A 143433-nucleotide genomic window follows, 5' to 3' on the forward strand; every position below is an offset into this window, starting at 1 on the left:
GGGTACCCGAACTCGGAACCAAAACTTTTGCCAAGCGATTTCCATGTTTCGGCTTCCAACAAATTGCTCTCCTGTGTCCCGAGCGAGTGAGCAGCAACGGTGGGAAATTCCGTGGCCAACTTTTACCTTCCCTCTCCGGCACTGGAGACAAGGCGGAACGGCATTACACGGAAACTCCCTCTTCCCCGTTTGCGAGATGCCTTGCTCCGGAGCGCATTAGTTTTCTGCGAAAGTTATTTAAATTGCTGGTTGCAGATGAGAAAGCAAACGGTTCGAACCGTTGTGTGTGTGTCCATTTTGGTGCGGTCGAACTTCGTTCGTGTTTCGGGAGGAAATTGTCGAAGAACCCACCAGCAAAAGCCCATGGAGATGGTGAAAGTGGGTGAAGAAAATGTACCAACCGTGTCCAAAAACCGTCCGGGCCTCGGTCGGCCAGAGTTTCGTGTTTCCTTAATTGCCACGTATCGTGTGTCCCTCTGTGGCAGCTGTTGGGTCGTGAAGTCGTTTTTGCACTCGAATGAGCAACTAGAACGCCGAGAAATTCCACCAAACAAACGCATGGTGCGGAATAGCGTGGTATAAAAACTCCTCGCCAAAATGTGTCAACGCTGGCAAACCGGGGATTTTTTTGTGAGGATTATGACTGTGACAATCCATTTGGCCTTTTGCAAAGCGCTACAAGTCTTTGTAGTACGATCGGGGGAAAAAAAACCCCACAAAGAAATAAATGCTTCCCCCATTGTGGTAGTTTTCGGGCTAAATTTTAAATGCTTTTATGCTTGTGACCTTTGTTATGATGCCGCAAAAGGCTGAGCCTATCTCTCGGCCGACCCGGTCTGGAAAGTGCTTTGCGCCATTTTTGCACTAAGCTTCCGATTCAGCACCGCCTGGCCGAGACCTTTCTGCTCGCACCAAATGAATCCACCGCGAGCAATTAATGCAATTAATGTCCTTGTTCCTGCCGCATCCGAACAAGAGACTATCCGCAATTGCAACTCCCAACCGACCGAAGCGGACATTTGCGAAAGCACTTGCCACGGAAAACTTACTGACCGTAGCCGTCCTGAGCGCTGAAGTGCTCGCATCTTCTCGCCGGACGCCGCAAGAGAGTGACCCCGTTTCCCGTGCCCGGTTTGCAGCCGGTGTCGCCCCCGGGTGGGGTTTGAAATTCTAACAGGAAAATTTCTACAAAATCGCTTCCTGTCTCACCGGTTTACCGTGTCCGCGTGCGATGGCCCGCTCCCAGCGTTCAAATTAAGCTTCATTTGCGCACGGTCCCTTTCACCCACCCCTTCCCTGCCGAGGTGAGTCCGTGGAAGGAGGTGTTGAGTTTCACCTTTCTTCTGCAACCGTACCGATCGGGCCGAAAGATTAGCACCGAAATTGGATGCTGCGGTCTTCGGTACCCGGTAGACGACGGTGATTATTGAATATTGCAGGCAAATTTGCTGCCAAATTGATGCATTCCCTCCGGGCTCGTGATAGACGATGCGATGCGGTCAGCATCGGGTATTGACTGAAGTTGCCTCAGGGTGGACCTAAAGAGCTGAGTGGCCCAAAGGGTGGGGGGGGGTTCCCAGGTAAGGGTCAAGGCAATTATGGTTTATTATAGAGAGTTGGTACTGATTGTACCAAGAATCCGGCTAGTTACGAAAGATGAAGGCAAATGTCTGCAAAACGAAACACAGGAGGTTTGTGGTTGGTTGAATTGTGTAACTCCACCGTAACTTTAGTATTCCATGCACTTTTTAAAGCAGTATTGCAAGGGAAAACAGGCACAAAGGTTGCACAACTTTAAAGCATATAGCGATAATCAAAAGTTTGACACTTCTGACCCAAGTAAGTTGCTTGTAGTAATAGAAAAATGTAGTTTCCGCATAAGAGTTTAGGCTAAAAATTATAACGAGAATAAAAATAAGGTTTGATCAGTAGAGATAAATATGAACTATTTGTACAATTTAATTAATTTACTTAAGTAAACTGTAGGATTCAAAACAAGTTTGTCTATTGGACCGGATGTTAATGTCACATACTGTATGTTTGTGAAGATCATGCTTTTATGTAAGAATAAACGATCTTACCTCACCATTAAAACTTATCTCTTTAGGTGTCTCAATAGCAGACAATTTCAGGTTAAGCGCGAAAATGATCAAAGTACGAAAGGTCATCGCAGCAATAATTCCAATAACTCATTGCCGAGCAATTCGCAGCTCAGCACATCGGATTCTACAGGTCCAGACGCATCGCGAACCATGGCCACCGGCGATAATAGCGCGTCCAGTTGCCTTTTCAACCACACAAAACAGCCTCACAGCATACACCGGCCAATCAAGGACATGCGAGGTACTCGTAATTCTTTGTTCAAGACATGAAATAAAACCACACTAGCCCCAAAAACCCCAAAATGCCTGCACCGAGCAGGAAGGTTGCCGGATTCCATGCCTCACTAGAGGCCGCTAACGCAACGCCGGTGTAGGAAGAAATTAATAATCACGCACTGCACGAACTTACATTCTTCCGCTTCCGCTGACGATGCGCCACCGGTCGTTTGTTCGTCCTGCACCGGTAGCGGTGGAATTTCGGCACTGTCACCGATGCAGACGGCCAGTGCCACGAACAGCAGCAGTGCGACGGCGTTGGAATTCATATTTCACTGATAGCCTGGGGGGGATCTCGCCTGTTTTTGTGAGTCTGCGTGTGTTTCGCTTATGAACTACACAGAAGTGCACGCAACGGAAGTGAAAAGATTGTTCGGAGACGCGTACACCACGGGCCCCAAAGAGATAGCTATGCTAACAATGTTTAACAGCACGTAGGCAGCGCGCGGTTGGATCACTTAGATCTAGCACTTCAACAGATACAAGCGCTCGATAATGTCAAACGGCGAGGAAGCACACCGTCGGTGCTCTGGTACTACTAGCTTCAGAACGGAAAGAGACAGAAAGAGGGAGAGAGAGAGAGAGACTAAGGGTGATATAAAATGGATGGACACAAAAAAAGATGAGCCTGTGGGTTAAATAATAGTACAGCACAAAGGCTAACCGGTTGCTATAACGACCGCAGATGGTTGTACCACGAGCTGCTGCGTGTTGTTCGCACGATATAACGATGCTTGTGCTCGGTACACTTGGTTGAACGTCAAGAAGGGTGTTCAAAATGGGCGCTTTATAACACGGCCAGTCACCGAAAATGTTTGCACAAAGTTGCACTACCTACTCGCCGTTATGACACTGTTTTTTTTTTTTGCTTCTGCTTTTGCTTTGTTTGTTTGCCAAAGGGATGTCACTTTTATCGTTTTTTGTTCTTAAATTTACTCCACTTATTTCTTCTCCCTTCCGACGGTCAACTTTGGCACCGTTTCCACGCAACAGCAGCTCGGATAAGCTTTAAAGCGCCCGGTGCAAGATTCGTTTGTTTGATTTTTTTGAGACCACTTCACTTCACCACAATGTGACACAATATTTGTACGCGGGGTTGTTACCCACGCGCGTTGTTTCAGGGCCAACCAAACATTAACCTACGGCGACAACGTGACAATTCGGTTCGATGATCGCGGTTCGACTCCTCGCAAACAAGCAGTTCGGTTCGGGTTCAACGTAAAGGCTGTCGTTCCGGCAAGCAACTGACTGGAGGCGATGAGTAATCAATTGCTTTTATATAGACTTTATGGTGTTGCCTGTTTGCTTCTACTTTTTTGTTGCCTTTTTGTTCATTTAACCATATTTAAGATTCACTCCGCTCCATGGCTCCATGCCCCCCGTCCGTCCACGTTCGTTCGGGATGAGTTAAATTGAATGACACCCATGCCGCACCATCGGACCATCATCAACATCCCCTACTCCCTCTCCAACTGGCCGGGCTTTGTGGTTTACTTCGCATGACGTTGTGTCGCGCTAGTAGTCGCTCATAGCGCAACCCAAGCGGACGAACAACACTAGTGAGCGGTTTTTCGAAAACATGACCATGATGTTTAGCCTAACATTCGTACTGGCGCACTGTTTCGCTTTCACTCGTTCAACAATGCAAACGGTCACACAAACACATCCGTGCCACATTATCTTTCTCGCGTAATCTAACATGCTGCACCCCCACAACACAAGGAAGGGTGAACCTACAACCATGCGGCAAAAGCTAAAGGTTTAACCGGTTTGCAACCGTTGGCCACACTGTTGGTGGTGGGGTTTGGCTATAAAATGAGGTGCTGATGAGCATTTCGCCGGTACGTGAAGTCATTAGTGTGATCGATGAGAGAACGAGAGAGACACAGCGGTTCTTTTTTGTCTACCACTCGTTGCAACTGCAGTGGGTGCATCTGGGTAGTAATGAGCGAATTAAAAGAGCAGTACCAAAAGGGTAGCACTGGAAAAACCCTTCTGTAATGGGGTTAGTTTAAACAAATAATGAACAAATGAACGGTGTGCTAGTTAACAGCTCGTTAAGAGGATTTTTATTGCATTTTCTAAACTTACCATGCTCCTTTTACAAATGATCTTTATTTCATAGTATTTCAAGTGCTTTGAATTTTTGTTTATCGTCAATCAGGGATATGGCAAATATTTTCGGTATCTATAATAGGGTATTCATCATTTTACCTGTGTAGTTATTTAATTCTACCAGAATTATTATATATTTTACATATTATATGAAAATCAATTAAGTTATTATCTTTAAAATCTATTAGCTGATTAAAATATGCGCAAAAAGCAGTAAGTAGCGAAACACTCATAATTTAAAATATTTCACAGTGGAATTTGAGGTATCCTAAAGACAATGTAGGAAAAAGGAACTCCTGAGCGCATATTTCTTCTAAATAGTTCTAGTTTGCAACCTTTTTTAGAACTATCGATTTAAGGAAACATAATATCGTTTCGTCCTTTGTAAGCATTTTCCTGCTTCAATCTACGCTTATTACAATGTAAAACAGCTACCATCCACAGGATGCAAGCAGCAGCTGCAACACTAAACCATGCTTCCTTATGTTTCGATTTCGGAAAACCACCACCAGCACCACCATAGACCATTAGTCATCCCCGAACCGTCATTAAACCCATTCGTAAGTTCTCATGCCCCGTACCTCACACACGGGAAATGAGACTTTGTCACACCCGGGCGGGTTTGCCAAACAACACGGTCTGGTTGCGGAAACGGTGGCCACCGTACCCGTAATCGTGTGTAAATAAATGATGTTGCATTCATAAATTCCGCTCCAACGTACCGTGTTGATAAATGCATTCACACCCCAAACCCCAACCGGAACGCCGGCACCAACTCACCGTTTTGCGTGCACTCGAAAGTGTAATAGATTTTTACAATATTATTTAACACCGTTCCTCCTCCGTTCCATGGCCACACTCTGGTACCATTTCTCCCGGCACAAAAATGACTTTTAATAAACTGCACGGTGCGCCGGGCGCAGAGTGCATTCGTGCGTCATCCGACAGATTTGGGCTCTGTGAAGCGTAATTATTTTTTCGCTTGTTGACTTTATTACACTCTGGCCGCCGTGTTTGTGTGATGCCCACAGTGCGTTAGGTCGCATAATTTAAGCGGCATTAGAAGGGAACTAAACATCCCATCGAATGCAGCTGTCGTGCATATGGTGCGCTAATATGAGTGGATATTTTATAGCGGCCAGTGTTGGACACTGTTTAAAGCGGCTCTGAAACAACATAAGCCTCTCGGTCCCCCCCCGGACCGTTGCCACCTGCGTGAGGAAAAAGGCTCCATCCCCACAGTGACAATTGTTTGCAATCGTTATCGCATTATTTAATTGTTGCGAATGAAATCCATCGTTGCCCCATCACAGTTCACCCTCGTAACGGAACTCGAGCATAAATAAATTATTTCAAACGATTCCCGGGGATTAAGTGAGCACCGCAAAAAGTGCTCCAATTTGCATAAGCATAATTTGTTTGGTTCCACCCGGCCTTACTCCAACGGCGGTCCGGTAGAGCCTCCGACAAAAGAGAAACAGCCCTCATTAAAGCCTTGTCTCTGGATTGTTCCTCTTGTGATGCTGTTTTTCCACGTAGTTTCATACATTTTCGGCCGTGGAATGCAGCAGTGGTGCAGCTTTTTAAGTTGTGCAGTAAGCTAATGGGTAGTGGGTAATGTTTGGTTCTGCCTGGTTCATTCTTTACCACTGGAGCCCCAAACCCCGCTGCTCGCAAGCGAAAGCAGCCTAGCATCACACTAGAAATTACTGCCACGAAAGTGGTGGCTGAGCACACTTTGGACTGCTGCACGTTAGATGCACTCGGCTGCCGCAGTAGCTGCATTGCACATCACTGGCTGGCTGAGCTGGGTGTGTTATGTTTGCTTAGGGAACATGTGGCTTGTGCCGCATACAAGCGTTCCCTCCACTCGGTTTTTCGGCCACGGCCACATTCGCTCGCGTATTTTTTCCTGCACGTTTTTCAATTAACCAAGATTATGTTCTGCTGGCGCTTTTGCTAGACGTTTTAACCCCGTGCCGGAGCCCAAGCAGTGGTAAAGAACGGTACCAATTAAAACCAATCTCATGTTTGTGCCCCGTTTACTGTATTGCTGGACCGTTAAGTGAAGTTTTTCTTTGATTTAAAACGTTAAAATGCTTTTTCCAACGTACCGTACTGTGCTTTCCTTTCAATCTTTCCCCTAAGCTTTGAGAGCGCTTATCCTACGGATGGTTCTCTACAGTTGGCAGATTTATTGACATTCGAGCGAAATGTGGCACAAAAAGCGTTTGCAATGGAAATAATGTAAAACAAAACCGAAAGAAAATCATTAGCGATAATTTTATTACATCGCCCTGTAGTCTCATCGCCAACAATACGCCACAATAATCTTGTAAGGAAAAAGTGAAGCAAAATAAATGCCCGAGTGATAGCACAATTTGTACAAAAACCTAAACAACGAGCGAAGAACGGACCCTTTTTGCAATCTTTTACTGTTCAGCGAGGGGAAAATAAAAAACATTCAACCATAGATATGTGTTGCGATGCGATACTGGTCTACAAATATCGCACGAGCGGCGTGGAAACCGAAACCGAACGCATCTATCTGTAGGGATGGTGGCTAAAGTAATGTTTTCACTTGGCCATCAGTTTAATGGAAGCGGTTTCACTTTTCATCCCGGGTTTGGAGGGAAGGTTTTGGGATCCCTCTTTGTTTTGGCTCATGAACAGATTGTATTTGATTTTGGTGTGAGCGATATGAGCAAAATACTACATCATAAACCTGAGGAGATAAATTTAATGCTAACTCAAAATGATAAAATTCCATTGTGATATGTGACTTAAATTTGGTTTTAATACGCCATTAATATAGCGATTTTATTGTTTTATAAATTCACCTTGTACAATATATCATTGAATATACGTTGTTCCTAAGACTATTCCTATCATAGCTATAATTTTATTTTTTCAATAAATTTAGTATTAAGTTGAACCATCGACAGATAAAGGAATCCGAAACGGCGATCAGCCGGGTTGAGCACCTGATGATGAATTGGGCCCACCCCAAAAGAATCCACTTAGCTTCAGAGACTATTTTACATGTACTTCAATTGAACTATTTTACGCTGGAAGTTGTGTAAGACCTAATGATTCTTTAATGTCCTAATAATTTGAATATTTGGTGACCAAATTGTCTCCCTATTTTAAAGTCGAAAGTTCACTATTATCACAAATAAATTCACAGGCATAATTGGTTGGCTACCTTAACTATTCAACAGCTTGTAATTGGAATCTTTTCGGTAAAATACTATTTTCATCATTTGTGTAGTAATTAAAAAAAAATATGATACGATGAGTACCCACATTTAAGGGCAATAACAAATCGTGAGCCAAACGATCGGCAATCCAAACAACGATGGACTTGTTTGGTTGGTTCGAGTAATTTGGCAGAAACATTTTCCGCTTGATTAGCCCAAATGTTGCCAAAAGTTTCACAGAAGAGTTCGAGCCAAGCGACCTTTTTTCCCATTCGTTCTGACTGGTGGCTTTTTTATCGATTTCATAGTGAAAGACGCTAGTTTCTTCAGTGCTCCCCCCTTTGCGGTGGCACAAAAACCCCTAAACCCACTACCGTCCTCTGCGCTGTTGTAGTTCCATTCCACGGTGTGGTTTGAACGATTCATAGATAATTTTTCCTCCATTTAGCTCCGTTCGCCAGCCATTGCATTTCCATTCCATCCTATGCCAAGCAGAACAATAATCCTCGCCAACCCATTTCCCACAACGCTTCGGTTGGTTACATTTATCTACTTCATCTCATTTTTTTGGGGAGGTTGGATGATTTTCAGTCGATTATCGATTTTTGATTTTACGATTATTTTTATTACAATCGCCTAGGCAAAGCTGGTGTGGCCCGTGCCCGTGTTGTGTGCGAGTTTTTTTTTCCTGCTTGCCTGCTTTCCGCGTATTATCTTTATACCTTCATTCTGGCGCTTCACCACTTCGAACGGTGCCTTCGACGGTGGTGCAAAGTAAGGCTGCTCTTACTGGGTGGATCAATTTTGCATCAAAGCACCTTCTTTGCTGGCGAAAAAGTTTTTCCACCTTTTTATCGCCTACCGGGCAAGTGTTTGTGTGTGGCATGGTTGCGATTAAGAAACGCCAGGTACGATGGAAGCGATGCTGCGTACTGAGGTGTGTCATGCTTTGATGTTCGCGTTTCTGCTCCACGTGTATTGTATCCTTGCGTATCAACTATAGACAAGGTCTACGAGAACTTTGTAGCGGTTGTCATGAATTTAATAGCAAAAGGTACTTAAACACGATTAAGAGTTCTCAACTGGCATAAAGTTACAAAACAAATTTCTAAAATATTTTTTAATGTGCGTTAGAAGAAACGACAAAGTACTGGGTAAAATCAATTCATAGCCAACATTTCTGCATTAATTATAAAAATATTTCTAAATATGTTTCAACGGAGAATTTCAAGCTTGTTATTTTTACAGGAAAGATTTTTAAAAGGACGAATAATGGGATAAAATATTCTATCCGTGAAATACGCTACTCCTGCTAAAAAATGCCTCGAAACTGTATTCTTGTAGCAGGTTCTTAAGCTACGAATAAAAAACTCAAATTTCTTCTTTCTCATCGTTTTTCCCATCCATCCATCCTACACTGTACAATGATTTGGGCTGTGCAGCAGAAAAAGTTGCCATGTACGATAAGCTGCCGTGTTCCCGTCGTCCCGTGTTCTTGGAGCATCAACAACTTTGGAGACCTATTACTTGCAAAGCGCTATAATTGATGCATGTTTCATTGTCTAACAGTCTAGATTGAGCAAGGGGGATACAACCAGAATGGAGTACTTCTTTTTTTTTATTTCATAAAAACGGTAACGAAATATTTATACAAGGTTAACATCATTTAGGTCACACAACAACAACCACCCTGGAGAGCTGGAATCGAGTTAAACGCAAACGATCAATATAAATACAATTTTCCCAGCTTCCCAAACCGGCTCAACCCCCCTAACCGGCAGCATCTGCCGTAGCCTTCTTCACTTGTGAGCTTTTATCTCTGGCTGGGATTAATTTAAAACTCTTCAATCCTTTTTTCTTGCCTTCCCATCAACCCACCCACCGATCTAGCCAGTACTGGAATGAGAGTTTTCCGCCTGGGAGAATTAGACTGAGCCCCATTACTTAAGCGAAAAGTGAGCTGGCATCTATTTTGCCCAATCCGAACAGCCAGCAGTTGACCATTAACTTCGGTTTTACGGAGGGAGAATCAAACGAATGCTGGGGGGGAAAACCATCCTGGGAAATCTTCTGTATTATCATCAGCATATTTTATACCATCCGAAAGGGTTTGGTAAAGCGACCACTCACATATACACACACACACGCAAACGATGGTCCCGAACGGTGGGAAATCAAATCGAATCGAAACGAACGAGAACCCAACGCTACATCAAGTCGTTACTTACCACGTGCCCGTAGAATTCGTCTCAGGACCGTCTCGTCGGATTGTGCACCGAAAAATCGGTCCCGATACACGCTGACACCCGGGAGTCCCCAGATGTTGACTGGTGGAGAGTTTTCACTTCTCGTTCGGTGGTTCAAATCAAATTATTCAATTCTGTATCCTTGCCGCCCCGGAAAGTGTCCGGAAACCTGGTCATTCGAACCACGGTGCCACGATAACCCCTCCGCAAGGAATCGGATGGATACAGTGAAGTTTTGTTACCAGGCGTCCATTTCGCTTGTTAGTGTGGTCCTTGCTGGTTGGGAAGTAGCCTTCTCAGGAATCAGGACAGCGACAGCCATGCGGATTTCCGTTTATCGATCTCTGTCGAAAAGCGGTCGTTTCGAGTTTGGAGGGAAGGCATGATTCCCGGTAAACTTCACATTCGCACTTTCGCTAAACACTGTCCCTTTCGAAAAGGACGCACGAGCAGTATCATCTTGTTGCAAATGTTACAAACGGACCCCGGGAACCTTTTATTCCCGCATTTTGTGCTGTCTTTTTGGGGTTTAGGTTTAGCTTTACCATGCTTTCGCTCTCCGTGCCAAATCCCTCTTCGTCCTCCCAGTCTAGGACGGGCCAATCAAATGTGTGCAGTTATTTTTGGGACCAAACTGATTAGAATACGATATTTAGGGTTTATGTGGAGATGGTTCACGTGATTTTAACCGGCTGTTCATTCTGTCCCTTTTTATCGGTCACCCTCTGTCACCGATTCCATTCCGAACCGGTCAAGGTTAAAATCCCTGCTAGAAGCGCAACCCCACGCACCGCTTCCATGCCCGCCCAATCCCGTCATCCGAACTTGCCGCTGAGTGCTACTCATCGGAGTTATTCGGAATCCCAGCGGAACACGGCGACAAAAAAAAACGGAAAAGTATTTTCATCCAGGTAAGTGAAAGAAAAATGCCAACAAATATTATAAATAGTTACCCGAAGGGATCCTTTCATATTCTTTTTTTTATTGCGATCGACTTCGAACGAGTTTCCCATTTTCATCATCCCATCGCTTTCCCCGGGTGTGGGTAGCGTTTTAAAGGATAGGGGCAGTGATTTTGCACTTCCGGTGGATGTTAATTGGGATAGTTAATCCGTAAATATTCAATCAACCCGGCCCATTCCGGGGGTATTTACTACCCGACAGCTTGATACTTAATTTCCGGTAAGAGATTAAACTATTCTAAGCTTTCGTTCTCTTTTTCCCCCCTTCCGGATCGGCACAGCCCAAACGCACGCCACTAATCCCATTCAAACTACAATTTTATAGCAATCGAAATTCGGTTAGCTCTCTAAGTTCGCTGCACATAATTTTCACCCATCGTCCGGGATTTGTTTTTGCATATGAGTTTATGTTTTTCCACGCGTTAAACAGTGTGCATAATAATGGCTGGATGAGCTAGTATGCGCCCGAACGTTGTTTGATGGTTTGAACGCAGTATTTACATTCGATTATGGATAGGCAAAATCAGCTAACGATGCGTTTGTGTGCGATGGAATGTTGAAATTGTTTGCATACAATAATGCAATTCCAAACAGGCGCAATGCTGTGGACGATGTATGTCCTCCGGAGAAATTCGACGACTGCACCAACTCGCGTACGATGTTCAGCATGTGAGTGTATTTTAGAGCTGTTTAAGGGGGATCTACCGCAATGCTTGTCGTTGTTCACCTTTTAATTAAACAGAAAACATTTTACCTAACTTCATTCAAGAGCATTGCAAATCAAAATTATACGAAATAGATAATACCTTTAGCACTTTATCTTTAAAACACAATCTTTTCAACATCGTTTACACGCAGGAGGTATATTTTATGTTTCTTTGAATAACAAAATGATTACATTGCTTAACTTCATAATGAATATTTCTGTGTGAAACACGATGTATCTATTCTGTAATAAATACTCCAAAAATATCAAAACATTATCCAACGTTGCAAACAACAAAAAGTTTGCTAATTCTCTTGTTGAATAACCGTTTATGTACACTTAGACAAGTATGCATAAATCGCTCTTTTTTTGGCTTTCTAGACACAGAGCTATTCAAACCGTTACATGCCGGGTGATCTTCTTCGCAACAGGCAAAACCTGTTCAAATTAATATACCTAACTTATTGCCTACTTAAGATTTACCAAAAAATGTTCAATCACTCCCGCGGTGTTCTCCCTGCATCCAACGGAAACATCAAAACGAAGTTTCAATTTCAAGCATCGCGTACGTATCGTACAACAATAGCCAATTACTTACATAAGTACACGCCAAATTATACCATATGTGTGTGTGTATGCTTGTGCGCCGTTGATTTCTTCCCTTGCCGTCTCAAATATCCATCATATCAACCGAATGAGAAATATATCTACCATCCTGCCCAAAAAACAAATATGTGACCAGGGGCATGGATGCTGTTTGTTCATCGCCAGCAGCGAAAGCAGCAGAAACGAACGTTTAACGATTGTCCTTTTTTCCCCATCTCCGCGTCGTCCCCGATTGCCTCGACTAAAGCTAACACACATCATGAAGCCCATCTCAGCGGAAAGCGTTCAATGATGCGTAAAGAAATATGCGCACAATTTTATGCATCCAAAAGCATATTTTTCTTCCCGACCGCCCCCAAGAAAAGGAACGGAAGATGCTCTACATTTCGGTAGCGAGTCAAATATCAAAATTCACTTCACTCGTTGCCATAGCAACGCGCGGCGTACGGTATGGATGTTTTTCGGAAGTTCGATGAAATATATGCACTATCGCACGAAAACGATCCTTACTAGCTTGTTTGTGAAATGTGCTGCTCCCTCACTGATGTGGGAGGTAGCAGGAAAAGGCGGTGGTAGCAGTGTGGTAGACAAGTGAAGAGTTCTTGAATTGTTCTCTCCAAGTCACGGGCGTTCACAATCGTCGTTCCTTTCGGTTGGGTTGAATTTATGAATTTCAATCTCGCTCCTAACGAAGCCTTTCACTCGAAAGCTCGATAAACGGAACTCCTTCGAGATGACAGGCTGCTTTTTCTCTCCCTTTATCTGGCCTACCTAGTCCCCCAGCAACGGACACACACACGAGCAAAAACACATTCCTTCCTCGCTCGACAAGGACTGGATAGCTAGTAGTGGCAAATAGCACTATAGCGCCCGTCAGAAGGCGTAGTTTCTGCCACGTTTTCATATCGTTCTGGGATCCATTTTCACCTCACCTCCATCGCAGTTTCACGATTCAGCACTCCTCACGATCCGGGCCAGGAATAGCCTAAACCGTCCCGATTCCTTTTGCCCAAATTCCCACCGGAGGTTTGTTTGTCTGCTGCTGCTTCTGCCACTGCTACTGCTTACCGAACCGAACGCTTTCGCAAAGTCCTGCTCCAGCGCAAGACGATAAAACGCACATGATTTATGATGACGCCAACAGCAATGGCAGCAACTCCGGCCCCGGAAGTGTGGCCCCGTGAGTGATATGGCAATGAAAATGCTGCAAAGCCCGCAAACGTACACGTGAATCAAGAAGCGTCTGCACGCATTCTTACACACTGCCATGTAGCAGTCGAGGCCAATTTTGGACGTAATCTCTCCAATCGAATCGTGATGAGCCCTTCGATTCTTTAGCCACCGGTACCGTTGAGTACCGTTTGCCGGAACAAGCCGGAAGGATGTATGAAATGGGAAATTTATTGAATTTCGATGAGCTATCCGTTCGCATCGGCCTCTTCAAAAACCGGGGGTGGCAAACCATTTAAAATTGGCGAGTTCGCATTCGGTTGAGCTTTGCGCCGAGCCGAGCTTTACCTCGTAACAATCTTTGTGAGTGGAACAGCGAAGAACACATTTCCATTTTCCATACGGATTTGTTGAGAAAATGTCTCCAGAAACTAGATGCTGGATTTCCACACCAGAGGGTCTAACTCACACCATTAAGGAAAATCCAGTGAAGCTTCGTTTAGTCAAAAAAAATCACTCCCCTCACATTTGAATCCACGGTTGGCTGAGCTTTGGTTTATTGGAATGACATTTCAATTAAAACGTTCCCGTAAGCGTTAAAACCGGCACCGTCACATGATTTGACATAAAAAATTAGCCATCCGCACGGTGTGTGCCATAACATTATGCTTATATATAATAATATTTATTGAATTCCTTTTCTAGAAATGATTTATTTTTAAATAATTATTAATGTGCCTGTTGCTATAAACATAACATATTTTAAGCTCTTTAGTGTACAAACCAAGAAAGCTCGCTTCAGAAGCTACCTTCACAGTAAAATATTGAAACAGATGGATGCGTTCTTACTATGCTACGATTATCCGTTCTAACGATTGCGAGTAAGAATGTAACAAAACCCAAATGCTCAAAGAGAATCGTAATAATTTATGAGCCATTTGTATAAATGTAATGCCGTACTGGTTACTGGTTAGTATGAACGCTGATCTTCTCTGCTAAGTTATTGCCGGGCCTGCCTAAAATAGACGGCATTCAGCTATTGAGCGGTTCGCGATGGGATGAACCTTATTTTTTGTCTTCATTCAAGCGGCGAAGGAAAGAATTAAAATAATCCTGCAGCTTTAAAGTAGGCACCAGAAAAGATCTGTTCTTTTTATTCCTTTCTTAAGGACTCTCCTGAAACAGCATAATTATATACTAGCGTTTTTTTTTTAAAGTAATATATTTGAATCTCCTTCTCTGCATGCTATATTCTCACCACCAACGTGTGAAATCCATTGCTAGCAGATAGATACTGGCATAATTCGTGCTAATATTACGTTTAATATAAATAACCACCAACGCTATCATTATTCAAACCAGTCGCTACCCGATCCTGCGATCTTTTTAAAGATTTATGACGTTCCATCCCTTGCATCCGTTGCGATTGCTACACTAGCGAAGAATTTCGGTCAAAGCCCCACAACCAACTGCTGGTTGGTTTGTTCGGATTTAAAGTTTCTTCGGGAAATGAGAAGGAAGTTTTGCTGTGAAAATCAAAAACTTCCTTCCGCATCCGTATGCGTACCCCAAACATTTCCCTGCCATAAGCTACCAAAAGCAGACGGCAAAGTTTGGAGATCTTATTTTTGCTTCTTCTCGTACATTTTCCTGTATTTTCCTCGCTCATATCATAGCGCGGAATTTAGTCGACCAGAAGCTGTCCATTGTCGCACTGGGAACAATTTTATCTTTGTTTTGTGATTTTTGTAGGGAATTTCCTTCGTTTTATTTTTATCCTTCCCTGCTCGCGTCCAACGCCCTTCCCACATATCGGATGGCCACCTCACGTCGTGATTGTGATGAATCAGAATGAACGAATCAGCGGTGGAAAAAATCGGAAATAACAGTTTGCGACCACGGGAGGATGGGCAAGTTTTTGGGATACGGGAGGAAAAGTCGTCAAAAGTTTGTTGATTGAAGCATAAAAGTTCGTCTCATCTAACTTCGCTGCACGGGCGAAGTAATGGCCGGGGAGTCTGGCAGTGAGCTCGCTACCGTGGCCGGACGATGGACCGCAAGTTGTGCCGAAAATGCGACGAATCATCCGTCGTGTGCCGGGACAAAAGTGACCCAAAAACGAGCACTAAACAACACGGCCTCAATGCTCCAAAGGCAAACACGTGGTAATCCTGTGGTTTCGGAAGCAAAAATACTAACCCCAGTAGGAAGTGGCGTAAATCGTGGCCCCAAAAGCAAAGCAAAGGATCTTCGCGAACCGTGAACCTGTCATCGGACAATCGCGTTGCTTATTTAATTTTCCAAGTTTCTCTTGCGTCCTTGCCCGAGGAAAGTTGTGACACTTGCGTGTGTGTTTTTTTTTTTTTCCTGTCTCGGAAGCTTTCAAGGACTATGTCTCGCTTGTTCTTACTTTACGTCATCCTGTGTGATGATCCTTGTGTCCACTTTCCGGGGCAATGAATTAATCAAAATTAATTTGCTCTATTTATTTTCCCACCAGCGATGGTGGCGGAATACGGAGTGCATTGGTAAGGGAAGTGTAGTTTGAAGTGATCAGCTTCACAAGAGGGATCAGAATTTATTGCACTCTGAACCTTCCCCACCAAGAATTCTTTTCCGTTCGTCAAATTTCTATTCAATAGACATCAGACTCATGGTGGCGATGATGAAAATGTTGTTGATGTTTAAACATGAATGTTTAAAGCGGGAGCTTTGCACTACCAATTTCTGAAGGATTTCATTAAATAATGATTCAATACATCTTTGTAAAATAGCTACATGATATTCTTCAAAAGCTTTACAGCTTTCGTAGTTTTTCTCCACAAGATTCTGTCTAATACAAACAAAACCTCATATAACCCTTCACTTCATAGGTATCTTTCCAGATCTCAACAAATTAATCAATTTGAAAACGGTGCTAAGAGATCAAATTATTTTTTAAACGACCTATTTTATAAACGTACGCTGAATATCCTTCACTTCATGCTTTCCAAACAGTTAAATATTTAAAAACAAATACACAAAATAAGCGATCATATTTTTACTGCTCCATAAACAATCTTGCCCACGTTGCTATGCTCTCAAACTACCAACAGCGAAACATCACTGAACTTTGCAAAAACGGTAAAAGTTCTGCATTATCGGAAGAAAATGTTTCCATTTTCCCAATGCAACGTGACAAACCAATGACTGCAGTGTTCCGTCGTTTGAATTATAGAATAAACTCTATGCCTTTTTTCTTCGATTTGTGCGCCAACAACTGCACCACTAAAGTGTCCACGACTTGTTTCAGAATTGATTTCAAAAGTAAACAACAACAAACTTGGACTGGCTGGGGGTGGAAAGTTTTACCTCCGTGTTGCTCCTTTCACCCCGAGGTTTGCACTGATTTGCGGCAAGTTTTGATGAGCTTCATTCTTTACTTTTAAACTGACAGTAAACGAACGAACGGATGGTTCAGCTGGTATTGGCATTTCGTTTCGTTTATTTTCCTTAAACTTTATTTATTTAAGGGAGAAGAAAGTTGTACCAGTTCCTCAACCAGTTGTGCACTTTCTGCAATTCTCTTGTTTGACTGTGTTTAATTATGCACTAAATTTGTTGTTACGCCCTAATCGATCTTGTTTCTAAAATTCTTCACTTTTATAGTTATTTTTTAAATAGTCCGCGTTTTAATGATGTTATATGTGTAAAATTTTACATAACACTCGTCTTAACTTTCACAACTATATCCCAAACCTAATTAAATCTCGTTTTTCTTCTTTTGCATAACAACAACACTTCTAATCAGTTCCACTAGTCTACTCACATCACATCTTATCAGCTCCGACCTTCACCTATGCTTTCAATCAACAAATCACGTGATGCAGACTAACTCGTCCAACCTTCTTCCCATGCAGGTTTGGACTCAATTTGGTTGATTACACCAACAGGATGTTGGCATGAAGCTTCGAATAAGCAATCGCGTCCGACACTGCATCCATTTCACGCTTCTACACTTCACGCCAAATGTTCTTGCAGTAGTGCAGCGAGATTGCTGATCGGGAATTTTAAGCATTAGCCACGATCATGAGCACATCTCTCCAAAACAACCGGTCCCACGCACCGCGAATGCACCCATTATGCATTAATACGCCACTATCACATCGCTATGGATATTTCCACATCGCTGCATAGAAATCTCGATTAATACCAAACAGTCGGCAGCTACTTACTCTTCCCCAACCCCAACCACGAACCGCTCCACTCGTTTATAGCTCCAAAACCCGCACCATCACACATGACGGCGCGCGTTAAACCGTGCGTAGCTATAAAACGCTCGTAAATAACTCAAAACCATTTAAAAGCCGTGCGCGAAATGTTAGCGCAATTTATGGTGGTAGGTGGTCGCCTTTCGGATGGTTCTTGTTTTAAGGCTTTTTTTGTTTTATTTTTGAGGCCAAACACGTGACCACGGAACATTCCGGAAGTGGGTCGAAATTGGGCCGGTCCGACAGTCAAGCCCGCATAATTCCCGCGATACAAACCTAACCAAACTCCGTTGGCCAGCCGGTCCTGTCGGTTAGCTTTCTAGGCACCGCGTTTGCCCCACATACAGTCACCAGCGGTACAACGGTCAAACACATACTCACAAATTATGCGAACCTTCCCACCGGAGGCTTATTCGGATGGTTTCAATTTGTACGCAAACGGTTTCACCGCAACGCCCCACACTGCTCTAGATATTGTTTAATTAAAAGTATTTTATCGTCCGCTATTCGCGTCCCTTATACATTCGATTCCGATGTCCAATGGAAGCGTTTTGCGACGAAGTAGGATACATTATCGGACACCCCGCTTCATTTGCGGGATAATATGCGTGCGGGGGGAATTTTCATTTCCCAGCAATGGCGTCACATTACGCAATATCCAAAAACAGCATTTTGAGCAAAGGAACAAATTTGGAAATGAGTCCTTCACCTGGGAAAGGGGTGACAAAATGGTGGCAAACATTCCCGCGGACCAGTGCACCATATTTCGTAGGTTTCGGCCTTCTGTCGAACCAACAGTTGGAGCGGTTTAAAATGTCCTGTTTGGAGAACTATTGGCAGCAAAGCGTAACATAATTAAACGAAGGACGTCGCTTGGGCATTGGATGTCTCTTGAGTGAAGTGAATTATTTTCGATGCACTTCTGTGTCGCGGGGATGCTGCATGTACGATGATTATAGTGAAATTAAATGCCATTTTCGTTTAACCACAAAAAGGTGCGTGTATTAAAAAAATGGAGCTTGCAGATTGGCGATTTTCATTCGTATCGAGTGGGTTGAATCGTTTGTGGTTGAAGACTGTCTCTATTGAAAGTTTCCGTATTTGAGCGAAGTGTTTCGTTCGTGTAATAGCCTGGCAATTATTGAAACAAACTGTTTAAAAAGAAGGTTTTAGGGTATCAACTATATCAGTAAACTTTAATCCAATTGTACAACAATGAAGAACTGATAAAATGTGAACTAATGTGTGAAAGTTCCTAGAATAAAAACAAAATCTTTCAATATCGAAATACTTGAATTCCAATGTACCAATTTAAGACTTAAATTCAATAAAAAAATCCTTTAAAGCAAATCTTGCAGCGCTGCAGAGTCTTTCTATCTTAGGTATGATTAGTTTATTGAAAATCGCTTAACGTTTTAGTTATATTTATAAAAAGGAAACCTGTTAATCACTCTCCCTTCATATTACGAAACAGCATCCTTAAAGCGCACACATACACTATCGCTATCGCTGCGTAAATGATGCGATCTACTTTTATGCTTCCGCCATTAATCATTCCATTCAGCGCTGGAAACGCAGTGGCTCATCTACAAATTCCAAGGTCCACGAGAGTGTACACTACTACGTAGTTCGTAGCGATGATGGTTTAAAATAAAAAAGAGGAAACAGAAATTCCCTCCCATGCATTCATTTACCGCCAGGCAGGCAGGCAGGCAGGCCGGCTAAAACGCGACCAACGAAACAACTCTATTGCGTCAATCCACATCCTACGCGTCTGTGGTTTTGTGTCTGTGTGTTGGCCAGTATCATTCCGAAAAATTGTTTGCCAAACAGTTTCGCAAACCGGCCAAACATGCCGGCGCCATGGCTATCAATCGCTCTCACTACAGTCGTGCGAATGCAAATTCACTGCGTCCATTCCGCTCTCGTCGTCCGCCGCTCGCCATTCGCCATCGATTAGTCACTTGCAGGGACCGTGATTGATTTCGAAGGGCAACACCGACAATAAACAGTCCCATCTGCCGATGCCTCGCAATGCGAATCGTTCGGGCAGTGTCAATGTCAATGCCAATCGTTCTTGCTCAATCACACACATCGATTGTTATGAGACCGAGGATCGATGGGCTGCTGATCGATCGTGGTCTACCTCCGGTGTATCCGTTCGCATCATCGCCCGTACACCAAACCATCGGGGTTTGGCGCCTGGTAGCTGTGTTTAAATTATTTTGTTTTGTTTTTGATCAATAGCAATCGGGCGGTAGGAGGACAACTCGAACCCCGTCTGTGGTAGAGCACAGTGTGTGATCATGAAGAATTGGGTAGCGAAGATGAGATGTTATTGAGCAAATCAAAACATTGCATTCCCTGTCGGACCTCCCCGTTACTCTGCAGGGCAGCTAATGGCATCCTTGGAAGACATACTAAATTTGTTGAAGCTCATCGCATTCTCTTAGTTTGCTTCAATATTACGATTTTGTTGTCTCTTCTGAATTTGATTCTTGCAATGTGAACTTGTAAAATCTTGTGACTCGTTTAAATCAGATAAATCTTAACAATCAAACCCATTGAAAACTAGAATTCCTTCATATTTTTTACCATCTGTCACGAGCTTTGAGAGCACATGTCCTTCCATGCATAATAAAAATCAAACATAGAAAAATAACCTGTTCTACGTAAATTGAGAGTGAAATGAAAAAGTTCATTTGCTCACACAAAAGAATTTCCTTAAGCGATGCATATCAAATATCTCATCGTTTTGCCTAATGAAAAATCATTTCACATGTTGCCAATGTACGGTAGCAGATGGTGAGCGATCACACCTGAAACCATCGAACATCCAATCCTTCCTACGTAAAATTCTGACTTTTGATCCTTACCTTTCCTCCTACAGATATCGAAAAATTGATCTCGAAGCTACCTTCTACGTTTCGTGTTGAAACAAGGTCATACAAGGTTTTAGATTCCAGCGCATCCAACAACGAAACAACCGAACTACAGCAAAGTCACGTTTCTCCGGTTCGTTTCGCGAACGCTGTATGTCGTCATTGTGGCTCGCTGCGATCGATTTTCTATCCCATATCACTATTTGTTTTCATCGTTTTTAGCCCTCCGGACCGCAGACGGTAGACTTTGGCTTCGGCTCTAATTGATCCTATTAACCTCATCGAGATTCGCACTTCGCAATGTACGCGAAACAACGTCATCGAGGCATCAAAAAGTCCAGCCCAACGCGGCCCGTTCGCGGTGTGATGCTTCAAAATAGGCAATGCGTAACTGTAGGTGAGGTCTGATCCGGCACGAAACTCAGGTTTTGTGTGAAACAATCAAACTTCTTTATTGGCCATAACGTGAGTTCGTGCTAGGTTTTGTGCCGTGGGATTCTGTTTCATCCGCACTGAAATTGATCTCGCACACGGACAGGTGGGAGAATGCTTCGTTTTGGGTTTTGGGAACTGGAACGAATTCTTTGCATGCCGTGAATGTGAAGTAGCAAGTACTCAAGTGCTAAGGTCTGTACTTAATTTCGCACACAATGTTTCACCGGAAGCCGATTGGAAGAGGCCACACACCTTCGCATATGTGATCCCTGTCCCCCATCCTAACAGCCATATGGAAATGAGTTTCCTTGAGCTCAGCCATCAAACTGAAATTCACAATAAAAACCATCCCTGTTGCACTGTTTGACTCATTTTGTCCCAAACCCAACAAATGAAATGTGACAAACTAAATTGGATTATACGTCTTTCAAAGATTTCGTCAAATCACTTTCCACACAGCGTGCCCCAACCAAACATAATCGAAGCGGAAGAAGATCCGGACTAGTACCAGTGGCTTTATGGTAATGCATGTTTTAATGAGTTTGATTGCTTGATGCTTCGCACCGTGCTGGTGCCTGCCGTGCTGTTTGATTGTAGCGTAATCCTTTTAGATCCTTTTGCCGCTCGATCATCATTAGCTAACGGGCTGGGAATGGCCCGAAGCAGTTTATGATACCTTACAGACGAGAAGAAAACGTCGTGTGTGTGCGTGGTGCGATTTGGTGCGGTGCAGAGTTTTTAATGAGATACCGAGCAGTAAAAGGTATAAAGATGCACCATTAACACTTCTTGCCATGCTGGCAGTTTGAGATTCCTGCCGAACCCAAGCGGGTTTTTGGTTAAAAAATTTAAATGTCTACATAATGAGTAGGCAAGTAAGATTTTAATCACAAGTAAGTCCAATTTACTGATGGTTTTGTAATAACAATTACTCTGTCATCTAGCAAAGATGGATTAAAGCATTCGTTCAGACCACCACCAGAGTTGAGGATATTTATTTACACCCGCTCTTCTGTACAAATTAATTTAATACAATTGAACTAGTGTACAAATTAATACTAGTCTATCAGGTAACTTCTAAGAGTTGTTTCAGATAGGGTAACCATAAATAATGCAGCGGTGGATCAAACGGTAGGCGGAGTAGGCGGTCGCCTAGGGCCTCGTAGCGTTGGGGGCGATTGTGCGATTTTTGTAAATTTTACAGCAGAGTTTATTTATAGCACCAAATCTAATTAAAAACGTAAAAAAATGATCAAAAATATCCTTGGTATATCGAAAATATCCTTTGATGTTATATATCCTTGGTTATATAAAACATTTGTTTCTATTTGACTAGTTATATCGGCCCGGTTACACGGCTACGCAAGACTCCTTAAACTCTTAATTAACTTAACTTAATTCATGTATTCTATTTCTTGAACGGGATTTTTTCATCTTTTCGTAAATGATCCTACCGTTAGATGCTAGAATAGAAACCATGCGCTGTTTTCACTTCCGCAATATTCGCAAGCTTTTGCCATTGCGATACTCGTGGTGTGGTATTGATTTCTCTCACCGATTGAACCGTGAAAATGTCCTGCCTACGTGTTTCGAAACAGTATTGTGGTGGAGTATTGTGTTTAGTATTATGATTGTCACAATTTGTGCAAGTTTGCAAGCCGGTAATGATGTTATAACCGACACAATCTGCCAGTGTATTACGAAATAGCTAGCATTGTCATAGAATATGAATAACATCATATTGCAATCATTAGAACTCTCTTTTCCGTTTGATATTTCATACCTCATTGTTCTTGGAATACCATTTCTGTCTTTCTTAATTATTACTTAATCGAAGCTGGATTGTAGGTTCAGCTTATGTCCAGCCCTCCCAAACTGTCCTAACACTTCATCATATCCCCGTGTAAAATACTGTTCAAACTACATTGTTGTAATCTCGGTAACATTTGCATCGTTGTTAGACTGAAATTGTTCTAAAATTTCCAATTCTAAATCCATACGGTTGAAGATCATCACCGCGAAATCGTTGATGTAAACTAAAAAAAGAAAAAGAAAAAAGATACTTGAAGAAATCAAGTATGCATTGATATAAAAACGATGTGTTCAGTGAAGAACCTACCATAGTAGTCTTGCTAAAACATTGTCGTGCGTGCTGAAAGCGGTCTCGTTTTTTTGCATTGAAAACTCAGTTTTTTTGAGAAAAATTAGTGAGTGCTTTGTGGTGTTGTATCCCTATAATTTGCTACTGACTATCAAATTGTGCCTGAGGAGCACATATGGTGCTTCATACTGATGTAAATGTGCAAGTGTAAATGTGACGAAATGATCGCAAGTGTCTTCACAATGAGCGAAGAGAACGGCCCACAAATTCTTGGATGTTTTGACGCATGGACAACCGACGTAAAATTGGAGCATCAAATTTAATAAGCGAAATTTAATCAAACGATCGAAATTCACATTAATAAGTGCGGGGCCACAAGAGTTGACAAATTTGTCCAATGGCCAAATCAACTGGTCAACTGTGAAAACCACTATACCGTTGCCGCGCACACAATTGTTTTGAGATTTCCGATACCAGGAGAGCATGGTTTTCAAGTGGTTACATCTGCAGCTTGGGACAAATTTGCCCATCACAATTGCTATTGCATACTATCAAACACGTGAGCACGATCGCTAATAAGTAATATCATAAAACGGAAAGCATCCTTCATCTCGCTCAAACTTTCCGTCGGTTGGTACGGAATTCCATACAAATCAGCTGTTTTCAGATTTCCGATACCAGGAAAGCATCCACGGAAGAGGTAGCACCTTGTACAGCAATTTTGGTCGAAAACCGCCAAAAGGTATGCAATATTTAAACAATAACTTACCCGTTGGTCGAGTAAAATTTTGCAGCAATTTTGCTCAAAAACCGCCGAAAGTTATGCAATGTTTAATGTTTAGGTCCTGAAAAATTTCTTCGAAAACTACCAGTTTCCGAATTTATAGTACCAGGAGAGCATCCACGGAAGAGGTAGCTCCTGGTACTGCGCCGAAAGGTATGCAATGTTAATACACTTACTTTGCAACAAATTTTCCGCCGTAAGGTATGCAATGTGTATACACTTACTTTGCAACCAATTTTCCGCCGTAAGGTATGCAATGTTTATACACTAACTTTTCATACAAACCAGCTGTTTTCAGATTTCCGATACCAGGAGAGCATGTTGCTCAAGAGGTAACATCTTCCATCCCCCTCCCCCTTCCCCGCAAAAATGGTGACCAAGATGGCGGACAAGATGGCGGACAAGATGGCGGACAAGATGGCGGCCACGATGGCGGCCAAGATGGCGGACAAGATGGCGGCCAAGATGGCGGACAAGATGGCAGCCAAGATGGCGGCCAAGATGGCGGACAAGATGGCGGACAAGATGGCGGACAAGATGGCGGACAAGATGGCGGCCAAGATGGCGGCCAAGATGGCGGCCAAGATGGCGGACAAGATGGCGGACAAGATGGCGGCCAAGATGGCGGACAAGATAGCGGACACAAAATGGTGGACAAGATGGCGGACAAGATGGCGGACAAGATGGCGGCCAAGATGGCGGACAAGATGGCGGACAAGATGGCGGACAAGATGGCGGACAAGATGGCAGCCAAGATGGCGGACACAAGATGGCGGCCAAGATGGCGGCCAAGATGGCGACCAAGATGGCGGCCAAGATGGCGGACAAGATGGTGGCCAAGATGGTGGACAAGATGGCGGCCAAGATGGCGGACAAGATGGCGACCAAGATGGCGGACAAGATGGCGGCCAAGATGGCGGCCAAGATGGCGGACACAAGATGGCGGACAAGATGGCGACCAAGATGGCGGCCAAGATGGCGGACACAAGATGGCGGACAAGATGGCGGCCAAGATGGCGGACAAGATGGCGGCCAAGATGGCGGACAAGATGGCGGACAAGATGGCGGACACAAGATGGCGGACAAGATGGCGGACGATATGGCAGACAAGATGGCGGACAAGATGGCGGCCAAGATGGCGGACAAGATGGCGGACACAAGATGGCGACCAAGATGGCAGCCACGATGGCGGACAAGATGGCGGACAAGATGGCGGACAAGATGGTGGACAAGATGGCGGACAAGATGGCGGACAAGATGGCGACCAAGATGGCAGCCACGATGGCGGCCAAGATGGCGGACAAGATGGCGGCCAATATGGCGGACAAGATGGCGGACAAGATGGCGGACAAGATTGCGGCCAAGATGGCGGACAAGATGACGGACAAGATGGCGGCCAAGATGGCGGACAAGATGGCGAACAAGATGGCGGACAAGATGGCGGCCAAGATTGCGGACAAGATGGCGGACAAGATGGCGGACAAGATGGCGGACAAGATGGCGGACAAGATGGCGGACAAGATGGCGGCCAAAATGGCGGACAAGATGGCGGCCAAGATGGCGGCCAAGATGGCGGCCAAGATGGCGGCAAAGATGGCGGACAAGATGGCGGACGATATGGCGGACACAAGATGGCAGATAAGATGGCGGACAAGATGGCGGAAACAAGATGGCGGACAAGATGGCGGACAAGATGTCGGACAAGATGGCGGCCAAGATGGTGGTCAAGATGGCGGACAAGATGGCGGACACAAGATGGCGGACAAGATGGCGGACAAGATGGCGAACAAGATGGCGGACAAGATGGCGGACAAGATGGCGGCCAAGATGGCGGACAAAATGGCGGACAAGATGGCGGACAAAATGGCGGCCAAGATGGCGGTCAAGATGGCGGCCAAGATGGCGGACAAGATGGCGGCAAAGATGGCGGACAAGATGGCGGACACAAGATGGCGGACAAGATGGCGGACACAAGATGGCAGACAAGATGGCGGACAAGATGGCGGACACAAGATGGCGGACAAGATGGCGGACGATATGGCGGACAAGATGGCGGCCAAGATGGCGGACAAGATGGCAGCCAAGATGGCGGACACAAGATGGCGGCCAAGATGGCGGACAAGATGGCGGACACAAGATGGCGGACAAGATGGCGGACAAGATGGCGGACACAAAATGGCGGCCAAGATGGCGGACAAGATGGCGGACACAAGATGGCGGCCAAGATGGCGGAAAAGATGGCGGACAAGATGGCGGCCAAGATGGCGGACAAGATGGCGACCAAGATGGCGGACACAAGATGGCGGACAAGATGGCGGACAAGATGGCGGACAAGATGGCGGACAAGATGGCGGAAGAATGGCGGACACAAGATGGCGGACAAGATGCCGACCAAGATGGCGGACAAGATGGCGGACAAGATGGCGGACAAGATGGCGGACACAAGATGGCGGACAAGATGGCGGCCAAGATGGCGGACAAGATGGCGGACACAAGATGGCGGACAAGATGGCGGACGATATGGCTGACAAGATGGCGGACAAGATGGCGGCCAAGATGGCGGACAAGATGGCGGACACAAAATGGCGGCCAAGATGGCGGACAAGATGGCGGACACAAGATGGCGGCCAAGATGGCGGAAAAGATGGCGGACAAGATGGCGGCCAAGATGGCGGACAAGATGGCGACCAAGATGGCGGACACAAGATGGCGGACAAGATGGCGGACAAGATGGCGGCCAAGATGGCGGACAAGATGGCGGACAAGATGGCGGCCAAGATGGCGGACAAGATGGCGGACAAGATGGCGGACACAAAATGGCGGCCAAGATGGCGGACAAGATGGCGGACAAGATGGCGGACACAAAATGGCGGCCAAGATGGCGGACAAGATGGCGGACAAGATGGCGGCCAAGATGGCGGACAAGATGGCGAACAAGATGGCGGACACAAGATGGCGGACAAGATGGCGGCCAAGATGGCGGACAAGATGGCGGACAAGATGGCGGACAAGATGGCGGCCAAGATGGCGGCCAAGATGGCGGACAAGATGGCGGACAAGATGGCGGACAAGATGGCGGCCACGATGGCGGCCAAGATGGCGGACAAGATGGCGGCCAAGATGGCGGACAAGATGGCGGCCAAGATGGCGGACAAGATGGCGGCCAAGATGGCGGACACAAGATGGCGGACAAGATGGCGGACAAGATGGCAGCCACGATGGCGGACAAGATGGTGGACAAGATGGCGGACAAGATGGCAGACTCAAGATGGCGGCCAAGATGGCGGACACAAGATGGCGGCCAAGATGGCGGACAAGATGGCGGACAAGATGGCGAACAAGATGGCGGACACAAGATGGCGGACAAGATGGTGGACAAGATGGCGGACAAAATGGCGGACAAAATGGCGGACAAGATGGCGGACAAAATGGCGGCCAAGATGGCGATCAAGATGGCGGCCAAGATGGCGGACAAGATGGCGGCAAAGATGGCGAACAAGATGGCGGACACAAGATGGCGGCCAAGATGGCGGACACAAGATGGCGGACAAGATGGCGGACAAGATGGCGGACACAAGATGGCGGACAAGATGGCGGACGATATGGCGGACAAGATGGCGGCCAAGATGGCGGACAAGATGGCAGCCAAGATGGCGGACACAAGATGGCGGCCAAGATGGCGGACAAGATGGCGGCCAAGATGGCGGACACAAGATGGCGGACAAGATGGCGGACACAAAATGGCGGCCAAGATGGCGGACAAGATGGCGGACAAGATGGCGGACAAGATGGCGGCCAAGATGGCGGAAAAGATGGCGGACAAGATGGCGGCCAAGATGGCGGACAAGATGGCGACCAAGATGGCGGACACAAGATGGCGGACAAGATGGCGGACAAGATGGCGGACAAGATGGCGGACAAGATGGCGGACAAGATGGCGGCCAAGATGGCGGACAAGATGGCGGACACAAGATGGCGGACAAGATGGCGGACAAAATGGCGGACAAGATGGCGGACACAAGATGGCGAACAAGATGGCGGACAAGATGGCGGCCAAGATAGCGGACAAGATGGCGGCCAAGATGGCGGACAAGATGGCGGACGATATGGCGGACAAGATGGCGGACAAGATGGCGGCCAAGATGGCGGACAAGATGGCGGACAAGATGGCGGACACAAGATGAGGGCCAAGATGGCGGACAAGATGGCGGACACAAGATGGCGGCCAAGATGGCGGACAAGATGGCGGACAAGATGGCGGACACAAAATGGCGGCCAAGATGGCGGACAAGATGGCGGACACAAGATGGCGGCCAAGATGGCGGCCAAGATGGCGGACAAGATGGCGGACAAGATGGCGGCCAAGATGGCGACCAAGATGGCGGCCAAGATGGCGGACAAGATGGCGGCCAAGATGGCGGACACAAGATGGCGGACAAGATGGCGGACAAGATGGCGGCCAAGATGGCGGACAAGATGGCGGACAAGATTGCGGACAAGATGGCGGACACAAGATGGCGGACAAGATGGCGGACAAGATGGCGGACAAGATGGCGGACAAGATGGCGGACACAAGATGGCGGACAAGATGGCGGCCAAGATGGCGGACAAGATGGCGGCCAAGATGGCGGACACAAGATGGCGGACAAGATGGCGGACAAGATGGCAGCCACGATGGCGGACAAGATGGCGGACAAGATGGCGGACAAGATGGCAGACACAAGATGGCGGCCAAGATGGCGGACACAAGATGGCGGCCAAGATGGCGGACAAGATGGCGGACAAGATGGCGAACAAGATGGCGGACACAAGATGGCGGACAAGATGGCGGACAAGATGGCAGACAATATGGCGGACAAGATGGCGGACAAGATGGCGGACAAGATGGCGGACACAAGATGGCGGCCAAGATGGCGGACACAAGATGGCGGCCAAGATGGCGACCAAGATGGCAGCCACGATGGCGGACAAGATGGCGGCCAAGATGGCGGACAAGATGGCGGCCAAGATGGCGGACACAAGATGGCGGACAAGATGGCGGACAAGATGGCAGCCACGATGGCGGACAAGATGGCGGACAAGATGGCGGACAAGATGGCGGACACAAGATGGCGGCCAAGATGGCGGACACAAGATGGCGGCCAAGATGGCGACCAAGATGGCAGCCACGATGGCGGACAAGATGGCGGACAAGATGGCGGACAAGATGGTGGACAAGATGGCGGACAAGATGGCGGACAAGATGGCGACCAAGGTGGTAGCCACGATGGCGGCCAAGATGGCGGACAAGATGGCGGCCAATATGGCGGACAAGATGGCGGACAAGATGGCGGACACAAAATGGCGGCCAAGATGGCGGACAAGATGGTGGACAAGATGGCAGCCAAGATGGCGGACACAAGATGGCGGCCAAGATGGCGGACAAGATGGCGGACAAGATGGCGGACACAAGATGGCGGACAAGATGGCGGACACAAAATGGCGGCCAAGATGGCGGACAAGATGGTGGACAAGATGGCGGACACAAGATGGCGGCCAAGATGGCGGACACAAGATGGCGGCCAAGATGGCGGACAAGATGGCGGCCAAGATGGCGGACAAGATGGCGGACAAGATGGCGGACGAAATGGCGGACAAGATGGCGGACAAGATGGCGGACAAGATGGCGGCCAAGATGGCGGACAAGATGGCGGACACAAAATGGCGGACAAGATGGCGGCCAAGATGGCGGACAAGATGGCGGCCAAGATGGCGGACAAGATGGCGGCCAAGATGGCGGACAAGATGGCAGCCAAGATGGCGGACACAAGATGGCGGCCAAGATGGCGGACAAGATGGCGGACAAGATGGCGGACACAAATTGGCGGACAAGATGGCGGACACAAAATGGCGGCCAAGATGGCGGACAAGATGGCGGACAAGATGGCGGACACAAGATGGCGGCCAAGATGGCGGAAAAGATGGTGGACAAGATGGCGGCCAAGATGGCGGACAAGATGGCGACCAAGATGGCGGACACAAGATGGCGGACAAGATGGCGGACAAGATGGCGGACAAGATGGCGGCCAAGATGGCGGACAAGATGGCGGACACAAGATGGCGGACAAGATGGCGACCAAGATGGCGGACAAGATGGCGGACAAGATGGCGGACAAGATGGCGGACACAAGATGGCGGCCAAGATGGCGGACAAGATGGCGGCCAAGATGGCGGACAAGATGGCGGCCAAGATGGCGGACAAGATGGCGGACAAGATGGCGGACAAGATGGCGGACAAGATGGCGGCCAAGATGGTGGTCAAGATGGCGGACAAGATGGCGGACACAAGATGGCGGACAAGATGGCGGACAAGATGGCGGACAAGATGGCGGACGAGATGGCGGACACAAGATGGCGGACACAAGATGGCGGCCAAGATGGCGGACAAGATGGCGGACACAAAATGGCGGCCAAGATGGCGGACAAGATGGCGGACACAAAATGGCGGCCAAGATGGCGGACAAGATGGCGGACAAGATGGCGGACAAGATGGCGGCCAAGATGGCGGACAAGATGGCGAACAAGATGGCGGACACAAGATGGCGGACAAGATGGCGGACAAGATGGCGGACAATATGGCGGACAAGATGGCGGCCAAGATGGCGGCCAAGATGGCGGCCAAGATGGCGGACAAGATGGCAGACAAGATGGCGGACAAGATGGCGGACAAGATGGCGGACAAGATGGCGGACAAGATGGCGGACAAGATGGCGGACAAGATGGCAGCCAAGATGGCGGACACAAGATGGCGGACAAGATGGCGCCCAAGATGGTGGACAAGATGGTGGCCAAGATGGCGGACAAGATGGCGGCCACGATGGCGGACAAGATGGCGGACAAGATGGCGGACACAAGATGGCGGCCAAGATGGTGGACACAAGATGGCGGCCAAGATGGCGGACAAGATGGCGAACAAGATGGCGGACACAAGATGGCGGACAAGATGGCGGACAAGATGGCGGACAATATGGCGGACAAGATGGCGGACAAGATGGCGGCCAAGATGGCGGCCAAGATGGCGGACAAGATGGCGGCCAAGATGGCGGACAAGATGGCGGACAAGATGGCGGACACAAGATGGGGGCAAGATGGCGGACAAGATGGCGGACAAGATGGCGTACACAAGATGGCGGCCAAGATGGCGGACACAAGATGGCGGACAAGATGGCGGACGATACGGCGGTTAAGATGGCGGACAAGATGGCGGACAAGATGGCGGACAAGATGGCGGACACAAGATGGCGGCCAAGATGGCGGACACAAGATGGCGGCCAAGATGGCGGACAAGATGGCGGCCAAGATGGCGGACAAGATGGCGGATGTCCATCTTGTCCGCCATCTTGTCCGCCATCTTGGCCGCCAACTTGGCCGCCATCTTGTCCGCCATTTTGTCCGCCATCTTGGCCGCCATCTTGTCCGCCATCTTGTCCGCCATCTTGGCCGCCATCTTGGTCGCCATCTTGTCCGCCATCTTGGCAGCCATCTTGGCCGCCATCTTGTCCGCCATCTTGGCCGCCATCTTGGCCGCCATCTTGGCCGCCATCTTGGCCGCCATCGTGTCCGCCATCTTGTCCGCCATCTCGGCCGCCATCTTGGCCGCCATCTTGGCCGCCATCTTGGCCGCCATCTTGGCCTCCATCTTGTCCGCCATCTTGCCCGCCATTTTGTCCGCCATCTTGTCCGCCATCTTGTCCGCCATCTTGGCCGCCATCTTGGCCGCCATCTTGGCCGCCATCTTGGCCGCCATCTTGTCCGCCATCTTGTCCGCCATCTTGGCCGCCATCTTGTCCGCCATCTTGGCCGCCATCTTGTCCGCCATCTTGGCCGCCATCTTGCCCGCCATCTTGGCCGCCATCTTGTCCGCCATCTTGGCCACCATCTTGGCCGCCATCTTGTCCGCCATCTAAACCGCCATATCGTCCGCCATCTTGGCCGCCATCTTGTCCGCCATCTTGTCCGCCATCTTGTCCGCCATCTTGGCAGCCATCTTGGCCGCCATCTTGTCCGCCATCTTGGCCGCCATCTTGGCCGCCATCTTGTGTCCGCCATCTTGTCCGCCATTTTTGCCGCCCTCTTGTCCGCCATCTTGGCCTCCATCTTGTCCGCCATCTTGTCCGCCATTTTGTCCGCCATCTTGTCCGCCATCTTGGCCGCCATCTTGTCCGCCATCTTGTGTCCGCCATCTTGTCCGCCATCTTGGCCGCCATCTTGGCCGCCATCTTGGCCGCCATCTTGTCCGCCATCTTGTCCGCCATCTTGGCCGCCATCTTGTCCGCCATCTTGTGTCCGCCATCTTGGCTGCCATCTTGTCCGCCATCTTGTCCGCCATCTTGTCCGCCATCTTGTCCGCCATCTTGTCCGCCATCTTGGCCGCCATCTTGGCCGCCATCTTGTCCGCCATTTTGGCCGCCATCTTGTGTCCGCCATCTTGTCCGCCATCTTGTCCGCCATCTTGGCCGCCATCTTGGCCGCCATCTTGGCCGCCATCTTGGCCGCCATCTTGTCCGCCATCTTGTGTCCGCCATCTTGTCCGCCATCTTGTCTGCCATCTTGTCCGCCATCTTGTCCGTCATCTTGGCCGCCATCTTGGCCGCCATCTTGGCCGCCATCTTGGCCGCCATCTTGGCCGCCATCTTGTCCGCCATCTTGTCCGCCATCTTGTCCGCCATCTTGTCCGCCATCTTGTGTCCGCCATCTTGGCCGCCATCTTGTCCGCCATCTTGGCCGCCATCTTGTCCGCCATCTTGGCCACCATCTTGTCCACCATCTTGGCCGCCATCTTGTCCGCCATCTTGTGTCCGCCATCTTGGCTGCCATCTTGTCCGCCATCTTGTCCGCCATCTTGTCCGCCATCTTGTCCGCCATCTTGTCCGCCATCTTGGCCGCCATCTTGGCCGCCATCTTGTCCGCCATCTTGTCCGCCATCTGGGCCGCCATCTTGTCCGCCATCTTGTCCGCCATTTTGGCCGCCATCTTGTGTCCGCCATCTTGTCCGCCATCTTGTCCGCCATCTTGGCCGCCATCTTGGCCGCCATCTTGGCCGCCATCTTGGCCGCCATCTTGTCCGCCATCTTGTGTCCGCCATCTTGTCCGCCATCTTGGCCGCCATCTTGTCCGCCATCTTGTCCGCCATCTTGTCCGCCATCTTGTCCGCCATCTTGTCCGCCATCTTGGCCGCCATCTTGTCCGCCATCTTGTCCGCCATCTTGTCCGCCATCTTGTCCGCCATCTTGGCCGCCATCTTGGCCACCATCTTGGCCGCCATCTTGTCCGCCATCTTGTCCGCCATCTTGTCCGCCATCTTGGCCGCCATCTTGGCCGCCATCTTGTGTCCGCCATCTTGTCCGCCATCTTGGCCGCCATCTTGTCCGCCATCTTGTGTCCGCCATCTTGTGTCCGCCATCTTGTCCGCCATCTTGGCCGCCATCTTGTTCGCCATCTTGGCCGCCATCTTGGCCGCCATCTTGGCCGCCATCTTGTCCGCCATCTTGGCCGCCATCTTGTCCGCCATCTTGTGTCCGCCATCTTGTTCGCCATCTTGTCCGCCATCTTGGCCGCCATCTTGGCCGCCATCTTGGCCACCATCTTGTCCACCATCTTGTGTCCGCCATCTTGGCCGCCATCTTGTCCGCCATCTTGTGTCCGCCATCTTGTTCGCCATCTTGTCCGCCATCTTGGCCGCCATCTTGTCCGCCATCTTGGCCACCATCTTGTCCACCATCTTGTGTCCGCCATCTTGGCCGCCATCTTGGCCGCCATCTTGTCCGCCATCTTGTGTCCGCCATCTTGTCCGCCATCTTGGCCGCCATCTTGTCCGCCATCTTGTCCGCCATCTTGTCCGCCATCTTGGCCGCCATCTTGTCCGCCATCTTGTGTCCGCCATCTTGTGTCCGCCATCTTGGCCGCCATCTTGGCCGCCATCTTGTCCGCCATCTTGTGTCCGCCATCTTGTCCGCCATCTTGGCCGCCATCTTGGCCGCCATCTTGTCCGCTATCTTGTCCGCCATATCGTCCGCCATCTTGTCCGCCATCTTGTGTCCGCCATCTTGTCCGCCATCTTGGCCGCCATCTTGTCCGCCATCTTGTCCGCCATCTTGTCCGCCATCTTGTCCGCCATCTTGGCCGCCATCTTGTCCGCCATCTTGGCCGCCATCTTGGCCGCCATCTTGTCCGCCATTTTGGCCGCCATCTTGTCCGCCATCTTGTGTCCGCCATCTTGGCTGCCATCTTGTCCGCCATCTTGTCCGCCATCTTGTCCGCCATCTTGTCCGCCATCTTGTCCGCCATCTTGGCCGCCATCTTGGCCGCCATCTTGTCCGCCATCTTGTCCGCCATCTGGGCCGCCATCTTGTCCGCCATCTTGTCCGCCATTTTGGCCGCCATCTTGTGTCCGCAATCTTGTCCGCCATCTTGTCCGCCATCTTGGCCGCCATCTTGGCCGCCATCTTGGCCGCCATCTTGGCCGCCATCTTGTCCGCCATCTTGTGTCCGCCATCTTGTCCGCCATCTTGGCCGCCATCTTGTCCGCCATCTTGGCCGCCATCTTGTCCGCCATCTTGTCCGCCATCTTGTCCGCCATCTTGGCCGCCATCTTGTCCGCCATCTTGTCCGCCATCTTGTCCGCCATCTTGTCCGCCATCTTTGCCGCCATCTTGGCCACCATCTTGGCCGCCATCTTGTCCGCCATCTTGTCCGCCATCTTGTCCGCCATCTTGGCCGCCATCTTGTGTCCGCCATCTTGTCCGCCATCTTGGCCGCCATCTTGTCCGCCATCTTGTGTCCGCCATCTTGTGTCCGCCATCTTGTCCGCCATCTTGGCCGCCATCTTGTTCGCCATCTTGGCCGCCATCTTGGCCGCCATCTTGGCCGCCATCTTGGCCGCCATCTTGTCCGCCATCTTGGCCGCCATCTTGGCCGCCATCTTGTGTCCGCCATCTTGTTCGCCATCTTGTCCGCCATCTTGGCCGCCATCTTGTCCGCCATCTTGGCCACCATCTTGTCCACCATCTTGTGTCCGCCATCTTGGCCGCCATCTTGGCCGCCATCTTGTCCGCCATCTTGTGTCCGCCATCTTGTCCGCCATCTTGGCCGCCATCTTGTCCGCCATCTTGTCCGCCATCTTGTCCGCCATCTTGGCCGCCATCTTGTCCGCCATCTTGTGTCCGCCATCTTGTGTCCGCCATCTTGGCCGCCATCTTGGCCGCCATCTTGTCCGCCATCTTGTGTCCGCCATCTTGTCCGCCATCTTGGCCACCATCTTGTCCGCCATCTTGTCCGCTATCTTGTCCGCCATATCGTCCGCCATCTTGTCCGCCATCTTGTGTCCGCCATCTTGTCCGCCATCTTGGCCGCCATCTTGTCCGCCATCTTGTCCGCCATCTTGTCCGCCATCTTGTCCGCCATCTTGGCCGCCATCTTGTCCGCCATCTTGGCCGCCTTCTTGGCCGCCATCTTGGCCGCCATCTTGTCCGCCATCTTGTCCGCCATCTGGGCCGCCATCTTGTCCGCCATCTTGTCCGCCATCTTGTCCGCCATCTTGGCCGCCATCTTGTCCGCCATCTTGGCCGCCATCTTGGCCGCCATCTTTTGTTCGCCATCTTGTCCGCCATCTTGGCCGCCATCTTGTCCGCCATCTTGTCCGCCATCTTGTCCGCCATCTTGTCCGCCATCTTGGCCGCCATCTTGGCCGCCATCTTGTCCGCCATCTTGGCCGCCATCTTGTTCGCCATCTTGTCCGCCATCTTGGCCGCCATCTTGTCCGCCATCTTGGCCACCATCTTGTCCGCCATCTTGTGTCCGCCATCTTGGCCGCCATCTTGGCCGCCATCTTGTCCGCCATCTTGGCCGCCATCTTGTCCGCCATTTTGTCCGCCATCTTGGCCGCCATCTTGTCCGCCATCTTGTGTTCGCCATCTTGTCCGCCATCTTGTGTCCGCCATCTTGTCCGCCATCTTGGCCGCCATCTTGTCCGCCATCTTGTCCGCCATCTTGTCCGCCATCTTGGCCGCCATCTTGTCCGCCATCTTGTCCGCCATCTTGTGTCCGCCATCTTGGCTGCCATCTTGTCCGCCATCTTGTCCGCCATCTTGTCCGCCATCTTGTCCGCCATCTTGGCCGCCATCTTGGCCGCCATCTTGTCCGCCATCTTGTCCGCCATCTGGGCCGCCATCTTGTCCGCCATCTTGTCCGCCATTTTGGCCGCCATCTTGTGTCCGCCATCTTGTCCGCCATCTTGTCCGCCATCTTGGCCGCCATCTTGTCCAACATCTTGTGTCCGCCATCTTGTCCGCCATCTTGTCCGCCATCTTGGCCGCCATCTTGTCCGCCATCTTGTCCGCCATCTTGTCCGCCATCTTGTCCGCCATCTTGTCCGCCATCTTGGCCGCCATCTTGTCCGCCATCTTGGCCGCCATCTTGTCCGCCATCTTGGCCGCCATCTTGTGTCCGCCATCTTGTCCGCCATCTTGTCCGCCATCTTGGCCGCCATCTTGGTCGCCATCTTGGCCGCCATCTTGTCCGCCATCTTGTCCGCCATCTTGGCCGCCATCTTGTCCGCCATCTTGTTCGCCATCTTGTGTCCACCATCTTGTCCGCCATCTTTGCCGCCATCTTGTCCGCCATCTTGGCCGCCATCTTGTCCGCCATCTTGGCCGCCATGTTGGCCGCCATCTTGTCCGCCATCTTGTCCGCCATCTTGTCCGCCATCTTGTCCGCCATCTTGGCCGCCATCTTATCCGCCATCTTGGCCGCCATCTTGGCCGCCATCTTGTCCGCCATCTTGTCCGCCATCTTGTCCGCCATCTTGTCCGCCATCTTGTCCGCCATCTTGTCCGCCATCTTGTCCGCCATCTTGGCCGCCATCTTGGCCGCCATCTTGTCCGCCATCTTGGCCGCCATCTTGTCCGCCATCTTGGCCGCCATCTTGGCCGCCATCTTGGCCGCCATCTTGGCCGCCATCTTGTCCGCCATCTTGTCCGCCATCTGGGCCGCCATCTTGTCCGCCATCTTGGCCGCCATCTTGGCCGCCATCTTGGCCGCCATCTTGTCCGCCATCTTGTCCGCCATCTTGGCCGCCATCTTGGCCGCCATCTTGTCCGCCATCTTGTCCGCCATCTTGGCCGCCATCTTGTCCGCCATCTTGTCCGCCATCTTGTCCGCCATCTTGGCCGCCATCTTGGCCGCCATCTTGTCCGCCATCTTGTCCGCCATCTTGTCCGCCATCTTGGCAGCCATCTTGGCCGCCATCTTGTCCGCCATCTTGTGTCCGCCATCTTGGCCGCCATCTTGGCCGCCATCTTGTCCGCCATCTTGGCCGCCATCTTGTCCGCCATCTTGGCCGCCATCTTGTCCGCCATCTTGGCCGCCATCTTGTCCACCATCTTGGCCGCCATCTTGTCCGCCATCTTGTGTCCGCCATCTTGTCCGCCATCTTGGCCGCCATCTTGTCCGCCATCTTGGCCGCCATCTTGGCCGCCATCTTGTCCGCCATCTTGGCCGCCATCTTGTCCGCCATCTTGGCCGTCATCTTGGCCGCCATCTTGTCCACCATCTTGGCCACCATCTTGTCCGCCATCTTGTCCACCATCTTGTGTCCGCCATCTTGGCCGCCATCTTGGCCGCCATCTTGTCCGCCATCTTGTGTCCGCCATCTTGTCCGCCATCTTGGCCGCCATCTTGTCCGCCATCTTGTCCGCCATCTTGGCCGCCATCTTGTCCGCCATCTTGTCCGCCATCTTGTGTCCGCCATCTTGTCCGCCATCTTGGCCGCCATCTTGGCCGCCATCTTGTCCGCCATCTTGGCCGCCATCTTGTCCGCTATCTTGTCCGCCATATCGTCCGCCATCTTGTCCGCCATCTTGTGTCCGCCATCTTGTCCGCCATCTTGGCCGCCATCTTGTCCGCCATTTTGTCCGCCATCTTGGCCGCCATCTTGGCCGCCATCTTGTCCGCCATCTTGTGTCCGCCATCTTGGCTGCCATCTTGTCCGCCATCTTGTCCGCCATCTTGTCCGCCATCTTGTCCGCCATCTTGTCCGCCATCTTGGCCGCCATCTTGGCCGCCATCTTGGCCGCCATCTTGGCCGCCATCTTGGCCGCCATCTTGGCCGCCATCTTGTCCGCCATCTTGTCCGCCATCTGGGCCGCCATCTTGTCCGCCATCTTGTCCGCCATTTTGGCCGCCATCTTGTGTCCGCCATCTTGTCCGCCATCTTGTCCGCCATCTTGGCCGCCATCTTGTCCGACATCTCGTGTCCGCCATCTTGTCCGCCATCTTGTCCGCCATCTTGGCCGCCATCTTGTCCGCCATCTTGTCCGCCATCTTGTCCGCCATCTTGGCCGCCATCTTGTCCGCCATCTTGGCCGCCATCTTGGCCGCCATCTTGGCCGCCATCTTGTGTCCGCCATCTTGTCCGCCATCTTGTCCGCCATCTTGGCCGCCATCTTGGTCGCCATCTTGGCCGCCATCTTGTCCGCCATCTTGTCCGCCATCTTGGCCGCCATCTTGTCCGCCATCTTGTTCGCCATCTTGTGTCCGCCATCTTGTCCGCCATCTTTGCCGCCATCTTGTCCGCCATCTTGGCCGCCATCTTGTCCGCCATCTTGGCCGCCATGTTGGCCGCCATCTTGTCCGCCATCTTGTCCGCCATCTTGTCCGCCATCTTGTCCGCCATCTTGGCCGCCATCTTGTCCGCCATCTTGGCCGCCATCTTGTCCGCCATCTTGTCCGCCATCTTGTCCGCCATCTTGTCCGCCATCTTGTCCGCCATCTTGGCCGCCATCTTGTCCGCCATCTTGGCCGCCATCTTGGCCGCCATCTTGTCCGCCATCTTGTCCGCCATCTTGGCCGCCATCTTGTCCGCCATCTTGTCCGCCATCTTGTCCGCCATCTTGGCCGCCATCTTGGCCGCCATCTTGTCCGCCATCTTGTCCGCCATCTTGTCCGCCATCTTGGCAGCCATCTTGGCCGCCATCTTGGTCGCCATCTTGTCCGCCATCTTGTGTCCGCCATCTTGGCCGCCATCTTGGCCGCCATCTTGTCCGCCATCTTGGCCGCCATCTTGTCCGCCATCTTGGCCGCCATCTTGTCCACCATCTTGGCCACCATCTTGTCCGCCATCTTGGCCGCCATCTTGGTCGCCATCTTGGCCGCCATCTTGGCCGCCATCTTGTGTCCGCCATCTTGGCTGCCATCTTGTCCGCCATCTTGTCCGCCATCTTGTCCGCCATCTTGTCCGCCATCTTGTCCGCCATCTTGGCCGCCATCTTGGCCGCCATCTTGTCCGCCATCTTGTCCGCCATCTTGGCCGCCATCTTGTCCGCCATCTTGTCCGCCATCTTGGCCGCCATGTTTGCCGCCATCTTGTCCGCCATCTTGGCCGCCATATTGTCCGACATCTTGTGTCCGCCATCTTGTCCGCCATCTTGGCCGCCATCTTGGCCGCCATCTTGGCCGCCATCTTGTCCGCCATCTTGTCCGCCATCTTGTCCGCCATCTTGTCCGCCATCTTGGCCGCCATCTTGTCCGCCATCTTGTCCGCCATCTTGGCCGCCATCTTGTGTCCGCCATCTTGGCCGCTATCTTGTCCGCCATCTTGTCCGCCATCTTGGCCGCCATCTTGTCCGCCATCTTGTCCGCCATCTTGTCCGCCATCTTGGCCGCCATCTTGTCCGCCATCTTGGCCGCCATCTTGGCCGCCATCTTGGCCGCCATCTTGTGTCCGCCATCTTGTCCGCCATCTTGTCCGCCATCTTGGCCGCCATCTTGGTCGCCATCTTGGTCGCCATCTTGGCCGCCATCTTGGCCGCCATCTTGTCCGCCATCTTGTCCGCCATCTTGGCCGCCATCTTGTCCGCCATCTTGTTCGCCATCTTGTGTCCGCCATCTTGTCCGCCATCTTTGCCGCCATCTTGTCCGCCATCTTGGCCGCCATCTTGTCCGCCATCTTGGCCGCCATGTTGGCCGCCATCTTGTCCGCCATCTTGTCCGCCATCTTGTCCGCCATCTTGTCCGCCATCTTGGCCGCCATCTTGTCCGCCATCTTGGCCGTCATCTTGTCCGCCATCTTGTCCGCCATCTTGTCCGCCATCTTGTCCGCCATCTTGTCCGCCATCTTGTCCGCCATCTTGTCCGCCATCTTGTCCGCCATCTTGGCCGCCATCTTGGCCGCCATCTTGTCCGCCATCTTGTCCGCCATCTTGGCCGCCATCTTGTCCGCCATCTTGTCCGCCATCTTGTCCGCCATCTTGGCCGCCATCTTGTCCGCCATCTTGTCCGCCATCTTGTCCGCCATCTTGGCAGCCATCTTGGCCGCCATCTTGGTCGCCATCTTGTCCGCCATCTTGTGTCCGCCATCTTGGCCGCCATCTTGGCCGCCATCTTGTCCGCCATCTTGGCCGCCATCTTGTCCGCCATCTTGGCCGCCATCTTGTCCACCATCTTGGCCACCATCTTGTCCGCCATCTTGGCCGCCATCTTGGTCGCCATCTTGGCCGCCATCTTGGCCGCCATCTTGTGTCCGCCATCTTGTCCGCCATCTTGTCCGCCATCTTGTCCGCCATCTTGGCCGCCATCTTGGCCGCCATCTTGTCCGCCATCTTGGCCGCCATGTTGGCCGCCATCTTGTCCGCCATCTTGTCCGCCATCTTGGCCGCCATGTTTGCCGCCATCTTGTCCGCCATCTTGGCCGCCATATTGTCCGACATCTTGTGTCCGCCATCTTGTCCGCCATCTTGGCCGCCATCTTGGCCGCCATCTTGGCCGCCATCTTGGCCGCCATCTTGTCCGCCATCTTGTCCGCCATCTTGTCCGCCATCTTGGCCGCCATCTTGTCCGCCATCTTGTCCGCCATCTTGGCCGCCATCTTGTGTCCGCCATCTTGGCCGCCATCTTGTCCGCCATCTTGGCCGCCATCTTGGTCGCCATCTTGTCCGCCATCTTGTCCGCCATCTGGGCCGCCATCTTGTCCGCCATCTTGGCCGCCATCTTGGCCGCCATCTTGTCCGCCATCTTGTCCGCCATCTTGTCCGCCATCTTGTCCGCCATCTTGTGTCCGCCATCTTGTCCGCCATCTTGGCCGCCATCTTTTCCGCCATCTTGTCCGCCATCTTGTCCGCCATCTTGGCCGCCATCTTGGCCTCCATCTTGGCCGCCATCTTGGCCGCCATCTTGTCCGCCATCTTGTCCGCCATCTTGGCCGCCATCTTGGCCGCCATCTTGGCCGCCATCTTGTCCGCCATCTTGTCCGCCATCTGGGCCGCCATCTTGTCCGCCATCTTGGCCGCCATCTTGGCCGCCATCTTGGCCGCCATCTTGTCCGCCATCTTGTCCGCCATCTTGTCCGCCATCTTGTCCGCCATCTTGGCCGCCATCTTGTCCGCCATCTTGGCCGCCATCTTGTCCGCCATCTTGTCCGCCATCTTGTCCGCCATTTTGTCCGCCATCTTGGCCGCCATCTTGTCCGCCATTTTGTCCGCCATCTTGGCCGCCATCTTGTCCGCCATCTTGGCCGCCATCTTGTCCGCCATCTTTGCCGCCATCTTGGCCGCCATCTTGTCCGCCATCTTGGCCGCCATCTTGTCCGCCATTTTGTGTCCGCCATCTTGTCCGCCATCTTGGCCCCCATCTTGTCCGCCATCTTGGCCGCCATCTTGTCCGCCATCTTGTCCGCCATCTTGGCCGCCATCTTGTCCGCCATCTTGGCCGCCATCTTGTCCGCCATTTTGTGTCCGCCATCTTGTCCGCCATCTTGGCCGCCATCTTGGCCGCCATCTTGGCCGCCATCTTGTCCGCCATCTTGTCCGCCATTTCGTCCGCCATCTTGGCCGCCATCTTGTCCGCCATCTTGGCCGCCATCTTGTGTCCGCCATCTTGTCCGCCATTTTTGCCGCCATCTTGGCCTCCATCTTGTCCGCCATCTTGTGTCCGCCATTTTGTCCGCCATCTTGTCCGCCATCTTGTTCGCCATCTTGTCCGCCATCTTGGCCGCCATCTTGGCCGCCATCTTGTCCGCCATCTTGTGTCCGCCATCTTGTCCGCCATCTTGTCCGCCATCTTGTCCGCCATCTTGGCCGCCATCTTGGCCGCCATCTTGTCCGCCATCTTGTCCGCCATCTTGTCCGCCATCTTGTCCGCCATCTTGGCCGCCATCTTGTCCGCCATTTTGTCCGCCATCTTGGCCGCCATCTTGTCCGCCATCTTGGCCGCCATCTTGTCCGCCATCTTGGCCGCCATCTTGGCCGCCATCTTGTCCGCCATCTTGGCCGCCATCTTGTCCGCCATTTTGTGTCCGCCATCTTGTCCGCCATCTTGGCCCCCATCTTGTCCGCCATCTTGGCCGCCATCTTGTCCGCCATCTTGTCCGCCATCTTGTCCGCCATTTTGTGTCCGCCATCTTGTCCGCCATCTTGGCCGCCATCTTGGCCGCCATCTTGTCCGCCATCTTGTCCGCCATTTCGTCCGCCATCTTGGCCGCCATCTTGTCCGCCATCTTGGCCGCCATCTTGTGTCCGCCATCTTGTCCGCCATTTTTGCCGCCATCTTGGCCTCCATCTTGTCCGCCATCTTGTGTCCGCCATTTTGTCCGCCATCTTGTCCGCCATCTTGTCCGCCATCTTGTCCGCCATCTTGTCCGCCATCTTGTCCGCCATCTTGGCCGCCATCTTGGCCGCCATCTTGTCCGCCATCTTGTGTCCGCCATCTTGTCCGCCATCTTGTCCGCCATCTTGGCCGCCATCTTGGCCGCCATCTTGTCCGCCATCTTGTCCGCCATCTTGTCCGCCATCTTGGCCGCCATCTTGTCCGCCATCTTGTCCGCCATCTTGTCCGCCATCTTGGCCGCCATCTTGTGTCCGCCATCTTGTCCGCCATCTTTGCCGCCATCTTGTCCGCCATCTTGGCCGCCATCTTGTCCGCCATCTTGTCCGCCATCTTGGCCGCCATCGTTGCGGGGAAGGGGGGGAGGGGGATGGAAGATGTTACCTCTTGAACAACATGCTCTCCTGGTATCGGAAATTTGAAAACAGCTAGTTTGTATGAAAAGTTGGTGTATAAACATTGCATACCTTACGGCGGAAAATTGGTTGCGTATTTAGTGTATAAACATTGCATACCTTACGGCGGAAAATTGGTTGCAAAGTTAGTGTATACACATTGCATACCTTACGGCGCAATACCAGGAGCTACCTCTTCCGTGGATGCTCTCCTGTTACTATACATTGAAAAACTGGTAGTTTTCGAAGAAATTTTTCACGACCAACGGGAAAGTAAGTGTTTAATCATTGCATACCTTTCGGCGGTTTTTGAGCAAAATTGCTGCAAAATTTGACTCGACCAACGGGAAAGTTAGTGTTTAAATATTGCATACTTTTCGGCGGTTTTCGACCAAAATTGCTGTACAAGGTGCGAGATGAAGGATGCTTTCCGTTTTTTTTCTATTATCGTTAGAACGGCCAGGCCGTATATTTAACGCTTTCCGTTTATCTAAGCAATAGTGATGGGCAAATTTGTCCCAAGCTGCAGATGTCAGCTCTTGAAAAAAAAAGATCTCCTGGTATCGGAAATCTGAAAACAATTGTGTGCGCGGCTATGGTATAGTGGTATTCACAGTTGACCAGTTGATTTGGTCATTGGAAAAATTTGTCAGCATTTTGTCAACTCTCGTGGCCCTGCACCTAATGGATCAAAAAATGCTATAAAACATAATCAATTGTTGAAATAGTTCAGTAAGTAGAAGCTCACCATAGAAATCAACCGTTAATTTTTGTTCATCGCCTAAAACATCGACGTGAGCGAATGATCATGGAGGTAGTCTTTCAACACAAAAACTTGACCTAGCATTTTAGTTTTCAAATGCTGAAAGCTATGCAAATCTAACCGACTGTGCATAACACAAATTATTATTGTTATATAAAATTTGCGTTGTTTGTTTAATGGGATACACAATGTTAAACAATCCACTAACTAATAAATAAATAAAAAAAAAAAATCGAAATTCACAACTTAATAACTCGCTCATTCTGTATTGCAAAACGTATGACAGGTGACTACCCCTCACAATGCATCAGAGAATGAGCGATCTCCCGCTAGGATATGCAATATATATGTACGCGGCTTATTTACGTGGAGTAATTTGATTGGATGAATTTTCCTCTGCATTCGGCTCCATCTGGGGATCATTCTCATTGATGACGTCACCACTATCTGTGTTTGTCCCCGTGTTCGATGGTCTCGGCTGTCTTACTCGGCGACGTATCTTAAACATACCATGAGTCCAACCGGTTTCACCCCGTGGAAACAGGATCGGGTACTGTAGTGGACGCATCATCTGGATGGTCTCATACACTGGCCTTAAGGATCCTGTAGCACAATGTTGCAGCACAATCTTCCGTGTAGTTTCCGTGCTACCACCAACTACTGGTGCTTGAGTGTTTTGTAAAGTTAAGTTAAAATCGAACAAGTATAACTGAGTGTTGCATGGCGAATCTCCCGGAAGCACAGCGAGCGAGCCAAGTCGATGGCAAAGTGCTCCTTGGATGCTGTAGTTGTAAATTCCACCACGTGCAGCTTCTCGAAGTAGATGCACGTATGATTGTAGCTTTATTTAGAAGATTGCAGATACAGTGGTAACTGGTGTTGGTGGTGGTATAGCCGGTTCCGTTATTGTATTCGAAGATGGTGATGGCCCTGGCGGACCATTTGAAAAAGATGATTAGCGGCGGCCCAGCGGCGGATCAAACGGTAGGCGGAGTAGGCCGCTTATTACTGCGCATATATCCTCCCCTCCCTCCTTCATCGTTTTTCAAATTAGAGGCCCCAACTATAATTCCGCTCTGGGCCTCCAAGCGGATTGATCCTCCACTGCATTTAAACCATCCTCACGAACATCGGAGCTAAGCACGGTCCGTATTTAGATGGAGAAATAACGTTGTTAAATCCACCAGAAAGACCTAACTTTAACAAAAATGATCAAAAGTCTTACTTTTGATATTCCATTCTTTTTTATTTCAATCACAACATACAATCGTTATGCTTATTTTAACGTCCACTTAAATTTAATCTTGCTGATATATTTCATTAACGAGCAATAATTAAATCGTAGCATACGCTAACAGAAACATTAAAACTGCTTTTAGATTCTGATTGAAAACAAGGTGTTAATTGAAATTAAACATGGAAACCGACAAGCATAACAAGTTGAATAGAATTTTATCCCCGTACTTTCACCCACATCCATTGCTCATGTGTTCTTGATGGATGAACTAATTTGCATAACATAGTCCCATCGTTAATGCAGCGCGAAGCAAACAGAAACACCGTTGGATATTGTTGTCACGGTGGGACACGCTTATCCACAATTAAAAGCCACAAAATCGGCACGGCCGGGGGCCTGTTCCGTCAGTCATAGTGGTACACTGTTCCTATTCCAACACCACCAAACGTTAAAACCATAAATCAGTACTATTTGAAAAGTTGATCCGGTTTCTCGAGGTTCTTTGTTTTACACCTCACAAGTATTTAAACAATTAAATGTGCATAAAACATGTACAATGGCTGTGAAAATAATCGATAACATTGTTTTCATAACCAGTTTTCATTCCCCAACCGCATGCGAACGGGGCATGTTTGCGGATGCACTTTTTCCACCTTCGATCTTAGCCTTAAGAGTTGGTTGTGAAATGCACGTTTGGCGGGTAGCGTTTTGTAATCTAAATTCGGTTTGTAATTAAAATTTCATTATTTATTGGCAGTTTTTTTTGGTGTTGTCATACAGTCGTTGCTAAATGGACCCACTAGTGACTGCTTTGGTGGATATTGTTATCAACATTCGGTGTGAAATGAAAATAGCACAACGTGTTTACGGTTTTATAATTCGTTGCCCAGCGCAATGCATCGTTTTGCATACGCATACTGCACTGCTGCTGCTGCCCGTTCCGCAACCTGGCGGGAGTAATTACCGTCGCTTTGTATTTTCTTATCATAATTTATTACCACCCGGCGAGTGCATTGAAGATTCCATTAGCATGAAACAAAAGAGACCATTTCTGGAAGCTCCGGTGTCGAGGCACGCACTGATAAGTGGAATTTCGGTCCGTGCCAAACGACTGCAGCACAGTGCGGTAAAAATGCAACACCAGAAAACCAAACAAAAACAAACATCACAAACCGTAAAGAATTTCAATAAATGATAAACAAACCGGATCGAATGCGTGGTGGCACACAAAAGGTTGGTTGCTGCACTTGTGCCGCTATTTGATGGTATAATTTATCAATTACCATACGTCAAATAGCACACGATTCGTGGCACTGTTCACATACTTCTTGCCCTGATGCCCATTAGGGCACGGGTTGTGTATTTGCTCCACGCGCTGCAGTGAATAAAGCGGAAAGACAGAACAAGAAACCAACACGCGATAAAATAATTCAAACTTTCCTTTTGCATACCGAAAAACCGGTATAATAAATGTTATTATGCGAGATAAATTTAATTAATACTCTAATTAATTGCAAATACGCACAGCCACACACGGCACTCGCGTACGATCGCGAAATGCAGGTCCGCTTCATCATTTATGCCATTTGCACAGTGAAGCCCCAGCGCAGCGGATGCTTGGGTTCGGCCAAATGGGTCCAACGGTGCACAGAGGTGCCTCAATTCTCGATGGAATGATGGTGCGCACACCGTGCGAAACAGGACACATCCACATATCGGCTTAAAACCAGAGCGAATCCCTCCAATCCCGCCCCTATTTTCAACCTGCCAGTGCTACCGGGCACGTACCACGTGGCTGTCTTCCCAGTGGGGTCTTTAACACGCCTCACATCGTGGACCGATGGGACCGGACCAAACCCACGGCTCCGAACCTCGCATACAAATGGGTGCACATGTGTGTGCGTGCGTGTACGGCAAAAGTCCACCGAACCGAAAACTCCGGCCTGGGTCTAGTCAATCAGTTTTCCATTACGCGTGCGGAGTGCGGCTGGTCAAATTAATAAACCATCCCGACCAGTTGCCAATCCTTCGGCATACAGGCGAATTCCGTGTGCGTCCGGAGAATGCCCACAAAAATCGTCCATTATTTATGATGATGTTCCTTTCCGGGCGGGTTCGGTTGGCAAATTGTGGACAGTGCCGTGTTTCCGGATTGCAACAGATGCAGCCCACGATGCGTGCAATTAAAAGCCGACCACATTCCGGTCACAGCCATTCCACGTCACGTAGGAAGGATCGAAGATACGTAGCTGAGCAGGAAATTGTGAATTGTTCAACCATGAGCACAAACCGTTCGTTTTCGGTACCGCTGACCCGATGGCCAGTGTTTGCGAAATCCGTTACGAAGGGGGGGGATTTCTTCCGTTTAGCACTGTTTGGACATGTTTCCGGTTGAATGACCATTCTGGTTGGCTCTACAAATGATTTTAACTTCCACCTTTTTTGAATGTCTACCAAATTGTTATGCTTTTTCATATGCTGGCTATACTGGAATTTGATCTGTTACAGAAGCAACATTTAATGCACTATCCCACGACTTAGATTAGGCATAGAAGGTCGACTAAGCTTGCTAAGTTCAGCACAACTCAGTTACCTCAGTTTACCTCAGCTAACTCAGTAAAGATCGCAAAAGCAGCCAGCATGTACTTACAGATAACTTACAGGTATGATCTCCAATTTCCGGCTGGTTTAACTTTACTTGACCAAGCCAAAGAGCTCGTTGTGCTCTTCTAAGCGTGGTACTGAATGAGTCACTGATGAATTAAAGTAATCATCATTAAAATTCGAAGTATTGAAGCTCTCACTGATTATTCGTGTTCTATCCCTGATGTTTTACGTTTCAGTTGAATGCACAAATAAACTCCATAATAGTAAATTTAATAGTTATTCAACAATTCGCGTAAATATCTTTCTACTCCTTTGAAACGTATCGTAGGAAACTAAATTCTTTCGCCTTTAAAAATTCCCGTTCCCGACTGGAATCTAATGCGTGAAAGTGCGTTGTAAATTAATGGTGTATATATTTTTATCTTTTTGAAAAAAACCCCTCGCACGGGCGACGAAAGAAAACTGAAAATGATCCGTGAGCAAATCCTCCACGAACGCATAAATTAACGACGGTCAGTTTTGCCAGTGCCTCGCTTGCCAGCGAACAGATGTTTCGGTTTAAGATCCGGTATATGTCGATCGGCTTCACCCTTGCGGGACATTTTCGTGACACGCTTCGCAATGTCGTGTTTCGCCATGATCTTCGCCTTCGCTTTTAGCTGTAACAGATAAAAGTGGGGATGAAAAATGTTGGTACCTTCAAAACAACCTCCTCCACGGCAATCTGCGCTCATACTTACCATAACATTTTTGATGCCCAGCTCGTTGCGTGGCGTTTTCCGTTTGATTGGCAGCCCAGTCGCCTTGCAGATCGCGCGCGATTCGTGATCCTTCTTCGGTGTTTTCGGACCACCGATCGCTGGTATAACGCTGCGCTTGATGCTAACCTGGCTCTTGGCAAAGTTCGTGTCCTCCGTGCCGGACATGTCCAAACCGAGATTTTCCATCGTCTGTCGCAGATCGTCCGCTTTGCGTGAGCGTACCATCGACTGTTTGTGTCGGGGCATGATCGGACGACCGCTCTTCTGCGCCAGCTTGCGGGCATCCTTGAGCTGGAAGCGTCGCAGACGGATCTGTTTAGCCATCTCGCGAATTTCGAGTAACGTTTCGTCCAGGTTGAGCGGTGGTGGTTCGTAGAAACCAGAATCCATTCGCAAACCTTCCTCGCGTTCGAGCTCCTCCAGCTTCTCGAAGATGTCTGCATCGATGTAGTCCGCAATGTTGACACCGTTCAAGAACTCCGGTATGACATCGTAACGCTCCTCCTCCGGAATCGTCGAGTAGTTCTTCTTCAGATCCAGCGTGTACTCGTCGCCCATCTCCTGCTCGATTTCCTTCTCCAACTTGCGCTGCCGTTTGGCAATCTTTTCTGCGTTGGCGGCCCGTGCTGCAAGTACAGACTCCGGAATAAAAGCGGGACGGTCCTTTTCGTCACGCTTCTCCGGCATGGCCACGTGCAGTCGGTTCAATACACCGTCCAGCTTCTTCGTCTTGAGCTTCTGATCGACGCGGTACCCGAGCAGCCGCTCGCACGCTTCCAACTTCACCTCCATCACGCCCTCTTCGGTGGCAGTGGACATCTCCAGAATTGGAATCACCTCCCGATCCTCCGACAGAGTTTCAATGATCTGCTGCTTTTCTGGCGCCAGCTCACTGAACTTCAGAACATCCGTCTTGTTCAGTACCAGCACGAGTGGTTTGTTGGCGAACAACGGCTTGATACTGTCGAACAGTTTGGCCTGCTCTTCGATCGAATGTCCGCACTGTTCCGACACGTCCATCACGTACATGATGCAGGCGCGTAGATGTGCCATCGCCGTAATGGCTTGCATTTCAATCACATTACGTTCCTCAAGCGGATGATCAAGGATACCGGGCGTATCGATCACCTGCCAGCGCAGATACTTGTAATCCATGTGACCCACGTACAAGCTTTTCGTGGTAAAAGCGTACGGCTGCACATCCACATCAGCCCGGGTCACCTTGTTCAGGAAGCTGGACTTGCCAACGTTTGGGAACCCACACACAATGATGGTACGTGTATACGGATCGATCGACGGCAAACGGGACAGATGCTGCCGAACTTCCTCCAGGTACGTCAAATTCGATGCCTGGCGCTTCATGATCGTGGCCATACGGCCCAAAGCAGCCTTCTTGAGCTGCTTGCATCGATACAATGAATCACCGAACTTCAACAGACGCACGTAATCCTTTGCCACGCTGTAAAACGAAAAAAGCAACACCATTTCACCACATTGCAGCAGACCCAAACATCGTTCCCTCGTACTTACGTATCAATCAAATGTCTAGCAGTGTTTAGCTGTCCCAGTGCAAGCTTGTAGTGATCCTTGTCGTACAGCACGTTCATCAAATCCGCATAGAACGGATGAACATCGTCCAGCTTCGGAAAGTCCTGGATGATTTGGGTCAGCCGGTCGTGGAAGTTCTGCTGCGTATACTTCACCTTGCGCATGTAGAACGCACGGATGCGGCTGATTTTGTAGTGCTTGTGTACAACGGTGGGCGTCTTCCGCTGGGTCTTCGATAGCATAATATCTATGAAGGCCTGAAACACACCGCATCAAAAAGGGCAACAATATGATAAACATTCCACCATTCGGAAACACAGCACCCGGGTACGGCACCACGTAAACAAAGGCCTTTTTCACATCCTAAACACTTTTACTGCCTACGTACCTTGGCGGGCGGCACCACCATGATCTTTTTGAAGTTGTACAGACTCATTTTGATGAGTTTGTGGCTGTAATTTTTCACAAATAATGGAAAAATTCAGCTACGCACTACCCGACACCGACAAAACACGCGGTCTCGGAATGAAAAGAACTTTGACAGTTGGCACTAGAGCGAGACAGGCAGAGAGAAGGACAGCAGACCAAGTACAGTCACCGACCGAAAAGTACACAAGCATATCAATTTCTTTCTTTTATTTACGGAAAATTGTAACAAAATAAGACAAAAGCGAGCTGCATAAGCTTCCACATCGATGAAATATATTTCCTTCTAGCACCATCCATCACCATACAGCCAAAACACTTAAAATAAATGACTTTAAATAGATATAAAAGAAAGATATAAAAATTCTTTACAGTGTTGAGAGCCACTGCAAACGATTTGCCGAACGAAACCCGCAGTGATTCGAAATTGATGTTCGAATTTCGATTTTAAATTTTCGAAGCTGTTAGTTCGAATTTCGAACACACATTTTCGAACATTTGAATTTATTTTGAATCGACCGTTTTACATCAAAGTAAATGGATTTGTATTCGAAGTATTTAAATACTATGAAATGCGCCTATATCGAATAACAGAAACCAACGTTTACTAAAAAATGCATCTGTTCTTTCTCTGACAAACGACAAACTCTAATCATTTCATTCGTTTGTTATATTCACATTTTATTTTAGTTCTATCATCTAACCCTTGTGCTTACTAGTTCGTTTCAGTACGTTCGATACGGGGTACGTTCGCCGTAGTTACGTTAAATGAATTCCATTCTACGGTTTCATTTTGCTACATGTGCATAAAATTATAAACTTCCCTAACTGCAACGACCCCAGCTTCCTAGTAATGGATTGTTTTAGTATTGGACATCGCCAACACCATCTCTTACGCTATGCACAACACAACCGCAATACGAGAGAACATTTCTACAGGATCAGGAGCAGGAATCGGGGCGGAAACAAATACATTGGGTACGATTAAATAAATATAAAAGTATTAAAATTAGCGATACTTTTTACAGTGCATATCAAAGTTGGCAGTTTGAGCGGAAGGCATTTGTACGGCCACCAACCGTCCGTGATGACATTATGGTGGACACTACGTCAGACACTGGGAACACGGGGAGTACTGAAATGTTTCAATCATATTGCAATTGTGCGCTTGCTTTGCTCGCTCTTCATCTTCCTGTTACAACAATAAGAAAGGGGTTTGATAGGACTGGTGGACGTATCAGTTATCAGAGATTAAATTAGAAGGGCGAGGAGAGTAAATATTAAACTAGACAAGTCTATCAGCGGTACCCATCACCTGACTTAGATCCGGAAAGTGAGCGATAATGTAAGCGAAATGTTTAGGAGTTCGATCGCGCAAGAGATCGCCGATCGGTTCGTGCTACGAAGTAACAAATGAAGGATAGCTCCATACATGTCTAGCATTCTGCACTAAGTATTCTAGTAAAACGAGGAGTTAGTTGTGCTTTCCAGAGACCCCGGCCGGGACGAATCTTTGACTGCTCGTCCCCGCAAACCCATGATCTCTGCGATATTAGCGAAGCAATCTTTCGTACTGAACGCGGTCCCGTGTGGAGATTGCTTCGGTAATACCTTACTACTACTGTTCATTTCGTGTAAGTCTAATTCTGCTACTCTAAATCGCTAGTGTCGCCCCTCGCTCAAATCGTCTCCTAAAGCTATAACGCGCATTGACGTGTCGTGAATTGTGTGTACCCTTTACTAAAGGTTAGGTTATGTTCCGTGCAAGAATTGTCTCGCACGTCGTTCGAAGGTAGCGTTCGTTCGTCGGAGGAAAAACACTGCCGCTACAACATCCAAAAGGCATCACAGTGAAGGTGAACACGAAGCCCGGTAATGGTGTCCGCCCCGTTTTACTTCGAGTCGGGAAAGGATTAGCTGCTATGCGAGAAGGCGGTGTTTGTGTAGGGACCACTGTAGATGGAGCTGCCTGAGTTGGACACGGACTTGCTGCTGCGACGGGCAACGATGCACATCACGGCGAGGACGACGGCCAGCATCAGACAGAGACCGGCAATGGCTATGGCAACGGCGAAACTACGCTGGGACACACAGATGGCATCGTCCGGTGTCTGAAGTGACAAAGAATAGGAGTTCGTCATTAGTAAAGATCCCCAAAACGCATCCTACACTCGCTGTGTATCTTACCTTCTCCTTGAACACCGAATCAGCATCATCACTGAGCACTTCAGCGTTCTCGTTGACATGAAGTCCGGAGAAGACTTCGATCGTGGCCGGTTGCCCTTCCTCATCTGTCTGCCGCTTGGTACGCCGATTCTTGTTGGAGCAGGTCGGTGTCTGCAAACAAAAACGGAACATTAGCTCAAAGTTCTCGCACATCTCCTCGCATTCGTATCACGCTGCGCCTCACCTTATGACAGTCCGGATCCTTCAACGCGCACAGCTTCACATTACACTGGTAGTACACCGACGACGTGTAAGGGAACTTGTGCGCTGGGAACGTGACCGTTGCTTTGCTCCTGTCCGCAGTGTACTCAAACGGACCGAGAATTTCGCTGTCCAGCGGACAACCCTCGTCGTTGATCAGCTTTTGCTCGCCCCAGCCGAGTCCATCACGCACCAAACAATCGGTCACATGCAGCCCGTACTCTTCCTGCTTATCGATGTTGATCACCAGCGTAAGCGGATCGCCAATTTTCACGTTTTCCGCCAGCTTCTCGCCGGTGAAAATCTTCATATGACAGCCAGGCATCGGTTTCACTTCCTGCTCGTCCTCCATTACTGCCTGATCGTCCTTGCTAATGCTGCTGCTGCTGTCCATCGAGCGACCATGCTCCCGTCGATCGGTACCGGCACCTTCAGCGCTGGTCAGTGCCAGCGGTCGGCTGTCCGCGGACGGTTTGTGGCGAAACGAGACGTTCTTCAAGGCCGCCTCGCGACTCTTGTACCGACAGCGTACGTGATAACCCCGCCCCAGATCAGTGACCAGCTTGAGATGAGGCTGCAGAACGATCGTGTTGAAGAACTCGATACCACCGTCATCCTGTGTATGTACGAAAGAGTGAGTGAGTGAGTGCGAAAAAGTGAAAACCCGCAATGTAATCTAGTAATAGCAATGCAATCTAGTGTAGTCGTTAAAGGGTCGAGCTCGGTGTTCAATTGCGATCGAAACATAACTCCCGTGGAGTACTTCGATGACCGTAGGACCGCGGCACGGTAGTTGTCCGACAGTGGGTATAATCGAAAAGGCACAGTACACTTATAGACCGCCGTAATGAGCTACTGTAATTCGGTAATGAAGGTATTCACCTTTTCTTCGTCTCCACCATTCTATTCCGGGCCGTGATCGAACCTTTTGGGGTGGAAATTCTTCATTCTCCTGCCGTGGAATCTTAATCAAGCACCTCCAAGCGCCACTCGCGCAACACTGGCTCGGGTGAGTCGTGAGCAACACTTTAATTAGCACCATTGCGGAAAGTGCGCCCGCTCCAAAGTCCGATGTGAAAGATGCAAAAAAAACCGATGGCTTCGAAAACAAATCACCTTCCCATGTTCCACCCAAGGTAGGGCTTAAGGAGGGTGTTTGGGTTTTGTTTTAATGAACCTTCTCCCAGCGCCACCCCGTCACTATTGCTCCGAAACATTAAACGCGAGAGAAGGAATTGCGAAGCAATTGCAATTTTCTCCAACTGCACGGTAGCATGATTGCAATACTTAACCACTGGCTTAGCATTCGAAGTAGGCGATGTTTTGGGGAATTTTGGAACCATTTAGAGTAGATAGAATCTCTTCATACATAACGTGCCATGATAATTCCATCCCACAATCAACTACCTGCACCTGCACAGCAATCAACTTCGTCTGCTCTGGTACGATCCAGTTCATGACCTGCAAGACTCCGTATTTAAATATTCCAGAGTTCCTAACCACAACCCTAACCAACCCTTCTAGTCTAACTGTACCCTCAGTCAGTCACATGAAACGAACCAGCTCCAAATTTCTGCAACCTGCCAGAATGACAGCTTGACCACCATGTGAACGAGTTCAGACCCAGATCCTCCACCTTTCGGTTCTATTCTTTCACCTTCTTCACCTTCATCCCTTCCTACTGCGCAACCGTGTATGCGTGTATTTCGATCGGCTTATAAACGGTGCTTTTGATTCGTTTTCAATTAGATACTACCTCTCGTGCTCGCCTTTCCGTAAAGAACAAAATGTTTCATCTTCCCCAAAACGTTTAAAGTCAATTTTTCATCGCGCATCGCCTTGCTCCAATCTGCTGGAACCTTGGGTTCCGACGTTCAGCGCCAAACTTAAGTGATACTACACCGTTTCTGGGCAGGGCGTGGGGTGCGGTGAGTTTTTTTCTATTTTGCTTAGCCGACTGAAGAAATCGATCAAACCAACCACCACCCTGGGCCACAGGGAGGTGTTTCAGGTGTGAGAAATCACGTTCGGCGAAATTAATTTACAAATCTGATGACTCATTGGCTCCAGATTCGAAGCATTGGGTACGACCGGTCAGTAGCATCGGCAGATACGGACAAGATTTGATCACGTTACGGTTACGTTGTCCCTCCGGCGGGAAGGTATCGACGCAATGGGAAAGATATTCGGAGAGACCACCGTAGAGCCGTTACGCCCGGTCAAGCACACGTGTGTCCAGGGAGGAGAGTTGATGAAAGTTGGAACCATATCGCAGCTCGGAATCAAATTTGAGGTAGCGGAATTCCAGCACACTGAAAACATTAATAGATTGTGCTACAGATACATGATACATATCCAGGGAGAAATGTATTCCCTCTCCAATCAAAAACCCTCACCCAGTTGACAGAACAATGGGGAGAACAGTACACGACTTCCGGATGTGAGATGACGGGAACTCTTATAAAAGATTAAGCAGTACACAGAGTTCTCAAGCTCATCTCATTCCTCCGCACCTTGGCCTTTCCAGCCCAAGGCGCACTACGTTACGGCACCAAATTGAAGCACAGAAGAAGACGAACTTTCAGTAATAATTATCTGATAGGTGACTTCCGTGCTGATGAAGAGACCCGTCCCGGTCCCACGCAACCGAACCAAGTCATCATCATCATCATGAAAACCCCCAAGGCTCCGTTCGGCTCGTATCGAGAGGCCGCCAAACGTGTTGTTTTATTTCGTTCTTCAGTGTGCCACGCGTGAATCGTATTTCGTCTACTAAATCACTTTTTAATTGTGTCCATTCAGGCGATAAGCGCGGCTGGGGTACGTTTGGATGGGACATTAGAAACACCCTGGCTGACATTTCTCGCACGGAAGCAATACAGTGGTGCCATTTTGCCAACATGCCATAGAAACTGAGTGTGCAATGTGGAAACTTTGGCGGACCAAACAAGCCCATAAATCAATATCTTCAAAATTAATAACGTATTTAATCCTTCAAACAAAGAGCCCTAAATTTATACTCCACTGCCCACTATTATGACAGCGAAATGAATGTACAAGGCTTTGACGGTTTCAATTGCTGCTTATGTACAACAACAACCTGATTATCGGCCCAGATGTGATTGTGTTATAAGTTTATCGACATTAGGTGGGTGAGAGCAACAATCGACTGTACACGGGCATGCATCTTGGTGCAAATTGTTACCCAATATCACGAAATCATCCACCTTAGCAGCGGTATCAATATGCATGCACTTTCCGTGATTACAGTGCTTTCCGTTTCGGAAGCATTCAGGTTTGGACATTATTCAATCTTGGCTTCCCCGTAACGCAATCACTAGAGCCCGGGGACTCAGCCAACCGTTACCAGAGAAAGTTTGCCTCAACAACGCTCCAGTCCATGTTTGATAATCGGCACGCTAGGTCGTGCGTCCAATGCCAGTTTGCATGATCCACAAAAGGCGCAAAAGTACCGACTCCTCCGCTTGCAAGAGCCTTTCACCAAAAAAGAAACAGCGAACGAATGGTTTCGATCCGATTGATCTAGCCATCCGTAAACGAGCGCTGATTCAACACTTCCGTCCCTTTTCGCTCGAGTGATAGATCACTCAGCATTGGACATGCGAGACACATCGAAATATCCGATTAGTCCGATGTGAGATGATACGCGTACGAGCCGTTGATGGATGAAATTGGTGATTCAAGGTCACCATCGACGGTTTTGGCCGGTTGGAAATGGATTGCGACTTTCTCCCTGTGGTGTCCATCATAGTTACTTCAGCTGGGAAGAAAGCCGCGCGAAAAAATAACCGTTACACACAACATGCTGACCCTCTTTCGGGTGGACCGATCGGGAGGGCTTCACACAGCCTTCTAGGCCAACGCAAAGCAAAAGAAACTAAACGTACTCAAACGCATAGCCGTGGAACGATCGTGAGGTAAGACAAACCGCCGGTAGAAAGTACACAGCGTTCCCTGGAATCAACTTCTAACAACTACTGCTGCAAGCCTCCGAGCATGGTTGAAAAATTGAGGTTAGGTCGGTCGATATCGGGCGCTTTTCCGCGCTGTTGGGTCATGGCCTCGTTTTTAGCGGGCGTATCGTAGAACATTTTCCCAGCTCCAATATCCCGAAATCGAACCAAATCGAAAAGCGTCTTTGAATGCACTAGGCCCATGTAAAGCCCGGAGCTGACATTACGCTGGTGTAAGTGTGTTCCCGTCCCGGGAGCGCGTGCATATGTGCCACTTTACGCTGGAAGTTCCCCATTTGTTCCAGATTACTGACGGCAAACGAGGTTGTTAGAGACGATCGGCGCGTTGATCGTGCCGTGGCAACCATGTTGCCTCCATGTTGGCTGTGAATGGTATCCATGACGACGGAAGTCAATCTACCATGGCTGCCGGGTTACTAGGGTGTGAGTCTGACGAGAATTCAAGAACCCGACACAATCCTATGTTGGACAACGTTGGAAACAGAGCACTCGTGGGACATGCATTGTTAAGAAAAGGAGGTCACCACTGCTACCACCATCTCCACCAAACTGAACCAATTCCAAACGGGTCGACTGCACCGTTAAATACCTCCATGGACTTCCCGTAGTTGTAAGAGCCTCTGCTGCTTTTCGGTGCCCCGGTGGTCATTTGGTGACAAGCGGGCAAGTAAGCGCACACATGTATCACATATCTTCAACCCATACCATTTACAGTTATTTCTTTTGCCCTTAGGTCCTTCGCATGGGGCACACCGACTGACGACCCTGTCCCAAAGAGCTTCCACAGAAGATCGTATCTCCGCGAAGTGTCCCGCTGTCAGTGCCGATGGGAACGTTTAGTCAAATTATGCAACCCATTAAGAAGGTAATGTGTGTTGGTTTACTTCTAGGGCACAGTTGTGAGCCAGCACTGCTCGCAGACATCGGGACGTGATGCCCACTTCACAGTGGGCGAGACTTCACGAGGTCCGGGGACCGAGCCGAAAGCACACAATTATCACAATTACACGGTTGCGTAAGCCAAACACAGGAAGTTTTCGGTGATCTTGTGCGCATTCCAATATCTGCCCAGGTCCGAGGTGTCTGTATATCTTTCTTTTTTTTTTTGCAATACCGTAACCTCCTGCTTCCTGCACTCCTAGCACTGGGTCAAGTTCTTCACCGGCGTACCACCGTCCCGATACCGTTAGTTGCCGGGGTTGATTTTTATTATTTTCCCCGGGCACTCACTCCCGACTTCGAACATTGCCTGGCTATACACGAGCCACTTGGCTGACCTGAAAGAGCGCGCTCTTCAGAGGTTCGTGTTCGTCGAGTTCATAAATATTGACGAAAACATGACAGCGGCTCGCAACAGCCCGCTCGTCATCCCACGGTTCCGTCTTTGCCGGCCGGGGTTTACGGCCTTTCCATCCGTCCTGTGTAGCCTCACCGTGCTGCTGCGCACCGGAACTTCCGCGAGGTGACGTGCGCTGTAGGTCTGAATGCTTCCAAAATGGGCAACGGGAAGACGATGGGCCAAACGACGACTCAGACAGCGACGACGACTTCTCGTTCCCGTTGTGTGACCCTTTTTCTCGTTTACGCTATGCCCATTCCCTAAAGCATTAAACATTTCATTTCCGTCATTTCCGTGCGACATGCGGACTGTTCCACAGCAGTACGAAAAGCCCCAACGGAGAAAAGGGCTCTTCCTTTGTTTTGCAGATCAGTGGAGGTGAAGGACTGGCTTACAATTTGTATGAGGCTCACATTTAGGTTGTAAAGATAAGGAATTCTTAAGATTTATGTCAAGAATATCACTGTCGGTCTACAAATCATAATGAAACTCTCGAGAGGATCGTGCGAAATAAGCAAATGAGCTCCCATGCCTCTAGACATTCCTTGGCCTAATGATAAATTACGCAATTTCGGGATCAATATTTCCTGTATTACCATTACAGTTATGTTGAGTTGTTTCCGAACGCACCGAGGTAGTAACAAAAACCTCTTCTCCATCTAATCGCTGCGTTCATTTTCTTTCCCTCGTTACCCTCGTTCTACACAAGCTTAGAGCAACGCCGAAACGAGCGGCAAAAGGTCGTTGTAGCATAAGCGCATAACGCAACAGCGGAACATAATAATAAAATTGTTTGTTTTGATGCTAGTGATAATTGAAAAATTAATAAGATCGTCCAATCATTACGTACAACGAGCTTTCTTCCTTCGCCCCCCCCCAGAGTTGTACCGCCACCAGTAAATGATTGCATGCCCCGTTGCGGAGAGCTCCAAAGGGATGAGGGAATAAACGGCTTAACTTCCTTGTATCTGTGTGTGTTTTTTTTTTTGCTTTCTAGTTGAAGCCCAACGGCGGATTCACTGTTAACGATTTCCTGCTCACAAATACGCGAATTAAATGTAACGTTCGTGTGAATTTTTTGGCTAGATTTTTTATGGTTTCATTTGGTCGATTGTAAAGAGCTAGTCCCGGGTGTACTACATCTTGTTCTTTGAGACCTATGACGTGCCATAATGAAGGAAAGAACAGCTGTTACTGTTACCGGCCGTAACTTCACAAGTAAATTTCCCGCCCATTCGCCCACTCCAACAGGGGATGGTAATTTTTCTTCAATTATCTATCCCGATCTCGCTTCCCGATCCCGACCATCAACGGTGCGCATTGACTGCCCCAATCGGTACCGTATCCAGACGCGACTGTCACGCAACATTGTGGCAAAAAAGACGATGCTCACCCCTCGGGGGCTAATGTTTAACCTCCTTTCTAACCTCGTTTCACACAGGCGGAAGTAACGAATCCGATTGCAAATCGCCCCAGACCCGGGAACGACGGTGCGCACCCGCGTCCCATTTCTTTACTGTTGTTGCCTTAGTAACATCAACCACACCGTGATAAAATAGTGGGAGCGGATAGTGTCCCATTTCCATTCATTTCTTCCCGGTTTCGCTTCCTTCAGCCGGGGCAATTTCGAACCAAATCGCGGAAAATGATCCACACAAAAGCTCATCTAACGGTGATCAGGGTCGGGAAGGGTGGGGTTGTGGAATGGTAAAGCAGAAGAATGGAATCGACAACCGACCTCGGCCATATAAGACCAATTTTCCGACCCACTTACGAGCGTTTAACGATTCCAGGCGAATCGAGACGGATGGGAAACCATCAAGCGCAAGAGAGATGAAAATAATACAAAACAAAAAAACAAACGGTAGCAAGCGACGAACCTCGCCACAAGCCGACCTGGAACCGTTCGTTTTTTGATAAAGATCTTGGTTTAAAAAATTGGCATCACCTTCCATTCGTCCACTGCTCCGCACCGCACGAACCGTTGTGAAAAATGTGGTGCAGAACTATTAGCGACAGCTAGCCTAAAACGCGAAAAAATAGATTAAACCCCAACCGGCGATCCCATTCTTGTAAGGTTTGTATGCTTTGGGAAACATCATGGGTGCTAATAACAAACGTTCTCCTCCCATCGTTTCGCAGAGCAACAGCAGCAGCAACAACAAATAATCAACGATGACAGGAAAATTCCCACCGTTGAAGCGCTCGAGAAATGCGCAAAACAGAATGAATCGTTCCAACGGGTTTCCAACGGCTGGAAACCCTGAATGGAGTGATTTATTGTGAATAAGCTACGGCATAGTCTGAGCTAGCCAGAGCTTCTAACCTTCCACGAGTGAGTTTTGGAGGAAAATATCTTCTAAATTGAGTCACTCGCCAAGCTTCTCACCCAGCAGTCCACAGTGGAAGTTATTACATTACTGCATTATGCATTCATTTCGTGCCCGAGCACATTTCCCAAAACAACGACCACGAGAACAATGTAGGTTGCGATTGTCACGGCCAAAGAATTAAGAGATCGAAATGAAAGGGACGATGGGTTTTTTTCTTAGTCTCTATTCTGCTTCTTTCGGTTGGTTATGTTAAAATTTTGATCTAGTTTTGCTGTTTTTATCCGCTTTTTTTGTTTTTGGGAATGTGTTAATAGTTCGCATTAATTCGGACGTATTGTTCTCGGGTTCCTTTTTTTAGAGGACAAATTTGGAAATGGCCGATACGATGGGACGTATACTTTACGAGCATTATGATAAGTTTTGCGCTGGAACTAATCGAAGAATTAAAGAACCGTTTATGAAACAATCTTAATTTGCATTTCATTTGATCTTCATCGATATTGTGATCGCTATGATGCTAATATTTCGTACATTCTCAGGTTGAATGTTTGGTTTTGAAAGCTTTTGTTTATGATTCCAAAACAGAAGAGCTGCTGGAAGAATAGGGTCGATACTAGCAGCTTTAGTTTCCAATGAATTGAGTCCATCTTTGTACCAATAACTTTCCAACGATCATCTTCGATCGCACAATTATTTCCATGGCTTATATCATTACCTTCAGTTTTCACGAAATCAATGCAAACAACAACCCTCTCGAAAACATTTAATAGACGCGATCGATTTATTGCTCGTCAATCTCATCCTCACCACGATCGGTGGTTCGGTGACGTAACGGAAATCGCGTCGCGTTTTCGCCCTTTATATAAAAAGCGCCGGATGTCCGAAAGCCCCATCTCGCACGGGGTGAAAGGTGTACACCAACTGGTCGGTGAGATGCCTTCGGGTGATTCAAGAAATCGATAAACAATTCATATTTTGCGCCGTATCGGAAAACCAAACTTTCCAGCCACGGTTAACGAATCGGAACATCCATCTTGCGCAACCGAGTTTATGATTTACGTGTGCGCCGGACTGTTTTTGGCTAGCGAGCGGGCATGTCGTGCCGTGTTCGGTTGGTGCTTCCTATTTAATTCAGCCGCTTTTCGGTTTTTACGCTACTTCTGCAGAGTGAGGGAACAACAAAATGAAACCAATCCGAATGAATGTCATTTTTGAGCATCGAGTTCGCTGCGCGAAATGTCAGCCTCAATCAATGAGGCTTGGACAGCTGCTCGTAAGCATACACACTCCAAGACGCGCTCACCAAATGGCAATATCGGGGTGAAACTGGTTCGCAAAATGCGAAAATACCAACCGGGTGATTAAATAAAGGTTCAACCTGGGGCGGGCGGGCCACAGTCAGGCACATACAGTCACAAACAGCTTGCGAAGGAGCTAAACCGCATGCAATAGGTTGTCCGGGTGGTCATTTGCTCGACGAATCGAGAGGATTAATCACGGCTTAAGAAAAAAAAACATTTCTTCAGATTCTTATTTTATCATTCTTTTATTTTGCTATTCTTTTAACAGAAAATGGGGAGCGTACATACAATCGAAAACTACCCCTTGTGCACCATTGTCATCTGGGCCTTACGCGCCAGGGGCCCACATGATTTTGTGTTCGCGTTTGCACTTTCGTATGTGTGCGTACCGACAAACGTTCGAAACGGCCGCCAACCGAACAACCTTGAGGACGATTACGCTGTGGCGCCTTTTAGGAGCGAACACACAGATCAACCCCGTTCGCGTAGCCGCCGTTGTACAGGCGTTATGAAATCCGGCTGTGGACCTCGACTCCGCTTCCTATTTTGGAGTGGAGCAAGTTACAGCGAATGGAACATAGAGACAGGAAAGGACAGAGAAGAAACAACCACACGAGTTTTGCTTAACGTCCAAGCCTCGTACAACACCCTTCGCACTGATCAGATCGTCTGGTCGGCGAACCGATCCGAGGATAAACTCATTACCATCTGGGTAAGAAGGTGGTAAGATGACGATTGGCATTGGCACCGCACAACAAACCAACCGAGAGCGTTTTAATTTTAACTACGCCAGCATCCAACGTTTGGCACGGGATGAAGGGAAACGGGAAATGCCACCGGCCCATCCACTCAGTTGAACGGAGACTCATTTGCATTTTTGACCATCTTTTCGCGTGTGCGTGAAATATGCATACTTTGCTGGTGGTACGATCCAGCTGTTTACACAAACAACGCTGCAAAACGCCGATCGTTAACTGATGATCGTCCCGTTCCTTGAGATGTAATAAGAACCCCCACGTATGGGTGTGGGGGTGCGAGTTTTGTAATGTACGAAGTAGTATTCCCTCATTGTTTTATGGTGGAAATGAGGTGTTGGGGTTTCTATCATGGAAAGACCCACTGGGGAGCTCTGAGACATTGAGATCATTGCACAAGAATATATCGCCAGCGGAAGATCATCTCTGACTGATGGAATAGAATAGAATTGAATATAAAAAGCAGACCTTTGCGTGCAGGCCTGCTTCTCTGTTTCTTTTGCTTTGCTCCCAGCCAACCCATCTCCAATCGAGGCTCACGTTTTGAGAAATGAAGTAAACAAAACTGATTCAAACTTCAACACGCCTCTCGCACCAAAACGATGCCAACGCAATCGTAGGGAAGGAACAAAAGGGTAAGCTTGGCTAGTGACGATCAGGATGTGAAGGTGCGTGCGCGCGTAGAATTAATGAAGGAAACCATCGGACCGACCAACGCAGTGCGAATGGGCAAAGAATGAGCAATACACACACGGTACGGTTCCGTCAAGGTACACACTATTTTGGTACGTATGACGTGATCGTGTACTTCGTGGTCATATGTTTAACCGTAACCGTCATCCGATGCGATCATCATTGGATCGTTTAAACCGATTACACAAAGTGCCAAAGAAAGAAATCGTGAAATAAAAGAAGGTATGATGCACACACAAATGTACCTTTATAAGGAAATTCTTCGCAGCGATCGTCTCATTGAAGAATAAAGGCCTTGTAGCTTAAATTGGCTCATAAAATAAGATTCCATAAAACCGTACTAAAACATCCTTCTAACGATCGCCCAAAAAAAAAAACTGCCACCACCGAGCATCATCGAGCAAATATGGCTCTTTTTCCCCCAATGTTTTGCCCCTCAACTCACAACTCCAAAATAAACCAATCGATGATTTACAACACAATGACTTGCGGACAGTGAGGGTGTGTGTGTGGAACGAATTCCCTCTGGTTATTTTAAGGAAACAGGAAGTCTTCACTAGTGGGTGTTTGAAGTGCGTTTTTGTTCCCTTCTACTGTCAATTAATGTGGTTTCTGATTTTTTTCCGTTTACCCTCCTCAGGAAGTGAAGCACCTTGCGGATCGTCCACGCTTCGATGGAGGCGGTGTACATGAAAACCAGCGCCGAGGTATTATTATACCTTAAACGTACCTTTTTGACGTAGGTTCAAACTCGACCACACTCGTATGCGGAAGAACTTTGGCTGGATGGTTTTGTTTCGTATTATTTTCAAAAGACTCTGCGAAGAACAAGCGACGAACCTCTGTTGATGTCACCACGATTATGAAGAAGTAGCACACTTTGCTGGAGTTTATTATTGGGAGTATTGTGATTGAAGTAGTCACTGTAATGCCGTTGCAAGCATATCGGGGCCAGGGATTTAAGCAAATCCCGTTCTAACAGCTGACTTCCATTTTTAACCGCTTTGGAACCGCCTTTTCCATGTATAATCGTACGCATTCACCGCTTCGACAGTACAAACGGATGGCAGACGATCTGTAACGCGTGTGTAAGGCACACACCTACGGCCACCGATGAGGATAGATGGTTATGTGGAGCATTGCAAACCGGTACCACATGTACCACCTGTTACCACTGGAAGCTATGCGCATATGTATGAAAACTCGGGCGCATTAGAATGGATTCATAACGAATTAGGCAAACAGTGCTATCGTACGATTCAGTGCATTTGTACGAGCTGTTTCCTAGCGTAACACAAACCCAACATGGTGGTACAGACTATCAAATTCATCTTAACTATTCCAACACCTTTACACCATTAAAAAGCTTGCTGGAAGTGCTTTTTGTTGTGCAGGAAAAGCACGGTTTAATAACAACATTCCTATAGACAACATGTGTACGAGCGTCTTTTCCTCAAACCTGTGACATTCTTTAGCAAAATGCTCGACAAGAAATTGTATCAAAAACTGCCGCAAACGGTGATGGTATGCGGTGGCAAAACTTGTTTCTCGATCACTTAACACCACACGGTGTTCTTCTGTCATTTCATTCTCTCCACCATTTTAAAAAGGGCAGAAAATAGAAATCAAACCATTTGCCAATCGGGAAAAATGTGCCCGTACCTGTCTGTAACCTGATACAGTTCCATCGTCAGCCAAGAATAGCCGCATGTTTCCATTGTGCCTGTATTCCGGTATCTATTTTCACTCCCCAACCGCAAACGTGTCATGGTGTGGAAGTTTATTTGTTTTTTTCCCGCACCGCATCGCCAATAAGTCAACCAGGCCACGACACGTTTATCCCATTCCAAATACCACTCAAGGGCATCATCATCATCGTACCATCGTACGAAGGGAGGACTGGCTGTATTGTTATCATTCCACGGCGACACATTTATTCTGTGATGGATGCACCGATTTGCATATTCAACGCTGACATTGACACCGTACCACGCGCATCTCTACGCGGAGACGATAGGACACGAGCCCTATGCGATGTTGCAATCGATCGTGGCTGGCGAACAAAATTCAAAAATGTACACAACAAAACAGCTCGCTGTGACCTCCATCGACGCTAATGCCATTAATATCCGGGACCACTGTTTGACGCAAGCCACCTACACGAACGTGTCAGCAAGATCGGCTTATGATGTCAGTCTACGAGTATGGCAAAATGCGAAACTCCGGACTGGTCCGGAAAGGTCCTTCTGTACATTCTTTCCATTCGATTAGAACCTCAACGCCTCGTCGAAAATCCTATTTCTATGCCCGTCAACGTGTGTAGGCAGACACGCTATTCCAAATATGATCTACACCCACCGAGACCGAACAAGAACTCGTTCCTTTCGAGCCGCAAGGTTCTACACACTTCTCTTCACTTACCGTCTCGATCGGCATCGTATTGCAGCTCTTCAGTGGCAGTTTGTATCGCAGCGGTCCTTCCTGCTCGTGGTACTCGGTAAGGCAGGTCGAATTTTTCGCCAACCCCTTCGGATACACCATCCCGCTGAACTGTCCGTTCAGGTTGGCCGGTGCATCCTTGATGGTGATCAGCATCGAACCCGATTGGCATTGTATCCGCACGGTCGGTTCCTTGGTGAATATCGTCGCCGAACCTGGAATGGGAAAGCAGATGGGTCTCAGTTTGGTTCTGGGGTGCGCCGGCATGCCATTGCACTTTCTGTCAACCCACGGTTATTCCACCCGCCCCGCAAGTGGGGATTAGCACGAAGAAGGTAAGCTGCTCATGACGCGCTCGTGACGACATTAATCTTGCCCGAAGCTATCGACCACATTGGCGACATGGTGTATTGGGGGTTCGTCGCTTCGAGCAAATCTTTCGTTTCGACCAAAGGGTTCGTCGCTTTTGAGCAAGTCTTTTACTACGAAACGCTCGCGCTGGTCAGTTCGAAATGCGACACGGATGAATTTCATTATTCTGAGCTCTCTTCGAGCTCACGCTTATGGAAAAAAGCACTGGCAAACACAACCACATCAAACGTACCAGCCCGGTTCTCGCTTTCCTGTTCTACGGAGCATCGTTTGCGGCTTTATTGCTCCCATTTATTTTAATGTCCAAGCTGTTATTGTACCCCTACTGGTGGCTGGGTTCGTTCAATATCGAACGCCCGGTGAAAAGCTTCTTTCATGGTGCGAGCGAAATCCCCCTGCAATCGGAGGATGGCGACGCGATTATGTTCCACAACACTCCACAAGCCGCGATCGCAAAACGGACGGGAAGCCCAATGGTGGAACGAATTGAAGAAAACGTACAGTCCGAATGGTATGTGAGCTTCTGCACATGGACATTCTCGGCTGGCCGCGGCGCGTCATGCAGCCGGGTTTAATAATACACCCCTTAAACGGTTGTACGGCCAAAGACAAGAGAGATATATCACACACGGGGTCCGCGCCACCGTGCCACTGTCGTTGACCGGTTCGGGCAAAGTTCATTGAACGTTCTACACGAATATTGAATTACTTTACCCAATGGCACTCACGTGCACGTGTGTGTAAGTGAGCAGTTTGTTCACTTTCATCTCTCACACTTGGTTGTGCTTTTGCTCGTCCAGCTGAGCCGCGGCTTGGGTGCGATAGAAGATTCCTGTTCCTGAATTCCTTCCCTAATTAAACGACCATTTTGCCAGAGTTTGTTTTAGAACGAATAACACCTAAAAAGGGAGAAGTATCTGCATTTGCCAACGTTGCATTTGCCAAAGGTCCGTTTCAGCCAGATTTACGATCCCCCAGTGCACAGTGCAGTTCCACATGCCTAGAACGGAATCTGATCATTATTTCTCGTCGTGTTGTTTTTACCCTGCGCGACGGTTGCCAGTTGGATAGATTTACGCATTTAATTAGCGCTTTGTGCAAAAAATGCAAAATGACCCATCGTTACGGGATGGTGCTATCTTGTGAAAATGTTTCTGTAGCAATTACGATTGCATTCCACCGGTGCCGGTAATTGCTGTCTTGCGGAAGGATCATAGGTAGTCAGTGAGTATGCATATGAAGGCGAAGCTTGCCAACAGGGGGACTTGCAAAAAAGAGGCTTATCTCCGGCATGAAGATAATCATGACATAATCGCATCGCTTGGGATAAATTTACATGCCACGGCTAAGTATCTGCACAGCTGCACCAACAAGATTTAGTTCCCTTCGTTAAGCATAAATCAATGATGTGATAAGCTACGATATTTTACAAGAATCACCTCAAACTGAACCGTTTTACAATCTCACTTCTCACGGATCGCTTTACGACCTACGCGACTAACGGTGGTTTCTGTTGTGCTTTTTTTTCGCTTCCACATCTTCCTTTGCCATTGACCGCAAAGCAGGGTTTATTATGCTCCACTCCATGTGTTGTGTAGAAAATGCACACACAAACAAAAAAAAAAGAAAGAAAAACCACCCCGACGCACAGTAACGACACGCACTTACCTAGAACACTAAATGGAAATGCTCGCCGTAAGTAATTTGCAATCGCTTTCACCTGCGCCCTGTTGGGCTGTGCGTACGCATTAAACGATCCCGGCCCATCTCTTAGGAAAGTGTCTATGGTTTCGGAATAAATTACCTCAATTGCGGCTCAAACCACTGACCGCCAACAAGAAACGCCCGCCCATTCTTCGTGCCCACCCAAATCCAACGAGGTGGGGGGGGGGGGAGAGAAAGAATCTTCTTCACAAGTTCTTCCCCAGTGCTAGCATCCGGCTAACAGGGTAACTCCCGGTCCAACCGGGAAGTCCGATCCGGCAAAGGCTTCGTGTAATGGATCGTTAAAAGTGGAAGCTATTTTGAATGAAGCCGCTGCAAAGCATTTAGCGCCAAAGTGGAAAGAATATTGATTTATGTTATAAAGGTGGGTTGCGGTGGATTGAGCAGAGATGAACCGGCAACGAGGAACGGTTTTGGGAGTTTCCTAACGGTAGTGAAGCATTCTGGGTTGCTTTTCACCGGCACCGTCAAGTGAAGAAAAGAGTGAGAAAAGTCTCGCCTTTTTTTCGCCTGCTTAGCTACACTGCAATTTCTGCAGCTGTTAACGGGGTGGTGGTTCTTACACGATGCAACACCTTCAAACTGTTTCCATTCCATACCATCATCAGGAAAAGGAGGTATTTTGGTACGAAAAAAAAATCACAGATAACTGCTCTCACGCTAAATGATTGTGTATGTATGTAGGAAAATATTTACTTCCCGACACACACAAACACTTCCGAAAAGTTCAATTTTTAGCTCCCTTCTCTACCCGTTACTTAATGATGACAATTTTCACCGATTCGTTCACATCGAATGCAATTACATCACCAGCATTTGTCACATGAGCGCACACTCGGCCTTTTACAAATCCCCTTTTTACTACGTTTTGTTTAGGAAGCAAGAAACTAAAAGTCAAACTTTCTGCTGATGTACATCACCCTCCCCGAATCGGACTTCGGCAAACAATTACAGCATACTTACGCTTCATGGATGGAATCTGCGCGCCATGTGTGAAAGTTGTTATTGTCTGTGGAGAGAAAGAAAGTAAAACGGTTGTGTTAGAGTGGAGTGAAGCAAAACGATGCGATGTATTGTGGCAGAAATTGCGAATAGATAAATGTTGTCGTAAGCGCGCCAGAAACACGCACCACAATGGGTGCTGTGGAAACGCTCCCCAAACTGGTCGCAATTAATGTGGTCCGGCCAAATGTTACCCAGGTGCGAGGTGAACGATACAAGATAAGATATACTAACGTCGGTTAAGACACTCGGGTACAGCGACATAAATTTTGCTCCCCACATTTGCCACGGTCCGCGTGGAAGATGGGAAAGCCTCCCGCCGAAACGGCACGGCAGGGATCGAGCATCTTCCATTTTGAATATGGTTGTAAATTTGCCTACCGTCCACAGCATGGTTCGCCCGTGCGAGGTGAAGGCGACCGTTTGCCTTATTCCCCCGAGTGTTTGCTGGAGCTCGCTGTCAACAGATTTAATTTGTGCTGGGAGGTTGTGTTGGAAATTATGAGACACCTCACAACTAACGCTCGTCGTCCATCTCTCCAACAGAGCAGACCGTCTCTAACGTCCAGCATAACAACTGAACGAGAATAATGCTACTGCTCGATTGGACGTGGGGTGGTAATATATTTTTTGTTTTCGAAAGTAGAAAAACAACTTCTTGTCTTGCCGTGCACCTTGGAAGGAAAAGGGCACACGCCACGCCGTAAGTGAACGTGGTACCCACCAAGCGAACAAAAAAACCGATCGAATAGACGATCGTCCAACAACAAGACGCCGGAGCGTAAGCTTTTCTGGACATGCCCGACAGTGCACACGGCAATCTACACGGCAAACATCGGGGCGGTTTGTCGTGCTCTTTTACGGAGTTCTCGAGTCTTGAACGGTCCCTTGCCTCTTTGGGGGGTTGCGAGCGCCCAGACACAAGCGATACTTATCGGACTTGAAGTTCACGACGTCGTTCAGCTAACGCCCGTGCTAGGGCATCGTGTTTAAGCGAAACAGGACACCGCTGTTTCCATTCCGAGAGGGTGAGGGGTGGTAGACACGAAACCTAGACACAAAGTGAGTCAGTGCTCAAGAAATAGCACCGAAACCCGGACGTAATCGTTGTGCGCCTTCAACTTTGTTGGGTTGTACTTGGAGCAAAATGTGCCCAGAAAGAAAACCACACAAAGGCAGGCCGTGACGACAAGCACCAATCGGGGGAAACTTATCGTATGTGAGTGGCGTTTTTCACTCGGATGTGTCAAAGTACCAGGTCCAGAGGTCCCCACCACCCACAGAAGGGTTGCAGCTAACGGTTTCTACCGCTTCTTTGCACCCGCAATCGCTCAACATGCGCCCAAGGTTCTGGGTCAGACATCGATGGGCGTGGAGTTTCGAGCCGTCGTGGTCACCGTCTTTCTGCGGACCAAGGCACAACTCCTCGGTGCAGATCCAAAACGAACGCACCGTCGTCCCAAATGCAGCGATCACGACTTCTCGCTCGGGAATGAGGTAAATTAAAGTAATAACAATAATAATAAGAATGATGAAGTGGTACTGTGGAAAGATAAATTGTTGGAAGCGCTGGGCCCAATTGTCTCGTCCAGAATGCGTCAGCACCCGTCAGAACTCTCTTCGGTCTGGAGCGATGCACCACTTGGAACTCTAGCGGCAGCCCCCACAGACTCACGCGATCTTCATTTGCACCGTATTACAAGTGACCTCTTCACACGCGGTCGTCGCCGATAAAGGTCACACGGCGGTTTGGCGGTTTCGAAAGCCCTGCAACAGGTCCATCCTGCAAACACCATCATTGTTTGTGGCGTAAACGGTAAAAACGGTACGACAATCTCCTAATTGCACTTCCCGGTGTGCTTGCAACGCATGTGACGCGTTGGCGGATGAGAATCCTCACGGAATCTCGTTGGACGAATCTGGCTCGGGCGAAGAACGCGATGCTCCAACGCCGGAGAACAGTTAGAATAATGAGCACATACATGACTCATCACATTTTTGCAACCTTCCCCCCATTCGCTGGACAATGGCCAATTGAGGTGGTGAAGCATATGCACGCTCGTGTGTGTGTGTGAGATGCAGACCCGTGGTCAAAGATGGGAGGAAAATGTTCGCTTCGCTCAATTCTTGAAGATCATCTTCTGCTGCACAGCAACAATAGCCGACCTGGGGAAGTCACGTGGGCAAATGATGAAAAGCAGCACCCAATAGGGCCAAGCCCGATCAGGCCAACCCTGCGCGCCAACGTACACAGGCGGCGAGCGAAGGCCAGCTGTTCACTTACGTAATGTAACAATGTAGCCAATTTGCATCAACGCCACGCACCACGCTACCACCGCCGAGAGGGTAACGGGCCTAATCTTAGCACACACACGCCCGTGTCTACAAAGTGTCCCTTCAGGGACGCCTCAACCCATGGCCACTCTGATATCTCCTCCGCACCGTTGCTGCACTCATTCTCGTAAATGAAGTGCTAGTGTTAATGCAGACGGACACTAACGCTTCCGCTCGAGAAGCCAGGGAGAGGAGGGAAGTAACACTGAGAACTCATTACACCGCATGCCGTGCTCGACTGGCAGGTGAAAACTTCCCATCGTGCGCATACAATTACTGTCGGCACTGTCGGATCAAGAGGCCAGCACTGAGTTTGGTTTAGTTTCGCAGTAGGATATCGTGCTGGTTACCTGAGGTTTGTTGGTGCAAACAGAGCACAATTTAACGTTAGCCGATCCGCCGCCAATATTCCGGTTGTCAGCTACGTCAGAATACATTTATGGAAAGGATTTCTTAATAGCTAGGAGTATAATTACCAAGGTTTCCTTATCAGTAATACTGATAAGAGAGAACTTAAAGGCACTCCAGCCCTAGAAGGCACCGGCAAGCTGATTGGAATTCTTGCGCACAATCTTCTGACAGGATCACGTCCAAATTCACCAAACATTCCGTGCCGCGTGGATAAACATCGGAGACTCGGGGGATTGTTTTGCAAAAAAAAAACCATCGTTCAAATTCTTCTGTCAAACGGTGTCGGTCCGTAGAATGAAGGATGCCCAAAACCACCGCATGACATCGCGTCACGGCACAGTGCTTAATCTCTCCATCACATCCATCCCATGGGGCCATTAACACACGCTCCATGACAACGTCATGTTGCCCTACTTTCGAACAGGTTACTCCACGCGTGTTTGTGTGTTCTCCTGTTCAGGTTGCCCAATTCTTTCCGCACTGTCCGGCGTAGGATTCTGTTTCTGCAGCGTAATCACGATTTGGGCGTTTGGGTTGTGGAAGTTGTGTGGACGCCTACGAGAAGCTGAACTTGCCGCGATCTAACCTTGCCCTTGCGCATTGGGACACGCTGGATGTTTGCCCATATTATTTACATATCAAGACGTCACCATGCTCGGCGTAGTAAGCAGGAAGCAGCATTCTAACAACATTCACCACGAACCGTTGGAAAGCGTCCCGGAACATCCACTCGAACGGCATTCCAGTCGAACCAGATTGAAGTCTCCTGCGACAGTTCTGACAAGTGACGATCAGCGATGGCTTCGCTTCGTTCGTGATGCAACGGTTTGACGAAACGCCCTGAGACATGGAAAAAGGGGTTCTCTGGAGCTTCTGAGGGGTCTTCGTTTTGCCAAAACGACCACCCTTACCGGCCACCGTTGGGTGCCACTGCTCTTTCACCGAGTCGCAAACGAGTTCCCAATCACCGCCGCTACCGACAAACGTCCGCCTGATTGGGTACCCAACTGCCACACAATTAACCGGCTCGGGCTGTGGACGTACGGATTGATCATTATCATCGATGCGAATACTCGCGTTAAGGCTGGTCGTTGCAGGCTGGGTGATTGGAAGCGACCAGCCACTAGCTGCGGTACGTAGTCGTCCCTTTTGCGGATGCTTATCTCGATCGCGCTTTGCAACGGGACAACTTTTGTACCGCCGTGTGTACTGTTACCGAGACAACCATGGGTGGCGTCTAGGGCCGTCGAGCTTGACTTTAATTGACGTTCCAGCAAGACGATCGATTCGGTTTGGACACGCAACAGGAAATTAAAATTACACACACACACACACACTCTACGTCTCAAAAGATGGTCACTGAGAGGAGTAAAAAAAAAGATGAGCGATTGCTCTCAGCATGCAGCGAGCGAAGTTTGATGAATTTCAAAATATGGGCCAACGGCACTTTAACGGCAACAGCTTCCTCGAAGCAAATCGATTCGATCGGTCCAGTTTTCACTTACCAAAATGTATAGTATCGTGCTAACTATCGAGTGTTTCTCCATGTTGATTTCATTGAGGTGTCTGAAAGAAAAAATAGGGAGAGAAAAAAAGGGAATCCAACGTTAGAAATAATTCAAAAACAGTGTGTGAGTGAGTGTTTAGCAAATGCATTTATTAGGAAATGAAGTTAAGGCATTGAAAGCGAAGCGAGAGAAAGCCGGATTGTGCTATGAAATTAGATTTGCCGAAAGGAAGGAAAAGTCGATCATTTCCTTATTTTAAACAAGAGCTAGCAAATTTCTTTCGTGTTCAGATATGGAATAACCTTATAAATATGTAAACATTTCCAATCCCAACACGAAACACCATCCGAATCGGTTTAAGATTTTTTTGTTAATCATTTAATTTTCGACTCTTGATCGAAAGTTTTTCGAATCGATCTTTTCAATTTCCTTCTCGACAACGTGGAAGAAATGGGTAACCAGCTTTTGAACCTGTTTTGTAAAGTGAGAAGCATCGTAAAATATCTCCTTTTTAAGCAGATGCTACAGAATGTGACTAAATTTGATAGCTTTTTAAAGCAGAACGATCGATTCGGTGCACAACTCAACAAATGGCGATGGAACGAGGGAAACTTTTGCTACGTCTTCCCATCGCCGTATTTCATTCGTTGCGATCCATCGGGAACTGGTTTTTGTGTCCACATTTCATTGCGCTCTGTGTGTTTTGTGGCTGCGAAACGACGATCTTTGCCACACGATGAGATCATCGGAAATTTCACCGAATCAAAGTTGTCATGATTGCGAAAGCCGATTCGTGTTGCGCATGATAAAACGCGCATAAGAAAATGTATGTTGTCATCGCTTCATACCAACGAGGCGGAAATGATTTCGTCGAAGACGAGAAGCGGATAACGCTTTTCTTGCGGCGCTCGAACCGAACCGGTGCACATTCGGAACGGAACCGGTTCGATTCGGAATCGGAACCGGCACCGGCAGTCAACAGCACCCCATGCCAGCTTGTGCTACATTCGGAAGTAGGAAATAGGAAACGCATTTCTTTCCACTCTTGATGTTGTTGCCCATGTTCCCAGCATCCGTACCACCGGGGCCCACCTATGAGGAAAAGGAATAATCGGCATACGGTGCTCCATCCATAAGGTGTGGAACATGTGGAAGCGCAGTTTGTTTTCCATTATGTTTCCGTTTTTTTCCACATTTCGTAAACAACATTTGCTTGCCTTTCTGCTTTTTCGCCTGCATCGCCCGCGTATGAAATTTATGCAAAAGCACATCACCCACTCCCAAATAGAGGAAACCTTCACCACAATGCTTTCACCGCAGAGATCGAGTTGGTCGTGTTCGGTTTTGCCGCTATTTTTTCTTCATTCGCCCAGCTTGTGCACTCATCTCCACCATCGCGAATCTGCGTGCGTGTACGTGGAAAAACCACCGGCACGTGTTGACGTAACAAAGCACACAAACAAAGGCAATAAAGAAGGTTACGTCTTTCACCCTCAACAACAACAACTCGATCACTGCTATCCGTGTGGAAGTACCATTAGACAGCTGTTCAATTTATGCGCACGCGCTTAAAGGAAGTGTATGTAGGTGACGATGGCACAGGGAAAACTGGCACCACATTTTCCATTCGGAGATTTATTACCAAAGTGACTTAATCTGTTTTTCCTTCGCAACAAGCTGTTCCCGCTTTCTCTCTCCGCCATTCGCTGCTAAAGTTCTCTTTGTAACAAGCTTTCTTCAAGGTAGTCCGGAACGATACGGTGGATGTTCATTCTCGTTGGCCGCTACAAACACTTGAAGGCCTTCCGAGTCAGCGGGCATGAAATGGAATGAAATTATTTCTTCTCAATTTATGGCTCTGCTGAAAACATCAAACGGCACAAGAGAAAAACAATAAACAGCACACGACGGAGCGGAAAGATTACCCTCGACCGGCCTGACATAAATCATGATCTGTATGAAGTATGAACAAAGCAATCCCTGCATCGGTTCTTAATACGCCCAATAAATCATTGACGTGCAAAGCGGCTCCAACACCCAACAGGCACCAACAGCACGGCAAACATTCCGATCTGATAAAATGGTCCACCTAACTACCACAATCTTTCCATTCCAGGTTAAGGCTCGGTTTGACCTCGCGCACACAAAGTCCACGATATACCACCCCGATCGGACACGATCGTGGACTAAACAAACTGGACAGACATAAGCGTAACGAACCTATGGAAACCGTCCCGATATTATGCCTTAAACGGTTCGCAAAACTCCGCTAGTTCGTGTTATGTTGCCGCATTTGATTGTGGCCAAATGCTTTGGGGCACGATCTGTGGGACATGATCGCGGTCAGAAATAGTTGCACACATACGGACCTGCGGATAAAGCACGATTTGTCTTTCGCTTTTTTCCCCTCCGTGTTCCTTTTTTCGCGCTCCCATTGCGTGTCTGCGCTGTATGAAAATGAGCTCCACCACGGTCCGTGAGTTTAGGGTGCATGCCCTCGGTATGCTCGGTATGGACGGTACGGACCTCGCCCCATATGAAGGGAACTTTACTCAAGCCACCATTTACCCGGTGATTAAGCGAGTCTGAGCTCGGTACGGTGTGTGAGAGATTTGCAACCATACCATATCCACCCGACAACAAGGCGAGTTTAAGCTGGTCTGGTTTTGTTTCAATGCGACTTCATGACCACATGACATGCGCCTTTGGTAATGATTCATCTTAATAATTCTTGCTTTTTCGTAACGAATTGATTAAAGTGTGCGTAATCGATGGTGTGGTGGTTAGAGGAAGAAAAACGATCGATACAGCTTTAACTAGCCTGATTTGGGTTTCATGTTCCTAATAAATAAGAATGACCTCCCCGTGGTCGAAGTTGTGAGTGAAAGGTCTTTTTTGCAATGGATTTCTGCAGCCCTGTGTGGGCGACTTCACTTCGAAAGGGAGCGTTCATCTTAGTCATGGTACGTTTACAAATTAATTTGCAAACCTCGCCGGTTTTCTTGCTCGTAAATTCCACCACCGTCAAGTTCCGTACGGGCAAGTCTTCGACCAGATTCAATGTAGCACCACGATACAAACCCCATCGTGAAATTGCATTTTAATGCATCGCTTAAGGGTGTGGTGTGGTGTCTCGCACATTGCAGGAGATGTGCAAAAGATTTACGAATGCGTGAAAGTGAAAGGAGTTAATGACTGGAACGGTTGGGGGCGGAGCGGAGAGCAGAAGGAACGTTGGATTAGACGACGTTGCCGGGGAGTGCTTTATTTGCGGTTCCGGGCGGGTTCGTTTCAAACACCCTGTCTATCCGCGGATGACGGCACCGACTATTTTCGCCGCTTCCTTTCGGAAATCGAAAACTATCTGTTGATGGTCGTTATTGTTTTTTTCAACTTTATTTTTTTGCTATTTGGCCCGACAATTGGGGATGAGACTTGTGGAGAAGAAATTACATCGCGAAGGAAGCAACGATGTCCACTAACGGATTTTTGTTTTGCTCTCCCTTCCCTCGATCGTCTTATGCAATGAAGCTTGTTTTCTCCGATTGCGACAAACTTGTTTGCTTTGTGTATTATTTTCATCTGCCGAAGCGTAAATTAAATCAACCACTTCTTGTAATTCCGTTAATTGAATTGGTTTTTCCGCTAATCAACCGATTTGGTGATTCGAAATCGTTACTCAACACAATTAAACACACCTTGAATGTTTTTACGCTTTCTTTTCGTAAAACTTCGAATATGAAGATGACGTTTACTTTGAAGGGTGTTAGTAAACTTTAAATTAACAATGACGTTTAAGCAAATGATATAAGATCGATGTGTCTTGATGTATTATATAATTTTAAGCAACTACATTACATCTTATGATTGCTTTAATATTAATGATAAAAATACATTATTTTGTTAACATTAAATATTTAAAATGCTAGTAAAATTGACTCCACATATGCCAACGCTTTAAAGACAGCGAAAAGTAAATTATTATAACCTGTTATTCAACAGCCCGATATACCATAGCGTAACTCATTTACCAGCGTACACTTGATCAAATACCGGGCCAAAGATCACCTTTTTTTGTTACCTTTAGTCAAAACAACCAAAAACTGTCTTACTTTATCTTGTGCTACTGTAGACCATTGTCAATTATTGACATTTGTCCCTCGCTGCAAACAGTGCAAAGTAAGTTCATTATTTATAGAAGCGCACCAAACAAGCACGGCTGCGCACAATGCTATCTTAAACACAAACACGTTCCCAAATTGCCGTGCGAAACTGCGATCAGAGTCAACGGCGTCCAGTGCGCTTAATGGTTCTGATCCATCCGTCAGCCTGACGTGGAGCCACCCCACTGCCCGTGCCCTATAAAGCGGCTACGTTCAATGTCAATTTTAAACATAATTATGATGTGATTTTGCCACGAGATGAGATAATCGCGGTGCATTTGGCTTCGGGATCGGCACCAAGTATGCGCGCGCACACCCGAGCACGCTTTAAAGCTTTATAATTGTCATGAAGGCCGGAGCTCGGTAGCAAGGGAAAAAAATACTCTGCCAACCCCCGTTTTCCCGAAGCCCCGGGACAGATTGCCCCGTTTAAGTGCAAAAGTTTTGTAGACTAAAGATCAACCACACTAACCCATTAGGAGGGAGAGATGGGCGAGAGGTGCCCATCTTCATCTGCCATGATCTCGTGCGTTGTGGCTAAAAATAATGCCACTGTCAACCTGACTTGGACGATTGGGGCGTGTGTGGCCTTTCGTGTGGCTTTGGGGTAGTTTTGTCTGGCGCTGTGCAGCTTTGCTGAGACAAAGAAACACGACAGACAGACGGACAGACTGTTTCTTAAGGCGATCATTGTGTTTGCTCTTCGCTGGATGGCCTTTACACTGGATGAAGATTATGGAGTTTGTCGGAGTAATGAATAGAAGACGCGCTCCATCTCACGCACAACATGTTTAATGCTTTGCCTTCTGTTTGGGTTGACAATATGCATTACGTTTTAAGCTGGTGGAGGCTCTCCTTAATTGGATGAACTAGCATTAAGTCCTGATAAACCTCGCTTTTATTAAAATTGAATCAAAGCTTTGAAGGATTTTAAAACAAACAAATTGATTCAAGGAAATGAAACGAAAATTAACTGATTAATTAAAGAACAAACAACGATAATCATACCGTTTCGTTATTCCAAGATCGTTTTTTAAAACCTACAATATTAAAAACTGAACACAAAGAACCAGGAAGTCGTGGCAAACAAATTCACCCATCCGAGATCCGAGTCTTTGATGAGATTCGGACGAATGCTTTTCAAACGCCGGGAACACCCCAGGAGGGCCCGGCATGCCTACGTTTTTGTGTGTGCGTTCCTCCTCTTTCGTGTCAAGATTTATGACATCACCGTCGCACCGTTGACGCTGATGGATTGATCACCATCGAACCGTCAGCCCCGGTTGCCGGGTGTTGCCAAGAGTCACTCGACTGCATAATTACAACCCGTTCGATGCATAAGCAGCCCTTGTTCCGGAAACTATCGTCGCAAGCAACTAACAGTACTTGGGACCGTTGTGTTTTTTTTTTTTGCTTCTTCCCGTTCCCGGATTAATCGATCGGTAGGCCGCAGCCAGCAATAGTTGATTAATGTACAATGGCCTAAAGCGGCTGCGGCAACGTGTTCTACAATTAGCATTCTTTCCCTGCCTCAGACGCGACTTCCCAACTCCCTTTTCTCAAGCAGGGAATTAATGATAGCTTTTTTCGCTTGGCTTTATTTATTACCAATTCACGTTTTGCACAGTGACGCCACTGAATTGTGCCACTCTAGGATGCGTCGCATAAAGCAGTCGCAAAGATGATTTCATCCGCCATGAAGTGTGTGCGTCCCGTTCGTCCGGTCTCAGTGTGCTAATCGAGCGATGAGGTGAGCATTGATTGGCAATAACAATAGAAGGAGGAAAAAAAGATACATACAAAACACCTTAACGCTTTGGTGAATACCCATGCCAAGCTACTACAGCTTCCTTTTGGGTAGCTGTAGTGTAAGGGAAGGAAGGTATTTTGGTATAACGATAATGATGACATAATTGCTGATCTCATCGGACAATCGAATAGGGTGCGAAGCTCATTTATTCCTCGCAAACCCACAATACATCCATCATGTTGATCACTTTCAATGGGCAAATTTTTGCAAATGCTGATTTGTTGATTGTGATGGTGGTGATCCATTACTATCCGCTTCGGCTCAATTGCCTCAATTTCGAACGTGTTTAAACGATGCCGACCATGTGTTCTCCATTACCGAGGTGTGCTAGCGTATGTGGATTATTTGCTCACCTGTAATTGCTCCCGAAAAAGGATTTCATCAAACACAGATCAAACGCCGATTGCCGGATTGCAGACATTTTGTTTGCCTTTCCTTTGCAAACCGTTTTCTTTCGCGGGTTCGTTCAACGCGTGACACCTTTTTAGTTGCGTAATGGAGCAATACACACGAATATTACCGTGTGGATCGAAAGCAGTTTCCAAAACTGGAGCCCATTTAATGATACCATGAACCATGTGATGCGAGTTTCAGCTCCGGTATTACAGGCCCCAACCGACACACCCTCACAATGGATAAGGTTAAAAACGACTGGGTCAGTTTTTTTTCGGTTCGTTTTTGGGGTCCCTTCCACGTCCAGCGATTGCAAGATGACCTCGCCAACCTGTTCGAAACAGATCAGTCGGCTCCCTTCCCAAAACGGCCCGAAAGGTGAGGTGTCAAAATGAAACGGAATCGTGCTCGCCAAAAGTGGGTCGCCGTTTTGATGACTTTACAAAATTGAAAAGTGTCCACCCCTATCTTCGTTCCCCGTCCATGGTTTTGCAGCAATAAAAGAAAAACCAACATTCAGCGCAATGAAAACCTATTCGCTGTGACCTTTTTCCTGTGACGTAGTTTCTTCAACAGTGATTAAAGGTTGTGCCGTTATCAAATAGACGAAATCTTTTTCCCTTTTTTCTTCTTCTTTCGGGTGATCTGATCTGAAGATCTTACTTAAGAAAATCAACCTAATTTGTCTAGATTGCAGCACTAGATTCAGGCCTTGCCCGGTCTCGTGTCCCATAATGGTGAGAATTTGGTCTCATTAATTCCGTTACGTTTCTTTTGTGTACATGCGGACAGTTATTTGAACAACGCGAAAGAAGAAAGAGGATTATTAAACCTTTAAGCTAATCTTCTCCCGGTTCGATGGTGACTCTTCAGAAATAACTACGCTCAAGTACTCGAAGGAAGTACTTCTTTGGTTTCTGCCTTCAGAAAGAGGTTCGTCGCTTACCGCAGTCTTTTGTGCTGTATATCACACCAACCACAGAACTTGCTCAGCCAGCGAAACGAAACTGCTCGCTACACATGTACAAACCCCGACGATCAACTACAGACGATACAGCCTCCTGGCACAGCGGACCGATCCGGTGATTGTATGTTAATTGCAGATACAAAGCAGCAATGTGCGGGAGAGACGAACAAAAAACAAGCCTGCCCCAAACTATTGCCATATCTTGCGATCGGGCTGCTTGGCTACACAGACAGTGTAACGAATTGGAAAATCCCTTTGATCGACGAGAAGGGGTTAAGTTCAGCCAATTTCAATGAGGTAACCGCAGACGGTAGAAGATATATGGAGCGAGCTAATATCGCTAACAAACAGGACTGAAAGTACCGAGAAATAGAACGCGGCTTTGTGAACATTCCATTTTCATTTGCGATTCTTTACAGTCCTTTAATAGGACACACAATCAGACGCGTGCCAGCGACGTGCGTTCTTTTATACAACAAAACAAAATCCAAAAGGCAAGACAACCGAGAAATCAAGAGATAGAAGACTATTTTCTAACTGTATCTTGGGCTTAAACTGAGAAGAAAGCTTTAGTACAATGAAATTGGAAGGTATGTTAAATGGGCATGATAATTGTTGATGTTGCTGCATGGTTCTAAGGCGAGACATACATCGTCATATGGAACGATGACGTTAGTCAGCGCAAGAAACTACCGTTGTGCGTAAAATTGATCACAAAACTAGATCAATGGGGACAGTGGAAGAAGCACAATATACGGTTAGAAGAACTACTTTATGACGGTGATGTGATATACTGATTGCAATAAGAAGGTTTCAAACTAATTTTGCATAAAATTGGGGGCCGTTACACATGTCAAGCCGTTCCAGCATCGAACTACTGAATAAGATTTTGATTGCTCCGTTAGCGAAATATTGGAAAAATTATAACATCACGTAGAAATATGAGCAATTTTCAACACCTGGACTAATTAAGAGTATAGAAACTTCATGATATATTGCACATGATTAAATGACATCTCAAACGTTGGAAAGAACGATCGAGTTTAAGCATAAGGTATTGAACGAGCATATAATCGGAGCTACAATTTAGTTCAATCGTTAAGCCTTACAAATAGCTGCAATAAAATTATTCACTTCCAAACCTTCGTCAGCCATAAATATTGCTTGAAATAAGCCGATCGGCATGCACACTACCTCGTAGCTGTAATCCAAAGATGGCCGACAACTTCATCGTACTGCTACGTAAAAGCTACATTATGGACAACCGTCCAAAGCACCCCAACATAAAGCAAGTCGAAAGCAAACAAACCCATCAGCGGTAGGAATAGTGCCGTGTTCCGGGAAGAGACATTTGCATAGAATTCTCGTTTAATGCTAGTACCAACCGTTTCCTCGATAGGGCAGGAATGCTGACGAAAATGTGTGCAGCACCCGCCATTAATTGATATGCAACCCGTTAGGCCCATCGAGCACTCCGGTGAGTGCCGGTTTGCGATAAGAAATGTGTCACCCTCAGGTAGATAGAGAGGAACGATCGTTCTTCACAATGCTTCTAGCACGAGCCGATTGATAGTGATGAACACACGGTCCGAATAGTTTGACAAAACCCCGTAAAGCGGAGAGAAAATATTTAATCCACGATTAGAACCCCATAATTATGTTGCTCCTCGCCTACTCCTACAGTTGCTTTGGCCTTTGTTCTAATTGATTTTTTGTTTTGACTTTCAACGGCTTCCTTTGCTCTCATTTCGAACCCATCAAGAAACACACCCAACGAACGCCGGACGCCGAAGCGATTCATTAAAAATTTAAATATTTGCCAAATTGTTGTGATCCCGCAAAAATTCGCGCACGGCGCCCTACAAATCTAACGTTCCGACGCTGGACCGGATGTTGGTGGTTTGAAGCATTTTTACAATTTCAATCCCGGATTGAACCACTAACGCCGAAAATCGTATGCGATGCGCAGATCGTGCTGCTGATCTGGCCGCGGAGCGTATAAATTACTGGTTTCAATTCCCAGTGGACGGTTCCCTAGATGGAACTCGTACCAAGGCACGGTGGGCAGAAACAGTCGCAATACAAAACTATAATTTGTTAAATTTACAACATTCGCAACACTCTCGTCGGGTATGGTTCGGGAATGGGGAGCAAGCCATTCGCCAGTAACTGGGCCACCGTTGGTTAGTCTAATGAGCGTTCGGGCACCATTTAAGAAGAGGGCCCTTCTAAGCCGACCGACGCACACGCTGTACCATTAATAATTGACTACGATAGGGATTTTCCTTCTGATTTGCGGCCGTACTCGCATGATCGCCGATTAGTCGTGACCGAACGCCCGTACAGCGGCCCTGTAGGTCGTACCTAACCGATAGACAAAAGCCTCTGCTTTACGAGGCTCTCTCTTCCTGACTCTACGTTTTCGTTCTCTACCACTCGTTTATCTTTAATTTGAACTGACCTATTTTTAGTTTATCCTCCTTAACACGCAAGACAACATGAAGTCCGGGGAAAGCGAGAAAGACTCGCTAAAGTAAAGTTCGACCTTCCTGGACGAATGCAGACTCGATCGATCGATCGCTCGACCGATTCGATCAGTAAGGGTTAAGATTGAAAACATTTTTTTTATCGATGATCAATGGTGTAAAAGCGATGAGAGACGCGGGAAAGGTTGTGATTTGAAGAGGAAGCATTAATTAACCGCGAAACGTGAGCTCCATTGAAGAAGCGTAGCCTCGATCGATCGTCATCCGGAGCCGAAAGTCACCGATCGTATCGGTCGACAGGAGCGGGAGAGAAGGATGCATCGAATTGATTCGAAAATTGCTCTGTCCTCGTTTCAAGTATGGATGATCTCTTTCACGTAATCGAATCTCGAAACGGTGTGAGGAAAAACTGCTCTGTGTCCGATTTGTTTTACTGGAAATATCACTTTAGCCACTATAGATCTTCTTAATTTGTTTGAACAAACAAATCACACTACTTGGGAATACCGCAAGAGTGCAATAAACTTCCACCAACATAATACGTTGTTAATCGGTATTATCTCACCTTATGCTACGTATCGTTCCAGCATGATGCATTCCCAAGGTCTCTGGGTGCTCGGAAAGAATTTTTTCACCCACCGCCGTCCAATACGCACATCTGCTGGTGAAAGCTTTCATTCCCAATCATTCACGTGAGCCTGGCGGGAGGCGGGAGACGTTCCAATGCTAACCTAGCGGTACTGACTACGCAGCACGCTAGCACCATTCGATTGGGAAATCGGATTTCAATTTATTTTCCATTTGCCCTGACGATCCGGTGCTGGGTACCCTTTCATGCTACCTTCACGCAAACGCAACTCACATACACACGCAGTGGTCAATCCAGTGCGTACCGCGCTTGCGAGCAAAGAGCGCACGAAAAGTACGTTTGCTTTCAATGACCTCGGCGTACGCCAATGTAACGGATTCTTGACTCCGTATCGAAGGGGTTGGCCTGTACGCATCGGTGTATGGGTGCTTGTTGTTTTCTATGCTCCCCTTCGTGCTCCGCACTACGCTGAATCGCTTTTCTGGCGATGTTGTTATTTTGGGGTCGAACCATTTCCCCGGGACGGTGCAACAGTGTATACTGCCCAGTGTGGTTCAGCTGTATTGAGAAATTCAGGTTCAACCAAGTGCTGGTGGGCTGGTTTCTTTTTTATCGTGACGTTTGATCACTTTTCGAGGTTACTTCGCTTAAAATTCGGATCAAGCATTTAGAGTAATAGAAGCACACATCAGCAATGCGATATTTGCATACACTAGACTTGAATGCGAGCAAGCGACGAACCTCAATCGAAACCATTGTTTTGTTCGACCTTAACTACGCCAAGAAGCGCATTAAACTATGTATGTATATTAAGTATGTATATTAAGTATGTTTTCAATTCATTTAGAGCATTTCATTCTTTTTAAGCTCTAAACCATCGTTAGAAAATGATTCGACCCAAACATTTAATAGAAATAACTTGGAACACACGATCTTCTTTGAAATATTTAAATTTTTCCTCATTACAGCAATGCATTTATGAACTGAAGTCAAACATTAACCCTTTAATAACCTTTCGGTGAAGAAATTACACGCTAAACACATCTCCTCTCCGCTTGCAACAACTCTCATTGCCAAAAACTAATGTCGGTGGATGCATTATGTCTATGGTGCCGAATAGTAAAAACCTTTTCTTCGCGTGTACCTGATGATCACCCATCCATTCCATTGCTGGGGCGCATAGCTGGTTGCAAGTTGTTGCGAATTACCTGCTGGCATCTGAACCCACCATAATGAACCACCGGCATTCGCAATTTATTTCACTTCAAGCACATGTGCTAGGCAACAGCTCAGATAGCGAAGAGTATACATGCAGGAGGTCAGAACGGCGCGGTCGTGGAGGGAGGATTTGTTTCCGACTGTAATGAAATTAACGCAATCAACACATCATCTCCATCTCCGGCCCGTCCCACCCTGGCGTGGCGTGCAAATGAAGTAATTGAAGTGCGTCTAGCACCAAGCCCGCATTCGTATTCTTGAGGATGATCTGTTTCGTTCGGTTTTGATTACTCTTACTCGCGCAGCAAACGATTACAACAACAAAAAACGCACGAAACGTAAAAGCACACATGTGGCGTGCGAAGAAGGCGAGAGGTCACAGACCAGACCTGGACCGTGGAGTCAGAATCGGCCACGTCGCAGTTTAAAAGCACCTCCAACCATCGCCACCATTCGCATCGTGACGGAAGTCAGCTGAGGCTTGGATGGCGTGGGTGCACGTGAGCTTCGTACGCCTCCACATCGGCGTCGTGTAGATGGAGTGTTTCGGTAAAACCTAGTCCCAGGTATTAGCTTGTAGAACGATCGATGACATCATGCTACACGGTCGGTCGTGAAGGGGAGCGAGTAGTCCATGAGAGTTGAAGGTTAATCGTCGCAAACGTAATGTGTCACGTTGATGTGTAGTTTACCTGGGATCGCTTGTTGGTTAAGTAAGCCGTCTTTCCCGTACGATATGGTGAGGAGGGCCGTGTTGCGTACGGTTGGATTTTGTGTGGGACTTTTATCGATTTATTTTTTGCTCTCCCACACCACACAAGGAAGAAGACGATCTTGAGTCGCGAAATGAGTGTGCGTACCAGAATAAATCAGATTCTCTGAACCGATCTATCAAATCATGTGACTCATGTAAGACAACACACAATAGAATTACGCCATGAAGCTTCGTGAGGTGTGTGTTTTTTAACTGCTACTTTTTATTACTAAATCATGCACGCAAATTTAGCCCACCCCAACGCTGACGGTCTTCACGACTTTGCTATTTCATCATGCTGGCACCTGGTGCTGGCTTTATGGTGGCCAATTTTTATACGGTTGCCCCTCGACCTTGCCCATTCGAGGGCAGTGCAAGTGCTCCGTCACCTCGCGAAGGGAACTGCTCACCCATTCGTGGGGGAAAAAGTTCATGGGAACGAACACAAACCAACAACAACTACAAACACATGAATGGAGTACAAAAAGGTCGGTTCACGCGTTGTGCATCGGGCACACTATCGTTCAGCATGCACAGTTATGCTTAATACACCCCATTGCATAACCTCGTTTTTTCCCTATTTCGTTTGTCTGCTTTGTTTGCTTCCTTTGATAAAACGATTAATATTCTTCGGAACACACATGCATTGCCGGAACATGGCGGTGCCTTTTTTTATCCCTTGTGTCTGTTTTCCACCCGATCGCACCTACGCCGTGAAACGATCCTAACGGGGAAAAGGTTAAGTAGAGCGAGGAAAGTGATGCCGGGTGCCGATCTAGATTTGTTTAAAGCGGTGATAGCTGAGAAAACTCCCACCGCCTAACGTCACTATTGCCGTTATGGTTGCCGGGCGCCGAAAGGTACAACGGACCAACGGAGAGCAGAAACGTCAGTTGCGCACCGATTCCTGGAGGGAGTTTCCATTATCCGATGGCTATCAACGCTTCGCATAACATCCTGTTCGGGAGACTATTCCGAAATACTAATCATCGCAGCTTAAATATACGGTTTCATCGTGACTTGTGTCAAAAAGATCCGAATCATCCCCATAAATGATCACTTCCGGAATGGTTGGCACGGTGAGGAAAGACACTGGAAGCCACATGAAACTCGCCCGCCACGGTAGCACATGTTGGTAGTCATGTTTAAGGTCGTGCCAAACTGCGCCAACTGCGGGTCATCCGCTGAGATCATCCTCAAATTATCATCCCGATCATCCCGAACGATCGTTCGTTCGAACGGCGTGATTGGTGTGCATGCAAAAAAAAACACACAACATTAATATCTCTGCCTGTCCGCATCGCTCCAGGAAGAGCTTCGCGTTCGAATTATTAACAATCGTGACGCCGGACTTTACAGAGGCATTGGCAACGACCGAAGGTAAACTGTTAAAATATCAGGTTTATCCGTAATCTAATGCCTCTTTGGAGTTAATTTTAGACTGGGCTTATTATATGCTGTGTGTGTTTTATCCACAGGTAATCCAGCTTATTGATTGCTAAGCATCTCTTTTAATAGCCCATAATCAATGATGACCTTTAGATCCTACCTGGGAAATTGTCTTACCAGACAGAGTTCTAAACCAGCTCCGCATGCATTAAATGTGATAATAAAGTCACAAGTCAGCACAAAACGAGTTATTTTAAAAATCCCTACCACGAAACGAGATTTGCTGATCTCGCTTTATATTGAACATCTGCATGTAAGGGAACCACTTTTTTGTTTGATTATTCTTTATTCTGAAGGACATTCGGCTGAGACCGTTTGCCGTAAGAAGGAATCAACAGATTCGAAGCAGGCGAATGATTATTTTTTAAAGGAAAACAACCAAAACCCGCCTAGCAGCAGCTTTCGTGTTGCGATAACCAGTGACACCATCTGGTCTGGGCTTTGTAAGTGGACAACTCACTCACTTACAAGATACTTACTTTCCACTTTGTCGAGGTTATGCAACGCTTGTTCGCTCCGTGCGCACCAAACGAACGGGTGATCGATGGTGGACCGAACCGTCGCGCTTTTCTTGCGTCGGTTTGCTCTTTTCGCTGCTGCTGTTGCTGCCGTCGGCCGGTTTCCTTTGATGAGCACGATCACCCGAAGGGGCCGTTTCTCGAGGACAGTCGAAGAAATCCTGTTTCGGGGTGTCCTCCAGCACTGTTACTGACTGCTCGCACTATCGCTTCACACAGCGCTCGAACGGGCGGCTCCTTTTACGTTCCAAACACGCACAAAACCACACACACACGCACACACTCGTTTGCTTCTTGATTGCTTCTTATCTGTTTGCACTATCCATCGAACGCACCACGGACAACACTCATGCACAGGATAACGGAGTGTGGGGAACACCTCTCACTGCACGCACATTTCCACACCTTACACTTGCATTTCCGTTTTCTTTTGCCTTTCTTTCAACCGAAACGAAGGAACGAAAAAGAGGAAAATAAATATTAAATTATGAAAAATGGGTTATTGCCACCCCAAAAAAAGAAAAAACCTAACGTGAAGAATTTATCACCCCAGTTCCGCCACTACCGAACGCTCGCACACATGAACATGAACACGCACTGTCGACGACACACCACAACGACGACGACGAACAGAACGGCGATATCTTGGACACGATCTTTGTCAGCGAGCCGGACGGTTAAAGGCAAACAATCACGCGCAATCCAATCGACTACACCTTGCGAAGGAACGTTGCGTACCGTGCACGGAAATTCCCATACATCTATTCTTGCTGCACGATGCCAGATGTTGTGGAAGTTGTGTTTTACCTCAAATCGCCCTGTGCCAGCGGGTGACGAAATTAGGAATGAATTTTTAAACACGATGAAAGACAAGGCACTTTAAAATATATCAACAACACTGGCAAACGCTTCAACTATCAACAGGAAGGACGAACACTGCGGGCGATCACAAAACAGTCCAGCGAATTTAGCAAAATGGGAAACTTCCAAAATAAAAGCTCGTGCAGAAATAAACGTAAACCTGGCTGCCCCCGGTCGTTCGTTCACTCGATGGGAAGAAAATTGTTGAAACAAGAACACACACACAGTGTCCGCGGCACAGGGCACTGGGCACTGGGTGAAGGTACGGAGATCGCGAGAAGCGCGAGAAACAGGAAAAAAAAATGTGCGCAGAACGACTTACTCTTTACCGCTACGAAGCTACGAACCGAATAAGTTTGTTGCGTTCGATCGAGAGACTTCAACGCGCCCGCAGACCGGAATACCTTGAAAATGTTGCCCATTACCATTCTTAGGCACGTTCGGTCTGTGGAAAAGTATTGCCTTTGCTATGAGATAAATACGGAAAAAATATTTCAAAAGTCTTAATGCGATGAAAACACAAATGAGAGGAATGAAAAAGAAGAAAATCGCTTGTTTGAGGCTTAGGGAAGACATTATAAAAATATGTTTTCAATCAATGACATTTCTAAACATCAATTTGAAACTTAACATATTTTTATACGAAGATTTAAGAATTTAAATATAGAGCAACAATGCTAAACCAATAATTTTCTACATAAATAATCCTACATTCTCAAACTGAAACGTTAGTAGTTAATTGTAAATAATGTTTAAGAGAAACAGAATAAAATATCACAAGAAAACGAAAAAAATACTTCATGTCAAAATCTGTTTAAACTATAAAGTTGCTTCGCAAATACAAAATGTGATATTAGATCAATAAATTATCTAGATTGGAAATCCCGTAAGCAATACAAAACTGTGGAAAGATAACTTTATGTCAAAAACCCTACAATTTTGTATAAACTCTAGGAGTTTTTGTGATCACTCTTGCATTAAACCCATGTTTTCGATCCCTTTCCAACCTTTGGCCGCTGTAACGCAACATCTCGTTTCAACCTGCACGCATCGAAGTAGACCTATGTGCATTTTCGCTGGTCGCTGGTATTGGTTATGCCGCGATGTTGTCCGACGGCACACTATGCACGCGCCGCTAGTGCGATGGAATGTGTTGAATGGATTGCGCAGCAACATTATGCGATCAAGCGCTTGTGTTGGTGCGATGCGTCCGATCACTGTAGATTCAGCGGGATCGCGCATAGTGGGCTTAATTGAATTTGTTGCTTTTTCGAGCACGGGCCTAAAATATTGCGTCCGTTAAGGAGGAATAATTTAATTAGAACATTTTCTAGGTCAAATCAACTCCACTGCTTGGTGGAAGAGAACAGTTCTTTTTTGCTATTTTGAGCTGGGTGTGAATGGAGATGAGATGTTTTTTTCTTGAGCAGGTTTTTTATTTTAATCAGGCTCTAATTTTCCCACAGTAATGCACAATCAGTTGATTAACGCAGTCTAGAATGTTTGGCTTGCTAAAGTATTTGAAGAGTAGTGAACGCCTAACGGCAATAGAATGATTATTCTGTGCAGGAAAATCACAAAAATCCATATTCACAGTGCACTTGTGGCAATCTCCAAGAGTCTTCTTCCAAGTGTGATTTAAAATTCTATCTTCAACTCAGGCACGGATGTGTTGCACCAGCAACAAACTCGAAGTGGTGTGTCATCATGCCGACCTAAAGCCCTCAATAAAGATCATTTAGATGCGGCTGTTTTTGAAGCAACATGGCAACCACGTCTTCGCCGGCATTGATCTGAATACTCAATTACTTCTGGGCGGCAGCAATAATAGTAGCAAAACGATCATCACACATCATTAGCGCCTACCATCAAATGATCTATACAATATATCGCCTCAACTCGCAGTGTGGTACACCGCAGGAATGGTCCTCGAATGGTCGAAACATTAGAAAAAAACAAAAGTGACCTTAATTCGATCGGCCTAGTAATTAGGAAACTTTTTCCTTCATTTACTTTCATTCTTCAACACCGCACGGTTTCGTCCGTGCTGTATGCAAAGGTTTTACGGTCATTAAGACTTCCCGGACAGCGGTAAAGCTATCGTCCGGAGCAATGGGGAGCAGAAAATAAAACATAAAAACATAAATAAATAAACACCGAAGCGTCGGCTAATTTTACCGGCCAAACGCAAACGGGGCAAACGAATCAAACAAGCATCGAGCATAATCGGCACAGAAGTAAAAGTGTCCTCATTTTCCCAGCTCGCCCCGAATCGAAATGGGTCACATCGGTGTACGCGAGCGCCAACGGCTCAGTGTGGAACGGTCATTTGAAAATCTGCTCCGTCTTCCGTCAGTGGCCGTTAGTCTACCCCCTGTTCTGCGACCCACGCGCGTTGCAACCGATGCGTTTTCGGGCGCCATTGCTGCACCAACGCAAACGCAAACATGTGCACTTTTCCAACATGGCGGTCGAGCCGCATGGTGGTGTGTGCGTTCGTTTAATCGGAAAGGTGAGACAGGAAAAAAAACAACACCCGAACCGGTTGCAACCAAGTTTGCAACACCAACACCACCACGGTAAGAAAAAGAGAATGACGATGGGGAAATGCAGTGTGCACCCGGGTCGAGACAAAGCCGTGCGATCGCGTGCAAAAACAAAACGAAAAAAGCCGCCCAAGAATGTGCAACAAAGACGAAATGGCTCGCAAGAGGGAAAGGAAGGAGGAAGCGGGGTGCAGGTGGTCTGGGTCGTGAGGGACCCAACAGCAGACGAAAATAAGAGAGGAAAAAACCACCCTCCACCAGCATTGATCGGGATAGCATAAACATTTTTGTATGCTGCAGTCGTTGCCTTTATTGGCCATTTTCCTGGAATACTCACGCGTCGTGGTACCTCGCCGCATATGCAACGGATTCGGTGCATTGATTCGGTACAGGAAGAACACATGTCCTCTTGCCTCCCCCAAATGAGACTCTCACCCCATCTGCGTCAGTACCGATGCTTTGTCCCATCTGTTCTTGCACTCCCACATTGGAATGCATCGTGCAGCACGCCGTCTTGGGCGAATTGTCGTTCCGGTCGTGGAATGACTAATCGGCAAACCCACCTTCGCCACTCATCTTCGCACCATTAAAAGGACTGTGAGCATGGAGCAGGGATGGTTTGTGTGAAAGCTAAGAGGATTACTTTATTATTGAACTTCTAATCGACACGAACGGGTGGAGGACAACCATTCGCACACTACTGCACTGGTGGTGGGGACGCTGCCTCGTCTAGATGCCGTAAGTAATCTTTTTCAAAGTCATTTATCTGTCTCGACTGTTCCTGGTTGAACTGTTGCTTCTTCATCTGATCGACGCTCAGCAGCAGCTTCTTGTAGTCGGCCAACACCTCGGTACGCTGCTTGCGGAGTTGTCTTATCTGCTTCTCGTAGGTGAGACGTTCCTGTCGAGCTGCATCGCGTGTTTCCTGGGAAATTCATGAAAATATTGAGTCTGGATGTAGTTGCTATTACTATTAAATATCTTTTTGGTTCTTCCAAATTCGCATAACATTAAATATGGATCAATTAGTAATTAATAATATGATTTAAATTTTATGGATGACTAATTGATGAATAGTTAGTTTTTTTAGGAAATCATATCATATTCGGGTTCGTCGTTTGCTATCACGCGTGTTTTTCGTTACCAATTTATGTGTCATTAATTTGAGATATTCTTTGAACTATTATTTGAAATGTCTCAAATATCATTTTTGTACAAATAAGAAGAGTGTCAAAAAATTAAATTAAAGACCATAAAGATGACTTTAAAAAACACATCTTCACCTCGGTACCACGGGTGGGAAGCCCTGAATAACCTTCCATTTTCAACGCTTCGTTATTGATGTGTCTATCACACAGCGCATCGTACATCATCTTCAACAAAAATTCTCGGCCAAAATTAAGCCGAATTGTTTTTCCCACCTTGCCAACTACATCCGAAACACTTACTACAGACATGCCCCAGAAGAAGCGCACGTCAACAAACGTAACACACGGGTACCTTTTCCGAATCATTCGCGATGCTCAGCTTGATGCGCAAACTTTCGACCTCCTCCTGCGTCTTGAACAGACGCTTCTCCTGCGTTTGGTTGTGATGGGTCAGATTACGAATCTCCGACCGTGCCCCAAACAGCTCCTTCGCCGAGACGTTCAGCTGGGCGTCCTTTTCCTGGAAACATCAATCATCACGGTTCACTGTAATTCGGCACCGTTTCATCACCATCCCCAGCAGTACGCCCGCTCCCATTACCTTTAGCATCTTGTCCAGCTCCACGTTGCGCTCCTCAAACTTCTTGACCGTCCGCTCGAGCGCACCGTTCTTCGTTAGCAGCTGTTCCTTCAACGCTTCGAGCTGCTTCAGGCGATCGAGTGCCAAATTTAGATCCTTGACATTCGCCTCATTCTGCTTCTGGCTCGCTTCCAGCTCCGTCTGAAGGATAGCCACTTTGGATTTGAGGAACCTACACACCCGAAACGAATCATCAACGTCACGTTAATCGTACGCCCGATCGAACTCGCTCCACCACCTACTTGATCAGTCCCTCCGAGCTGATGTTCTTCTTCTCGAGCACCTTCGGTACGACGTCGGCCATGTTTTTGCTGAGATTGCGTGCCGTCGCTGCCGATGTCACCGATTTGCTGGCGATCAGCATTCCACCACCGCCGCCCGCCGTGCCGGTTCCGCCCGCCACCCGCTGCCCATTGCTTACCTTGCGCTCCACCGACACGGTCGTGACCTTCACCAGCTGCAGCTGTTGGTTGGTGTTGTTCGCTCGCGTATGCTCTTCCTGTATCGCATCGCACCGTATCTCGGTGAGGGTCGTCATCGTGGAGGCCGGTTCCTGTTCACGCTGCTGTTCCCGGCCACCGTGCGTGTCCTTCTCACCGTCGCGGACCACCGCGAAGATAACAGCCGACGAACGGTCGTCACTTTCCGGCTCCTCGTCCGACCCAGTGCCTGTGCCGGCGCCTCCACCGGCGGTCGTACCGCTCTCCTTATCCGTCGTATCGATCGATGCACCCAGCTCCGACGATGACGACTCATCGCCCGGTGGTCCCAGGACGGCCACATTGTTCAGCTTCTTCATACCGTGGCGCAATCGGCGCTTCGTTGTCATCCAGCTGACGTTCTCGTTCAGCTCGAACAGACCCCGTGACTTGGCGTTTATTTCTTCGTTCAGCCGGAACAGAACGCGTTCACGCTCGAGTAGCACCGGATCCATTGCTTCTTAATACGCGCAAAATCCAAATAGCGGCACCGAAATCCCTTAAAGTATGGTGCCGAGAACGGCACACAAAACAGCACAAAAAATCACAATGTCCGCGTAGAACGCTTCTGTCACCCTTTACAGCTTCTGAACTCGAAAAAAAAAACACACAGCCTTCTCGAGGCAGTGAAGCGTACACTAGATTTCCCCAAGTTGCGTTTTATTGTTCCAGGTTCCACTACACAGCAACAAAAAGGGTCTTTGATTTTCCGTTCTGACGCGTTTCGTTGCAAGTTGTGCCGGTGAGTACACGCCACCGACGAAAAGTCGTTGTTCGAAAGCGTCCGGCGTCGTCGTCTATGGTGTTGCGAGCGTTGCGTTGACAACCGACCGGAAAGCCGGTGGTTGCTTGGTTGCGTATCGATGGAGCACACTGTCTCCGTGCCACCGTCAACAATCCATTGTTTATGCACGCCAAACAGTACCGGCGACCTGTTGATGGGATTTGTTGGGATGGCGTACCCGGCATTCGGTTCCGTTGCGTGCCGAGGGTTTGTTGACGTCCGGTACATATTCGGAGTGCCAATTGAGGTGATATGTTCCGAAAATTGCTTACCATAGGACGCGTTCCAATTTACGAATGCTAGGGACGAAAAGGGACACACTTCGGTGAGTCATTTAATGTGGAGGAAGCTATGCACAATTTGATACATTTTATTTTATTTGATCGAAACAGCTATCTTTTTACCCATTTTGTAATTAAAACTTTTGCACCACAATGTGTTATTTAATTAGCTGAATTCCCAATAGTATGTGAGCTTACATAAACAATATCAGAAGTAAATATAATAACTCCCATTGGAAATCGGGAATAAAATACGTAAAAACACGTTGAAATACAATATGTTTACCCCTCACATACTCGTAGTTGTGACGCGTAAAAACCAATGTCGACATTCATTCCGTACGTTTTATTTCCTATTCGAACTACCTTATCAATTCGTTATCTTTGAAACCGCTGTTGCCGCTGATTGCACCGCCAATACAGCGAGAAGAAGGTGATTTATTGGGCCTTATTTGTCAGTTCAAGCGACAAGACTGATCGGTGAAAGTTGCGCATTGATTGCGCACCGCTGTACTGCAGGTGTCGTAAAGATGTGCCGATTATCCAACACGATCATTTTGGGGCTATTGGCGATCGTATCGCTAACAGAAGCGCAGCTCGAATTGGCAAAGAATTACGTTTGCACGGAGGATTTCTGTGATGTGAGTATACGCAATCACACACCTCTACATCAGTGTACTTATCTTTTCTTTGGTGGTGCTTTAGAACTATCGCGAAAGCAATGAGTGTGATACACTGAAAACGGCCTGCAGGGCACAGAATGCGACGCACAATGGAATCATCTTTCCATCTGCAACGCCTTGCTCTTGCTGCAAGACTTGCGTGGAGAATCTGAAGCTCGGCGATGATTGTTCGGTGGGTGGATTGGGCTATCCCGTACCGGCGGGGATATGTGGTCCCGGGTTGTACTGTAAGGTGGCGGAAGGTGATGAACATCCAACATGTCAACCGAGTAAGTACGTCTTCTGGGGACTTGGAAACAATCCGTGTGAAATGATACAACATCTTTCGTGCAGTGTTGGAGTCGAGCAAGTGCTATACCGCTCAGAAGAAGTTTGACGATCAGCGCCAGGAAGGACTTATTGGACATCTGATGCAGCGACCTGAGTGTGATGGGGATGGAAACTTCCAACCCGTACGGTGTATACCAGGACAGACGTAGGTCGTAAAAGGTATCCTTGCAAGAATTACTGGTAAATGAATGTCTTATACCCTAGATGTTACTGCATTGATGAGGATGGTAAACGAATATTCGGAGAAGCTGTCCACACTGCCAGCATTCAGATTTCAATGCGATGTGGTAAGATTCTAGAGGTTAATACTCCTTCAGTCGAAAGTATCTTACAATTCTTCGCCCGTTGCAGAGTGCTCTCGTTTAGCGGCAAAGGCACGAACGCTGCTCAACTCGCAGTATCCCGTGCTTACGTCACGCTGTGACTCGAAAGGCTCCTTCGATCAACTGCAGTGCGTGGACGACATGTGTGTCTGCGTGGACATGCACTCCGGTCGTCCAACTTCTGACCTTCGAAACGTTACCCGTGGACTTTCGAGTCTTCCGTGCTGTAAGTTTCAACGCACACCAATGCGAACACCTTCTGATTTGCTCATTCTTCTCCGCTCTGATTTTTTTGCAGTCGATAAAAGATTGCACGAAAACACGACCTACCTGCGGGACTGTGAAAATGTGAAGATTTCACAAATTTACGACATCAGCGAGTACGCCACGGAAGACTACAACGTGCTCGAGTTCGATCGTGACATCTGTCAGCCGGATGGATACTACGACCGCATTCAGTTGCACCCGACCGGCGGTTACATGTACTGTTCCGACAAGGACGGCGCTCCGATCGATGACTACCGGGCACCGCTAAGTTCACGGCTTGCCGCGACCATGAACTGTAGTAAGTTTTGTACAGCTTGGCCAAGAGCCTTGCCGCGACGAGTAACGAATTCATCGTCTTTGCAGAGTGTGCGCGGGCGAGAAAGTTACTGATGGACAGCAAAAGTCTAGAGATCCCGGAGTGCTGTCCGAATGGGAACTACAAGCGGTTGGCTTGTCGACGGGGTGAGTGCTACTGTGTGGACGAGGACGGCGCTCAGATCGGAATTGAGCGGCCGGAAAAGGACAAACAGAAGCTATCGTGCTATAACGAGGGAGATTACTGTCCCCTGGCTTGAATCGGCGATGTACGATCGGTGCTGGGTTGTTTGTTGCATTTTAATGAACGAGCATAGTGATATCAGCTGGGGAGACACGTGTCGAATGGAAGATGGTTCCGATTATGAAACACCTTGAAGCCGGTCAATAAATAAGTTCGCAAAGTTGCAACAAAGTGACTGTTGATGCATGCATTGTTGATGAAACTATCCGTAAATACTAATTTGCATGATAAACTGACCTTGAAATTCCCGACGCAAAAAGTGAAGCGCATCTCTGCTTCTTACTTTACAACATGTGCTAATAGTATTATTTATTACACTCTAGGCGCTTAACAACGGAATGGCACATAACACACATAACAAATATAATCTTAAATATACAACTTTGTCCTGAGTACAGACGGCAGCTCCTTTGTTCACAGAGCCGTCTCGTTTAAGGGCCTTGCCCAGTCGGGGAAGGTCGCTAGCTCGGGGTAGATAATGCTGCCCCACGTCGGAAAGCTGGCCCAGCTGACAAACAGCGTAAAGATGGACGGCCCAATACCGGCGACGGCCATATCCTTGATGCGAATGTTACCCACCCCGGCGACGATGGCGTTCGGCGGTGTACCGACCGGCAGGTGGAACGAAAAGCTGCATACCATCGCCACCGGAAACATGAGATACAGGGGATGAATTTCAATCGCGATCGCCTGCATTGAAGACACGCAGCAAACATATAGCATGGCAAATTATGCACCTAAAATGGCAGAGAAACAATCGAATCTTACCACTTCCGCCAGCACGGGCAACAACACATTGCAGATGGCCACGTTCGAGGTGAACTCGGTAAGAAATTCACCAACGACGCACAGCACGAACAGCAGCAGCAGCGGTGGTAAAACCTTCAGCCCAGCCAGCGATTGTCCTAGCAAGGCCGACATTCCGGAAGTGCGACCACCTTCAGCCAAGGCGAACCCACCGCCCAGAAGGAACAGCAGGCTCCAGGGTGTTTTTTGGTTAATAAACCGCCACGTTATAAGACCGGGTGAGGCTCGTTTCGGTAGGCGCCCTTAAAAAACACACACACAACCAGGGTTTGTCAATCGATGGGGTAAGCCTGCGCTTAAAGTTTGAAAGCTTTTTTTCGAAACAAGTTGCACACAACTCGAGCACAGCTTGCACACAACCTACCGCCACTTTTGTGGAAGAACGACAAACAGTTCCAGTCGGCCGGTACAATGAACATCATGATCACGACGAATATGGCGGGAGTCGCGTCTTTGATTTTGCTGCAAAATAACGCCACGTGGTATGAAGTTTTTGGATCTCAGGAAAGTAACACGATAGCTCAAACTACTTACGCATTCGGTATGAGATCAGCCCAACCCATCATGAAGCCTGGTTCCCGGGTAAAATACAGTACAATCGAAAGGACGAAGAAAAACGCCACAGCGAGCTCGTGGGAAGTCATTGGCCCCAGTTCACGGTACCGATTCTCGATCACTCGCTTTGCAACGGCCTCGCCCTCAGGACCAATATTGGCAGCACGGGCATCTTCACAGTCGGGTCTGTTACGGAGATAAGAATTAGAATTAATCTTGACGCAATGCTTGTCCACAAAAGGGTCAATAATTCGACTTACCTAAACAAGCCCATGAAGAGAAACTGTAGCCAAACCCAGGTGAGGAAGGTGAATATCAGCATACCGGGTACGTTGTAGAACATAAACGATGGAAAATCGATGGTTGGTGCATCAGGGAAACGACTCTCGTAAATACCCTTCAGAGTGAGATTCACACCGGAACCCACGATCGTTCCAACGCCACCACACGTTGCCGCATAGGCCGTCCCGATGTAGTAGCACATTGTTACCTTTGTTGGTCGGGGAAGTCTATGAATAAACAATTTTAATACTCGATCACCTTGCTCCTGATATGACGAGATATTCGCATCACTTACTCTTCATCCTCGCCCGCGGGGCTTTCGGATGACTTTGGCTTTTCGTTAATTTGGCAGAGTCCTTGCTGTTTCAAAAGGTTGTGAATTTAGTAAACGCTTCAGACATGTCTACCTCACCAAAATCTCGCCAAACACTCACCGCTTCTAGCTCCTCCAACACTGCCTGTACGATCGGACACATCATGGCAACGGTGGCCGTGTTGGAGATCCACATCGACACGAACATTGTCACCACGGTAAGTCCGAAAGTGAGCCTCCGCTGACTACACCCGATCACGGAGATCACCTTCAAGGCAACGCGCTTATGGAGGTTGCAGTACTCCACTGCCAGTGCCATCACAATGCCTCCGATGAACATCAGCATCGTATCCTTCATGTACATCATGCACGTCCTGTTCGTGTCCAGGATGCCCATCATTGGGAATAGTACGATCGGCAGCATGGAAGTGATCGGTAGCGGTAACGCTTCAGTGATCCAAAACACTCCCATCACCATCACGATGTACATGCACCGGAACGGGGGCGAGGTGTCCACCAGGAACACTGTTCCAGCGAGGCAAGGCACTAGCAGTACCAGAAGTGTCTTCCAGTAAACTCCCATAAACATCCACATGCGATGTCCGCATCCTTCGGGCACTTGTGTCCTGTAAGAAAGCACCAGTTTTGCATCACAAATTCACTGCATATTCGTCGGATGTTCGGATGTTCCAACTTACAGCGTGGAATCCAGCTGCAGAGTCAGCTGCTCTTTCTTCACCACCATCGTCTCTGCTGCCATCACAAAACACTATCAATAAACTACACTAACCACTCACTTTATCATTCACCTTCACTGATGCGATACAATTGCGATCTAGTACAGACTCCGGAGAAGATCTCGAAATCTTCCTCACTGCACGTGCGCGCCTATGAAACGACGACGATTGTCAAAAGCACTCCCCAGCAAACAATCCGATCTACAGCTGTCCGAAGGTAAGCCACGACTGCGAATGGTTTTTATCACCGAAACGGACGTTAAACCTTCCCCTACCCCAAAAGCCGCGGCACGCGCGACACGTTCTCTTCGAAAGGGCGCACTATTCTTTACCGATTAACCCTAATGCGGTGACAACACCGGAACAAGCGCGCGGAGATTGTAACACTATTTCTGTCGGATTCGCTTCCTCAAAGTGATCGCAGTTGGCGTGGCCCAGTAGCAGCAATCTAGGCAACCTTCGATCGCGAAACGCAACGGTCTCCTTCGAACGCTGGAAGCTGAATGAGAATGCCGGCATCTAGTAATGCATCCTTTATGATTGATACTGTTCGCCACAAGCACGCGTTCGTTCGCGCTCATGTGGCTGCGGTGTTTAGAGGGACCGTGTGCAGAGAGAGAGGCTCCGATCGTTACGCTTAATTTCGTTCCATTCGCCAATCGTACACCAGCTGTTCAAATTTCGAGCAACAGGTTGTACGAACAGTTCCATTCATGCGAACCTACGCGTACGTTATGTTATTATGTTACAATCAATTACCTTCAGGTGAGTTAAATTCATGTCTCTTGTGTAGGGGAAGCGTTAGAAGACCCATTATCTGTTATCAATAAAAATGATCAGTCGGCCTTTTACAACGCACTAGATCGTACTGGCGAGATGATGATGTTGATGGCTCAAGGGCTGTGTGGATTGAACCAATTCTTATCTGCACGCAAACTGAAAACAATCGGCTGGTGGTTGGTCCGCTTAACGACCTAAATTTGAAAACTATTATAAGGTTAAGTGTGTGCAGTGGCATTCCCAGAGATATTGCTACTTGGAGGTGATAAGTGATATTACAAATTGCATTATCGATGATGGGTTTTAATCGATTCGGTATTCTGGAAGTAAATAAAAAAGATGAGCCTTCAAATTCCATAAATCGTCCAATTTATTTGCGTTAGCTACTCAGTTACAATCTAGCATAGTTATGAATCATCGAGTAACTTTTAAACCCACCCTCAGGATTAAGCTGATCGCCTGCACCCGGACAGATTCGTTGACGCTCATGTCGATTATTTGGACGACAATTCATCGTCAATCGTCAAATATGATGCAAGAATATACGTCTTTATCGCTAGCCCGTCCCGGTTCAATGGCTTCCCTTTTGAGATGACATTCTATTTCAAGAGCCTTATCCTTGACCCAGCTGGTAATTTTATTAGTTCGGTTACTATTCTGTACTTGTATTGATGTCTCTTTTTTATGCCCATCCGGGCCCGATAATGCGTCGTGGATGACAAATCTGCGTCGCACAGGACGCTGCAGCGGTCAGTGTCAGTGATAGGACGAGTATGAATTGTATTTTTTGCGGGAAATTCCAATGGCCGATGACGACAGCCGATTAACGCTGTTTTTTACTTGTATGTTTACTTGAAAAATGGAAAATGCTCGCCCGGCGCTTACAGTGAGGATCACTCGAACGCGTTGCAATCGCCCATTCCAAGCAGGAAGCACGTTTACGGCCGAATGGCATTGGATGAAGTACACGACCCAGCGTACGGTCACGTAAACTTTACAAGGGTGCCATTTTACCTTCAAACAATTTCGGTGAATGAACGCTCGGCTAAATTTCGAAGCAGTAGAGCATAGATAGAACACTATCTGTTCTAGACCTCTCACTGTGTACGCTGAGCCGGAATTACAATTGAACGCGAATTATTGATTCCAATAATACCAAAGTGCGTCAACGTTCACTTTATTAATTAAATAATAACAACGAGAGAATGGAGTATCGCTGTTAATGTGATCACTGCAGCAAGCATTTGAACACTCTTCTCAAAAGGGACGTGTGCCGGAAGCAGGCAAACAAACAACATTACTGCACTGGATAGGGAATATTTAATCGCTAATAGTTTAAAAAAACGATCACATTCTTCGCATCGAGCGTCATAACACGGGTTATTGTTTTCCCGAGAGGTGTTGAAAATTACAACCCTATTTACCAAACATCGGTACGTATGAAACTCCCCACCATGCATTTGTTTGTTAAAGAAGAAATTTCAATTTGTACCAGTGATACTGGTGATAACGTTTGTCGGTCGAGCGGATGTTATTACCGACGGTCTCATGCGATGGGCACCACATTAGCGGTAATTTATTTTTCATTACTTACTGATCACTTTCATGATGCCATTGTATTGCGATCTTTACTCCCTCTACTCGTACTTTTGATCTGAGGCATCAGAATCACATATGAGAGAATGATTTAATCATGGGCATGTAACTCAATGGAGAGATGATAAGGATGTGCATGGATTTAAGTTGATGATGAAATCATCGCCTCTTATTAGCTCATCAAGGGTTAACGCAATGGGTCTATTTACTTACTTACAAGTACGATCGATTCACTGACGTATCCTTGCGCTGTCAATTAGAAATCCTTCTCAGCAGACTGTTTTTTTTTCTCAAACGATACATCCCAACCAACAGTCTCGTTAACAATAATCGTATATTTATTTATTATCTCTAATAATTTCTAGCCATTCTAGCAGAGTTTTGCATATTTTTAGTCGCTGTTCATGCGTTTGTTCCTATCATTGTACAACGGGCAAACAAAACAATAAACGTAGTGATACCACTCTAATGTTCATCACACTTAATGTCTTCTTCGTCCTGGGAGGTGTTTGTGTGTGTATTTATGTATTTAGAAAGAACAATAAAATCTGTCCCATCTCAGTCACTAATTTACACTAAGTAGCTCATTGTTCGCTCATTGCTGCTGCCCTGGCCAGTTGCACATTCTTCGCACTGAAATTTTAACGTATGATCCTCTGTTAGTTTGTTTCACACTGGAAGACTCGAACATAAGAATGGGCTCCGACCAGGCAGCTAATTCGATGCTTCTTTGTTTAATGCGTCTTCACTAGGCACTGTCTAATTTGTTACATGCATTTTCTAAGTACCGATGTACAGCAGAGTAGCAAGATTAAAATAATTTTTTTTTTTTAAAAACATATCGTGTTCCTTTCGTTTTGTGTTCCATCTGCAAGCAAAGTGTCAAGCCGCTCTAAGTCAAACTCCACTAGCCAAATGCTTTATGGAACTGCACCGCTTCTTGTGTCCATGGATCAACCACGGTTTGGCAGTTTGTTTTCATTTTCCCAATAAATGCTTTACACCGTGGTCCCTACACTCGACCAGCTTGGCTTCTTTTGGCACATGTTTTGGAACGTATTCTAACATAAAAATAACGCACGTACCAAAGCCGCACAGGTATGTGAATCCGATTGCCTACTCCCGGAAGGTATATTACCGAAGTATTTTACATCTGGTCTACCTTCAGGCCTTGCTTCCACATGCGTGGAGGAGGAAAAAAAGATCAAAAATAAACTATGTCACTGTTAGCTGTTATCCTTCGGTACTTAATTTAGCGTTGCATTCGCCAAGACGGGTCGGGCCCAGTCGGGAAAAGTAGCTAGCTCCGGGTAAACGACGGCACCCCACGTTGGGAAGCTTGCCCAGATAACGAGCAGCGTAAATATTGACGGTCCAATACCGGCCACAGCCATGTCCTTGATCGCAATGTTACCAACACCGGCGACGATCGCATTCGGTGGCGTTCCTACTGGCATGTGGAACGCAAAGCTACACGACATCGCTGCCGGGAACATTAAATACAGCGGATGGATCTCGATCGCAATTGCCTGAAAAAGAGAACAGAACAACAGGAGCGATTATTACTACTGCACTCAATTGCTCTTCCAAACAGAAACATACCATTTCGGCTAGCACGGGTAATATAACGTTGCAGATAGCCACATTCGAGGTGAACTCAGTCAGTGTCTGTGCCGTAAGACACACCACGAAGAGCAACAGCAACGGTGGAAGTGCCTTCAAACCGATCAAAGATTGACCAAGCAGGGTGGACATTCCAGACACGCGACCTCCTTCCGCCAGCGCAAATCCACCGCCGAGCAGGAAGATTAGACTCCACGGTACCTTCTGGTTGATGAACTTCCACGTGATCAGTCCTGGAGTTGCTTCGGTTGGGAGGCGTCCTACGTAGAGTAATAACATTAGTTCGTATTACTATTCGTAGACGTTGCTTATTTAGACGACACCATTGACTACAAAAATCTAGAGCCAAGTCGCAGAAAGATCGGATTTCCACCTTTCTTGAATTTTACAGTTTAAGTGCAACTAGTACTACAATCAAATGAATAGTTGGCTTTTCAACTTTACCTGGTTTGCCGCAGCAGAACTTAAAACAGCGCCAGTTCGCTGGGATCATAAATAGCACTATCACAATAAACATGGCCGGTGTTGCATCCTTGATTTTGCTAAAATTGTACATTAAACATAGCGTTACACACGAATCTGGATCTTTCTTCATAGCCACTTCATAGCCACACATACACCGTATTCAGCACATCCGCCCAACCCTTGATGAATCCGGGCTCACGGGTAAAGAACAGTACCACCGCAACGATGAACAGGAACGCAACGCTCTTCTCGTGCGACGTCATCGGTCCCAGCTCCTTGTAACGCGTCTCGATGACACGCTTTGCGACCGCTTCTCCCTCCGCACCAATGTCAGCTGCCTTTGCCTCGGGACTGTTCGGTCTGGTGGCGCAGAAGAAGAATACAAAATGCATTTTCAATCAACCATCGGTGCAGGATGTCACGTGCAAAAGGTGCATTCACTACCTGAACATGCCCATGTACAGCCACTGCAGGTAAACCCAGGTGAGGAACGTGTAGACCAGCATGCCGGGCACATTGTAGAACATAAACTTCGGAAAATCGATACCGGGTGCCGTCGGGAAGCGACTCTCGTAGATGCCCTTAAAGGTGAGATTCACACCGGAGCCCACGATCGTACCGCAGCCACCAAGGGTGGACGCATAAGCTGCACCGAGGAAGTAGCAGAGGGTCGTTTTCGTTGGCCGAGGGGTTCTGTAATGGCGTGCGAACAGAGTATTAGCGGTGCGAAACATTTGGGTAAATGCCACCGGTGATGACTTACTCATCGTCCACCTTTTCCTTGCCAAGCATGCCTTCCTCTTCGCCCGTTTTCTTCCTGCGTTCGTACATCTGGCACAGTCCTTGCTGGAATACCGAGCATCGAGAAGAAATTCGTGAGCTTTAACGACTTTTTCCGGCCGCTACGCACAACCTACCGATTCCAGCTCCTCCAGCACGGCCTGCATAATTGGGCACATCATGGCAACGGCGGCCGTGTTCGAGATCCACATCGACACGAACATCGTTACTACGGTGAGGCCGAAATTAAGCCGCCTCTGGCTACATCCGATCACGGAGATCACCTTCAATGCGACACGCTTGTGCAGATTGCAGAACTCTACCGCCAGCGCGATAATGATACCGCCAATGAACATCAGCATCGTTTCCTTCATGTACATCATACAGGTACGGTCCGTTTCCAGTACACCCAGCACAGGGAACAGTACGATCGGGAGCATGGACGTTACAGGCAGGGGGATCGCTTCCGTCACCCAGTAGAGGGACATCGTCACCACGACAAACATGCACCGATACGCGGCCGAAGTATCAATCAGGAACACTAGCGAGGCAATCATCGGTGCAACGATGACCACCATCGACCGCCAGTACGCTCCAATGAACTTGGACGTTCTCCGACAGCAACCAACACGTGGTGCCGCTACCGATTCCCTGCAAAGGCCAGACCAAGAATTAATCAATCATCGATTGAGTTCAATTGGATGCCCATACTTACATCGCTACAGCCTCCTCCAAGTCGCGTTCCTTCTGGTCGACCATCGTGCCTCCCTAACTGACCATAAGACGGTGGCTCTGCTGGAAGAAAGCAGGAAAGTGAAGCAGAAACATCGTTTAAAGCAATCATTAATGCTGTGTTCTGGCGTCGAATTATGGCCGGAATGCACTTTCTAATTGTGCGCGACCCTTTTTACACAACCCTTCGGAGGACGGCAACCGGAGTAAGTGCAACCAATTATGGGAGAATTGTAACGAGCGCGAGATACGTTGCCTTATGCGATGGCATTCGTCAGGGTTAGGCCAATGGCGCTGTGTTCATGACACGCAGGGTTTCGGTAGTCGTCGTCTTGTATCAGGCCGTTGCCCTTTAGAAATGGAAGTGTGTGTGTGAGTGATGTTGGTTTGGGGGTTGTTTTGTAGCATTCTGTCGATTTTTGAGGCGTATCAAATGCCCTCCAGAGACCCAAGAGTAGCGTCCCGGTCGAAAGGTTATCAGTGAGGCAAATTTACATTCTTGCCGCCATTGCTGTTAGTTGCGAAGGGTGTGTTTTTTTACATTGCGTAAAGTCAGTACCGGATCTTATACCTTAGTAGAGGAGGCCACAGAAAAAAAGGTTGTTTTAAAGAGTTCTAGTATGACGGCTTGTTTAAACCCACAGTTAACCACTGCCACTGAGGAGGCTGAAACGAGCGATGTTTGCTGTTGACAACTAGCATGTTTATTACGCCATTTGCAAGTATCCAGTGATTCACACATCTCTTGCCACCAGAATGCAGTAGCCAGAACAAGTTCTACAGCATCGCAACGCAATTTATTGTACTCATCGTACTTTGTACAGCGACTTCGCGCAAGATCTTCGTGATTGCGGAAGCCTCTGCCATAAAAAATACTCCCCTCGGCATGTGGAATGGAACCATGCTGCAAATAAACAATGTCTGGACTTATTTTGACGTATGTAGCATCATAACATTCTTGCCTGGAAGCAGCACCGATAAGGAACAAGGGAGTCGTTTGCTATCATTTCGTTAGCGTTATGTGGGAATTTGAAATGTAGCAGCACTACAGTAATGGAGCTCTTAAACCGCATTTTTTGCTCCATTAGCGTTTTGAACAAGTTTGTTGATTTGGAAGAGCTCGTTGAAGTTGACACTGAACTTGACCATAAACTCCATCTGGGCTTCTGGGAACCGGTTTCCCAGTTTTAGCTCACTTCTGCAACAGTTGGCAACACCTTCACCGTTGCTGATTTGCATGGAAATGAAATTCACACGAACAGTCGCAAGAATCCCGTTCAATTCTTCATTCACCCTTTGGTGCAGGTGGGGTGGGTTGCGATTTTACGTGGAACAAGTTTTTGGACAACCAGTCTCCGGGATCTTTTCCCTCTCGGTAGAAATTGAAAGTAAACGTGGTCTTTTGGCTATCTTATCGTTTGCTTATGCTGAAAAATTAGTTTCCTACGACAAAAAAATACTACTTGGTGGCTACACGTACTGCTAGATAACTTCGCAATTGAATGGAGCAATATATAGGAAGGAACTAAGTACAATTCCTGAAGTTTGACCTATGGACCAAAGTACTCTAATCACAGCAGTATGTACAAGATCCCAAACAAACGTCAAAAGTATGTTACAGGCGTTTCAACAAGATGGAATGACTTCCAAGTGGGAAATATCTCCGTCATCGTCCGTCCAGGTGATAAGACTTCCTTATCAGCAGCAAACACAACATGGCGGGCCAACCCCCCATGGTTAGTGCTGTAACTAAGAAACCTATCACCTGAATGAAGCTGTGACCGGTGCGCTGGAATTCGTTACCGTTTTACCTCATGCTCTCAGACATTTCGTCAGATTTCAACGAGATGATGACATACGGATTGTCCGCAGTGTAAGCTACTTTGTGCAAAGCGACAACAGCAGCAACTGATTCACTCTCTGTACATGTGTACCGGTTTATCGGTTTTTGCTTCGTGTGTCTTAACACTTAACACCGGTAACTTGCGAAGATTAACGAGCGCATTGATAAACCGTAAAATCCACGATGTGGGGTTGATTTTCGAAGCAACATTAAACTAAGATTAGCTATGGCATTAGCACACCGCGCATGCTTTCATCGGAGCGATAAGAAGCAAGCCGAGTAACTTTTCTTGATAGCTAGCTAATCGAATCGTATCGCGGTGAGAGAAGGATTTTTATAAGGACTTGAACAAAAACAATAATCTAAAAATAAAATAATACAAATCTGCCCTGGACATTGCCCTTCTCACCAGAGGTGCACCGATGGGTAAATATTTTGATCCACACACCTTCACACCGCTCTGTCAACCGGCGAGCCGGTGGATGCCGATTGAATTTGAAATGATGCTCACACATTACACATTTCGTTTACCGAACGAAATCGCGCTGCGACGCATTGTTGAATGTTTAGCGTACATTAATGCTCTAAAAATATTCATCCTTCCCATGACCATCAAGGCAAGGCGCAAAGATCATTCGCCCCTCGGCTCCAATATCCTATCGTCTTCCCAAGAATACGATCGTAGCGGACACTGCAGCAGCAAAAAATCCGCAAATTGACGTCAATTTTACTCCATCATCGTCCTGCTCGCAAACAAAAATCGATACCCCGCGTACGTGCCGTACCAAAGGTCGTTTGAACCACTTACGCAACAGAATCGGTTTTTTGACGCCGTTAACCGATTACCATCCAAGAATGCGCACTCACAAGGCAGCACACACAAAAAAGAATGAGTAAATCGGTTTGAGGATTGGTCGTTTGTCAAAACTTATCCCGGCCAAACAGACCGACAAACCGGTAAAGACGAGTTGCGTCCTTACGCTCGGGAACGAGATGTGATGAAGGACACATCTATATCCGCGCCTGACACCTGACACGGTACGGCACGCTGCCACAGAAGCGTGTGTTGCTCTAATTTTAGACCGAGGACTGAAATTTATCTCCCCTTTCCCGGAGACGGAAATCATGCGGAAACTACCGACGGAAGCGCCATGTACTGCTATGCCGTTGTGCGATTTCTGCGCGTCAATGATCACGTGTGGAGATGAACTTGATCTCCACAGCATGTTGTTGCGTCATCCTCAGCAATAGTCATATAGGGTTGTTTTTTTTTTGTTCCACCCACACAATTCTTCTCACACCCATCATTTGACAATGTTATCTTACATGTTGACAAAAGACAAACCCGCATTGCACCGAACATCCCCTAAACAACCGGGCAAGAATTGATGAGTTAGTCATGATTTTGTCATGAGACACACAAACCGAGAGACCGTCACATCTTTTTTTCGCTTGCGCATTATTTCCAGCTCGACGCAATAGTTATGCGCATAAATCGAACGATCGTGACCGAGCGATCGAGCTACGGACGTGATCGAGTGCATGTATCGGTGTCGTTCGGTCGCCATTTTTGCAATGTTGCGTCTTTCCGCACCGCGACAAATGGGTAAAACAAAAGAACCAGCCGGTGATATGTTTGGCTTTTTTTTAGCCATTTAAAGCATAAAAACCAACGGCACGAATTAGTGGAAACATTCTCAGACGGTGGGCCTGCAACTCAGACTGTAGCATAGGGCAGCAAAAGCGACATCCAAACAGGTTTCGGAGCTATGGAGCACCAACCTAGAGGCATGTTCTGAGGGGTGTCTGCCTTTTTTTTGGAGGTGCTCTCTTATCAAACGAACGTTATGTTTATGTTTCGGCTGATAAGGCAAGGGCGAGGAAACCAGGAGGAAACGTGTACTGCGTTATTTAAACAGGTGCGATGTCTGGTGAAACATTCCCGTCCAATCTGTTTTTCATTTTGGTCTTTTAATTTGGCCCCCTAACAGTAATAGCGATCGATATGCGCCGGAGATGACTTTGATGTTCAGCATTGCTTTTCATGAATGTAATAATTCACACATAGTTCTAGTTGAATACAAATAAAAATCACACATTCGTTGCGATATTCTCACACATGCACACGCACACTCGTAATCTCTTCCCCCACGATCATCTGCGATCGTCTGCGATGCAACGAAACCCACTTAGAGCACGGTTGTCGATGGAAAACGCAAACAAAATCCAGTTTATTTATGGAAGAACAACAACACGTCGCGTAGAATACGGTCGGTGGATAGAAAGATACCTCTTGCACCGTGGATTCTCTCTGTACAAAACGGTTTACTTTTGTTGCAGTTTTATTGCAGTACAGCAATATCAGTTTTATCACCGTTTTGTTAAACTGTGACCAGATTGGTGCGCGGAATAGAAACTCCCAGGTCCACGTCCAATTAAATCAGAAAGCATTCGTGGAGCGATAAATCGATCGGCTCTAATTATCGACGGTGCGATACGTTCGTGACCGGGTCATCACCAGCCGCAAAACTGACGGTCAGTCGGTGTGCCTCGTGCACGCAATAATCGCCCCAAAATTCAAACACGGGTTGCTCTGCTGGTAACGCTTACGTAACGCCTAATAACGCCGGGGTCATCAGTGTGGTCCCGGCAGAGGAGAAAGAGCTGTGAACGGGCACATAAATATATATTTTTTCCTCTAGCAACTTGCGCATCAGCAACACACACTCGGTACGATTTCGATTAACTTTCCACATACACATAAGCACAACGCTGGTTCAAAAGATCAACAGGCCCGTCTGATTCCGCTATCAAATTCTCGCCACTCGATTCCGACCTCACCCCACTGATAACGAGCGTAGGGCCTGTTGGTTTTGTTCGATCGGATCCGGTCGAGAATGGGCAGCAAATGATGGTTCGATCTTGGTGTGCCACCAAGCACTGGAGAAACCGTTCAACGGTGGCACTCAATGTTTAGAACCGGGTGCAAACCATGCACAAATAATGCAGTTTATTAAATTGCCCATTTAGCCGCAACATCGTAGCAGAAACAACGTCGTGATCGGTTTAATCAGTCTTAATTGCGCCCAGTGTCTAATGGGTATTGCTTCACTGGAATATTGCTCAGCAGCCTCGTCATCTGAAACAGTGCATTATGAGCTGTGTTCACCGCACTGTTCAGAACACTTACGACAAAATCTTGGGTTCGTTACAGCTGAGAGGACCATTAAAACTTTCTCCATTTTATCCCATCCTTCGCTGTTCTTGTCGATCTGAGTTGTTCCATCAGAAGCATAGCCCATGTTGTGTTCCTCACTCAACACAACGAAACGCGCACGTCACGGAATGTTGAGCATCTTATAGATCTTCTCCTGTGCACGTTTGGGAGATCACACCATTACCACCAGCATCGGGAGTAAAGCCGGACGGAGATATTTTTATCCTGCCTCATGGTGAAGCTATTTTTACCCAAATCCCTCACGCATTCCGTTACTCCTTCACAACTCTATCATAGTTCCTCGCTTTAATCGTCTAAACTCTAACTCAGAATCGCGGCAACACATACGCACATAAGCCCACCCACTGGCTGGATTATGATGGACCAGATGTCTCAACTGCGGGAATTGAAGATATCTCATTCGTGAGCTAACTTTTCTCGATGACTCCACCATAATGAGCTCGGACTACCTTCACCATGCATCCAGACATACCGAACGTATTTCACAAACATGAATTTTCCACATTTTTTTCCTACAAACATTGCCGATAATGAAAACATATGTGCACGCCATGTACATTCCAACATACGTCCAACGCTCGAACGCGCTGTGCAAACTGAAACCGGCCGTACAAGTTTTCTACGCCCAGACCAACCGCATAATAACAGAGTTCTTCCCGAACTCCCTGCGGGTGCCGTTCTGGTGGGTATTTTTCTGTTTCCTCTGCTTTCTGCTTCCGTACCTTCGTTCCACCACGCCCGGTGCAATTGCACACACGCCGAACTGCAACCGTAGCACTTATTTTCAAACGTTGAACCGTTGCGCGCGGCTGCACAACGGAAAACACACCAACACGCGCGACCGCACCGGCGATGCGTTCAAATCGGAATGAGCGCACGAACCGGTCTGCGCGCCGTTCTAGGTGCCGGTGTCGGAGCGAACGATGATGGCGTTAGACAAGCGTCCAATAGTGCGCACTGTTTGATGCAACTGAAATGGCAATGGTGACAAGGGTTGAATTAGGCAAATGGGGATGTTTTTCTTTTATAGGATACAGTGTTCCATTAAATGGCTCATATGAGTGAGTTGATCGAGTGAGTTTTTTTTTCACTGCAGGGAGCGATAACTCTCTCTGTAATTCCAATTTCTTCTATGGAAATAATAAAGATCAGTCTTCAGCAAAACCCCGGTTGGATCATTTGATATCTTGTCGGAAACTCCCGAAGAGCTTGAGCTAGAGTCATCGGAGTCGCTCCGCAGCTCATGAAACAACTTCGGCTCTTATCCGACATCGGTTCAATGGGCAGTATCTGGATAACTACTGCGTATCTGGATTTGAATTTTGGAATGCTTTGAGGATTAACACTGCAGTGGCTGTGTTTATGTTCTATACTGACTCCACATCCTAGTGGCTATTACTACTGCATCTATAATTATTATTTATGCTGAATCTTTGCTGAATCAACATCGTAGTGGCTATCGCTAACTCGCCGATGACCACATTGTAGTAGCGGTTGCTAACTCGTGCGAATGGGACTTTTTCTCTATAGTTTAGCGACGGAATGATAGCATTCAATAGAGAGTATTGGAATTTGTCATTTCTTTATCAATCGTCAAATTTGCACAAAATATAAACATCATTGATACACTCTCATGATTAAATTTCCAAGAAATCCTCCATTTTTTCATACATTTTTGAAATTGTAGCTACAGTATTAATCTACATCACCGCTGTAGATTGTTGATTTGAGTTCAATAGCCTTGTGTAATTTCCCGACAGTAATATGATATGGATGATAATGTTGCGTATTTGTTAGCATGATTATTTCAACACCATTGCGCAAAAGAACATTGGCATCCATGCAAAATTGTGAAATATGTAATAGACACACAAATAATTCGTATTCCCAGAAGAGCATAGAGCTTTTTAGTAATATATAAATTGAAATATGTAAAAGATGTTCCACTTACCTTTCGTAAATACCATAAGTGTATGTCGTTGCTTCCGCCCTAATCCGCCACAAGCCTAAGCACCAATCTACCAATCGCGGTCACACTTCCTCCCACCGGAGTTTGTTCTTTCGAAATGTGAATGCAATGAAACGGTAATCAAGCTGGCGACCACAGTAGCGCTCGTCCTGTGTTAACGGCTTCTCACTTCAATTACGGCCAGGTAATGCGATACACTTTCCCGTACAAAATTGTCAGCATTTACGAACCAATACAGTCGAGTGTCGGCTTAAAACTAACCCAATCGTTCTCGGGTTCGGACGCTTGCGGTCAGCGAAACGGAACCAGGAGACCCCTCGGCGAGGAAGGTGGTAACGAACACGGGTCCCGCTTCAATTCAGATCCCCGGTCCTGCTGTATGCACCGGCAAACCACCACCACCAGTGGAAAACGCTGTTGCATGCAGCGCTAATGATAATTCCATACATTTCATATGTTGGGACGACCTTCGGTGTACCGGGTGGTTGGCTCACTTCCGCGTTGCTTCCTACAAACGGACCATTTTTTTATGAGGTTCTTTATGCGGCTATTCAGAGGATGAATAATGGTACAACCCCTCCCGAACGGTCGGAAGGTTACTGTTAGCCCGCATTTGATTGATAGGGAACACCTCATCAGAGTTTTCCGTCGCATTGCTATCCGATGTCGGTAAAAGCATAGGCTTCAATTTTCCCCCTTGGCTTGTGGCTCACGTTATCAGTCGCTAGCATCAAAAGTGGAATAAAAGGAATTGGAGAAAATAATCCCGAAACGAACAATCAGAAGAAGTAGAAGAAAACAAGATCCTTTCACACATTCGTAAATATTGATTGATTCATTGTGTCAGGTGAACTTGACCATTTTTCCTACTGTTCGTAAAAGACACACAATTTGTGTTTCTATTTATAATACTTTTCGGCAAAACCGTTCAATCTATGCGTTCGTTGGCGTTCTGAATGGAAACGATCTCCTGCGCTGACCGCAGTGCCATTGCGTGACACATGGATGTCCTAAATTATTAACATCCTTATCCAGGGTGGCACGAAAATAATTATGAATGTCTTTTCGATCGATTTTTCTGTCCGATACCGCACACTTCTGAAGCATTCGAAATGTTCCCAGCCTTTTTTTTTGCTGGCCGCCTGGCCGTACCGTTGGAAAAATCGAACAACTTTGACCTTTAAAAATGATGTCCTTTTTCGCCTTCATTTCTAACCAGTGCACCATTGAAGATTTGCCCACGAGCATCATAATAGGATACTTGTTTTAAAATGTTGTCACTTTGTTGTCTTGCCTTGTTTTCCTTTTAACACACTCCAACTTGACGAAACCCGCATCCGGCTTCCAGCTGACGCACGATGCACAATCCCTTTACAGGGACATGTTCAGTTTGTGTAATTAATTAAATAAATTCTAACCCGAGCGCCTAATTGCATTCGCGCCTGTGCGTACATGTTCGCGCGAGGGATGATGGGAATTGTTTTGGGATTTTGGATTAACGCCAAGGAGGCTGCTAGTATCCTGCGAGAAGAACAAAAGCGTATATAAGATAAACCGGCGCTGAGCAAAGGCATCAGTCATCTGCTAGCATTCCGAACCGGTGTACAACAAGCTGAGTATTTTACAGTAAAAGTGCAGAACTTACACAAGTAACACCAAAGGATTTTAGTGCAGCTTACATCTCGTAACACACAAAAAACACTAGCAATGGCTTCCTACAAGGTGCTCGGTAGTTTCATCGTTGTTCTGCTGGTCGTGCTTGCCTTGAGTGGTTCAGCTGAAGCCGGTTACCGGAAACCGCCCTTCAACGGCAGCATCTTTGGCAAACGTAGCGGTAACTCTGTCGGTGAGTATGATCAGGTCTTGCTTTTTGCCGAAATGCGTAGCTCAATCTATCACTAAAACACATTCCTGTCCATCCCTGCACAGACTACGAAGGAAATGCGAAAGTGCTCTCCACGATGTGCGAAATAGCGGCCGAAGCCTGCCAGAGCTGGTTTACCCAAGAGCAAAAATAAGCACCCCGGCATCGGGGTTTCGCTTTCGCCTTCCACTGACAGACCGACCAGGACGATTTGGTGTGCTTCACAACTACTTTTAAACGCTACACTTTGGATTTGGACACGGTTCGTATGAAAATCGACAAGTACACACAGTTTGAGCCGCGTGCCACACCGCACTAAGGCTGAAGGGGTTTTTCGGCATGTAAGCGTTCTATTCCGGAATAAAATGTTTTGTGCTACCTATCAGTAAATTGTGCGAATAATGAGCAAGTGTGGTTCACTCCAGCGATAATTTGAAAGAAAACTTTAATTATAAGACTTTCACCGACCTTTCTATTTAAACTTCAAAAAGTTCAAAAACGCATACCATGGGATTGTTGTACGCGCTATATTATAAATCTTTTATTCATATCACAATAAAATAACAGCAATACCAATTAGACATATTAGAAGGAAATTATCTTTCTCTCTCATGCTTTTGTAAAAGATAGCATCAAATGATCACGATTGTTGGTCGTATGGACCCAAGGGAAATATGTAAACTTTACTTCACTTATTCAAAATTATTGATGAAGGCAACGAGAACGAGAGAAATAGATGTAGGCAATTTCTGTCGACTCAGTACAATACTTTCGCTGGGCTGGTTAATGGACAGAGGGAATTGTCATGCATCAATGTAACTCATTTCGTTCAGAAGTATTGTGATTGGTAGCACTATCTCCATTGTTTTGTTTTGTAATTGACTAAAAATCTCATTCCTTTTTACGAGCTAGCAAAGCATTTGTCTTCTCTTCTGTACAGCAAGGATGCTATTAATGGGATAATAAATCTCGGCTAGCAAACCCAACGCGTACGTAAAGCACAGCTGTAAAACAGGCTCGGAACAATGTCCAATGAATGATCCATCATAAATCTATTACAAATTCGAATGACTTTTGAAGAAAAATGATGCTAACCGTTGCTCATGTGACGCTCTATGCGGTGGATTCGGAGCCACCAGGCACTTTTCCTTGCTTGCGTAGTTCGGCGACGTACTTGCGAAGGTAGTTCATGTAGTCTTGCATTAGCGTAGTGTAGGCCTGGAATTAACAGAAGAAAATGCGTTAACGTCGTAGCTCTAGTGTCATGCGATACCTCTGCGCAATACATACAGTGTCTAGCACGTAGCGCGGAATATAACCCTTCAGATCCAAACACAGCAGCCACTCAAATATACAGTGATCTTTTTGATTTGCGATCTCCCGCATCGCCCAGCACGATAGTTTATTCTCTCCTCTGTAAGTAAACGGTAAATACGATTGTTTAAAATATTCATTTGAAATAATAAACTCCAATGCCCAAATACCTTACCTTATAAATATCGTTTTCATGGGAGCACCAGGATATTCTATACTGATTGCGGCACTCACATACACGTTGCCACCCTTTACCGTTGATTCACTTTCCTCGCGGGCGGCATGTTTCTTTTTCTTTTCACTCCCATACCCCGGAGCTGATTCACCTCCTTGCTGATCGTCCGTGTTTGCATCTGAAAACACATCATCAGGGTCCGAACCAGCATCAGCGGCTGCCCCGGCCGCGAAATCCTGTGCGCCCAAACTTTTGCTGAGCGTTTTAAATGCAGTCTTATCATTCTTTGCGTTATCTTTTACCCCATTAGGTCCTTCTGCACCCAGCTTCAACTCTCCGTGCGATTGACTCATCTGCGGAACGGATTTTGAAGCAGGAATTTTCCCAGAAACATCGCCCTTTCCGATGCTACCGACACTTTCCTGCTCCTCCTCGCTGTTGTCACTTTGCTCGACCGAACCATTACCTTCATATTCTTCAGTCACCGGAGAAAGATTAATTAACGGGTTCGGTGAGATATCGACACCCTCGATCACACGCCCGTCGCGACAAAGGTGCCAGCAGCGAAGGTTTACGAAATCGCGACACTTTACCACACCACCGCCACCGCCCACCGTGGCCTGGTAGGAAATATCCGTGTGACTATCGATTTTCTGCAAACAGAAGCTTCATTAAGCAGCAATTCTTGGCGAATAGTTCATATGACGCATTTTATTGTACTTACACGAATGATTTTGGAATCTACAAGCGTTGGATTCCATTTTGGTACTTCCTCGATTTTGTAAAACAGTTCCTCCAACAGCTTCCGGGCAGGGTAGTGAATCTTCGCCGTAAGTTTATACACCTTGCCGAAAGTGTCCTGCTGACAGCTTTGGATCGTGTCACCTTTCGCGGTTACCTTTTCAATCTTCCAACCATCGGATTCGAGCAACGCGTACGCTTTTCGTACACACTCGGTGCCCATCTTCTTGAATTCTGCATCCTGCATCGTGAAGTGAAATGAACACAACAAAAACAAAGCTCGCTATTAAGATTCAAAATTACTTGCACAGTACAGAAGCTGCAAAGAACATCTCCTGTTCAACATCCGATCGATCCAAAACCCCCGATCGTACTGATCTTCATCATTCTCCTTTGGGAACGAATAACCAATCGTACGTTTAGCCCTACACAAAACACATTTGAATAAAATATGCATCCCTTTTTCTAGAATTGCTTCTCCACACTGGTGAACTGATCTGAATTGCCGATGTGATTGGTGACCCGAACTCAAAAATCTTTTCAATGTCACCGGCCCAATACGAACTACCATTGCGTAAAACTAGCTTAACATTCTGCTTGATCTGCCATTGGATTTGATTCAGCGGTTTTACCTCTAGTAGGGTATGGATTGTTCCGAGAAAATTGCACACAACACTGTTTTCATTGACAAGCGAAGAATGTGTCGCACCAGCTATTGCGTGTTGCTTTCGTTTATGAAATATATTAGCTAAAAATTGTTTCATCTCACTGTTGAGAACCTCTTCCTTGGGATGTACGTTTTCAACTAATCGATAAAGAAGCATTCTAACTCTAACGGACATAACATGCGAAAAGCACGCACTAATTGAATCATGGTAATTAAACCCAGTCAACACATCGTTGAACTCTAAGCCTTGTATTGAATTGTCTGACAATTAATCTGCTATCCTCCGGCGCTGTATTATTACCTGCTCATCTTCATCGTCGTCATCGTCGCTGTTATGAATGGAATCGAACGGTGAGTAAAAGTTGCCTATACTTTCCGTCCGACCTGCAACTGTTGCACTCAGGAATGGACCCAGCAAAGGTGTGCGAGCATCCATCGAGCCGGGATTCGTGATCGCTGAGGGAAAAAAGACAGCAAAAATATTAACATCGAATGAAAAACCAGCAGATCAACTGATCTTACCGACGAAATAATCTCTTGCATATCGTTCCTGTGGTATAACGCGACAATCCAGGAACCATGCTTCACCCCATGCCAATACGAACGATACCACTATCAGAAGCACCTCGAATACCGGTTGCGGTGTAGCAGTCCACTAAACAAGCCCAGCAAAGAAACCATTCCACAATGAAATTTCACATTTGCATACATTAACAGCCATCTACTTACGTCATAAAGAAATACTTTGCTAATAAGAAAAGCACAGGAACTAGTTGTAGATAACTGAAATGCGCGAAAAAAACAAAATAAATTAAGTCATGCTACTCGCTAGAAAACAGCCACTAGGTTGGAAAGATGGCCCACGCCTTACCGCTATCACTAGCCAATGGCTGACGCTGAGCAGCCCATAAAACAGTAGAAGAAAAATAAACCTAATGAGGGCAGTAATAACAACATCAAATAGCGATGTGTAGACCGTATAGTGAAGGACCTGAATTTGCAATGCGTGTATAACGTTGTCGCCAGTGATCTACAAAACAGGAGAAGAAACTCACGTCAGATTAGCACACCGAACACCAGAATCTTCCAAGACAACATACCACAACGCAAATGATCCACAGCAGCGAAATGAATACGACATCGAATGTAACGAAAAGACAGAAGAACCTTCGGGCGACGGACATGCGACCCTCTTCCATGTACCCGGCTATAAACTCCTCGCTCAGCAGATTCACCGTGTGCGATTGCGAGCGGGACACTTGGTGTTTGAAGAACAAGAATAAAATATTGTAATTAGTTTACTGTACAATGGTTTCTGTGGGTCTATTCTTTACGCACTGCCGATCGCGTTCATGGGTGGACCGCTGCCGTAGCTCTGGTGGCCGTGCATCATAGAATGGTGATGTATGACCGGCATGTGATTTTGCTGCTGTTGTTGATGCTGAATGGCATAAAACGAGTGCACGGCCGTTCTGATGTCATCATCATCTGCCATTATACGTGGCGAAGCATGCAGGAGTGCTTGGTAAGATCTACTGCCACATCAGTAGAATTAAAAATCTAGAAGTAAGAAAAAAGGAAAACTACACTTGATGTTGGAACAAGTCCGAACAAGATGGTATGTGATAGGTAAGGGAATAACAGGTGAGTTACACAATAGAATAAACGAAGAGAAATATGACACCAGTCAACAACTAATCATACGCTAAAACAAGGCGAAAGACCGAAAATTGATCAAATGATCTTGACACAATATGTCTGTGATTTCATACAAGACACTACGACACAACTTTTAGCATTAATCGTATGAACTGATACCTTTGTTTACAAGCCGTTAAGCTAACACCATTCTTCCTTCGACCGCACCCACTGTGCCGACTATCTAACAAGTGTTTTCTCCCCGTCCAGCAAGGCGATAAGCGTAGTATGATGTGTTCATATTTACAATGGAACCAATAAACGCACTCATACACATTCGTCTAGCGGTGACCAACAAAACAAAGCTTACACACCCCCACATAAATATGTACAGCACAATACACCAATAGGGAAGATGCATTACAGAACAGAAACAAACGACACAACGCATTGATGACTCATGAAACTCATGCAAACGGGTGCATTATCGCCGTGTTCGTTGGTGTGATTATTCATTTACCATTACAAAAGAACAGCCACGAACCAATTTCCGCGCTAAATCTGTGCCGGCCAATTGTTTCCACTCAGTCGCCGTTCCGTAAGGGATGATTTCCGGTCTCGGGAAGATGGCTTTTGTTTTTCGTTTTCTGCTTTCTTAGCGTCTCGTTTAACGTAAGGGATGCCGATAAGAGACGGTGTAATCTTAACGTTGCGTACGACGAACCCGCGAAATTGACGAAGCAAACAGCTGACGATAGTGTAGGGAAGAACAAGATCTGTCGGATTACCAGCGATAGCTATGGCAGAACTAGACCACAACTGCTACGGAATCGTTAAACAAAGAGCACGCGTGAGGCGAAACTGAACAGAATGAACAGCAGCAGCAGCAGGAAGGACAACAGGCACTTGAACACTTGTGTACAGATGATTTTCATTTTTCGGTTCTGAATTTTCGCACGATTCTGTACGGAAGAGGATTCTTGCTCTTCTTTTAACTCGCCACTGCGAATAGCTAAATCTGTTCGCTCTCGGTGCCAGAAAGGATGCTATATTATTGGGCAGGGTGAAAAGGTCAATTAGTACTGATGTTTTTGATTGTTATATCCACGACACGGACGAATGAAAGCACACACGCGCTTGCAGTTTGCAATGCACAATGGATTTGATTGCTTACCCGCATACCAATCCAAACAACAAACTAACAAATTTGCCTATTGACTGTAGTTGGTCTGAGGCCCGTATACGTCTCAAAAGAAAGCAACTTTCACACTTTGTTAACGACGCGCCAGAGAAGACTTTACGTTGCATACACCACGCTCAACATTGTTTCCACAAGCAAACGGTTCATGGAAGCAAACAGTTAACTTATAAAACGTTGAAACGATTAATTTTTACCAAGCAATTCAGTAAACGTTTTATTTTGATACGGAGAAAAACACTCACTATTTGCGTGAAGTAATGGTAAACAAATCATTCGCATGTACGCTGTCAGAACTGACGGTGGCGCTGTCATCGTTAAGGTTGTATGGGTGTTTTTCACCAGGTTGAACCGCTTCTTGTACGGAAGAAACATTTTATTGCATACTTTTAGGCGCTTTGTCGGTTTATGGGTGATGCACATCCAAAAAGGACAAAAATCCTATCCAGCTGAAAATTGGCAACCTTTTGTATTCATACGATTATTTAGATGATTCCGGTAGTCTTAGTGCATGAAGTATGATAATTATTTCTTTTATTCACTGATGATCAATCTTTAAATTACACGACACAGAATAAACAAACCGATAATCAAACTGGTTTTCACTACTTCTTAAACAATCATATCAGTTCTCGGAATAACAATAAATTTGGTATAGGATTAATGTATTTGGTATATGAGGATCAGTACCATCTTCTTCCAGGGAGTTCTTTTTGCATCTGGAATGCAGTAAACAGGCTCCACTCACTTGCTCACTTCGAGTGAGCTGAGCCCTCGAGCTAACTCAGTAGCTCATGACACAATACTAAATCTCAACCATCACCGAAACTCCCTCCAAGGAGCGCGATTAAACGAAGAAGGGTGCAATTAGTTCTGCCGTTTAAAAGCATGCTACTGGTATTTGACACAGTCACCGTCTTCGTCGTCGCTGGTAGTCAATCCACTTGCTGTTCAGGTGCGCCTGGACACATGGATACACACATGGGGCGGCACGCAGAACATGTACCGAATAATAACACGATCGTCCATTCGCCCGCGAGATCTTTTGCAAACCCCGAAAATCCACCCCGCACGGCACAGCAGCAAACCTTTGCCATCCAAATTAAAGCATAAACCCTTCCGGGCAAACGTTTTTGATACAATCTGCTTCTGGTTTCTGCCCCACGCCGGGGAAACCAATGTTTGCAAATGCTAACTTCCGAACATCCCTTGACAAGATATCATCTCCATTGCCATGTTGTCGGTTCCATGTTCCTCGGGTTGGTCGGTGGTGGTGTTCTGCCCGTCGAGCGGCCCGAATGTGAATGTAACATTTTGAATGAAAAAAAGGACGATTAAAAACGAAAACAAAAACGTACAACACACCCTGTAGTCACAGAAGTCATCGGAATCGCGAACAAAAAACTGAAATCAAACATGAGTGAAAGACGACGGGGGTCAGCGCCTCGGAAGACACACGATTTCTGTACGCAACTAAAGCCATTCTTACCCAAGGCCCACCGTGTTCTGTACCACCGTGAACTTAAAATAAAATAAAAGTCCAATTTCAGCTCCAACCGCTTCCGAGGTAAGAGTGAACCAACGCAAAGCGAGAGGATTGATTTGAAATGCTAATTTTTGCTCCTTTTTAACCTCCCAATTCGTAGCGTCAGCGGCGACTTCACCTAAAAAAAACCCCAGACTTAAACAAGGAACCGAAAGGAATCAAGCACGGAGTCGCGATAACACTCCTCCCCCTGAGGGCACACAGATCAAGATCTTTCTTGAGGACGAGTGTACAAAAAAAAATACAGATCTCCCGCCAAGTCAACACATGAGGCGTTCCCTCGGATGAGGTTTTTGGGGAGCATTTGTTTCGGTTGCATGTTGCTACCTTTTCGGATGTCTCTCAGTTAGGTCCTCTTTAACTGCGTCGGACCGGGGACTTTCGCCTTTCGCCATGTTGGCGCTGTGCAATTCCTCTTTTCGAAACCTTGAACGATTGCGCCGGCCCTTGTTTCTTTTATTTCTCGTGATCTGTCCAAGGTCTTGCGGATCGATGGGTTTGGTGGTTGCTTCCAGTGGCAACCCTGTTTTCGGGAAGGACACATCGCCTCCGGGGGGCGTTTTTGTCCGATGTGCGAGTCGGAGTTCTGAGCGGTGTTTCGGATTTGATGAAACTTCGGGGCGCATCTTTTTGTAAGCCACTGCCACTACCGTATCCACGGAAGGACACTCTGCGAATGAAACAGCACGCACCGAATAGGCAAGGATATTATTAATGAAGATTAATGACTGACTAGTCATCATCGGCATGATCATTCGCTGGTAGGGGTTGATAATTTAATAACGCCAGTAGGCATAAGGACGCTCAACCCCCCATCCAGGAAGTGGTCAAGGTGTTGCACGAGTTTTGGCGATTTCTAACGGGAATTCGGCTGAATTTGATTTAAAATGTACAATGTATACAGCAGATACTCCTTACGAACTCTCAATTTCTTGTTACATTAGGAACCCAAGGATGGCTTTAATTCTTCGATTTGCTGATACTCTACTGATATTTGACGTTTGAAGTCACGGACAGAATAAAAATCGACTAGTCAGTCAATGGTACTGATCAGCATCTCGTCAAGTTGAAGACTGGCACCACTATTATCTTTTCCACAAAACTCGAGATGAGAAAACTTGAGAATAGGTAACTAATATTATTTGAAATGGTTATGAATTCTCGGAATTAATTAATATATCTTGAGTGATTTGAAACATTTAAAAAAAATGTATCATAATGATTATAATCTTGCATAGGTATCTTCTAAAATTAAAGCAAGGATAATTGAACAAGCATGACGCACTAGCTGTATATTGTTAATTCGATCGATCGCCTTGTAACGGGTTGTTCCCGTTTAATTTCTAATCGTCCCGCAAAGGTGCAAATTCCCGAACAGATTTAGTTTCCGCTTGGAAAAATGGAAACGACCAACAACGGAACTGTCAGCAGACATCTTCAGCGACTGTTCCATTACGGAACCTCCATCTAATATGCTGATACAAAATTAGCATATAATGAGCCCTATTATACGTAAACATATGTTTTGATTTCAGCAATCGATTAATGCTTCGGTGCTGTTTTTGCACATTTGTTCCCATTTTCTAGGTGTTTGTGTTTGAAGAAGCAACCCACTGATTCTGTATGCTGCATCTGGAGCTATAAGTAGTTCAAGCGGTCTGACCATAGCATATCATTTCGTTTATTAATATTCTTAAATGGTACAAGTCCGCCACGGAACGACGGACACATGACGATCGATAATCGATTTCGAACGCATCTTTCGGCTAATCGATCTCCTGCTGGACATGGTTTTGGTGGAGCTGTTGTAAAACGATTCCAAGATGTGGTACCTTGTTTTGTGCTGGACCGTTCTTGATTTTGGACTGTGAGTAGCCGAGAGGAGGTAATAATCGTCTAGTTCCGTTTTCACTTTCCAGAAGCGCGCCCTCCAACTGTTTCGCATGATCATCGATCACCAGCGAGCGAACGAGCCTGATGTGAATGGCGCCGATGAGGAAGAAAGCATGACTCAATGTTTGAATGAATGGCAAGGTGGTAGTGGAGATTTTCCACAGTGGAGCATACGGCCGCTTCGATCGTGGCGCTTTCCCATTCATCCCCAGGAAACGAAGGCAACCTAATACCCAGCCCTGATCATTTAATCATTCCAGATTGCAGTGCGCATAATTGGATGGTTTATCGCACTAAACACACCAATTTTTCGGTACGGAGTTTGGAGAGCGCTGCGTATTTTCGGTGCTTGGGCCTTGTTTCTGGCCAGCGTACGTACGTCTGACGTGCGAGCGGAACCAAAATTCGGTATGATTCAGCCACACTCGAATGATTGTTTTTCCCCCTGCTTATCTTCACGAAAGGAAGCAAGAAATTAGCGTTGACGTGTATGACCTATGCAGGAGATTGTGAGGTGGTCCGATCTTCACAAAGATGATCAACCAATCGAGTGGGCGCACTCGAAGTGCTGCTTTTTTGGGTGAAGTTTTCCTAACTCATACGGCCTTCGCCACTTGGAGTATACTTCACCGTAGGGGAATACACAGGAAAACCATTGAATTTCGCGAGCAACGCATGCCCCGGTACCGGTACACCGTTTTCATTCCGTTATCAGAGGATGCACGAACCGTGGGAAACCGTGAACCGTGAGCGGTTGGAATGAAAAATTTAAAATTAAACCATCCTGGTTTTATTCAGGAAAATAAAATGTTTAACAACCCGAAGGCGCAACGGCACAGGGAAGGAAATGATTACGATAAACGATATGCAATTATTGTTACGCGTTTTGGGCAATCGTGTGTTTGTGTGGATTTGAGAGTTTTTATTTTGGAATCAAAGTTTGGTGCTGGAGTTGAACAGTGGAACCATGTTTGTGGTTTATGTTTGTTTGCTTTAGTTCAGTGAACCAACAGTGAGAGCGATTAGATCCATTTGATAATAATAATTAAATGATTGGGAGTTTGGGTAGTTTGGGTAGTTTGACTACAGGCGATTAATAATTTTTAGTCTTAATTTAAAGACGTTAAGTATGAGATGAATAACAAATGATGACTAAATAGCAAGGTTGGTGTATCGGAATATGACTATATCAGCAAGACAACGTAATATTTGTGAATTTGTGATATCGTGCTTTAGCATTCGATTTAACACACCATATATGACGACAGATCGAATCTCATTTAGACCGAACTAGCGTAGTCAAAAAGTTACCTTATTTAGAAGATTGATCGCAGTCTTGATGCTCATGGATGAGGTTAATATGAATATCATTGGAACAGTTATTCGATATCAGCATTTTAATCAAAAAGAAAATAATTATCCTTCAATTTTAACAAAATTGGTGTTAATCCTACGTATGGGATATTAGTCCGGATAGGATTTTGGATCGATGGTGTGAAACTGATGCCGCTGTCAAATATACTTTCATACTCACGGTCGTAGCAGCTTTCATACTCACAGATATTGGGACCTACATATCTGCATAAGTAGCTAAAGCTAAATTAATTTGAATTTATAATATAGTTAATATAGTACTATAATATGGAACACATACTTTGAAACAAAAAAGAAACAAATTAACTGCTAAAGTGATGTTGACACATCAGAAAAAAAATTGATAAAAAAAATTATCGTCATGGAATATAGGGAGTTTAATAAGCAGCAATATAAATTAGTACAATACGAACAGAGTAAAGACTAAATTGAAGAGAAAAAAGTCGAGAGAAAGTAAAATATCCTTACAAATGAATGAAAATGATAAATAGCGTTATTAATTGCAAACGCAATGTAATGACAGCAACTACAAGCATGTCGAAATACAGCTCATTCATTTACTTACGACTGGAGCATATTCATGAGTTTTCCCGTTTCCTTTCCACTGATGCTGACCACGGGCGTGTAACGCAGGGTGAGGTTAAAGCTCGCTCAGGGCAATTTGTTGCTTCACGCGCTTTCATGAAGGCGCATTCACCGTGTATTGTGGGGAATGGTACCTATTGGCCAGATAGCGAAGATAGCGGGCGTAGTTGATGCGTTTAATGTATGCTGCAACCGACAGTAAATAACAAGAGATAACCTATTGCTAATGTGTTGAAACAGTGAATATTCTTCACATGCAATCCGATTAGCATGTTGAATGCTACGTGTGTTCTTAGTTCCATTGGATTAATGTTGTGGATAAGTTGCTCTAATCCGTTATGATTGCAAATTAATTTCTCCTTGCAGGGTTTGTTTTATTTCAAATATTTAAAGTTACATTTTTACCGTCGGAAATCGAACGATTCTTTCGATCTATTCCACCGATACTAGTCCCCCAGACCGTCGGCATTTCGAACCTCGTTCACCAAAACCCTTCGGTCGCTTGCAAGCTGCATTCGAGCCGCATGGTGTCAGCCTCCTGCCGACATGCAGAGCGAAAACAAGGGTGAAAAACCACAACCGACACCACCGTTCAACCCACATCTGTATCGATCGTGTTGCGTCCCGATGCCGGCTTTCCATTGCCCGGGTTCGAGGGTAATTTTGTATAATTTATACCAATTTCGCTTATAATTTTCATTTCTGAACTTCACTTTTTTTCGTATCGACAATCGCTGGCAGGATTGGCTGCGGTCAGTTCGTACACGGTTTCGCTTCGGCCTGGTCGTGTTTCGGATTCGCAGCGATCTTTCGGCGGTCAGCGTGAACCGTCGGCCATGGAATCGGTTTGGCCGTGAGTTCAAAGGTACTGCCAGTATGCGCCCACTTCACCAGCGTCGGACGGTGGAAAATGGACAGACTAATGCGTAATGGTTGCGGACAGTGCCACAGACACGTGAAGGTCTGTTTTCGCCTTTCGCCAATGGTCAGTTGCATCTAGGCTTCATTCTGCGGCGTAGAAGCGATAGAGGGAACCACAAAAGGGAGTCAAACTGCGAGGAAAACTCCACACCCAACAAGAGGCGATCGCGATCGCGCAACTCTCGAACGTATCATGTTTTTTTCTTCTTGAATTCTTTATTTTTTCCAACAGTTCTACGCAAAACCGTTGGAAAATAATGCATCGATTGCTTTAGTATTGGGTCTTCTCTTTACACACATTTCATTTTAGCAGAAGTTGATACTTTAAAACAAAAATAAAACCACATCGAGAAAGAAAATACCAAAACTCAATCAGCAGAGTTTCACAGAGTTTTTATTGTGCACATCTTCTTCATCAAACATCCTCGTGGAAGTCAACGTGGTAAGAAGCGTCCCGATTAAGATCTGAGTTGCTTACAGACCAACGGCTTGAAGACACAATTCGGTAACGATCGACTCATGCGCAGCAAGATGGCGATCGAGTGTTAATCGTAAGTACATTTCGGAACGCGCCCATGTTGCGCCTGGTGGCCGGAGGGAACACCAACGGAACGCAGATGCTCAACACAAAGGAAAGTGTTTACATCGTAAGTTAAACGATCGAGCAGGACGCAGGAAAAGGATATTGGAACAGAATTTCTTCAGAAGTGGAGTGGATAATCGAGAACGAAGCGTTGAAAGCCCGTTGGAGATCTTTCCTTTTTTTTGGGGCCATGATTATCATAGAGAGCTTATAATGGATACATCACAATGGCTGGGCACGTTATTGAAAGTGATTTAATATTCCGAGATCATGAAGAGGTTGTAGAATGTAGATAGAATCAAAATCCGTCGGGGTTTCTTGATGTTGGAACAAGAGAAAGAGAGATGCCGGGATCTTTACTAAATCATAGCCGTTAAACAAAGGAATAACTGATCTGCTACGTCTATATATTGCTTAAGTGCTGCTTAAGTGTATATATTGGAAATGTCTCAACCCTTTAAGCTATCATAACACGATTACTAAATATTATATGTCTGAAGTAACACCCAAAAATACAAATAGTTACCAATATTGAATATCATAAACGGTTGTTCCTACATAAAATGGTGATATTGAAATAACAAACAGTAGCATTGTTCAATATTTGTTCATTCCCTCCATCACCCTAACCGTTTCGGTCACATTGCTTTAAACTTCATTTGTTGTGTACGTGCACAATCTTCACCCTAACGTGCTATGCGTGGCCATATGCAAAATACACCAATAAGCAAACCACAAAAGGTTCCCGCAAAGGGGAGAGGTTTTCAGGGCAAAACATGTTTTTCAAAATTAAAGGAAAGAAATAAAGGGAAATTGTTCCCCACAAGCGCCACATGTGATGATTTCCTGCAAGCGAACCAAAGAACGAAAGCATTAGGGACGCATATGACATTTGAATAAAAGTTACCAAACAGTCTGCTGCTACTGGTACACTTCTTCCGACATTGATCGGTTTCATGTAAAATTTGTCCTTTTCAAGGATAATTACCTTGAGCTCATAAAACATCGCGACGGGAACGATGTCTCAATCTCAATTCGGTGTATTAATTAGACATCTATTTTAACAAAATCGATAAAGGATGACTTTCCACTCGACGTCTATTACATTTATCACGATGCTCGGCCTTCCCGCAGCCTGACAGCTCCTCGGCTTGCCAACGGTTCACATCTATTATGCATCATTTTCGCACAATTTTGCATAGAAAGCGTTTTGCATGCCTGATGCGCCCAGTCTGGGTCACTTCTTGCTTCCCCCGAAGAGCGGAAGTGAAGGTGTTGCATAGAAGTGTAATGATAGAATGCAAATAGTGCTTAGCAGACGTGGCACGTGGCCCCGATTGAACCACGAAGAGATAACCACAACCTGTCACTGAGCCTATCGACTATCGATCGATCGTTTTGCCGGCACTGTTGGCCGTTCGGTGGTTCCCTCACACATCACGCACCGATGCAGCCGATCACGAGAGCTACAATTGTCGCCTAAAGGTGGACGATAATATTTGGACAATTATTGGTCCTCGGATGGAGTCAGAATGGCAAATGGAAAAACACAAAGTACCCGTAAGAAAACAAACACGAGTGAAAGCAAACCAGAACATACACCCTCCATCCTCGGTTTCGATCTGATAAGGGCCGGGAAAAATGGTGAACCCCATCTCCGATAATAGTACTAATAATAATAATCAACAAAGGCCACGTTCACGTTGCGCTCGAGATTGTATCGTGCAATTTGCGAATTAACATTTAATTGATGAAAAAAGTGAAATTAACCTAACCGAAATGGAAGGGACACCGGGAGAAAGAATGAAACTGAGCACGCAACTAATAATCGGTGACGGTTTTGCTTCCCGTGTTACGCGGTGCGGATGGTTCGGTGGACTTTGCTTACCGACGGCAAAATATCGGTCCTGGTTCCACTGTTTTTGCATACGGCGGGATAACTCTCACACACACACAAACATTGCTCGCAGGGACAACTGTTGGAGAGTAATTTCTTTGGACGGCTGGACTGGGATGAAATAGCACCCAGCGTCCGTTGGATGCAATTAGAACACGCGGAACACGTGATCTGCTGAGCGAGCGAGATAAGGATAAGCGATAGAGAGTGAGAGAAAGACGCATAGTTGGACGGGGAGAGGGGACGGTTTGTGGTCAGGATAATTGATGGGTAGGATTGATAAATGCTGAATGAGCTTTGGTTGGAGCGGTATCATATAATTTGCGAATAAAGGCCAGCAGAAGAAAAGTTTCCGCTCCATCCATCCCCAGATGGTAGGACGAATTCGGCGATGTTTACGAGTTTGAATTTATGAACGGAAATAAAATTTTGCAAGAATAATACCCACAAGACACGTCATCTCAACATCCTAATGACGATCAAAACTAATGACAAACTCGTGTTTTTTTTGTTGGCGGACGTTGCAGTTGCATTTGAAGCTGCGGGAAGCCATCCAGGATATCGTAGGGCAATCAAAATGTGCCGGCACTTAACAAAAAAAAACGCCGTCTAGCGCTTAAATTCCCGAGAAATCAAGATCGCCTATTAAAGCGTGATTTCATCCAGCGATTCAGAGAAACAAAACTGTGCGACGGAGTTAATCAAATAGAGTGAAGGAATCCGGGAAGACTTGGAAGTCTTCGATCGCTGGACCGAGGCGTGGTAAGGTTTGATTTTTGCCTCTTCATTCCAGTGCGTTGTCGGCGCCGTTTCCTACACGGAGGCATGCTACACGACACATCGCACACGAAAGTATCAATTAGAAGTGTTTTATATTTCCGAGTTCGACAAAATCCTCCAACCTTTTTGGCGTTGCTTCGCGTTGGGGATACTCTAGGATTGAAGTCGTCCAATGTCCGATGTTCGTGCGTATTACACGACTTTTGTATATTTTTTGTGGCTTGTTTTTTTTTTCTTTTCAACAAGGAAGTTGACTCCCGGTCTCTCCAGTACCGGCCAAACAAGGTACGGAAGACCCAAAAAGTTGAACACCGTATCGCTAGAAATGCCTCCGGCCAGATCGGACCAAATCCCGGTGAGCCGCCGTTCTTTATGATGATGAATGAATCCAGCAATTAGGGAGGATGTGTTTCGGTTGCTCCGCCAGTTTTACCGGACGAATGTCCAGAACACATTTCGGTGGACATACAATTCGGGGAAAATGAAAGTAGCATGATCTTGCCGCCAAAGAACGCCTCGTTTCGGTAAGCAAAACGCACAGAGGGTTGTACCATGGGCTCTTCTCGTATGTGAGGATTGCGTTTGTAGTAGCGTTTTGCATTTTGTCATGATCGCCCGTTGCGGTACGATGATCTTCCTGGAATCTTGTTGGCGACCGAAAAAAGAACCCTGTGTCCAACATACCCGCGAGGGATCTTCCATTTCCGGTGAACGATTGTAAGCTGCCTTAGAAACGTTGCTGACACGCTGTACACTCCGGGCTCCAGGCTGGTGCTCCGCAAGTGACAAGTGACCCCGCCAGTGGCTGCTTCGCTGACTGGTTAAATGCGACACGTCGAAATTGACCCGTCTCCAATGGAGCCGACGCTTGGTGGACGAACACCAGCAACCACACCGGGTGCCCTCCATAACCGTCTAATTGTAGTTCCGGGAACAAACGGAGGATGGAAATGGAACTCGCAGCCACCTTCGGGGCCAATTACGTGCGTATCTTACCTACCGACCGTCAGTCGATCGAGGTTGTGCTGTTTGTGTTTTGAGGCCATGTCTGTGACCATGTGTCCTTTCCAGGCTCCAGAACGTAGCGAGCACCAAACATTGCCGCACACGGGGACAAGTTTTACCGTTTTTTTTGTCGATGGGCAGCTTAATATTCAAATGACAAACGACGACACGTCACGTCCCGCGGACATCCACGCGTTGGTCCGTCTAATGGTCCGTGGAGGATACAGTGGGCTTTTTTTTGCGCTCTGTGATGCCAATATCCGTTATAAGTAATTAGTTTGCTGCGAGCTGAAGTTAGCATCGTGAAGGTTGCATCGATTGCAACGACGTTGGCCAAATGGCCAGGCAGGTCGAGATGGGCACACGGGCTCTCCTTCAAGGAGACTGGCACCTCGAAACAGGGGTACACACTCACCATCCACACTGTTTTTCCACCACTTTTTTCATTTGTGCATGTGTGTGTGTGTGTGTGTGTGAGGGGGTTGTTGTGTTTTTTTTTCATCTCCTTCTTGCACCTCTCGATCACTTGTGCACGGGTTGCTTTGAATGATAATTGTTATCGATAATTGGGCAGCAATTTCCACTTCACTTCTCTGTCAGTGTTTCTCATATTTTTCTGCCCGCAGTGAATGTATGTTTTGTTTCATTTTACAGAGTGTGTAAATGAGGTTTGTGTTTCTTCTCCTCCTGTTCCCAGCACCACCCCCTCAATCACTCCAGTAACGTTCTGCTACTAGTTGCAGGTTCCCGCTTCTAACAGGTGCCACAGCAGAGTCCACCATCGTACAACGCCAAAGCCAGTATTCCAATTGGTTGTAAGTTTGCTACGAAGAGCTGTCAATAGCTCTCTCCACTGGGTACCAGAACGTGAAACATGAAAACTAGCTACATCATTTTTTCCCCCTGAAGTTCCTTAGTTTTTCCACACACTTTTTTTTCTCTTTCCGCTCAACTCAGATCGTGTCTTGGGTGCGTATCGCTTGCTGCATACCGAGCAGGGCAATTTCGAAAGATGCGTTTGCTGCCACACTTTGACGTGCGGGATGTCAAACGGGGGACGATTTTTCAACCGGCGTCATAAATGGGAAAATAATTGTGCGATGGTTAAAAATAACACAGAAGGGCTCAAGCTGGGCTTTGAGAAGTAGAAGACTTAGTGAAGGAGATGTGGAAGAGAAAAAAGATAAATAAACATAACGCGCACAGGTGGTTGCAAGGACTCCTTGCATGGGCGATCGTGTTGACTAATAAGTATTGTTGTTAGGTGGTCTAAAGCAATACATATTAGAGATAGAGTATATTTGGCTCAACAGCTGCATGTGCATGTGGTGGGACTAGGAGAAATTTATTATGATTTGCTGTCATTAATTAATGCAATTGAAGCTCTTGACCAGTTACAGAATTGACGAACAGAAGAGGACCTATCAGACTGTAGTAATGCGTCAGAAACGGATGAACTTTTCTCGGAGTAGCTCATCGAAATAAATATTCCTTTTCGCATTTTATCTACCCACAGTTTGTATCCATATTGTAGCTTGTATCCTGTATTGTCACTGTTAGTTAATTCCGATTTCCTAATCATCCTCATACCTTCCCACAAACCTAAAAAATTAAGATCTCCTTTTAAACGAAATCAATACAATCTCCAACACAGTCGCGAACGCTTCCCAGTAGTGAAAGCAATAATTACCGGTGAGAATCGTCATGAACGGCACAACCGAACCGACCGGTGGATGGAAATTATACAAATCAAACTTTACTGCATAATGCAATCGCACCTACGCAGGGATAAAGCGTCTTGATGATGCACCGCGCGTACGGCACTCCAGGGAATGGCTTCATCCATTTGTGCGAACACCAATCGAACTCATCGGGAAAAATCGTACCTCCCGACAGCCGAATGAAGAAATCTTGGTGCATAAGTTACATGTTTCCACCGTTGCATCATTTATTGTGCCCGTTGTGCTTCGCGAAACTATAAAGATGGAACCCGCCCGGCCGGACCGACTGTCCGAACCCTAAAGTGACCACACTGACATATGGCCAGCGCATCGGAGAGGAGACATAAATCCATCAAATGTGCTGGTAGGGGAAAGAAGGCAGGAAGACTTGGGGGGCAAACGGGTGGCCTTGGTGGGTGCTCCCGCTCCATAGCCATAGTTTCCGGTGTGTAATTTTTCCGCGCACTGCGTGATTTATTGAACCAGGTCCAAGCGTCTAGGGCAGCAGAATGGAGTAGGTTTCGGTTTTGTTGCTGAGTTTCGCTTACATTCTTTAGATTTCCCACCGTCTTGTGCGTTGTGTTTCCGTGCTCCACCATCATCGCACCACAACGCAAAACCATGGATCAAATGTTATGCATTTCGGGAAGCCTTAGACCACGGTTCCACGGCTGAAAGGGCTGGCTGGGGTTGATATGTGGTACCCCTGTTGCCCCGGTACGTAAGATGAGACAACGTTCCCGGGGTGGATAAAATGTGTTATTGATTTATGCATCAGATCGACCGGGGCCAAGCATGGCGTCGATCCAGCCGGAGTGTGGCTCGGTTGCATGTACAGGCAACGGGGAGCCCCGGATGCAATGGGTGGAAACAGAGTTATTTTTCATTCGTGTCGTAAAATTTGCATATTCATAAATTTTGCAACTCTCGCCCGCTAAAATAGATGGAACATTCACGATGGGTCTGCCGTGCGTTCCTGCCCTGCGTTCCCATTGCAGAGCAGGAGTTACAATTCGAACGCGTCGGTACTGTGTATAGCGTGGCGAGAAAATGGAAGGAAGTGCAGACGAGTTTGGTTGTGATGTTTGCTTTCAGTATGGCGTACGTTTGTTCAACTTTTTGTTGATGCAATGCACTATCTCTAATGGTGGCATACAAATGCGGTGGTCAGACAGCACGTGGAATATAAATTATTGATATTTATTGGATTTTTTAAGCTTGTAATAATAGCAAAAGAGGAAGGATTTAGAATTTTTGTACATAATATTATTGATTGTAATAAGGTTAATTTAATGAAAAGAGTAAAAATTGAATAATTTTCTAAGGCTTATATATCATTTGACTTAGAAATGATAAGTTTAACACTGATGTTTTACTGCTCTGGAAGACATAGTCGAATACCAAGTATCAGTTCTTTAAAATACCATGCACTAGATTGATTTCATTTTCTTGGTGGAATTTAAATGGCACCTAAACCTACTTCTAACTAGCGTACAGTAGCAGCGTACATCCTGGTACACGATCACAAATTAGGCAAACATGGCTTACCATCGCGCCAAACAGACAGCCAAGCAATCAAACAAACAAACACCTCAACAGTTTCCTCAAACCAGCACCACCAATACCACCCGGTTCTTATTGAATCATTAACCCATTATCAAATCACCTCCAAATTACAGTGTTTTATTGAAAAGTACGGTAATTTGATCTTATTTTCACTTAATAATCGCGCCTAATTTGTTACACCCTCACGTCCGTGCCGTAAACCTCCCGGCTCCCGGTTCGTGGTGTGAAGTTCGACCCATTCGGAAGTGAAAAATCCGGTGCCTGTATCGAAACCGAGTGCTTCCACTTGTCTTTCCCAAAGCGTGATCCGATGCCCCTATAATAGGACCAACGCCAGCCAATTCATTCCACTAGCAAAAGCTGCTGCCCGACGTTCACAGATTGTGTTACAGCCCCGCGAGGAAGGTATAATAGTTTGTTTGTAAGCAAACGCGCACAAACAACCTGTTCCACTGGCTGGCCCGTGGTGGGTCACCGTGAATTTTGTCGTGAGCCAGCTACTTGGCTTCAGCCCAAAATAATCATCATCATCAGCAGCGGCAGTCGGAACGGCAACAGCATCAAGTGTTTCGACCCGTTAGCAATACCAACATGCGCCAGATCGTCAACGTCATTACTTTTATTATTTTATAATAACAATAATCATTATGATCATCAATATCATAAAGAGTCATTATGTACTTAGCACATATTTAAAGCACAATCGCAGGCTCTAGCATACCACCGCAAGGGCGATGGAAAGAGGTTTCCACCGGCCAAGAGGCGATCGATAGTAGTTGTGGATCGAACGGATCGGTTCACACTGCACCTCGCTCAACTCTCCACCCTTTTAGGCTCGGCGGGGTCCGAAGCGTCAAAGACCTCTCACCCAGTCCACCGAAAAAAACCTTGCACTCCCAGACACGCTCGATCTATCCGAAATTCGAACACCCTTTACCACCAGGCGAAAGCCTCAATCGAGAGCTCGATCGTAGCCCTTTGATAAGGTCGCCATAAATCAAAGCTCACCGGTCCAACCCACTCGTGAGCGCAACCTAGTCCACCTCGATGCATCGCCAGAGGAAGCTTGTTCCGAAAACGGAAAGCCCATCGCTCGGGATGCAACCTTCCAGGACACCGGCCACCAGATTGATTGATTGATATTGATTCGAAGTTTTTAATGAAAAATTCTTCCACTACTCCTCCTCAACCGGCGTGCGGTGTGCTGTGGCCAGCTTCCTTGAAAGGAATCTCCGACTAATATAGTGTTTTTCGTATAAAACTGTAATATATTTTATTGATGGTCGAACCGTAAATCAGGCCGGACCTGTCAGAATTTCTAATTGCAATGCACGCCGCGGATGATTCACGGCCACGGGCGGATGGTTTTCGGTTTCGCTGGGTGACAAGCCGGCCCAAGGTGGAGAAGGAAGAAGGAAGGCATATTGGCAAATAACATTTGTCATGTTTTGTGATTGATTTCTCAACAGTGATTGAATTTTGCCGGAGATCTGTCCTTGCGGTTTTTGGACTGAGAAACAAAAACCCTTGAAGTGAGTCAGCGAGAGGCTGATGTGTGAATGAGTCTATGGGATGTTATGGGAAAACGGTGAAAGAATTTTATCTCAAAGTGCATCAGGAAAAACATCTAGTCTGACATGAACAAAGAATGAGAGTTTTGGGAATTCTTTACTTCTTTACTTTACTATTTATTTATATCACTATATATCAATATAAATATCAACAAGGTAAGGTAAGTTCGATTCACATTTATTATATTTTTGCATTTCTATACCATCTCTTAAAGTATACTATGAGTTTTAAGTAACTATGAAATAAGTTCAAATGAAAAAAAATGTGTAGCTATGTCATGGCTTTTTCATTTCGACAGAATTTTCATCCCATGCTGGTCCATTCCATTCACCCTTGGTCTCCTTTTATTCTCAAATAATGCATAAATAAAACGAGGAGATGCTTGTCAATCGAGTCAATTGGGTATGGAGTCGTAATTATGAAAATCGCAATGAACCGTTCGCAGCATGGAACGTTTGGAGTGAAACAGGTGTCCTCCAACAATGTTGTGGAGGCAATTTGCAATTACATCTGTATTTTTCCATCTGGTTTTTTCCTATCCACACTACGTTGCCATACTTGACTTTTAAACCTTTTTTTGTTCAGTGTCGCTTTTCCCGATTTACACAGTTCGACAGATTGTCGAACAGGGGCGGGGGTTGAAAGATGATGATTTGTGTGCAACAATGCATCGGTGCATCGTGCTTTTTTTATTTTGTTCGCACACGCATACGACAACATAGGCTTACGAATCGCTCACCTGAGATGCATTTGCGTGCTCACCACACGGACGACACCGGTTTGTTGGTTGCCTTTTTTCGATAATTTAATTTAATTTAACTGCATTAACTGCAATAAGAGGGAACATTTACTGTGATTGCGCAATTAGCCGTGCATTATCAGGCACGCGCAGTGATCCATTTGCATGCCATCCTTCTCCCATTGCAGCAGAATGCCAACGCACTCGCGGTGAATGCGAGGTTCTTTATGCGCGGGTGTGTCTCGTGTTTAGTGGAATGGTTTATCATTTTATTGAGACTACTGCGCGCTGAAACGGTGATGGCACTTGTAAATAACGGAGGCCACCTTTGTACGTTGCTGCCAGCACGGGCTACATTTCAATTGTAGAAACGTTTGCCTCATCCCCGGCGATTCGTTCCGTGCTTCCTGTGCGGTGGTACTATGAATAACTAAGTGGAACGGAATTAAACTGCGTCTTCGCGACGATCGTCTAGCGAACGCCATGCTTAATGCTGGAGCAATTATTAAGCGACAAGGAAACTCTCACTCACTCTTTCACGCACTCTTTGGCCCGTCTTGGGTGACTTGCTGGCCAACCTCTCCACCCTTCCCGAAAGGGGTTGCTTTGCTTCCTACGGTACGGCATCGAAATTGATTTGTTCCGACACGTTTAGCGGTTGTTACTTTCTCGCCTCACTTCATCACGCATTCCCACCTGTTCCCGCACCTTTGTACCGACAAATCAAAAGCGAGCAATTTAACGCTGGTTTGAATTCAATTAATTACAACACTTGTTCCTTCTGCGTTGGTGAACTCTTCGTTGGAAAGTACGAGGAATCATGGTGGAGGCATTCTTTAAAAATTAATCATGTGCTTGCGAGAGCAGTGAGGGTATTTATGCGAAACTTCAGTTCTAGAAAAGCGAAAGCACCTACCATGATGTCTAAATAAAGGTAATGAGCTCTATTTAAATAATAAGTATGAAGGGAGAGTCAATAAACGATGAGTAAGATATATTAGTAAAGTCAAAAAATGTTTTGAAACTTGAAACTAAATAAACTTTATCAAAAAATCATTAATATTGCTTTTGATTTTGAGCTTTTATAGCTGCACGAACTTAAATTTCAATAGTCATCAACATTAATCCAATAATCGAAAGATTGTTTTATGAACGTCACTGTAGATATCAGTCATCGCCTACTTCAGTGACCGCCGACTATAAAACTTCGTGGAGAAAAGATAATTCGTTTTCTTTTTCATCTTAATTCTATCCTACCAGAACTTGAGCTTATCGAAAGCTTGATTAAAATGAAATATTTATTTAATACTCACTCACCGTAATGGAGTGTCCTTAAACGCTTTTCTAAGTTAAACGATCTTATACGAACGACGGAGAATTTCGAAACTCTGGTAGAACAATACGATTGAATGCAATTTAACGAAATATATCAAACGCAACAAATTACAATTATGAACGCATTTCCAACCTCTCAAATAAATTCCACTTGATGATTTGATTATAATCTCAAAAATATTTCCATTGGCACATTAGTGAAAGTGTTACAAACTGCTGATTTTTATCGTTTGATACTCCCTCTATGGTACTGCATATGATGCACATATTTCGCTCAACATTCGTACGCATCCTACTGCAGCTGCATTACGAAACCTCATTGCGTTTTGCAGATTTTAAACTATCTTTCCGATTGAGGACCATAAAAAAGCCCCCTTAGACATCTCGAAGGCTTCAGGTCAATCCTTTCCCCTCTCCTGTTCTTCTCCTCACAGACGGCCAAACATGCAAAACTCTTCCGAAACTCGTACGTCACGGAAACGAGAACCGGCCAACGACGAGACCAACCGAGGACGGTTTCGTGCAATAGTCGACCTCATAAACCACTGCAGTACATGGCCGACCACCCGCTCACTTGCCGGTGCGCGGCCCATTAGACAGGATATATTGTGTGCATGGCGTGGAATGCATACACGCTCCCCAATTCCCCAAACCTCTGCACGGAACCGTTGTCTCCGGAAGGCGGTTTTGGCGAAGAAAAACGCGTGCATATGCATTTTCATGTTCGTCCTCCCTTGGAAGGATGCAGACGGAGAGAACTGAAGCAAAACAGCGAGAAAGCGAGAAAGAAGGAAAGATGGTTTGCGTTTGCAGAATGCATAAATTCGTACGAACTCGTAATGCCGACGGTTTGAGGCGTTTGTGAGCCGTTTCGATTTTCTTGCCCTACGGGCTAAATCCCAACGCCCTGCCGCATGCATAAGCGAGCGCGATCCTTTACGAGGCGAAGGATTTACGCTGTCTGTCCCTTGCGGTCGGTTCGGCGCGTATCTGTCCATTTCACTGAAAGATGCATACATGAGGGAAGGGAGAAGGGCCATGGAGGAAGGAGGCATTAAAAATACATAAATTTCAGCCCCGTTGCCCGGGCTGTGCAGCTTGGTGCAGTTTTTCTTTCCGTCCGGTGGGCCATGGGATGACGGCGATGGAGGCCGCGTCTTGTCAAGTCCGGGTTGGATCCATCCGTCCGTCCGTCCGTTCGGGACTGAGACTTTTCTTCGGTGTGATTCCGGTTTTTCTTACGGCACGGATACGTACGCTTTGAGGGGGGTTTATCTGAGTGAGGCTTCGTTAGTGTGCGGTGATCCTACGAGTTGCTTATGTAAAGTGCTAATGCAAAGTGTCACAAAGAGTTGTTTTTATTTCTGTTAAATAATTATGTGGTGATTTTCCTTAACCGTTTTTTATTGTGATTCTACTCTAATTGAAATTTATATTAAGATAAGAAAACTTAACATTAATGATGCAACTAGATGACTGGATGTATTACTTACACATTGTAACGTAAGTGCCTGAGGTTACAGAACTCTCGATTGAGCGGTTTTAATACTCATCGTCGTCTTATGAAAATATTATTCACTAAACGTAAAAAATCCGCAGCTACTTTTCAATTCACCTACCCAGTTTGTCTCGATGGTACTTGATAAAATATTATGCACCATCCGTTCTGCCATGGTTTGGTGAGTTCTGGCAGTACCCCCTGGTTGAGTGGGAAAAGCAAGGCAACCAACAACAGCGACAAAAAAAGAAGAACACGCAACCCTTTCCCGCTTTCCGCGTGGCCCAGTGGTCTGGGTGGGTGGAAAGACAACGTGCTTCCAAGGGGGGGTTCGTTGAGGTTTCGCAAAAACAGCACCGGAATATAAATCAAGCAAACGGGCGTCCGCTCGGGCAAACCGTGGCCGGTTGGTTGAAAAATTCAAAAAGACATCGATCGCACACAGAAGATGCCCTCCTTTCGGTTGGGGTTTGAAGTTGATGCAGCAAAACACACATGCATACAAAATTGAATGCTCGAACCTCGTCGTGAAAACCATCGGGATCGGGATCGTTCATAGCAAATGCAGTGGAGTTGGTAGAACAAGAACGCGCACCCCTCACTTCGAAAGGCCGTTACCGCAACCCTTAATCCATCGACCAAGAAATGCTGACAACGCGGGTAAGTTATTCATCGCTTCCAAGACGGTGCGGTGTGTCTTCTTCGTGCTCGTGGAGGTTTGTGTTCGTTTTGTTGCCGAGGTACGAGGAGTTCGATTTTAAAATGGCTGCTGCAGGCGAACAAACGAAAAACAACAACCAGCCCAAAAGACTTCTCGAACTCTCCCACGCCATGCCGACCCCGTGAAGGCACAGCACCGTGATGCATCCGCTCCTTCGTTGGAATTGGCCAACTGGCTGGTGGATGGAAGCAGTGAAACAAAAAAAAAGATATCACAACGCAACGCAACGAGGCAAATGGCGGCAAATTCATTATGCTTGGAGCTGTTTCCGAGTTCGTTCGTGTTTTCTCGTGTGGAATATGGAATATCGGACCGGGTTGGGTCGAGTCGTCGCTATTCCTTCCACCTTCTGGTCGAGCTGTCTGCTCGTGTATGCGAGCACGAATGTTTCATCTTCTTCTCGAATCTTTGTTCGCTTTTCTGCCTGCTCCAACCTCCCCCAAAGCACGGTGTAGTTGCATCGAGCTCGGCTGGGTGCAGTTGTGATTGGTGGAGGCTGCACGAATGCTCATGGCGTGCATGGGGGAGCATCGAGATGTCGATTCCGGCTGAGCGGGGGCTTTTTTGCCCGCTTTATCTGCGTTTCTGGTCGCGTTGGTGGAGACGATACTGGTGGTTATGTTCAGTTTGGTCGCTTTAAAATGGCGTGTTGAAGGAATTCGTGAGCTTTCCGCTTCGTTGTTGTCTTTTTGTGGTGTTTGGAATGGGGACCAGCTCGCTTTTGTTATGGAAAAGGAACACTATAAAATGTATGTATTTTTAACTTTAGATTTAATGACAAGAAAAGCAATGACAGGAATTCAAAGAACTAAAAAAGATGTATGTTAATATACTCAAGTTATTTGCTTCATATGCCTGTACGAAAACGACGAGCTGTTACAGGATTGTTGAAACAGTATTATAATATTGCTATAGGGTTCTAATTTGTTGTGTTTGTTTCTGTGCATTTCAAAAAATTTCCACCAATTCTCGAATTTCTACGGTTCATATGTATCCTTTGTTGTTAAAAATCCGTTAATTTGAAATACATTTTTAAACCAAACTTTAGAATAAATCTTCACGTCATATTTCTAACTCAACGAAAAGTTTTCAAGTTAAAATCCTTGATTTTGAAATTCAAATACCAAATCATTCTAATTCCCCTCATACTTCCACCTGCTGATACTTTGCCATACTTTCCTGATGACCCTCATTAGTGCATCTATGAATAATTGAGCCAACTCATCGAACCGGGCGCATCTTACTCATCCGACCCGCACAGCGAAGGGAGCATAACAAAGACTTGTGACCTCTCAAATAATGAGAGACCTCGACAATTCACGGAGACTCACGATTTTCCACACAACGCTTCGAAAACCCTGCCGCGGTCGTGCGAAATCCGCAAAGTTGGGATCATTAAAACTAATAAAAATTAAAATGCAATGCAAAAACTACTGACGGGGACGGCCACAAGATGGGCAGCACGCCACCACCGTTCCACCGCCGTGCCAACGGACAACGGATAAATAATTTAAAATAAACCTATAATTGTGCAAGGTCGTTTGTACCACGCTCCGGCACCACGGACACAGACTTGCGATGCACTTGCACGAATTGCAGTATGCCCGTTGAATGCGAAAGTAGAAGAAGAGAGGAGGGAAGAAAAAAGCGGACCGACCGGGCAGCCAATGGGACAGGTCGTGTCTTTTGCGCTTGGTGATGATACCCGTGTCCACGTTTCTGTGATTGATTTGGCCAAACCGACGTGAAGGATCGGTACTCGTTGTCATGTGTCACGGATTAATGTACGGACTGTTCCATAATTGATGTGACGGTATCGTCTGCAGCTCCACTAATGGACGAAAGGATGCGAAGAAACAAGTTGTTCCATCCACTAATATCCACACATCAGACGGATCATTATATTCCTGAATATCGCCACATATATGCTTTACCCCCACAAACGAAACTGCGCTCTTCACAGGAATAAACCCCATAATCTTAGCCTCTAGCTACGATACGCTGAGCCGGCTGTAGAAGCACAGTTCGCGCCATTTTTCATTATTTGACAGATTGCACAAGTCTTCAGTGTCGAAGACGGGCGCATTCGGGGTGGGATTACTAAGAAAAAAACAAAACAAAGCGTGGAAAATCTTCCATTCCAAGAACACGCATCAGGACGCTCGTGAAATAATGTTTATTCCCGCTCTGTGACTAGATGGGAAGACATTCGGTTTCATCTGCTCGGGCTCGTAAGATCGCACTTAATCATGCACTGTCGACCAACGCTCAATATCGGAGAGGTGGCTGTACGTGGCAGGAAAGCTAAACATTGCACTTTGCTTGTTCGGTTTCCTTCGGACGGATGGAAGTTCCTCGAATTGGCGTGTTTTTTCCGACTCCACGCTTGCAAACGCACGAGATGCGAGATGTGTTTTGGCGGTGAATTAATCGTTGCCGGGTCTTTCGTATGCATTTGGGTCGCTGGAGCAGTGTAACATGTTCCCCCATGTTGTGTGCATATTTTTGTTCTTTTTTGCACCAAACTCACTGTGGAAAAGACAAACCCCCCAAAACTGGCCGCTCACTCGTCCGCCCATCCGGTGCGACTGTCCTTTTTCCATGTCGTGGACGTGTGGTGAAGTTTTCGGGGCTGCTTTGCAAGTGTTCTGCCGTTTGTGAGCTGAAAGCGTATCATTATCGTGTGCAGGCAGAAAAGAACCACCGGCCAGGGCACGGGAAAGGTGATCATTTTTGGGGTAAGTCCACACCACTCACACACACATAGCAGAGGCTGGGAAAAACGGGCCCGATTTTCGTCCCGTTTGTGTTGTTGCGTGAAGGAGGCGAGAGACCTGCCGGGGCCGAAACGGGAAGGCAGTAGACGATCATTCATTTTGTACTGACGTGTTTGGTGGAGTGGAGTTGCTGCAATAAAAATGCATCCCCTGACAGACGGGCCGAGTGGTTCAGCAAACGATCGACATGCGAAGCAATGCTGCTTTTGGTCATCTGTCTCGCATAGTGTTTGCGAAACAGTGTTGCATTAGAAGCACCATCTGAGATGGCAACGGTACCCATCCAGAACGGCACAGACACACAAACGCACGCACGCATTTATGCTGACCTTGAGAGACGGAAGAGAAGAAAGCTATAATTTAATTGCAATTAATAATCGGTTAGCCAGTTATGAGGAACTGGTCCGGATTGGTGTTTTCTCCGTGGTTTGCTAGAAGGAGCAGCGATGGAAGCGACATGCACACTATGGAAATTGTGATCGATATGCCATTTTGTTTGCCGGGCTTCCTTTGCAATTTTAAACATTATAATTTTCACGTATTTTTTTCGTTCTTGTGTCTTGTTATGCAGTTTATTCTTTTTTTTATTTAAACCCCGCAAACCAACACTGATCAAACTACTGACAAATCAAACGTAACTTCGCGAGATTTTCTATATTTTGGACAATGTTTTCCTCATATTGTCCAGATTTATTTTACCCTTTCCTTTGGCATGAAGCTGCTTTTGAATACTAAAATAAGTTTAAACTTCTCACTGGCTTGCCTGATGCCTCGTACCTTAAGTTTTGATACTATTTTCGGATAAATACTACCATATTCATTAATTTAGAAGAAGTGTCATATATCTGTTTTTCAGACTTTCTATACAAACTCTTTTTTTATAACAGAGCTTGAAGAGGATTTCCTGTATCACTTATTTTTCTTTGACTTCCGATCTTATTCTCAGTACAAAAATGTTAAGATCCACTCTCCGGCACTTTTTCTCAACGATTCATCTTGTGTGCAACGAAGCTTCACACTTTAAGAAGCAAAACCCAATATATTCTCACGCTTAGTTTATTTGTGTATGCAGTGCGTGGTTCAACTTTACGCATTTCCTTCGGCGTTCCTTCCCATTGCAGCTATTTCTCTGTCTGTTATTTCTCATTGTACCGTTCCCTGTCCGGGTCTGATCTGCAAATCGATTGGCAAGCGAACGAGTTTCGGTTTCACCCGTTTCGGACTCGTAGCCAGACGAGTGGGTTGGCTGTAGGTTGTTCTTACTTTGCTTGTTCACACACTTACACTTCTGGGTGCGTTTTACGGCCGGAATTGTAAGTCAACAGCAGATCGAACACTTTCCGGTTGGCTCTGTCCGTGCTGTCAATGGCTGACCGTGTGTGAACCAAACGTGGTTTTGGGGCGAGACGTGTCCATTCGTCCGACGTGCCGGTCAATGTCAGTTCTTCGTTGTTGTCGGTGAAACCAAACCGAACCTTTCGACCAATCAATCCCTGCGCACCATGGCCAGGACGGG

General features: G+C 46.9%; 9 protein-coding genes across 15 annotated transcripts in view; 2 read left to right on the forward strand and 7 right to left on the reverse strand.

The window, feature by feature from the left end:
- Nucleotides 1-3623, reverse strand: part of LOC128302541 (U-scoloptoxin(19)-Sm1a) — a 13407-nt gene extending 9784 nt beyond the window's left edge. Inside the window, exons 1-2 of one of the 4 annotated variants that reach the window (XM_053039386.1) lie at nt 3522-3623; nt 2512-2920 (exon numbers count right to left, since the gene is read on the reverse strand). In XM_053039386.1, coding sequence (XP_052895346.1) covers nt 2512-2647 — 136 coding nt within the window. In that variant the 5' untranslated portion in view covers nt 2648-2920; nt 3522-3623. Of the gene's footprint in view, nt 1-2511; nt 3007-3521 lie in introns of all 4 variants that reach the window. The other 3 variants (XM_053039385.1, XM_053039387.1, XM_053039388.1) reach the window with 3 other exon arrangements.
- Nucleotides 3624-47857: 44234 nt separating this feature from the next.
- LOC128300379 (nucleolar GTP-binding protein 1) lies at nt 47858-50309 on the reverse strand. The gene is made up of 4 exons (XM_053036410.1): nt 50168-50309; nt 49762-50036; nt 48211-49690; nt 47858-48129 (listed from the first exon to the last, which is right to left on the reverse strand). The coding sequence occupies exons 1-4, from the start codon at nt 50213-50215 to the stop codon at nt 47974-47976; spliced, it is 1959 nt and encodes a 652-aa protein (XP_052892370.1). The 5' UTR covers nt 50216-50309; the 3' UTR covers nt 47858-47973.
- A 562-nt stretch (nt 50310-50871) lies between these two features.
- LOC128301022 (uncharacterized) lies at nt 50872-87511 on the reverse strand. Its single transcript, XM_053037316.1, has 7 exons — nt 87148-87511; nt 72837-72897; nt 68548-68593; nt 65470-65702; nt 52616-53248; nt 52393-52542; nt 50872-52316 (listed from the first exon to the last, which is right to left on the reverse strand). The coding sequence occupies exons 2-7, from the start codon at nt 72876-72878 to the stop codon at nt 52119-52121; spliced, it is 1302 nt and encodes a 433-aa protein (XP_052893276.1). The 5' UTR covers nt 72879-72897; nt 87148-87511; the 3' UTR covers nt 50872-52118.
- Nucleotides 87512-91290: 3779 nt separating this feature from the next.
- On the reverse strand, nt 91291-93315 carry LOC128304991 (uncharacterized). The gene is made up of 4 exons (XM_053042259.1): nt 92624-93315; nt 92343-92553; nt 92094-92261; nt 91291-91518 (listed from the first exon to the last, which is right to left on the reverse strand). The coding sequence occupies exons 1-4, from the start codon at nt 93313-93315 to the stop codon at nt 91291-91293; spliced, it is 1299 nt and encodes a 432-aa protein (XP_052898219.1).
- A 1081-nt stretch (nt 93316-94396) lies between these two features.
- Nucleotides 94397-96253, forward strand: LOC128303661 (thyroglobulin-like). Its single transcript, XM_053040702.1, has 7 exons — nt 94397-94566; nt 94631-94877; nt 94942-95083; nt 95143-95225; nt 95290-95487; nt 95560-95826; nt 95892-96253. Exons 1-7 carry the CDS (start codon nt 94456-94458, stop codon nt 96101-96103), a joined length of 1260 nt encoding a protein of 419 aa, XP_052896662.1. The 5' UTR covers nt 94397-94455; the 3' UTR covers nt 96104-96253.
- Nucleotides 96254-96415: 162 nt separating this feature from the next.
- Nucleotides 96416-98839, reverse strand: LOC128303538 (protein I'm not dead yet-like). The gene is made up of 8 exons (XM_053040521.1): nt 98743-98839; nt 98166-98670; nt 98027-98091; nt 97710-97958; nt 97429-97635; nt 97259-97356; nt 96856-97136; nt 96416-96777 (listed from the first exon to the last, which is right to left on the reverse strand). The coding sequence occupies exons 1-8, from the start codon at nt 98802-98804 to the stop codon at nt 96502-96504; spliced, it is 1743 nt and encodes a 580-aa protein (XP_052896481.1). The 5' UTR covers nt 98805-98839; the 3' UTR covers nt 96416-96501.
- Nucleotides 98840-101472: 2633 nt separating this feature from the next.
- Nucleotides 101473-114861, reverse strand: LOC128305438 (protein I'm not dead yet-like). Of its 4 annotated transcripts, none has more exons than XM_053042884.1 (9): nt 114767-114861; nt 104741-104817; nt 104163-104676; nt 104009-104091; nt 103690-103938; nt 103399-103605; nt 103225-103322; nt 102760-103040; nt 101473-102686 (listed from the first exon to the last, which is right to left on the reverse strand). In XM_053042884.1, the coding sequence occupies exons 2-9, from the start codon at nt 104782-104784 to the stop codon at nt 102405-102407; spliced, it is 1758 nt and encodes a 585-aa protein (XP_052898844.1). In that variant the 5' UTR covers nt 104785-104817; nt 114767-114861; the 3' UTR covers nt 101473-102404. The 4 variants fall into 4 exon arrangements, with proteins under 4 accessions (XP_052898844.1, XP_052898843.1, XP_052898841.1 ...); XM_053042883.1 differs by lacking the exon at nt 114767-114861 and adding an exon at nt 111790-111837; XM_053042881.1 differs by lacking the exon at nt 114767-114861 and adding an exon at nt 110561-110690.
- On the forward strand, nt 113394-114048 carry LOC128305439 (neuropeptide SIFamide). Its single transcript, XM_053042885.1, has 2 exons — nt 113394-113653; nt 113737-114048. Exons 1-2 carry the CDS (start codon nt 113515-113517, stop codon nt 113823-113825), a joined length of 228 nt encoding a protein of 75 aa, XP_052898845.1. The 5' UTR covers nt 113394-113514; the 3' UTR covers nt 113826-114048.
- On the reverse strand, nt 114184-119323 carry LOC128305437 (steroidogenic acute regulatory protein-like). The gene is made up of 11 exons (XM_053042878.1): nt 118727-119323; nt 117907-118128; nt 117669-117826; nt 117440-117598; nt 117298-117351; nt 117091-117223; nt 116870-117024; nt 115885-116142; nt 115161-115813; nt 114962-115085; nt 114184-114889 (listed from the first exon to the last, which is right to left on the reverse strand). The coding sequence occupies exons 2-11, from the start codon at nt 118061-118063 to the stop codon at nt 114785-114787; spliced, it is 1956 nt and encodes a 651-aa protein (XP_052898838.1). The 5' UTR covers nt 118064-118128; nt 118727-119323; the 3' UTR covers nt 114184-114784.
- Nucleotides 119324-143433: the final 24110 nt, after the last annotated feature.

Source organism: Anopheles moucheti, chromosome 3 (assembly GCF_943734755.1).
Source record: "Anopheles moucheti chromosome 3, idAnoMoucSN_F20_07, whole genome shotgun sequence".
NCBI lineage: Eukaryota > Metazoa > Arthropoda > Insecta > Diptera > Culicidae > Anopheles > Anopheles moucheti.

Coding starts and splice junctions, on each gene's coding strand:
- LOC128300379 (XM_053036410.1), bottom strand. CDS start 50,215: ATGAGTCTGTACAACTTCAAAAAGATCATGGTGGTGCCGCCCGCCAAG. Junction 50,037..50,167: donor TGGTGGTGCCGCCCGCCAAG/GTACGTAGGCAG, acceptor GGTGTGTTTCAG/GCCTTCATAGATATTATGCT. Junction 49,691..49,761: donor GCTAGACATTTGATTGATAC/GTAAGTACGAGG, acceptor TTCGTTTTACAG/CGTGGCAAAGGATTACGTGC.
- LOC128301022 (XM_053037316.1), bottom strand. CDS start 72,878: ATGGAGAAACACTCGATAGTTAGCACGATACTATACATTTTG. Junction 53,249..65,469: donor ATACGATGCCGATCGAGACG/GTAAGTGAAGAG, acceptor GTACATACACAG/GATGACGGTGGTATCGAGTT. Junction 52,543..52,615: donor AGGATCCGGACTGTCATAAG/GTGAGGCGCAGC, acceptor TTTTGTTTGCAG/ACACCGACCTGCTCCAACAA.
- LOC128304991 (XM_053042259.1), bottom strand. CDS start 93,315: ATGGATCCGGTGCTACTCGAGCGTGAACGCGTTCTGTTCCGGCTGAAC. Junction 92,554..92,623: donor AGCTCGGAGGGACTGATCAA/GTAGGTGGTGGA, acceptor TCGGGTGTGTAG/GTTCCTCAAATCCAAAGTGG. Junction 91,519..92,093: donor TCGCGAATGATTCGGAAAAG/GTACCCGTGTGT, acceptor TGAATTTCCCAG/GAAACACGCGATGCAGCTCG.
- LOC128303661 (XM_053040702.1), top strand. CDS start 94,456: ATGTGCCGATTATCCAACACGATCATTTTGGGGCTATTGGCGATCGTA. Junction 94,878..94,941: donor ACATCCAACATGTCAACCGA/GTAAGTACGTCT, acceptor TCTTTCGTGCAG/TGTTGGAGTCGAGCAAGTGC. Junction 95,226..95,289: donor TCAGATTTCAATGCGATGTG/GTAAGATTCTAG, acceptor CGCCCGTTGCAG/AGTGCTCTCGTTTAGCGGCA.
- LOC128303538 (XM_053040521.1), bottom strand. CDS start 98,804: ATGGCAGCAGAGACGATGGTGGTGAAGAAAGAGCAGCTGACTCTGCAG. Junction 97,959..98,026: donor CCCGCGGGCGAGGATGAAGA/GTAAGTGATGCG, acceptor GTTTATTCATAG/ACTTCCCCGACCAACAAAGG. Junction 96,778..96,855: donor TGCCCGTGCTGGCGGAAGTG/GTAAGATTCGAT, acceptor TCTTCAATGCAG/GCGATCGCGATTGAAATTCA.
- LOC128305438 (XM_053042884.1), bottom strand. CDS start 104,784: ATGGTCGACCAGAAGGAACGCGACTTGGAGGAGGCTGTAGCGAT. Junction 103,939..104,008: donor AAGGAAAAGGTGGACGATGA/GTAAGTCATCAC, acceptor ACGCCATTACAG/AACCCCTCGGCCAACGAAAA. Junction 103,323..103,398: donor GCGGATGTGCTGAATACGGT/GTATGTGTGGCT, acceptor GTACAATTTTAG/CAAAATCAAGGATGCAACAC.
- LOC128305439 (XM_053042885.1), top strand. CDS start 113,515: ATGGCTTCCTACAAGGTGCTCGGTAGTTTCATCGTTGTTCTGCTGGTC. Junction 113,654..113,736: donor ACGTAGCGGTAACTCTGTCG/GTGAGTATGATC, acceptor ATCCCTGCACAG/ACTACGAAGGAAATGCGAAA.
- LOC128305437 (XM_053042878.1), bottom strand. CDS start 118,063: ATGGCAGATGATGATGACATCAGAACGGCCGTGCACTCGTTTTATGCC. Junction 117,352..117,439: donor GCCATTGGCTAGTGATAGCG/GTAAGGCGTGGG, acceptor CGCGCATTTCAG/TTATCTACAACTAGTTCCTG. Junction 116,143..116,869: donor ACGACGATGAAGATGAGCAG/GTAATAATACAG, acceptor TTCACGATGCAG/GATGCAGAATTCAAGAAGAT.